At 35.2% G+C, this 144179-nt stretch overlaps 1 protein-coding gene across 1 annotated transcript; it reads right to left on the bottom strand.

Moving 5' to 3' along the window:
• Positions 1 to 46551: 46551 nt before the first annotated feature.
• On the bottom strand, positions 46552 to 113399 carry LOC129253286 (uncharacterized). Its single transcript, XM_054891592.1, is given in 6 exon segments — positions 46552 to 47745; positions 53342 to 53519; positions 57422 to 57807; positions 71138 to 71236; positions 96892 to 96990; positions 111459 to 113399. Coding segments are annotated over 6 exon segments (2640 nt in total). The 5' UTR covers positions 112475 to 113399; the 3' UTR covers positions 46552 to 46883.
• Between the last annotated feature and the right edge of the window lie 30780 nt (positions 113400 to 144179).

Here is a 144179-nt window from a genome sequence, read left to right as displayed (position 1 = left end):
AATTTGTCATAAAAGCTTTTGTTTCTCGTTCTAAAATTTATTTAACTATTATTTAATAGTACTTCAAAATAATAATAAGCGCTTTTTAATCACTCAGAGGTTAAAATTTAAAAAGAAATCTATTATTTTTTGCTATTCTTATTTTCGTGTCCGCAAATGTATGTGACCATGAATAATCTTAATAATTTCCGCATGCTTCGTATTTAACTGGAATATACCCGTGAGAGTTCCTTCTTTTCCTGCAACTTCGCGGAAAGAATTTTGCGATGTTTGAGGTGATAAAGAAGAATTTGCAGAAAGATAATTTAATGGAGGCTGAAGGTGATACCAAGATTATAAACATATATAAAAAGATTGTATATGTATTGTAAATAGAAAGGATTATTAAGAAGCTGGTATGGATTGCAGCGAAAAAAATAAAATATATTAATGAGTTATTAATTTATATTATTTATATGATGGAAATATAAACCTATGTAGGGCAAACCAATTTTTGTACTTTGCTGCATCTAAACTTTTACCTATTTTTATTACTTTTTCAAACGATATTTCTGAATTGTAAAAATTACAAAAAAAGAATATATTTCTCATTCATTCTCGTCCAAACGCACAGTTCCCTAAATCGGCTGGAAAGGTAGGATTCGTTGTTTTCTTTGAAAGTGGTTTCAATTTTATTGCCAAGCTTGACTAGATATATTACGTGCTTGCCCGTGAAAATTCTTGGGGACTCTAAGTTATCTAAGATATTACATACACGTATGTTCAGTATAATAAAATTTTTCATTTAACCATTTCATTTTTTTTATAAAAATTTTGTTTATACTACAACAAAAAACACTTATAAATTCAAGTCTCAAACTTTATACAAAATTTAAAAGAATCTTGAAAAAATTTTGAGTACGCATTTTTGTAGGCCATTGAATTTTAGTGCAATGGACTTCAAGTTTAAGTCACTCAAAAGTTGCGTTGATTTTTGGCAGTTTTTTCTTTCCGGTGGTCATTCTGCATTTGTCTTATATAAAAAAAAAATGGAAAAAATGCGTGATACCGTCAACAGAAAAATTATCAAAAATCAACGCAAATTTTGAGCGACTTTGAGCAGGCACAGTATTACAGCAATATTGAATGGGCACAAAACTGCATACCAAGAATTTTTCCAAAAATGCTTACTAAGAAATTTAAATTTGTATTTCCTGAATTTTTTACAGTTTGTATAATGTTTGAAACTTGGTTTTAGTTGCACTGTATGAGATTTTATAATAAAAGAAATAAAAATAACTGATAATTGATGAATGGCTTAAGCCTTGCAATATGTATGTCGCACTGCTTTTATTGTGAACACAGGCTACACCTGACTATGTGTCTTATATTGAAATTCAATTCATAGTCCAACCAATGCCTGAACAATTAAATTTAAGCGTGTATCGATTGGCTTATCAGATGTGATTGATTGACTGTGTTGTCTAAATAAAACACTTATAATATTAAACACGAGTAGAAATCATTCAATCCCAATCAATCGCAATGGGAATCCAAAAATGTAGTCACTGTATATGTCTCTTAGTGCTTGCAGGTAAGAGTGTTGTACCTTCTGCTCAAATATGAACGAGACGGTATCAATAAAACGGTCCGCGGATGACATATGGCAAAAATAAATTTTTTGTTTTTTGGTAGGACTGTTATAAGCTTACATGGCAAATTTCTGCGTGATATGTCACATAGTTTGCTTTCTGTGCTACTGTAAACAAGTCAAGCTTGAGTGTGTTCTTCAAATTTAACGATGGAAATTCAAGTTGAACAAAAAATTTGTTTGAAATTTTGTTATTCCAACAAAATTTCGGCTTCAGACGCCTTAAAAATGGTGCAGACAACCTATGGGGACTCTGCTCTATCGCGTGTACGTGTTTTCCAGTGGTACAAATCGTTTAAAGAGGGCCGAACATCGGTTGAAAACTTGCCTCATGAACGTCGTCCAGCAACATCAAAAAACGACGAAAAAATCGGAAAAGTAAAGGAAATTGTGCTTGAAAATCGCACAAATCGCAAAATCGGCTTACGCTGAATATTATTTAGATGTTTTCAAGCGTTTGCGCGAGAACATTCGTCTTAAAAGGAAAGAATTGTGGGACAACAAGTCATGGTTCTTGCATCACGATAATGCACCAGCTCACACATCACGTCTTGTTCGCGATTATTTGAACAAAAATAATGTTAATATCGTTCCGCAAGCACCGTATTTGCCTGATATGGCTCCATGTGACTTTTTCCTGTTTCCCAAGCTCAAGTTGCCGCTCCGTGGAAAACATTTTGAGACAATTGAAGTCATAAAAGAGAATTCGAAGAACACACTCGAGCTTGACTTGTTTACAGTAGCACAGATAACAAACTATGTGACATGTCACGCTGAAATTTGCCATGTAAACTTATAACAGTCCTACAAAAAAACAAAAAATTTATTTTTGCCATATGTCATCCGCGGACCGTTCTATTGATACCGTCTCGTTCATATTTGAGCAGAAGATATTTGTGATCATGGAATGTGAGTTTAGGTATATTGATAACAAATTAGATACATGTATAAATACAATATATTATATTGGTGCTAATAATAATAAAGTGGTTCTACTAGGCGTATAAGTGAAAGTGAAGGTGCGCTTGTATGTAGTTTTTCGGCTAACGGCCAGAAGGTTGAAAGTTCTATTTTGATTAACTGGCATAAAATGACAAAATTATTGAAAGTTTCTTCTTTAGTCAAATAGCATATCATAATGGCATATCTTTAATTGTTTGGGCGCATTACTTTTGAGGAACACCTTTACGAACACTATAAATAAGAAATAGGGTAAAAGTGGTTGGAAGTGGGAGAAGATCCGGATTTAGACTTATATGGGCCTAAAGGGATTATTATGTTGATTCTGCAATAGAATATATGGTTCTTAACCTACCATTTAATGGCAGCGCTGATGTCATGAAAAAGGGTGTCAAGGTTCCTAAAAGCCTTTAAAAAATTAATATTATGATTATCGTACGCCCGGGCTTTGACGATTGTGAGTGAATGATCTGCAAAGTACGGCAGTTTAGCTGCAATTCGGGAATTGACATGAATTTGATGAGTGATTTGTCTGATGCGAAAGTAATCTTTTTAGTGACCTCGTAAAAATGAGAATTTGTGGTTCCGTATTTGAACGACGGCAATAAGAAGATGAAGTTGGATAATGATGAAGATACAATTTGAAACAAGGTCTGAAGGTCGTGACGAAGGTTATGCGCTAGATACAGTGCGAACGTTCCTATGACAGTTGGTTCTACATTACCAGGATTTATATACGGCTAAAATATGCATGGGGAAGGTTTATTCTGATACATAAGCACTAACAAAGTTCAAAAGTCTGAATGCTTACATGTAAAATTAAAGATACCTCTGTAGCAAAGGGCGAGGTTACAACTGCGTATATGTACCTACTTTTAGCGACTAGATGCTCTAGAGGCGATTTCAATGATTCACTGATTTGCTGCGCTAGAGAATTATTTTCCATTGATTTGTTGTACATTTTAAAATATATGTAACTCAAAAAGACCTCATCATGTTGGTCTGCGGTCCGTGGAGACCTGACCCCCACATCATGGGGACCAACCCAACACGAACTAAGAGGGAAGCTCCATATGGGGATTGGCTAGCCATCCATCCGCCTTACCGCCTACTTGGTGGCCATTCAACCGCCGTGCGAAGATCACCGTACCGACGAAGATCCCTGTGTCATCCCCAAACCCCTTTCATCCCGTTATTTTCTCTCCTTGCCCACCCGCTAATCCAGGGTGTTATGCGACGCCGTGCCCATTGTAGGGTTTGCAGCCAGGGGGTTCACCAGACCGGCTGTATTTTAACGGCGCCTTCTTCACACCGGGCCGCCTTAGGAAGTAACTGTGGCCTTGCCACGGCATGGGGCGCTGCCGTGGTGGACCGTTTTGAATTCCCAATTATATAAATAGACCACAGCGTTCGTCTTGTCGAGCAGGTGGTCGTACGAAAAAGATGAATACAAATAATAATTTAAGCAACAAAACTTCCATTGTAGCGGGAGCAGGCTACAGTGGTGGTAATGCTACTGCCAAACACAAATATAACGCTTTTCATCGCGGAAGTGCCGTTGTCCACGAAGGCTCGGACCTTGAAAGCGTCGGGAGCACAAACACAGCTGAAGAAGAGGCTCTTCTTCATTCTCCGGCTGGGTTCAATGGTGCTGCTCTGGATAGCAAGAACAGGCCAAGGATCAAGCTTGATAAAGAGAACCTGAAGGCGAAAGCTCGATAGAAGGTAGCGGTCAAAGTTTGTGACCGATTTGGCAGCAAGTCCAATCTGACGAAGCAAAAGGAGGAACGGTTGGCTTGGGCCAGAGAGGAGATCAAAAATGGCCGGGCCTTCTACGCAGCAAAACCAATGTTCGCAGCCTCCAATATAGAGGGAGTCGGCTACGATATGGCTCTAGTCCAGGAACCATGGATAGCATCGGGCAACATAGTCTCCGGTCTAAAGTCACACAACTACAACACATAGATCCCGATTGCAAAAAATAAGGTAAGAACAGCGATAATGGTCAAAAAAAGTATATGTTCTTATATTGATCATAATCTCTCTTCAGCCAATCTGACAGTGGTGGCGCTGGAGGGCTGCAAGGATGAGACGTGACTCTTTGGGTCTTGCTATATGACACATAATGAAGAAGCACCACAGACAGAACTTCGGAAGCTGGTAGAAAAAGCTGCCAGAAATAAGCATGCTCTGGTGGTAGGAGCGGACGCAAACGCACATCACACGGTCTGGGGTAGTGCAGACATAAACGACCGAGGTGAGTCAATAGCCTAGAAATAGCTAATAGAGGTGAAGAACATATGTGGGACCAACCTCGAAGAATGTACTTGATTTAACACTCTACACAAGCAAGCATGTTATGGTACAGGAATGGGAAGGGTTGAGTAGGCCCTCATTCTTTGATCACAGATACATAAGCTTTCAGGTTATATTCCGCTCAAAAAGCAAACTTATATCCTTTAGAAATCCTAAGAATACGAACTGGGACTTTTATAGGACTACCTGGATACTATCAAAAACACCAATGATACCCCGGAAATACAAGTCACATGTCGCACTTGAGAAAGGGGTTGAATTGTTTGCAACTCTTCTTGTCAAGGCCTTTAAAAGATTCCGCCCTTCAAGACGTAATAGACGCAAGGTGAAGCCTCCTTGGTTGAACAAGCAATTAGAAGCACAAAGGCGTAGGGTGCATAAATTCTATAGGTTAGCCAAAGTTGCTGACAATGAGTTCTGTTGGAAAGAGTATAAAAATCTACTAAAAGTATACAAGAAAGAGATACGTAAAGCCAAGAGAGAATCTTGGAAAGACTTCTGTAGCAGTATGGAAGACACTAACGATGTGGAAACGGTTATCCAAGGATCCGTATATGCCAAGAACAATGGGCAATGGGGCTATACAAAGTTTCGACCCATATAAATTGCCAGGACTGGATGGAATCTTCCCAGCCATGCTCCAAAAGGTAAGCCATCTTGTGGTACCATGGTTAAGAACGATATTCAGGGGATGCCTGAGGTTCAGCTACGTTCCTGTATTGTGGATAGAAGTGAGAGTTGTGTTTATTCCAAAAGCTGAAAAAAGGTACCCTCTTTACACAAAGGAATACAGACCCATTAGTCTAATCTCATTTCTCCTGAAAACGTTAGAGAAGATTCTAGACACATACATTAGAGACACAATTGCGCCGGACGAATTATCCAAGGCGCTTACACTAAAGGCAGATCTACTGAAACTGCACTTCACTTACTTGTACTAAACATAGAAAAGGCGTTAGAATATAAGGAGTATGCTCTAGGAGTATTTCTAGATATATCAGGGGCCTTTAACGTGACAAAAGATGCTCTTTTAAATAGCATAGAGTCACTTAATATGCAACCCGCGGTTTATCTATGGATAAGGCAGCTATTAGCTAGCAAAAAGATAAGAGCGGAGTGGAATGATGCGAGCGTGGGCAAATATGCATGCAGGGGTACTCCGCAAAGTGGGGTACTATCGGCGCTATTATGGTTACTTGTAGCAAATGGAATTCTTAAGAAACTTGACAGAGGGGCACCAAAACTAGTGGCATATGCCGATGACATAGCTATAATAGTTACGGGAAAGTACCTGGACACCATCAGTAATGTGATGAACAGCACTCTCAAAACGGTACACCAATGGACATCTCGCGCAGGGCTATGGATAAACGCGGGAAAAACGTACATGGTACTTTTTACTTTTTTTTAATTACTCATAACTTAGTCAAAACTGAACCGATTTTAATAATTTTCGGTTCAAAATGATCGTCATTACTTACACAAGCGATTTCATGTAGAAACAGTTACAAAAAAGTAGTTGAAAATATTTTATTTTGCAAAAAACAAAAAGTGCGAAACAGGTTTTTTACTCAAAAATTCATTACTCAAAAACAACTCATTTTAGCTACTGGGCATTCAGCTCAATTAAAGTTTGAAGTGTCCTCTTGATTTGGAAAAAGTTATAAAAAAAAAAAAATACATTTTTTGAAATATTGAATTTCGAAAAAATTTCAATTTTTTTTCTTTTTTGCTAAATAAAAAATTTTCAACTACTTTATTGCAATTGTTTCTAAATGAAGTCACTCATGCAAGTAGTGACAATCATTTTGAGCCCAAAATCATTAAAATCGGTTCATTTTTGACTAAGTTATGGGCATTTAAAAAAAAATTTTTTCTTATATAATAAAAAAAAATCGAGTTTGAGCCGAAAAACAAAATTGCCGATAACTCTTGAAAAAAAATTTTTTCAGGCGAACAAAAAAATACCTGTCTCATTATTTTGACCAGAGAGCAACATATTTGAGTTACATCGAAATCGAAGAACATGGCCCGAATAGCCCGGTTGAATTGAAATGGAAAGCATCTGCTACTATTTGCGCAAAAGGAAGACTCATCCGTGAATATTACTAATACATTTGCCGAATTCCGTTCTGAATTTGATAATCAGACTTACGGTTTGAGGTCTTCTGCATGTAAACGTCATCGACTCTTGTCTTTCGATACATTAGCATCACTTTTCCTTAAAACTGCTTCAGCTTCACGCAATGATAAGTTCGCCTTTGTCTCAAACAAATCAATGATATTCTGATCGTGCTTTGAAGAGGTATTTCTTTTGTTTTTGGGTCTCATCCGGAGAAGTGGTCAATGTTTTTAGCTTCGGTATACCATTACATCCGATTGCTTATGAACGTTTTTGACCTCGTCAAATATTTTTTTTGGACCTTTGCATAGCAACACTGGTTCAAATTGTTTTTCATACACAGAACTCATTTCGTAAAAACAACTTACGCTTTCTAAATTTCTCATAAAATGAACAAGTTGCACTACGCGTATTGCGAAAAGGATACGTTAATTGAGCTATATTTAAATTTTTTTATAATGAGCTCTATGTTTGAATTTTGAATTTTTCGAATTTTCCGGGTCACGCTTCTTAGACTGACTGCAACTCCCTACCAATCAGCTGAACGTAGCGCTTCCTACTAATTAGACGTGTTGTCCTAACAACCTTACGCATATTTTTGGTGGCCTTTAGCTCTCATATTTTTGAGTAAAAAATAGTCTTTTGTAAACAAAATTTTTTAATTTCAGTTTTAGTATTAAATTTTCGCTTCCACGACACTATACTCTGCTTTCCCCGTGTGATGTGGATTTATATCCTAATTTTACGAGACCAATTTTATAAGCGGCCGCCGTAGCCGAATGGGTTGGTGCGCGACTACCATTCGGAATTCACAGAGAGAACGTCGCACATAGGGGTATTTGAACAATCTAAGGGGCCAAAAGTATTTTTTGGGTTTAACGTGTGCTAGTGGATGTTTCTGAATAAAACCAACTAAAATAATGAACTTAAAACATTTATTGAATGAAATATAATATGAGAATTAAGAAAGATTTATAAGATCAAACATAAAAAAATATAAACAATTAAAAAAGCATCCAATCAAATGCTATTATCTAGATTTTCTTCATCGCTACGTGAAGAAAATTTTAGGTTTGGATCGGCAGGCATGAGCATTTCCAATGTTTCTGGCAGAAATGATTGGGACTTTCTTCTTTTTATTTGCCTCCTAGAGCTCATTAAGGGGTCCGAACTTAAAAGGAGGCGGTTAAAAATATCCCTGTTGCAATTTTCTCTAGTAAATTTTCGGTCAAAATCTAGCCGGTAAGAGCGGAAATGCTTATTTCGTAACAAAGCACTCTTTATTATAACAGTTCCATGAATAAGTATTTTGTGCATTGTGGGTGTCATGGGATGCCACGGATAAAGATCCACATATAATCGAGCAGTTTCTGTTGCATAAATATCATATTTTTCAGGATTAATTTTATGACCACTAGAAATTGTTTCTAGAATAACTTTCAGTCTATATATTAATTCGTAGCTGATGCCTGTTGTATCGGATGCTAATTGAGGATTGTCGAAAAATCTTCGACTTGTGTTACCGTCATTGGTATTACCGAAATTCGCCTTTGGCATATCTATTAACAATTCCGTTTCTTGGCGAAACCTGTCCTGGATCTCTTGTTTTCTCTCTTTCTCGAGGCTTTTTTCAGTTTCTCTTTTTCTTGCTCTATATTTTTTTACTGGCAACTTATAAGCCAAATGGAAAATGCTCTCAAATATTCTTATCCTGGCATGTAGTACCGAAAGGCCGAATTGAATAGCCTCGAAATTAACATCTATTGTTTTATCCAAATTGTTGAAATCCTTTGAGGTTGTGCCTCAAATGTAGCAAGGACTGGTTGATGTGGTTCCTGTGGTAGCATTACAGACCTTTCCGTCAACCATTGTCATTATAAATTCGTTTTTCACTGAATAATGTTTGCCACTCAAGTCAAATTCTGTTGCAACCAAACTGTTTATCTGATCATTGACGTGACTAATTTCTTGCTCCGTTACATCAGTAGTCTCTTTGATAAATTTAAATCTTATAGGCCGACAAAATCGAGGAGAAGATGGTGTTGGATTTTGCCATATAGTGTTTTCCATGTTTTGGCCGCATACTAATTTTACAGGAACAAAGCAGCTTTGAAAAATATTCGTATCTGAATCCGTATCATTTTCAATCTTTTGTTTGAACTGGGTCTGTTGGGACCCGTCGCAACCCCATTTACAAATTAATTTAAGGGTCTCACATTCTTGGACCTTCAATGTTGTTAGTACCTCTTCCAGGTAGTCCGATAATCGTCTAACGGTAAGGTTCGACCAAAGGTTGCAATTCGGCTTCCGCACCTGTACTATTTACAGTGCAAGATTCTGGTGGCGGATAACACTTCTTTTTTTCTTTTTGTAAAAGACTATAACAAGGAAAGAATTTCTTATTTGTTCTTCTTATTGTCTCGTATTAGTCACGTGTTAGATCTGCATCGATGAACATTTGCATTGCTTCCTGGACAGATAAAGGGCAAATTTTATCTTTTGATGACTTTGTTCGATAATAGGCCTTTTTATATTTGGTTGCGCAAGTTGGCGAAGTAATGATTTCTTTTAGCACATTCGAAGCATCTCGTTTTCCTGACTTTCTTAATTCTACTTGCGCAGCATGCACGATAAGGTTTTGATCAAAATTAGAGCGCATTTTCTCAGTTTTTCTTTTACTTCTTTCGCTCAGATCTCCAAAAGATTTACTCGGTCGTCCTGTTCGATTTGAAGGACTGTCAGCAACAACGGGAATGGCGAAGGTTCCGTTCAGCCAAGATTCATTACTTTTTAGGAATACCGCTTCTTTATAATGAGCTTTAGTCCATCGATTTTTAAATTCTGATTTGAAATGTGCAAAACTGCTTTTCAACGTCTCAATTTGATTGTCAGAGACTCCTTTAATAGACATAAACTGATATTTCAAGAAATTTAGCCTTGCCTCTATGTTGGGTAAATTTTCATTGTTCATGAGGTCAAACAAGTATTTTCTAGTCAAAATCCTCATTCCCGAAGTTCCCATTGAACCTACAACAAATAAATATTTCGCTTAATCCCTTGTAATGGAAAAGACCTTTTTCATAAAATTTTACCAACAACATTCAAAGTACTAAAATACCGTTTATCCGGACTTATCCGGATCAAATTCTTTGATGAATTGTCAAAACAAGGTACACACTAAACAATTACAATCGAATCTTAACCGGATCTATCTCGATAGTATTACTTATTGACTAACAAATATTATTTTAAGAAAAAAAAAGTAGTTTGAGAAGGTGTGTACTTATAGGGTTGAAAAGTTAACTTTAATACTTGAAAATTATAAAGATTCTAATTGATTTCATTCATTACTAACCTGATGCTTCAGAATCCATAACTCTTTACTCCACTGTTGAACACAAAAACATAAAATATCACTTTTAAAGTTTGGGTTTTGCAAGAGTGCCGAGAACAGATAACGTACACGAGGTGATACGATCGAATTCCGACTGCCGTTATCGTATGTCAAATGCTTGTAGGGTGCGGGGGAGGAGCTGGATTTTGTTCTCGGAAGGGTCAGGTACCTCAGGAAATAATTTTTGTAAATGTATTTATTGTTTTGTTAAATGGACTTTTGACCCCGTAGATCTTTCAAATACCTGTATGTGCGTCGGTTCGAATCTCGGTGAACACACCAAAATTAAGAAAAACATTTTTCTAATAGCGGTCGCCCCTCGGCAGGCAATGGCAAACCTACGAGTGTATTTCTGCCATGAAAAAGCTCCTCACAAAAATATCTTCCGTTGGGAGTCGGCTTGAAACTGTAGGTCCCTCCATTTGTGGAACAACATCAAGGCGCACACCACAAATACGAGGAGGAGCTCGGCCAAGCACCCAAAAAGGGTGTACGCGCCAATTATATATATATGTATATTTTATGAACAACAATACGGTTCAACAACAACAAAAACAATAAGGTTCAATTGAAATATATGTTTTCTCAACGAAATTATGAATAAAATATAATAAAAACTAGAATGCTTATATTTAATTTTCCATTAATTTCATATCAAATTGAGCCGCAATGAAGCGTGGCCAGGTTTTCTAGTACTTAATAATAAGGACGTGACACTCTGGTGTGATTTATGTACAGCCCATACTCGCGCATTCGTTTTGTTTTTGTAAAACTTGTAGGCATTCGTTTTCAAAATTATTTCTCGCCTATGCCCAATTGTGAGAAAATATTTTACGCAGGCAGGTAGACGTGAGCTTAGAGAAGTAAAGTTGTATATAGTCACATACGTATACTAACTACATAAATACATATGTATATAGCCACATATATTATATATATGTGTACATAAGTTTATAAACCTAATTATGCATTGAAAAGAGAGAGAGAAAGATTGAAGTTGTGTTAAATATAATAAAATGAGTACTAATTTACAAATATGTTTAAGAGAACCTAGCCTAAGTTTAATAAATATGTTTATTACCGTTAATTTACCTTTGTTACTATTTTAAGAAATAAAGGAGTTTTTAGTTTTGATAAAGACACTGAAGAGACGTGTTTGAATCACAAAACGTTATTATATTCACCAAAAATTTCAATTGATTATAAAAACAAATTTTGAACGGATTCAACTAAAGACTCATAACTGCTGCTGTACGTGCTATTGATTCGTTTTTGGGCTGTCCTAAGCTCTTAGTTAAGGTTTGGTTTGCAATGAAATATGCCCAGGAAAACACACACATATGCATGGAAATATATGTACACATTTTTTCAATGCATCAGACATGCTTCCGATTTTAGATGACTACGAGGGGTGGATGGAGGTACAAGACCTCACCTCTTTGCAAGCATGAAGGGATTTAAGTGATATTGAAAAATTAGACATTCCAGTTAGAAATTCTTTTCAGGCCACATTTGCAACTCATGGACATCCACTTTCCAGGTAATGCCGAAAATTCTCAGAGTCATTTTTGTTTTATGAGTAGAGGTGCTTCGCGAGAAAAGCATCTCTTACTGCAATATTACACTCAGCTGGAGTCGGGAAAAAATCATATTTATCCCTAAAGCAGGTAAACGAGGTCATGACATCACATAGGATCTCAGACTCATAGGGCTAACAACCTTCACTCTCGAAACACTTGAACGAAATTTAGACTTTAGACAGATAAAACATACATCTTAGAGAAAATACTGGAGCCTTTTTCATCTCAAAATTACAACACGCCCATTCAAAAGGTATATCCACAGAAATGGTACTGCACCAGTTAGTGCAGCAGAATTCCTAGGCAAAGATGAAGCTTTCAATGATATTAACATCAATTGAATACTTGCTGTCCTCATTAACTTGGGCTCAGAATCAGCCTTGAATAATGGATTATTTCAATGTTTCCATTTTTCATCGAAATTGGTAGGATTACTATCATAATATCTTACTTACAGAGGCTACGGCTATTATCACTATTAACGTGTACGTGTATGTCGAAGAGGACATCACCTGACTATAACATCTCAAAGACCAAATAACTGCTTGCGCACGGGCGACTCAACTTCTAAAGATTAACCGCGATTCTCACATGATGCTGAAAAGTAGAAGAGGGGGAAGACTCAAAAATATTATACCGGAAAAGATTGAGACAATTCGGCCAATTGCAGCCTGAAGAAAGGCACATACGCTCAATCCAATCCAGCTCTACCTTCAGTTTAATAAGGGAACTGGGCTTAGTTGAGATAGTGTGAAAAGTAGAGCGCACAAAAGACCATGAGGTCGATGTGCAATTCTCAAATCAATATATGTTTATGTCTAACTATGTCTTCAATTGCCCAGGTTGATCAATAGCAAGATTACGATCTTTTGGTAAATCATACACACAATTTCGGGCTTGTAATTGAGGAATCCTCTTTCCATTTCAGATACACCGAAATCGAAATATCACTCTTGGGAACTTATGCACCAAAACAACAGAAATTTGTAATATTAAACCAACCCTAGGCGCTATTCGAAAAAAAAAATTTTTCTTCATTTAGATGTTGCACGGAGATTCGAACCTACGTTCTTTCCGAACGTCCGCGGCCGGCGTTTAGAAAATACAAAAGTTTAAGCAACAGCAAAATGACGATACCTGTTCATCAAACTTTTAGACATCACTGATTTAAGCTTAGAAACCTTCACTCTTACCTATGCCATAAATAGTCTGTTATAGTAACTTTTTTTCGGATTAAAAATTTTGTTCCATTAAAATCTGTATACATCATAGAGATCGCTAGGCAGTTATTAGTAACATGTCCTGAAACAATTTATATAGTTCAAACTTTTTTATTGTATAATTCATCGTAGTGCAAGTGAATTAGGGAAATCGAAAATAGAATTTGTTAAAATTTACACTTCGAAAATTTAATTACTTTGAGTGCGGAGAAAGCTTGAAATTGTAGGTGAAAGGACAACTTTTGATGCAGAAAATCTACAGAAATAAGAAGCCACAATTCGGGTTCATTTCTCTACAAAACCCCGGCAAGATAATAAGATATCATATCTGCTCCGGAAACTTATTGAAATTTCCCTATTGGGTGTATTTGCAAACTCACCTGCTGTGGCTGCTGCTGCTTCAGAGCGCTCCCTTCTGCTCTCAACTACTGCGGTCTTCCGTTGGCTGTCTCACTAGGTTAGTTATTCGCCACATACGAGTGCACAGTTTTTGTGCTTGTCACATGTTAGTTGAACTGTCCACAATTGTTTATGGTGCTTGTTCTTTCACTACTACATCAAGGTGCCCAGTACCAAACAGTAGCTTTTGTCAGCCTGACCGTTATTGTCTTTTTTAATATCTCTGCTGTGCGAGTACAAGCATTGTTGGCATGCTTGCAACATTCATCAACTGTTTTTTTTTTGTTTATTTTTCGTTTTTACTTTTTTGCTAAATGCAATTTTTTCTTGCGTAATTTTACTTTAAATTTGTGCTATTACTTCATTTGTGTGCTGTTCGCATGGCTGGCTGCCGTCCTTTGAAAGTTGAATGCCAGTTAAATTGATTGCATTGCATTAGTGCGGTGACGACGGGTTTTTAGTTTGTAGTTTTCTAAATTTTTTATTTTAATTTTATATTGTATATTTTTTTAAACTTTTTTCTATTATAATATTTTTTTTAAGTGTGGTAATGCAGAATTTACTTGTTATATTTTTCTGCTTCCTTGTTTTTATAAAAACCACCGCTCGGCAAAGTGTCTGCGGTTATAATGCGTCAAGATTGCATGAGTATGCATACTTTCACTGTTACACTGTATTACTTTTTTAAGCATTTTTTGTTGAACACTTTAAGCTTGTCTGTTTTTGTTATTTTTGTTTGAAAAATCGAAAACAATTAAATTTGTTATTAACACTGAACTTGTGCATCGCGACGCACACTCACACAATCGACCGCATGCACACATTAAGGACACTCACGCGACCTCGTAGTCTTAGAATTCTATTTTTCCAAAGCACACACACACACACACACACAAATATTATTACATATGCACCCACACAAATACATTTGTTTGTATGAAAAGTTGTTCCTGTCTGTGCGAGCACAAAACAGGCGAAACGGCAATCAAGAAAAAAACCAAAGGAAAATGAAAAGTAAAAAAAAAATAATAATAGAGTAAAATGTGTAAAAAAAATGTGTGTGTAAAATAAAATAAAAATGCAAAGCCGTAAAGCTGTAAAATGTGTGAAAACGTGGAAGGGCATACAAAATCGATCGATGGCGGCAAGTTTTTTTTGTGTTCGTTTTACTTTTCTTATGCTGTGCTTGTTGTTGTTGGAGCGCGTGTATTAGCGCGTTTTAGGTTGCGTGTGTATTAGCAATATTTTGCTGTTCTATTATTTTGTAGCTGTTACCTTACCTAGGCTGCTACATAAAATTGCTTCGGCAAATTTTTATTTTTGCTGCTCTTGAAACATTTTTTACTTTCCTTCGTCTACCTTTTTTCCAGGAAAAACAGACTCTTCTTTTTTGTTGCAATCTTTAAGGTTTTATTTTGCAATATTGTTGTTGCTATTATTTGTTTTGGTTCACAAAAAGCGGCATTGTCTGGGATTAGCTCTGGCATTTCGCTTGCTAACTACTATATTTTCATTCACTTTACTATTGTTGCTGCTGTTATTCTTCTGGCCATAATGCCAATAGCTATAGGCTTTCGTTCATTTCAATACTCGCTTCGAGGAAGTCACGCGCCATGCTTGAATACAAGCAGATATGTACTTGCACACACACACATCCATACACGTTGACTTACTTATTTACACAGTTTAAATTTTTTCCACAGCTTTAGCTGTCTGCGGCTAGATTTTGTGGTTATACTTTTTTACTTCGTTTACGTTCACTTTGTTTATTTTCTTTTTTATATCACACAAGTTAACACTTTAATATTCACCTTTTCACTTTTTCCCGATTTACTCGGTTGCGTTGGCCTTTCACAAATCTAGTTTGATTTCTTGTGTTGTGGCAATGCTATTATATTTCTTCCTTAAGCTTTTCCCGTTTTTGATACTTTTTTTGTATAAAAAGTCAGTGAAAAGCGTGTGCAGGATTTAACAGACAGTTGTATTGAGCACCCATATACCATACATATGCACACACCTACATATATTTATAAGTGAAGACATACTGTTCGGAGGCGCGTCTTTGACTTTCTCGGCAATGTGTTTTGTTTGTTTGTGTGTTTGCGTTATGTATTTTATATTTGGATTCCTGTAACCCCCAAAGCAAATAAATGTTTAAATAGCTACACTTTTATATCTCATCGCCTGCTGGTGGTGGTGGTTTGCAGCCACAATACCTTTGTTGCTATCGCTTAAATAATTAGAAATCACTTTTAATATCAACGCCATCGACACATTGACTTAGTCATATAATCACTTACACCCGAACATCATAAAATCACAGTTTAGTAGTTTCATTCTCTTTTTATAGCAGTAGCTGCTAATCATTTACTAAGACACAAATCACCATTCGCCATATACGATACATCATCGTGGAATACACCTTACTTGGTCTTTATAGTTTATGTGGTTTTGTTGTTGCTGTATCTTGTGTCATCAACAACACTACTTACATTTCCGCATTCTTTTGTTTGCTCATCCGATTTTCGAGCCGTTCACTTCGATATCCTGTTGATGACTGAATTCGCTGTTGGTTTGTTATAACTCCTGTTGTCGATTCGATTATTCGTATATACAGCCGATATGTTTTGTTGCTGGCATACTTAAATGTTACTTTGTTGCGTTTCCTCTCTCCAATTGTGCTTGCATGTATTAGTCATTTACACAAACAAACATCGCAACATGCTTCCATTCACAAGCACCAACAATAACCGGTTGGTGGGAGTTCCCTACTTGCGGCGAAATTGTAGACGTCTTTTAGGCGCATGTTCCGACATATCACACTGCTCACTTTGGTAGTACGCTGAGCTCTTGTGAGAGCAGTGAATGCAGTATGTTGGGATTGAAATGTCAGTTAATTTAAATTTTTGAATGAAACGAAGCAAGGTTGATTTCAGTGGTAGTTTAAAAAAAGCCTTGAATAGGTAATATATTTCGTATGAATTATTGTAGCAGACACTCTAGTTGAAGTTTAGAAAACTTTTATTTATGTATTTGAAGTAAAGTAAGCTATGGATTAAGTATTCAATGAGCCCCTATAGTTGAAAGGAACAAATTCATGTAGGTCAGGACATTCTTAGTAAATTTGTATATTTTGATGACTGTTATATAATAAAATGCTGATATTAGAAGTAGAAGCTGTTCAACTAATTGCACAGCGTGATGATAACTGATAAATAGTTCCCAGTCACAGTTCACTCTGTGTGTATTCATTACATTGGCATTAATGAAAGTAGTTATCAGAATATTTTCAGTTTTGATTACAAACTGTCATATGATTATTTAAAATTGGCTTGCTAAATAGGAGACTTTGATACTTCATGCGAGCTACGCCACTTGTACCACCAGTGCGGGAGCAGGTTAGCGCTTAAATTTGTTTCTACAATTTTACCAGCAGTCCTTGGTGAACTTTGTCGCACTTTGATTGTATCGAGTGTTTACAGTCGAACAGAAGGCAATTGACTTAAATTTTGGTTTTCTCGATTTTTAGTATTTTTTTGTGTTTTTGAGTTTATATTTTTCCCAAAGTGCTTCTAATTAGATGGACTAAACAAAAAACCGGTTTTTTTACTTTCGACAACCTGAACGTTCTTCATATAACCAATCAAGTATGGATCCTGGGTAAAAGTGGCACGGAAGGAAATGAGGTTGCTGACAAACTCGGAAAGAAGTTAGCAACAGTTACTTTTACACATATTATATGTCCCTGACAAAAGAAGAGAAGGAAACTCATAGAGAAGTAAATATAATATAATGGGACTTCAACCAAGCTTGAAATACTTCAGAGTATTTTTAGGCTCTTAAAACCGAAAATACTTAAAAGATTGTATGCGCTTTCATCAATAGGACTTTGAGAATTGTTTCATGTTTTCACTAAGCCTGAAGAACTTGGAAAATTTGCAAATTTTGGGAAGCAGAGAACGATACAGCAAGGTGATTTCTTGAACATTGTACTACAGCGATGCACAAAAGTAAAAGAATACTGGGAGGCCATCTAATAAAGGACGGTACGATTATTTTCACGTACTTGGAGTCCATAATAAAGTACCTTTTGGAAATAGAATTAAGAGGTATTATGCTGGAGTGAGACCCATTGAATATGAAAGCTTAATACCACCATAATAATAGTAATTATACTAACAATACTAAATCAGGCTTAGCCTATGTCTCGTCTATTAGGAACATGCCCCCAATTTAAGTCTTAATTATTGACCATTTTTTTATAAAAAAACACATTTTTATTTGGCAATTAATTTTTGTCGAAAATGAAACTCTGTAAAGTATTCTTAACGAAAAGAGCAAGGTGTCTGTTCAATGAGAAAACGAAACATTTTGAAAAAGAAATGACAAAAAATTGAAAAACATTAAAATCAAATAGGGAAAAGCAAAACAGCGCTGGTGGATCACATTTATGGTGAATAAATTTAAATTAATTCTATAACAAAGGAAAATCTATAATAAATCAAACATCTTTTGGTTTCATTTACGGACTTCCACAACTATCTTCGAGCTGCATTTTGTTTTAATACTGCAAGGAGCAACTGATGCTGCCTCCTTAAACTTTGAAGAACTAGCAAAGTATCCCTCTTTTTTCTGAAGAAAGCCAGACTGCAAATAAAAGCCGATTCTATTGACTGGGAAAGTTAAATGTATCTATGCATTATAAACTAATAAAGTTTGTTTAATCTTAGGTTCTTCTATATTTTCGGCACACCGCATTTTTACAAGCAAAATCAAAATACTTTTAGCTCTCAAATATTAATTGTGTAACCTAAATTGTATGCGTGTGAACGAACACCAAACTCAATAACGAAAATTTCATTATTCTTATTTCTTATTTACCTCAGCAAATTGAGCATAGCCTTAAACTCTAGCAGATGTCCTAAAAAATGCAGCACTGCAATTAATCTTATGAAACACAGCTGAGAATAAAACCGTTATAACAATTCTAGACACAAATAAACACGCATCCGCTTGGGAAGAGAACTTTACATTTTCTCTCACACTCATTTATTTTATTTCTCTCTCACTTCTCCTGTTGTTTCTGACATGATATTTGACACTTGCCGGCAGCGCCGGGCACGACCCGGCCGTTGCTCCCTGACTGCACACGTTTTCTCAGCGTTTTCCATTAAAACGTGCTGGTGGCACGTCACTTAACAGTCAATGTATGTTTGCACAAAACTTTTTATTAGCTACTCGTAGAAAAGGTAAATAATACATACATACGTACATGCTTATATACATGAAATACCTGGATAATTACTTCTGACAATTACTTATTTTACGTTTCAAATAATATACATTTCGTGTATATTAAATAAAGAAATATGGAAATAAACAAATATCGAAGCTCATAAGTTATCTTTTGTTGGAAAATGTGAACAGTTTTGAATATTTTAGACTTTGCCCTTTTGCGGTGATTTCACACAGATAATGTCAATATTTTGATTTCAACTGGCGAAGACGCGTGAGAATGAGAAAATTCAGTTGAAATGTGCGCAAGACTGGAAATATTGAGAGTAAGTTGGGCAAAAAGGGCAAAATAACAGTATATTTATGACATAACAAGAAAAAACAGCTGGAGTGGCTGCGAATGTATGACAAGTTGCTGCAGATGTCGCTTCAAATGTATGTCAGTGCGCCAGCGGCTGTGGCGTTGTTATTGTTGATATTGACTTTTTTGTTGCTATTACAGCTGATCCACTTTTATTTTTATTGATGTTGTGTTTTGCATGTGTTAGTGGGAATATTACTGTTGTTTATGCTCTCGTTTTTGTACTGGTTATCTGCTCATACCTGAATTTAAAAAGTGGGTCGAAATACACAGGGTGGTCCAAATGCAAGAACTTTGGTTTTTAATAATAGAAGATGAATTGAACTCAATTTATTTTCTAAATTTATTTATTTTTAATTATTTAATTTTATTGACTCATTGAGAAGTAATATTTTAAGTGCATTATTTAAATTATATTAAAATGCTCTAAGTATTCAAAAATGTTGGCTTTTCCAACTGGCGAGTACACAAATACATCGAAAGAGCTTCCGAACGTTAGCACGCCACACGCAATTGTCCGGAAGTCGAATTTAGTCCTCACACTCGTACATTGTTCTTGTGCTTCTTTGTTAAGGTTCAAGCAAATCGCATACTTGTATGCGTCAGAGCAGTTTGTCTTTCAAATCTCAGTTAATTTGCGTGTTCACTTTGCATTGATAAACACTTGAAATTGCTGAATATAAATACAACTTAACAGTGACAGGTAGGCGTCTCTCTAAGAAACCCACCAACATTTCTTAATGAATGAGAACACCGTAGCAGCGGAAAAATAGCATTTTTAGGATATTTTTCTCAGTGGCAATAAAATTAGTTAAAACTCCATAAAATTCGAACTGTGCATAAGCTGAATAAATTACAATATGAGACCTGGTCTACGAAAAGGTACCTTACGTGCGAAAACAAGTTTTCGAGAAAACAGCAGTTAAAGTTTAAACTTCTAAAAACCCTTGTAACTTTTTTAAATATTAATATTTTTCAATCCGGTTTGGCTTATTTTCTTCAGCATAGATCACAGTGCGAGTATCAATAAAATCTCAGAAGCAGTGAGAAACATTTTTTTATATATAAATAAATAAGGAAAAATTATGCAAATCGCAGAAATCGTTTTAAAAAATAAGTTAGCTTTTGTACCGACATCCATGCCAAAAAAAAACTTATAAGACCCGGTGACAAAAATATTTTGAAAACAGACTTCAGCATCGTATTCATTACACCTCAGACTGTCCAGGAATGGTTCAGTTTTTAATTTGCACAAATTATTGTCTTCGTTATTCTAATTTGTATCATGACAAAAAAATCAGTCTTTTTCGTATTTGTACTTTTCTTTTTTTTTACTTTTAACAAACTTTTAAACAAATTATGACTTTCACCATTTTAAAGAGCCTTTCACACACTATTCGAATCAATGGAAAAGAGAAAAATGATTTTTTGACACGTAAGGTACCTTTTCATAGACCAGGTCACATATATTTTTCAAAGTAAAACAGGACAGCTGAACATTTTTTTTTAATGAAGGCATATTAAAGAGCGATGCGGCTGAACCAAGTACCTGTAATTTTTAATAATATACAAAACTGTTTTCGACGCTACTTTTGAATATTTATAGAATAGGTTAATTATTTTTCATATGTTAATTTATTTATTTAAGAAATAAGCCTGTATGTGTAAGGCTTTTAAGCCTTTATAATACATCGCTGTTGGAAGTTTCAAAACTCGAAATTAATTATTTTTATACAATGCAAACTTAGGTTAGGTTAGCCAGCCTTCATGTCTAAGACAAGACACTGGATAGCCCTAAGGCCCGTTGTGTGCCTGCATTCGATTTCCATTCCCAAACTAATTTGCTTAAATCACTTAGTTATTTCTAAGAAGGTAACTAGTCCCTCAAGCAAAACAATTTGCAAACTTCCCAGGTCTTCATAGAAATAATCGGCAAGATATTTGGCATGACTTCTTTGAGTTGCAGGGCATTTACAGAGGAGGTGTTGTACCGACTCAAATCTTCTTCATCTCCCAACTCCTGCAGAAGTGATTATGAGCTACACCAATTCTACTGGCTGTGGTGCAAATAGTGCAGTGACTCGTTATAATGTCTGTGAGGACGCTGGTAGTTAATCTGTTGAATCCAAGTAGACATTTTGCCCCTTTAATACTAAGTTTTGGCGAATGCGCTTTGTATACCCTGTAGTTAGAAGTCAGAGACCACCTTACGCTCAGGTCAATCGTGGGAATGCTTATGTCCTCTACCACTAATTGTTGTAGGCCCAGTTGAGAGCTTCTACTTGCGCACTCATTCGCTCTTACATTTCCCTCTACTCCAGAGTAGCCGGGGATCCGACAAAGTGTGGTGTTGTATTATTGGATGCGCGAGGAGGTCGCATTCTTTTCCAAGTATTCTTTGACCTGTCGCGGCTTCTGATTTGCTGAGGATTCCAGTGTTATGTATGGAGGTAGGTGGGTTTGACAGCCGCACCGCATATAGGAACACCTATGCCACTTAGACCACGAAATGGGTCCAATGTCAGCTGCAGGGGGGGGGGGGGGGGGCGACATTTCGCCTTTCAGATTGAACCTGAGCTTTGGACAAAGCGTAAAAGGTTGTTGATACTTATATTGTAGAGATCATCCATATTAATTAAGAAGTAGTGCTGGTAACGACGTCAGCACATATTTGGCGGTTTCACCTTCCTCTTGCAAATTCCATTAAAGTATGTTCTAAAATTATTCCCGTTTAATTCTATAGAATATTTAAATGGGTTTACGTTAAATCTAACTAGCACTGACTTTGATAAGCCCGGTAGATTTCCCCAGTATTATCCACTTGGTCATTCCTTTGCTTCCTGAATAAGAGTAGTAACTTCTCTTACCCTTTCCTAGGCCTCAAAATTCCTTTGGGTCTATAAATGGGTAAGTCGTCCTTTTTGTTTATTTATTTCCATAAAATGCCGAGTAATTCATATGCGCCCTAGGACTAAGATATTAAGCTTATCAAGGCATTCCAGCACTAGTTTTGATGATACTTGCAAAGAGTTGAGAGCCTTGATTGCGGCCTGGCTATACTTTTGTTGTTGTAGTAGAAATTAAGGTTTAAGTGATTGCATCTTTCTATAGCGTAGACTTGCCCTTGAAATATACTTGTATTCTTGTTTAGCGCGTCCGAGTTCCTTTCTCTCGCATACATTTTTCTCTACCCCTTCCTCCGTGATCGATCCGTTCGCGCTCGACGTTATCATATTCGAGGTTATCTTGTTGGTTTGAGACAACTGTTCCCAAATTTCTTTATTTCCCAGTTCATTTAAAGAGTTTAAAATTTTTTTCGTGCATTGCTTAAGGGATCCCGGTGGTCTAGAGCTCCAAATGTAGGGTATTTTCAGGATTTTTTTTCTTACAATAAAAAATTAAAAACGATATTTAAATTGTTCTGACTTTTATTTAACTTCTTTTACATAAAAAATGAAAATTTTTTTTTTTTTAGTTTAAAAATAGGCGCTGAGGTTTACCTCCCGAAAAATTGAGCCTGTACGGTGTTGTCCATTTTGGCTCTTCTATTTATCTGAAACACCAAAACCAAAAAAATTATTAATCAGTACGACTGTAGATATGTACCGTACTAGAATAAAAAAATAAAATTATAAAAAGTGGCGCGAATTTGTTTTCGACACTCTAACAATCGGGGTTTTTTTCAGTTTTTTAATAAAAAAATACGAGATAATTAAAATAATAATATGTGAACAACATATTAAATTGTGAACAGATATTATTGTTTCAGACGATTCGGTTGAATAGTTTTGGTTTTTGCTTTTTGTTTTGACAACACCAGGCTAGAAAAAAGTCGTTTTGAGATAAATGAATTTAAAGTTTGAGGTACATGAGCGCGCCTCTCTGCCTAGTTAGTGGGCTGTAGAAGCTAGAACGTTGGGAATTTCCGCATGAAAATTTCACAGTATATTCTTAAGTTACTATACTTTCGAAATATCGAAAAAACAAAAAATTGATTTTTCCGTCATTCAATGGTCTATCTTCTTTTCACTTTTCTGATCTTTTTGTCGGCACTAATTATTTCTATACTAGTTAAGATTAATATCAAAAACCATTTGATTTCAATAAAGTGGTATAGGTATTAATAGCCAAATAAGAATTTTTCAGATTTTTGAATATTCTTTTAATATACAAATTTTCATTAAAAAAAGTGAAAAGAAAAATGTATTTAATTTTTAATTATTTCCCACTGATTTTGGAATTTTCTCTATGCCACTATCTGTGTCACATTTCAGTGCATTCGCATTCTCAGACAAAATCTTTGCACAAAGAATCTGAGAGGGCACAGAAAATAAAAATATACCACGACCTTTTATTATATGATTTATTTAATTTTTTTATACGATATAAAGTATAACTCTTGCTCTTTTCGTGCGCGATGGTTCGGGGAGTGCTCGGAATCGTCGCTGTAAACAGAACCTGAGTCACGCATAATGACCACGTGTGATTCCAATGCTGGCTTTGCTGCTCCATTTTCAAATTCTTCATGATCCCGATCCTAAAATATGTACGAACTCCAGGAACGAATTTCTGCAAGAATTGCGTCCAGTTATTTTTTCCTCTATATCTGACAATTTTGGTGCGTTTACTCAATTAAGAAAATAGGAGATATTAAGTATTTGGCTTATGATTTATCACGTAGAAAGGAGGTAGTTAGCTCTCAACAAGTGGATTGACGTTTGCTCTAGCATGTGGACAATCCATTCCCTTTGACTGAAGAGAGTTCCAACAACTATTCCGAGTAACTCCAGGCTTTGCTGAGAACCTAGTTTCCCACCTTGATGGTAAATTTATAGTTTCCAGAACAACAGCAATTTCGACTGAAAAACAAGTAAATCTGTTAGTTTTCAAGCTTATTTAATTCTAAATTCTGCTCTTATATTACCAGTTTCTTACTGCCTTGCAATATTTCCTAACTGAGTATTCTTAACGGCGATTAGGGGAGCTATGGGCAGTATCCAGGAGCCAGTAGCCGTAAGTCAGTTCGTTAGCCTTAACACCCATGGGGTAACAGATGCAATCAATTGTTCAATGCTTGTGACTTTTCCTATAACCTAAGTGGATCGGCAATCTGACAAATATTTGATTGAGTTGTTTGGCTGTGCTGCGGCCTGTCGAGGTCATCCTAAATCAATATGAAAAAGTATTAAGTAAGCATTCATTCCAAATAAACAGGCATTTTATTTTAAAAACTTCGCGCAAATATAATTTCATTGAATTAAACAGCCTGGCTAATCTTCCTGCTATTCTTCTTTGCATTATTCGGGCATGATTTAATAAAAAGAGGTTCTGTATTCAAGCAGAATCCTCTATAAATACTCTAAATAAATACAATATTTTCTTGCATACAACATTGCATATGATTGAGCAGAACGGAATTTTTTTCGCCCTGTCAAACCATATGAAGGGCATAACCTTCGATAACAAAGTGGTCCTTAAAAACTGGCCCAAGAACTTCTTTGATACCTGATCAGGCGATTTTTGGCGGAACGGCATCAACAAATTGGTCGAGAGGTGGGAAGAGGTTGTAAACAGGAAGGGGGAATATATAATTGATTAACTTATTGATATAATTAATGTTTTTTTGTTTATGTAAAAGTTTTCGGTAAAACGAGTACCTACAGTTTTAAACCTACTCCGAACGGAATATGGTTTTTATGAGGTGCTTTATCGCGACAGAAAGAGGAGGTTATCCATTGATGATGGGTAAACTTGTGTACCATATTTGTCTTATTGCTAATAACGTTTCGAATGCTGGCTTAAAACCGCCAATAGTACATAGCTCGTGCATCGAAAAAGACCAGTGGTTTGACGAACCGTCACAAAAACTATTGCAGAGAGTCAAAAATATTCACAGATCTATTTCATGTGATGATTTCGCAGGCTTCAACGAATATTTCACCAGCTAGCTGAAGAACTTTGATGAACGATTTTGTGGGAGGACACCATTTTTCTGACGCTAATTCTGGCTGCATTTCCTTGTCCACCAAAAAGTATGCACAAATATTGGCTTCGCCATGCAAATCACACCAAATGGATACATTTACGATATGAAATATTGCTTCAAGGGTATCGTGAGAACTTTTCGCACATTGAGTAATAAAGAAATTTCGCTCACTTTCGTTCACTTTAAGCTGAGTAAAGCCATGTCAAGTGATCCTCGAAAATTTCACTAAGTCACGGATTTTAGGGCAAGATGTGTCGTTGTGTAGTCAAAGTCATGTTAACGCTATTCTATAAATATTTCGCGCAAATTCCAATTTTAGCAATTGTTATTAACAATCAAAGTTTTAAGCAAGATTAAATTGAAAAATTAATTACTCCAAAACTACAATAGATAATGTGGTGAAATTTTGTATACCATTCAAGTATTGTCTGTACTATTTTTCAATTGTTAATAACTTTTTTATTGTGACAAATAGATAAATAAATAATAACTTTTTGTAATCAGTTGCATTTTTTCATGTGTTCTTCACGCTGTTAAACAATCGGACTTACGCATAATTGTGCGGAAAACGTTTACCTTCAATAATCTGAAAATAGAATTTTGTACTTTTACTTCATTTCCGAGACATTGACTGTTTTGTAACTTGATGCGCTCGACGGTGGCATTGCTGCCATCGGCTGATTGGTCGCGCGGCGGCTTGAGGGACCGCGCAAACTGAAGCAGCGTACTACTAATTTCATTAAAATAATTATATTGTATTAAAAGTCCGAAAGATTCCAACTATAGTACTTTTGTTAGAATAATATGACAGTTGTATTTACTTTTCCTACTTTTATTTGATGATAGAATTTTCAAACAAAGAATCGTCGTTTGAAAAAATTCGGCTTTGAATTTTTTTCCAATTGTAGGTTGAAACTGGTGCTATTGCCGCGTATTTTTTATCGCTACAGCTCCTTTGATGTGGTTTTGATATTTTTTTCATGAGCATCATGCTCAAGTTGAGAGCAAAAATTAAAATCGATTGTTTTATCGTTGATACTGTTATTTTCAAGCAAAGCGTCTTTAATATTTTTCACAAAAGCTGAGTATGGATTTTCTGTTTTTTTCTGATTTTTTACTTCTGCATTTTCTGTTCCTTTTCCGGAATTAATGACCTCTGCAACAATTTCTTTGAGTTCCTTATCGCATAAATCAGAATACCTCTTTTTTTAATTGGTGGTTCGCCTAGGTCTTGCAGAATTTTCTTCACTTTATCGAATTTCAAAGAATGATCAATGTTCTTTATTTCGAAATTTTCATCCTCCGAATCGTCAAAAGAATCTATAGAGCTATCCGACGTCTCATTTTCTGCACTTTGAGTAGGACTGAAAAAAGAAACGTGCCGATTTACTCTAGCGGAGTCAGCAATTTTAAATGTTTTATTAACTTTCACATTAAAAATGTAAGTGTTTTTATTCATAAGTTATCGTTATAAATTCATTCAATAGTCCTTTGAGGTTAAAAATAGCAATAAAAGAAAAAAAATTTGGAAAGTATGTAAATATCTATCGAAATGCACATTATACAAGTAAACATCCATTCACTCTAAAAAGAAATAATTTTCAATCGAAATTCAAATCTTGTTTGCAACAGCAGACTAAAATAGTTTATTTACAGTTTGTGACATATTAATTTCCAATGTGATAATGTAAGCGATAGTAATTAAATAATTACTCGAAGAATATTGAATAAATATTACAGCTCACCTCGTGTTCTGACAATGTTCACCTAGTGCGATCACGGTAGTTTTCGCACCCTGATATAATTCTTTGCGACACATTTTACAAACATATTGACCAATACATTTTTCAAATTTATCATTCCACTTAGATGTCACCAAAAATAAATTGCGTCGGACACAATTATGGCCTTTTTTCATAAACGGATTACAGCATTTGTTCGGTCGAACCATAATTATATAATAATAATATTGAAATATGCAAATATGCTTTGTCACCAGTCACCACTTAAATCGAACTGACACAAAGCAGTGTCGAATTCAGTTAATAGGCAATAAATCCTGTGCGAGCATGTTCAAACGTGCACGCTGCTTCTGTTTGCGCGGTCCCTCAAGCCGCCGCGCGACTGATCAGCCGATGGCAGCAATGCCACCGTCGAGCGTATCAAGTTACAAAACAGCCAATATCTCGGAAATGAAGTAAAAGTACAAAATTCTATTTTCAGATTATTGAAGGTAAGCGTTTTCCGCACAATTATGCGTAAGTCCGATTGTTTAACAGCGTGAAGAAAACATGAAAAATTGCAACTGATTACAAAAAGTTATTATTTATTTATTTATTTGTCACAATAAAAAGAGTTATTATCAATTGAAAAATAGTACAGACAATACTTGAATGGTATGCAAAATTTCACGTCATTATCTATTGTAGTTTTGGAGTAATTAATTTTTCAATTTAATCTTGCTTAAAACTTTGATTGTTAATAACAATTGCTAAAATTGGAATTTGCGCGAAATATTTATAGAATAGCGTTAACATGACTTTGACTACACAACGAGACATCTTGCCCTAAAATCCGTGACTTAGTGAAATTTTCGAGGATCACTTGACATGGCTTTACTCAGCTAGAAATGAGTCAGGTTTTACCTGAGTGTAGACGAAGATTTGTCGTCAAAACTTTCCATGTTATGGACGGGCAGAGACCGAATTTATATAGTGCCATTCATACTGAACTCATTGGCGTACTTTGTCGTATTTTACGGCCTTGATATCTTTTTTTTTGTGGATATAACAAATGTAAGTAAGTCTCATCGTAGTGTGTAAGTTAAAGACCTTGAGTTGATTTTTGAATTAGAATTTATTACCGCAAGCACTGGCTTTTTCGGTGAGTTTAATTACTAAACTAAACTTATAAACTACTTGATGCTAAAGTCTAACCTACAGCCGCCACCGTCGCAGTCACGACTGGCTAGTCATGATGTTAGTGGAATTAGCAGATGTGCAATATTCGAATAAGTTCATTCCCAAGATTCATGGGAGCTGGCACGTTTGCCAAACTCTAATACGAAACCATCGTGCAGCTGCATTTTGGTGTCGTTTTACAGATTTACCGTAATCTGCTAATGTTGGCAGGCCGCTAGTGAATTTGTAACATTGATTACCAGCTTAAAGATAAATTCGCTTACTGCAAATGTTACAGCTGCCCTTGGGCTGCAGGTGTTAAGTTGTATAAGCTGCTGATCTGGAAGATTATGAGCAAGGTATTCTAGGCGAAGTGTTCGATAAATTTCGCGCACAATATCTGGATTTCAGAAGTAAATGTTATCGGACAGTAAATGTTGGTGGTGTGTAAGTTTGTGTGTGATTTGCTGAGTTTTGCTGGAGTTGTTGATCGGAAGTGTCGAGAGCATGTTACACTTACTTGATCAACAGAATTGAACTAAAGTAAACACGCTAGGCAAGTGCAAGTGCCGAACCGCGTGCGCGCTAAAATTGAATTGAATGAAACAAATGAAGCAGCACTCATCCGCTGAAATGAATTGTTTTCAAAATTTTCATAAGTATATTTTTATTATTAATTAATTTTTAAATTTTTCTATGCTGAGTTTTTTTTTGCAATATTATTGTATGACTTTAAGTTTTACATTTATTTAATAAATTAATTTGTGTATGTTAATTTTCCTAGTTTAATATAATAGTTTTGTTTCTATTGCTAATAAATTTTTCCACTTACACTCAGGAAATTTATAATTAAAAAAAATATATAATAAGTAAACAAAAATTTATTAAAATAACAATAAATAAACGCACTTAAAAATATATTTGTAACACATAATTTATAACACTTATCGCAACAAATAATGATAAATAATTTTTTATACAAATATTTAACTATTATATTAGGTTTCTAATATATGTAGATAAACAAAATTCTGTATATTCTATGCCTTTTTCTTAAATTTAAAAAATTTCAACAGTTTCCGCCCATTACATACTTCATATACGAATAGTTTAGTATAGTTTAGATATAAAAAAGTACTTTACAAAAATATTTACATGCATACATATACATACAAATAGTTGTAACTGTCATTCGTATCAAATAATCTTGACTGAATACATTTATAAATATATATTTGGTTGTTTGTGTTACTTATTTTAAGTCGATTAGCAGTCGTGGTTAGATTTAGTGCGACTAGCATCATATGCTCAGCTAAATAGAGAATAATCCAATAACGGTATATTGTAATAAACTAAAATACATCATTAATTTCACAAATGAAGTGATGCTTAGCTGAACGAGCAGACATTTTTGTGTTAAGCGGTGAGTTTTTATTAGGGCATTTATTTGCTTTGTTTTTTTTATTCTAAACTTAATTTTATTTGATTAGTCACATGCGAAAATGTATCGCTACCAATTCGTTTGCCTGCCTTAAATTAACTTAAAATTAAAATTATTTACTAAATCAAAGAAATTGCTGCGTGAATCGTTGTCATTGCTGTGAAAGAGGCTAATTAGATTAAATTTTGTTAGTCACTAAGGAGACTGGCTATACAATAATTTGGGTTTCATTTACATACAAAAAAAAAAAAACAATTTTCTCATAAAAACATAAAATTATTTTTTTATTTCTTTGAATTGTTTAATTATATTTAATTTTTTTACCCAACTAGAAGGTTTGTTATAACATCATTTCGATTTCATTTACATACAAACAAAAAAAAAAAATAATTTTGTTACTAAAACAAAAATTTTTCATAACTTTAAACTATTGAATTAGATTTAAATTTTTTTATCTGCCAAGAAGACTTGTTGTAAAATTTGTTGGGCTTCATTAAAACAAAAAATAAGAAGGAATTTTTTTATGAAAAGGTCAAAGTATTCTTTTCGTAACTTTGAACTAATTATTTTATTCGGTTAACATTTTTTTACGCTACTAGAAGATTTGTTATAAAATTTGGGTTTCATTTACATGCAAAAAAAAAACCAAAATAGTAAATTTCTTATGGAAACATAAAATGTTTTTTACAATTTCGAATTGCATCAGTTTTTTATAAGAAAATAAATTTTTATATTTGGTAAAAATGTACTGAAAACTTTATGCAAGACTGTACATTTAGTTTAATAACAAATTCAAGAAAAATATAGATAGTACACACACACGTTTTTATATCTTCAGCTATTTTTTTACTGTAAGCCAATTCACAATTAAGTACAAATCAGCTGGCATCATTGTTTTTGCCAACTATGATGGCCAAGTATGCATTTTGTTGCAGTGTTGCAATGGTAATCTGCCAATGCTATGAGGCCAGATTGTTTTCCCCAAGTTTTGAACTGCCCTATATATATGTAATAATTGGTTTTCAGTATCAGCTAAGATTGGGTACTTTAAATTACATGATAATTTTTTAATTTTATTGTTGTTTTTTTTTTGTTTTTGTTTTTTTTTTTGGTTTCCTTTTATTTCATATTATTTTTGTTTTTGTATAATATATATTTGTTCTTCTTTTTTTATTTTTTTATTATTGTTAGATCTTATTTTGTATGGCTTATTAGCTTAACTCAGTTATTTGTTGTTGAATATTTTTAAGTTCATTTGAGTTATTCTACGTCAATTTTCCAGGAAAAGTACGCCTGTGCTAGGCTACCAAAAAAAAAAAAACAAAACGAGTTTTTAGTTGTAGCTTTAAATTTCTGCGCGTGGCTTGAATATTTCTCTTGTAGCTGGAAGCCATTGTGGATTACATTCTAATAAGGTAAACATTTCGGTTGGAAGAACATGAAACTTTCGAAAGAGCTGTGGCTAGAAGACTCACTGTCAGTCATTTAAACTTTAATGGAGATTAAGCTTTTGATGAATACATAAATCAAAAATTTGTAATAGCACAAACGCCATCGCTTTAGATATTTTAGGGAGGAGTGTTTTCATACAACTTTTCAGCAAAGCTTTTTCGCCTACCTTTCGGATATTACAAAGGTTACAGAAGCAGCTTTCAAAGCTTCTCTGTCAATCTTTCGAGGTTCAAAGGCAACTAAGGTTTTTGTGGAAGCTTTCACTTTAGATAGAACAAATTTTATCAAATTTGCATAGTATATTATTGATAATTTATAAATTAGATTAGCACATTTCAAAAGCTTTCACTTGGGTATTCAAATTGAATAACGGATCATAACAAGTAACTTTTCTAAAGCATAACAGTTTTCCCTTTTTAGATATTCAGGAATAAGGCTAGCAGTATTTTGTTTGGGGACTCCGTTACAATTGTTAGTATCAATCATTCAATAGAGAAACACAAGAGCTTAAAAGCTTTCACTTTAGGTATTTGAAAAGCAGTGCATTCATATCATTTCTTAATAAAGCTGCTCCGAAAACCTCCGAATATTGAGGCAAAATGCATTCTTTTTTTTTGTAAAAGCACACTCCGAAGCTTGTCCAAAGAAAAAAGTTTTCTGTAGCAAATTGCTCACTGCAAGTTTTTCAAAACTTTCAGCGTGACATAAAAACATTTAACAACTAATAGTTTGGAAATATACAATATGTTTTTGAATACTTCGAGATTTTGCACCAAAGCTTTACTTTTACAATAGCATAAAAAAAAATTCTGCATTAATTTATTTCAAGGTGGCTTTTACTTTTGTGAACGATTTCATTTTTGATAATTAAATACCCATCGTTAGCCGAATTGGGCTTTCGAGGTTTGACGTCGTTTTGGCCTCACCACTGCTGATATTTTAGAATTTCTATAATTTAAATTTAAATAAGCAACTTTCAAGACAATTCTGAAAAACTTCAAAACCCTAAATAATTTTTTTTCTCAATTACTTGTTTATTCGTTTAATTGTTTTATTCATTGTCGAATTGATATATGTCTCTGCTTTATGTTGCAGTAACAAATAAGTTGAATATCCCACAAATCGTAGTTCTCTTCCACATTTAAATTTATTACCAAAACACAGTTAATTTTAGAACAGTCATATTTTAATATATTTCCTTAATACTTTCAGTCACTTTATGTTTTTCACTCTCAATTTTCACTTTAAAAAATCAACAGTTAGCCATTTTAGTCGCTTGTTTCACAAAGCATTTGCTGGAATCAAGTTGCTGACTTATAAAGCATTTGCAAGCCGTGCTTTGATGGCTACCCAGTCAACTTAATTCCAGGAACCGCAATGCGAACTATTCAATGGCAATTAGAAGCAAAAAAAAAAAAACACACGGTTCACATTTTCACTTGAAATACATTTGGTGCACCTTATAGGAATACTTCTCACTTTTTTTTATTGCTGAAAGTGTTTTCTGATAAAAACTATGAACTTGAATTTCGTATGCACGTTTTTCCACTTAATTCCATACATATTTTAACTTATACTTTTTTGCAAGCAGAGCTTATATCTCGTGAGCAAATTGAGCCAATATTAAAAGTCTCGAAACTAAAATTCCAGCATCTACAATATTTAATTGAGAGCTTTTGACGGTGGTGAAAGCCTTTAGTTAAATGAGTGCAGTAAATTTTATATTTATTCTCTTTATTAGCAGGCCACGTAGCCGAATGGGCTGGAATTCAGAGAGAACGTAGGTTCGGATCTCGGTGGAAGACGAAAAATTAAGAAAAAAGTTCTCCTTGCCGTTCGGAGTTGAGCTAAGTTATGCTCAAGGTTAACCTTTGCTTAACAAGTACTTATTTTAGGAAAGTAACGTATATATAGAGTTACTGGTATAGTAGTCCTAAACACCTAAGAACATTATTATTTTAGGAATTTGTGACTAATTTAATTTTAGAGATATTCGATTCTAAGGAATATTTAAAAAAAACTGTTTTTTAATGAGGAAAAGAGTCGCTAATGTCGCCGAATTATAGAGAGTTAAATTGCTAAGTTGTTGTTTTTTCGTCATTTAAATTGCTAAGTTGTTGTTTCTTCGTCAAGTATTTTTACAACTTTTTCCTTATTTTGAAATTTTAAAAATGAAAATTTTTCCGCTACGGTAACCACTATGAAAAAGACATATAAGTTTTTAAAATAATGCATTAATTTAAAGTTACCAAAATTATAATAATCTTAAGTATCTAGAACGACTTTTTCGGTAACCCTGTATAAGTAGATATTATATCATTTGGATTTTGAATTAGCTCTCGCTTCTGTGGGTTTACGTTAAAATTTTCAGTATTAAAAAAAGGAACAAGTGATGTAAAAATTTGATGAAGTACCTAGTATTCGAAGCTCTCTTTCGTGCGTCTGACTGTTGTCGTAATAACGAATTTTGAGTTATACCACCATCAGTAGGAACATGCAAAATTTGACATTGTTTTGAGAAATCCTGACATATTCCTTAGAGATTTCACTCAGCATGCAGACATTCTCGACAAGTGTGCTTTTCTAAAAAACTCTTGACAATATGTATCCCCATAATTCCTTGGACAAATATAGAGTTTAGTATATACTTTATTTTTGCTTAACAATAGTAGATTGAATAGTTCAAAGTCCATTATCTCCATATTCCACCTTTTGAATTTCGCGAATTTTCAGAATTTTCTGCACATTTCTCAATTTCTTCTGTTATAAGAATTGTAGTCGTAGTCTTTTTTAAGATACATTTTGAAAAAAAAACATATGCTTACTTAGCAAGAAGCATTTGACTATTTTCTGAAAATAAGTTTTTTTGCGATGTAGGCTTCTGTTCAATAAATTTGGTACCCGCATTGACTTGTTTTTTATCCTGATTTTTTTTTTTCGGTAACTGTTTTTACTCTAAGTTTTCCATTTATTGTTTAAGTTTCTACAATATTGCATTTTCTTTGATCGTATGCTATGTTAATATTGAACAACCATTATTGCTTATTTTTGTTGGTTACATTTGAATTTGCAATTTTTTTTTAATTTTTGTTATTTCTAACCTCTGCTTTATTGCAAAGAATGCTCATTGTCACATATTCATTTTGATTTTTAAAGTATTTGTGATGCGTTTATACCTTTTGGCGCACAATTGCCTCTTCATTATATATGTAATTCCGATCACGAAGTAGTTCAATAAATTCCATTTTTGTAACTTTATAATTTTTGAGTTATTTTCTTGGATTACAGCTTTTTTTAATCACAATGAACTGCACTACATAAATACGTATTATATAAGATATATACATATACACACATGAATTTTTTTGGATGTTTATGGTTCCAATATTTCACCTGTATTATACAGGGTAGTCCCATCTAGCGTTTGATATATGAGCTGTGGATATTTTTTTGACATTGAGAACTAAAATAGCACCCATGACTGTCCGCTTCGAAAAATTTGGAAAATATTGAAACTGAGTATCGAAAATATGGAATCGAGTAACATTTTCCAGCGCCGGTTACTCAGCACGCACAAAGAGCTCCGAAAGCAGCTTTGCCAAGGACAGCACTAGTCCAGTGGGAGCATCATTTTTTTCGCAATTAATCTGAGCCAAATCTGTAAACATTAGCTTAAATTATGCTTTCTTAGGCGCTTATCTTAGCCAGTACGAGTTTTTCATTTACGGTGACCTCTACCAAAATTGTCTGCTTAAAATTTTTGTGGAACAAATTAACACTCTAATTGCCTTTGTAATAACCTTTCATTATAGCTGTTTTGCAAACGGTTCAAAAATACCCATTTAAGTATGAGCTAAAGGGTTAATATCTTCTACAAAAAAATGTGTGGCTGAATTCCATTCCAGAATTCTGCGAGCAGAAATTTAATTTCGAGTCGTTTTTTACGCGAAATTTTCGTTAAATTGATTGCACGGAAAAAAAATCGGCGTTCTATACTTAAATTCTCCTCTACAATGTTGATCTCGGAGGCATTGTCTTTTATAATTCTCACGGCTTGTTCGTGTTGATTAACATTTTGTATACTCAACCGAAACGGATAAGTCAGTTGGCCGATCAGAAGCTACGATTTGAGTCTGTTTTGTGGGCTCCGTTAAGAATAAATGTTAGGCAAACAATTCAGCGATGTTGACACTAGTGAGATAAGTAGCGAAACTCGTGAAAATATGCTGAAAATTGGGTTCACAACATAGACTACTGTAAAGCCAGCCGTGGAATTCATTTGAATGAAATTTTATTCCGTGCTTAACGGAGAGGTCTATTCATTCTCATGCACAAAGTTGATTGAAAAGTATTCATGGATCCTTTATTATTATTTAGTCTAACTAAATTTAGCTCCACAGCGAAAGCTTCTGATGCTGAACTTAGTTATCAAATAAAAAAATAATAATAATTTTAAAATTAAATTAAAATTAAAAACCATTGAGTTCCAAAATCTAGATGGACCGCTCTGTACTTACAATTACTCTAAGCATATAACAATTTTTTTTATAATTTTTTATCTAAATGTGTTGTGTGAGTCTCATTATTTTTATTTATTATACATGTCGATTTAATGCCATACCTCTATATTTGTTTGCATTTATTGCATTTATGCTAATAATATAATTCACAGTTTATTACGATTTTATGAGCTATAATTAAGTAGTCTCTGTTGTTTACTAAGCAAAAGTGTACCTACTGGTACTGTTTTATTTATGTATCTCAAACAATGCTGCCTAAATTTTGTTGCTTTCGATTGTCACTAATTCAGAATTTTACATTTACATATTTGTTGTTTGCTATTAATTTGTTTTTAGTTCTTTTACTTGATTCATTTTATATTTTTTGCATTTATTTGTTTATTTTATTTTATTTTGAGTGCACAAATGAAGTCTCTTCAGTATTTCACTGTTCGTTTTAAAGAAAAGACATTTGTTTGTGGTTTTTGTTTTTTACATAAAATATATTTCTAAATATTTAAAATAACTGGGCTAATAGAAAATCAATGATAAATTTGGAAATTAAGAAACGTTGGCACCTTTGAGGAAGCTGCGTTTTTGATTATTTCACTATTCACACTAAGTGCCGCTTTTAAAGCGAAATTTGGTAATTCTTATAAGCCACCATTACATTTTTAACAAAACAACTTAAGTCAAATTAGCACTTTCTTCGTATAATGTATTGAATTCACCGTTTATGATTTAATATTTAAATTTGAATAATTCAAAGCTCGAAAGTTTATTAAGATTATATACATATATTCTATAAAAAGTCAAAATTTGTTGACTCAAAAGCAAATCCTATCTTAAGTATGTATGAAGTCATTTTGTTAAAAGTTCACGGATTTTGTTGTCTTAATAGTGTAAAGTTTCGGCAATTATTTAAACGAAATAGAGTAATAAACAATGCACATAAATATAAAATTTTGCAGCCGATGTAGACGAATGGATCGGTCGGGACTACTATATGGTAGTGCTTGGGTTCGAAACCCCGAAATATGAAACATCACATGATATATACTTTTTTCTAAAGCGATCGCCCCTCGATAGGCAATGGCAAACTTTCGAGTGTATTTCTGCCGTAAAAAGCTCTTCAGAAAAAATTATCAGCCAGTCGGAGGCGGCGTAAGTGCTAGGCCCCTCCAGTTGTGGAACAGCATCAAGACGCACGACAAAAATATTAAAAAAAAAAACGCTTATGTATTCAAAGAGTACAAAGCTTTAATATGTAAAACAGCGCTTTCGTTGAAGAAAATGTCGCTGCTGCAAGCTTTCATCAATGAAGAATCTTTTTTTTACAATTTTTATGTTTTAAGTATTTTTTTATTTTACTATGATAACAAAAAATTTGCTTAATGCAAAGCTATAAGGTTTGTAGACTGCCATTGCAATATTTTTTTCCAGAAGAAAAAGTTCATCAAAACATTTTACAAATAAAGCTTTTATTTTTTGATGTTGAAAGTAATAGACCAAGAATCTGAATGTATAGCTTTTTCATGGCAGAAATATACACTCAAGTTTGGCATAGTCTGCCAATAGACGAGTTTTGAATCTGTGCACTATCGGCGGCCGTAAAATCGTATCATATACATTTTTTAATTCTTTAAACATTAACTGCTTATTTCGTTTAAATAATTGCTATAACAGCTACAGCAGTCATCGCTACCAATTCACATTCAGTAAACTGCGCCCAAAACTCAGCCGGTCTTTAGATTTGGCAAAGAGACTGGCTCGAATAGGCCGTCTTTGAGTAAGCGAACGGCTGGCCAAAGAGCCTACATCCAATAACATAACTAGGCAAAACTCAATACGCTCGTTTTAATTATTGTTCAGTGCTTAGTAAAATTGATAGGTCCTCTCTAAGTGACTTGCGCAGCAACTACAGAGATATCGAGTAAGGTGGAAAGCTAATCGATGTTTTCCACATAACCACTTATAAATGCTTCTTTTCCTCAATGATCAAAATATCGTTATATGTATTAACAAATATTTCTTCAACTGAGCAGTTAAGTTAGGTTGGGTAGTGCAGGCTGATCTGTAAAAAGATCTCACTCAGACACTTAGGGTTCATTGTGTTGCCAGTGCTATGTATCTGGAGTCGAAGATATCATATTATGTAATTTTTAATGCATGTCTTCGGGGGTATTAACAAGACGTTAATTAGAAAAGCTTTTCAATTTATCGGAAAAATGGTTGCCTTAATTTTCAAAAGACGTTTTGTTATCATCAGAAGTTTTATCTTGAGAGCAGTGAAAAACATCGACTATCAAAAGTCCGAAAATGGATTTTTGATGTTTTATTATATTATTTGATATTTTATTGTGTCGTATGTGGGCTGCAAGATGTTTTGAGAATTCATAAGAAACTAATATTAGGTTCACACTACCCCACAAATTCAAGTCTAAAGTTCTGTGGTTATGTTAAACTATCTAGCGTTCTTCTGTCGTTCTTATCAGAGTGTTTAAGAAGCTCAGCGTTTCATTTGACATTAGGCTGATTAATTTTTCTTATTAATATACTTTTTTATTTACCAAAATGCATTTCAAAATAAAGGCCCTTTTGTTAATTTTGAAAACATATTTATTTTACAACAATTCAGAAACATGTAGAATTGAATAAGGTGCAAGCCATAAAAAGTTTTTCAGTTCAGTTTTTAATGAAGAGGGTGTGGTCTTGCTTGAATCAGCAAATTCCAAAATGAATTGGTTGGAAAGTGAAAAGCATGAAGAAAATTTACCTGGTTTGTATTAATTGATTAAATTTGGAGTTGCACATTTTATGAGATGGATTGCCAAAGTAATGGAGAGCAGTTTGCCAAAAGCGTCGGATGATGGCAGATTGTGCTTCCTTGTCAATGCTAGCTTAGTTGCCTTTTTACGGTTATATTTTTTGTTTGGAATTTTGTGTGTGGATTCTTGGTCGTTGGATTTTTTATGTTTAATTTTCTGTGCTGCAAATTATAACTTTATAATAATTGCATGGGTAATCTAAAAATAGCTGTTTTAAAATTATGTGGTTTCCTTTGAGTATGAACCGGGAGTACTAAAATTTTAGGAAAACTCACGTAGTCTCTTGACGCTTCCATTTTTTCCACTGTATAAATTTATATTTGAGAATTGTAGTAAATTTAAAAACTTGAAATGAAACTGATTTAAATTGGCAATATCATTTAACAGTGGGGCTAAATTTTTCGAAAAATAGGGTTGCTTGTCCATGAAGACCAAACGAAAGTAATGTTTAAAGAAACGAATTATTTAGAAAAGTACAAAAATTAATTATTATTATTTGAATGGTAGACTCCATGTTTGTGAGTTTAACTTCAAGATGGTCCATAGAAAGGAGTTTATGGTGTAGGGTGACCCTATTAAATACGTAGTAAAGTAGCTACTTTCAAAAAATTGTCGCTTATATGGCCACTATATACATTTTTCGCCAATGTAAAAGTATATTTTCAAGATTTTTTTCCGAAAAACATCACTTTGGAAAGCATTTTCCTATATATAATTTCATGAAAAAAGAGCTTTTGCGGATAAAAAATTTGGGAAAGTCAACTAGCAAATTTTTCAACCGCTGTAAATTTGACAGTTTTTATCTCCGCTGGTGAGAGTGCGTTGCTATTCAAGTTATATTGGAAGGGTTTGCAGACTTAAAATGCACGGTTTATTAAAAACAAAAGAGATAATTTGGGTACTCAAATGAAGGTAAAGTTAATGACTTCAGCACAAGTGCTTCACATTGGGTATATATTTTGTAGGAAACCAGTTTCTGAACATATAATTTCACGAATAAAGCGCTTTTATAGATAAAAGTCAAGTGGCACATTTTTTAAAGCGCGTAACCGTAGTAAGCTTTGAAAGCTTTCCTCTCTGTTGGCATAGATCAGCTGTTAATAAAAGTTCATTGGAAAGATTTTCGCATTTATAAAAAAAATTAGTAGCATTTTGGGTCCCGAAATGAGACAAACCAGAGAAATAATTTGACGAAATTTAAGGACTTGAGCGCAAATATTTTTGCCTTGGACAAATATCACTTTGGAAATAATTTTCAAAAACTTTTGCCATTTCACGAATAAAGAGCTGAATTTTTTTTTTGTTAGTAAACTGATTTCGCTTATTTACTTAACAAAAGTATGCGAAGTTGCATTTACAGCAGAAATAAATTTATGTACGCAAAATTATTCATACAGTAAAATTACGTTAGCGTTTTTAAATGGACTTTTTAAATCGCCCAATTTTCTTTTGTTTTGGATGTTTTCCTTTATAATAATCAAGTAGTCTTATTTCCTAGCAGTCATTTTACAATATAATTCTTCAATAATCCAATTATATAATTTTGATTCGGCGTTTGGCATTTTCAATAAATATTTGCATATAGTTAATCGCTACAATTACACATTTAAATATTAATTAGCATACAATGCACACAACTGTGCGTTACTGCGTACGAGTGCACACAGACACATGCATGCATATGCCTACACGCCGTCACTTTTGGCTTGCTCATTTGCCCATAGCTATGGCAAATTAATTCGCACATTTTTATTTACATACATTTTTTCTTTGTAATTAGGTAATTTATATTGTTTGAAATACATATCTACATGCACAAATTTACATACATTTGTCTAAAAAAAATTCATTAAAATAAAAGTGTTTATTTGCGATATATCCCAGGTTTTTATGAAATATTATATATGGTTTTTAATTGTTGTTAGCCAAAGAACTTAGTATTTAAATTTAAAATCACTTTTTCACAGCTTTAAAAGCAGTTGTGCAGCAATTAAAATACTATAACAACGTAGAAAGAATCAAAATTCCGTAATGAGTAAGCCCAAGCATAAATTTTTACATGCATTTTTTTGCGCTGCTTGTTAAGTTAATTGAAAGTGATTATATCATTTTTGTAACAAATGAAATGTATGCCACATAAAGTGTAAAAAAAACATAAAAGAAAACAAAGTAGAAAGTCGAGCAACATATGTGTGGAGTACTTTAGTGATTGTTTTTCAGCGTGGATTGAGAATTTATTTCCGCAAAAGTTGTGCGCCTGATTAAAATTTCATACAATGCGGCAGCTGTTAACACAGATAATTGGCCTGGTGCTAATTCAGGTGCACATTTACTAATTAATTGAAAAATATGTTGAAAAATACGCAGCGCAAATGGCGCACAGAGTTGAAAGGAAGTGCTAAGCCGAAGGGAGTTAAAATGGAACAAAAAAAAAAAAAAATATATGAAGAGAATTAAACTATACATACTGCTTGTTAATGGGTGAATGGTTCTATGTTAATGTTTTCCACAGTTTTTTAATGCAAATTTATATAAAATAATGATACTCTTCATTATCAAAACTTTTTACTCGAGTCAAAGCCAATCAATTCTGCTAGCTCAATCCTATTAGTTTTCTATTTTCAGCACGCAAACTATTTATACGCCATTTTCATTAGTTTATTTTTTTCTTAGTTTATTTCCAATTATGTTTTATCGAAACTAAATTGATGTATTAGTGGTCTCCGTAGCCGATTGGCTTGGTGCGTGACTACCATTCGGGAGTGCGTAGGTTCGAGTCTCCGCGCATGAAACTCCAAAATGTTAGAAAAAGACAATGACACACCTTCGAGTGTATTTCTGTCATGGAGAAACTCCTCATAAAAACCTGTCTGCCGTTCGGACCCGGTTTAAAACTAGAGGCCCCTCCAATTGTGAAAAAACATCAAGGCGCATGCCGCAAATAGGAGCAGGAGCTTAGCCAAACACCCAAAAAGAGTGTAAGTGTCAATTATATATATATATTTCTAAATACCGTTAAATGCTTCATTATGATATTTTCTAAAACATTAAACCCTATAATCTCTGCTTATAACTTTTTTTTTAAGTTCAGCTTTCTACTGTCAATAAATCTTTTGACGGCGTGGTAATTTTCGATTTTGGTTTTCTTTTGTCAACGATACGAGTATTGGCTTTATTGTAACGAGGGCCTATTCCTGAGACGCCCTACTAGGGTCTTCAGAAATCCATGTACCAGAATAATGCTTTTCAGTTGTGTGTGAATGAGCATCAGTCGTTTCGAATCCGATTTATTGCATGCAACTTCAAAAAAGTTCAGCGTAACTTTATTCGCGTCGGCCTTCAATCGCTTAATTTTGTAAAATCTTTACTGTCTTACAGTTTCTAGTGCGTGCTCCTAGATTTAAAGTCACTTGCTTCTATGAATCTATGCCATTGGCTGTGGTCTCGTAAATTGTGCTACTTTTTGGACTCAATAAGCTTCAACTTTGCTCACAGAGCGCTGCGTTATCATCTGCCGTTTTATGTAATTGTTGCTATTTTTTTTCTAAATAATATATTTTTTTGGCTTCAATTATAAGAGCGCTGAATGAGCTATAGAAGCATAGATTTATATTTTGACATTCCCTAAACTATTTTTTTCAAGTCTTAATACCACTAGGTTGTATGTTTTTGTGTTCGTTTTATTAAAAAATTGTTTTTGCATGATTGTACCTCTAGACAGTATGGTTTCGTAAGCATAGACCCAAATAAATAAATAACTTAATAAAGAAATAAATAAATAAACAAATTACCTATAATTGTATATATTTGGCTATACCTTAATCCCTAGTAAGCAAAAAATTTTAACCCAGTTTGAGGTAAATATCATTATCAGTTAGAAAAAGATATACGAATTTCTCAGACAAGTTTTCTCATTTACCTTGGCGTTTACACGGGACAGTTTTGCAAAGATAATAGTAGTTCACACTTTTTTACTAATGAATGAATTAATAAATGGCGCGTATACTTCTGTAAGGTGTTTGGCTGATCTGCTCCTCCTATTTGTGGCTTGCGTCTTGATGTTGTTCAAGAATTGGAGTCACCTGCAGTTTTAAGCCGACTTCGAATGGCAAATGGTTTTTTATGAGGAGCTTTTTCATGGCAGAATTACACTTGGAGATTTTGCTATTCATGCACGAGCAAATCCTAATCAGAAAAGAGCGCGCTATTCGGAAAAATCTATTTTAAATAGAAGATTTTAGACAATCTTTTTATAATGAAGTGTCTTTCAAAAGTGACGCCTAAATGTTAGTAGTGAATAATTCCTAGACGAAATATATATATTTTTTTAATTTCAAATTATTTAAACTTGTTTTATTGAACCTTATTACAAAAATTTCAAATTATTTAAACTTGTTTTATTGAACCTTATTACAAAAATGGTCGACCTTTATATCGCGAAATACGAGATTTTTTTGGAGGAAATAATCCTCCGAATGAGTCGATATTTCAAAGGTTGGTGAACAAATTTTAAGAAATGGTTCAGCGGAGGATAGAAAATATACTGAAATATCAGAAACTGCACATTCTGTTGAGAATATTGCTGCTGTAGTGCAAAGTGGTGCTGAATAACCTTCAGCATCGATATCCGATATCTCGACGGTCTCAACAATTTTGCATTCATGAATCGACTGTTTGGCGAAATTTACCTGTAGACGTGCTCTTGGTGGACATTTAAATGGTGTAATTTTTCACATATAATTGTTAAGAGCCGTATTTTTAATAAAAATAATGAAATTTGAAAGAATCTAAATTTTTGCATATTTTTATTTTGAAACAACATCTAGGCGCGTATTTTAAAATACCCTTTATTGTTATAATCTGCGTTTCCCTCGAATATAAACCCAAACAGATCAAAGCCAGCACAAGTAATTTGTATGAAACGACACTAACGGCGGTTGCTTATAAGTTAATTGTCTTTATAACTGTTTGATCATCTGGGTTACGTAAAATGTTTTCTATTTTTTGACACCTAGTACAGATTTTCAAATATCTTCGGAGCATTGTCTTCTGTAAACCCAAGGAAACCAAAAAAGTGAACTGTGCCAACAATGTAGATATGTATGTAAATTATTCTTATGTTTAAAGTGACCTGCAGCTTTTTATGTTTTCATAACGGACTGAAAAGTCTAAGTTTGCTAATTCTACAGCTATGGTGAGGCTAGAGAAAAAATTCACTATTTTATTAAATTATTTTGAATTTTCGCGATGGCCAGATGGCTTCATTGATTTCTCTTAACTTTATTTCATTTGGTGGTTAAAGTAATCAGCAAATATCATTTAAATAATACATCAGCCCGAGAGTCTAGTAAACTTTTTGGAGAACGAAATTTTATTCTTTCGCAGATAAAGTAAGCTATAATGTGAGAGGTTCTTTGGAAAGCACCACTCAATTTTTTAAAACCTTTCAAATTTAAATTGATTTTTTAAACGTTCTTCTGCCATTCGGAAACCCTACACCTGTATTTTTGTAAATTCTGCATATTAAATTGAAAAATAAAACAATGGAGCTTGTTCTTTAGTTTAAATGTTGGCTTCCAACTTAACTGAACAAAGGAATATGTATATACTCGAAAATAATTCTAGTTGCAAGTTGGTAAAATGGGAGTACACAGAATTATATAATGCAAGCTCAGTCAGCTCCATTTGCCTGCTTCAGCCGCAAACTGAATAATGTTCATTAGGGTGGGCCAGATTCGTTTTTTGATTTTTTTTTGGTTTTTGAATGCATACTTTCTAACCGCTCGCCACAAATAGAAAGAGAAGCTCGGCCAAATACCCAAAAATGGTGTAAACGCCAATTATATGTGCTTATATATATATGTACATATATATATAAATGTACTTTCTTTACGAATAATTTCTATTTTTTTCAATCGGATGTGCGCAGACTAAACACTCATTTCCGACCCATGATTTTTTCTGCACATTCTCTTAGAATTATCTACAGAAGCCGAAAATACAAAATATATGATTTTTCGAAAAACCTTCTTCAGAAAGATTTTACCAACCGAACCAAGTCTCTTGTTTTTCTAGTGTGGGTGGTCATAACCTTAATTACAGTGATCTTCGTAGCATCCTTAGTGTATTATAATAATCAACACAGTCAGGTCCTTGCAGTGGCTAGAAATCTCCTTGTGGAGTATAACCTGAGTTTCCCTTGCCTTACGTACAGATGCATTATACCATACATTTCAAAGGATTGGCAAGGTCGAAATAATAATAATAATAATAATATAATAATTGGGGTTTACAACCTTTGTTAGGTTTTAGGCCATCTTTCTCCTCATGTTTGTTTTGTGCGTCTTAATGTTTTTCCAAAAATGAAGATACCTACAGTTTTATTCCGTCATCTAGTGGCAGATGGGTTTTGTGAGGAGCTTTTTCGTGGCAGAGAGAAATACACGCGGAGGCTTGCAATTGTCTGCCGAGGGGCGACCGCTTGTCTAGAAAAAATGTTTCTATCATTTCATGTTTCACGCCCGGAGTCGAAATCCGTGCACCACTGAATGTTGGAAACCTGTTTTTTTTTGCATCCAGGCCACTCTATTATCTCTTACAGCTTTTTTCGTTGAAAAGGTTTTCTATAACGTTTTCGAAAATATTAAAAATATGCCCTTTATCTGCAATTTTCGGCTTAAGTCTACCGCTACAGGCCTCCGCACTGCTCGAATTTCTATGCCGTTTTGTGGTATCCGTCTTGATTTTGGCCTGCAAGTGCCTAAGAGAGCTTAATTTAATTTTATGCCGCTTGCAAGGCGCAGTTGATTTTTATGAGAAACATTTTTTTCAGAGATATGCATTTGTTGGTGTGCCAATGGCTGCCGATGAGCTACGATTATTATTAGGAAAAAATGCGACTGATGTGAATATTAAATTCAGAAGTAATCGGGAGGCTACCCCCTTAAATCTCATCTGTCATAGTTTGTTTAGAATATTTAATACCCGTTCTGGAGAGTTTTTACAAAGTTAGCCTGGGGAAATATTTTTATTTAAGTTGTCATTTTATGTTTACGGTGAATCGATCCCTGCTCCAATCGTATGATAGTTGCACACAAATCCTTTGGGTAATGGTGGTCAACACATTACAGTAAATAAATCATAAATGGTTTTATAAACAGGTTTGGATTCAAATGGGCTTGTCGTAATTTAGACTTGAAAGAGTTTGTCTGCAGCTCTCAGCTATCGATCTTCACAGTTCTGTGCATCAGTTCAAAAGAGTTTTACTGTATTTATTGCTTGTAAAATGTGGTAGTAAAGCAATTTTTGGGAATAGTGGGGTGAAAGCAACTCCAACTTTATGTTAGGTAGGTGGGTGGAAGTAGCGGTCGGTATCCATACCAACTCAGTCAGACCGTCGTCCATTCCGATACCTGTTTACCTGTTCCTCCTCGTTAAACCATTTTATTTTAACAACAAATTCATTGATCTGGCTGGCTTTTGGTGTCGATCACCTTTCATTGCTTTTTCGGTTAAGTGAACTATTTCTGTAAATCATTTTTTTTTGCGAAAAAGTCTTAGGATAGCTTTGAAATTACTATAAAGGGTTTTTGAATGACTATATAATGTATTGAAATTTTTTCGAACTACTAATAAATAAATAAATAAATAAATAAATAAATAAATATTTATCCTTCTGCTCTAATTTTTTCAATTCCTTTAGGAGAAAAATAATTCAAACTCGTACAAAATTGTATGGTCTTAGCAAACTTAAAGCCTGAAGTTGTAACTGATACACTTCGACAAGTATTCGATACCCCACGAGATACAGAAAAGGTTCCTGACATTGAAATAAATCTTGAGAGTGATTACCGTGAGAGTAGCTATTAAGTCTATATTTTCTCAAAACCAAAAAAGAAAAAAAAAATTAAGGAAATGATCCATTGCCCTGGTACTATATTTATGAAAACCTTAAAAGACTGCAACTGAAAGCGGTCAGAGCTTTAAGTACTCAAAAAACCCCCGACCAAACACCAAACAATATTAACGAAAAGTGATCGGTATATCGCTCGTAAAAAGTTCTGTTCATAAGCTCACACATTTTCGATGCTTGCTTCTCATGTAGGCTCTTCCTACAACTGTGAAGGTTGTTCGCGCAACATAAATACAAACTTCTATGCTTCGGCGAGTCATTCAAATATGAAAGCAGCAAATTTGTGTTGCATTTACTTTATTTCACCCAAGTTTTCTTATACATACAAACAGATGTACAGTTAAAGGAAGCGCTTCTCAGCTTGTGCGGATTTCGCAGTAGTATGTTTGATTGCCGCTCTTCGAAGATAAACGATTTGAGTTCATACACATGCATGCTTATATGTATAATAATTAAGTAATTTTTGTTTTCTATGCAGTTAGTTGCCAATTTTACTATCAATTTCATTATTTTCTACTTTTCTCTAATCTCAACACTTTTATCTTATTATCATATATCTTGTGTGTGTGTGTGTTTTTTTATTTCATATTTTTTACAAACATCCTTCCCATGCCCAATATGTGTTTTTTCATTTCTTCTTCTTTTGATCTAAACGTGTGTGTGTGCTTGCATTTCCGTGCCCTTGGGCGTTGTTACTGTTGTTGTTATTGTAGTCGTTGCAGTCGTAGTCACAGTGGCAGTGCCTGCACCATTGACTGCGGTTGCAGTTATAGTTGTTGTTGTTATTGTTGTAGCAACAGGTGTTGTTGTTGTTGTTGGTGTTGTGCTTTTATTGCTTTTATTCCATTTCTTAACATACGCCAACGGTATTTCGATTTGTATCTGCTGCGGCTCGTCATCATCATCACCACCACCACCACCAGCACCAATATTATCATTTGCATGCGCGCTCCTCCCACCCTTGGCGTCAGCACCATTAAAATCCTGCCCCGCATTCGGCTTGACATCGAGCAAACGTTTGCCAACGTACGTCGGCAGGGGGAGTGGTGCCAACTGATGCATGCCACTGGCAGTCGGTCGTGTTGGCGTCGTATCAGTCATCAGCAGCGACTGTTGAGTTGGCAGCAATTGCATTGACGTCGACCGCTGTGGCGGAGTGCGCGTCACCGACAACAGCGAATCATCCCGACTATATTATAAACTCTCGACCAACTGACTGGTGCGCCTAGGCGGTTGGCTGACACTCAAATAATTCTCGGAATAGACGCTTTTGGCGCGCGTATCATAGCGCAGACTGGAGCGTCGTATGTCGATGTCGAGTGGCAAACCACGATCCCTCCACCAATTGCAGAAGAGACATTGCAGGGTGTTGCGGAAAGCTTCCCGAAAATCGCGATTGAAGTAAGCGTATATAAGCGGATTCAGTGTGGAGTTGAAGTAGCCGATCCAGAAGAGTATGGCGACGACAATATCGGGCGCAACGGAATCACACAGTGTGGTGATGGTGTACCTAAGTGGAAAATGAGGAAGAAAAAGAAAAATATAGTGGAATGTTAACTCTGATGGAAAATTTTCGCTTAAAGAATAAACGTTGTATGTATGTATATGTGCATTAAGTCTCTTTGAAGTAAATAATGCACTTCGTTTATCTCTACTTAAACTTTTTGCCTTACTTTCCATTCGACTTCCATCTTATTTCGGCAATTCTTTGGCTATTCTCCATTTCTTATACTTAACTTTGCTTTCAGCACCGCGGAATGTTAATAAAATTGCAAAAAGTTAACAGTTGCTTCTTATTTCATGCTCCTATCCCTTTAACTCTCTTTTTAACTAAAAGCGGAATTGTATAACTTTTTTATTCAGTGAAATGGAATGAAAGTTGAGAAAATTGCAAAAAGATAAATTGTTGGTGCTTTATTTGCTTTTTTCACATGCTCCTTAAGATTTTCTTGCTTTATCAGAAACTGTTTACTCAAGTGACCGCAGTAAAGAGCTGCTTTTGATCGGCTTAACCAGGGCCAGCAGCGTTTTTCGAAAATGTTTAAGAAATTAAAGAATTCGGCTTTGTGCCACTTGTAATTTTTTTTAATTGAATGTGTTTTTTTTTTGCAGATTCTCAAATTGTTATATTCAGGGAATTTAATCACTAAGACGCAGCTTAGGGCAGGGGAGCACGTGGGGAGTACAAAAAATAAAAACTAGGATAAAATTTTCCGTGGCCGAACATTCACGTGGGTATTGATTAACGGATTTTTGTTGGTGCTATTCGAAAGGAGAACTATACAGTAACGAAAAATAATTAAGTGAAGTGACGCAAACCTAAAATACTGTCACTTTTTGTACTCAACTAATACTAACGCTACGTAAATTTTACGCACTGGAGTGCTTAGTGTATGCTAATGTTTTCCCATAAAGACTGATATTTTTTGTTATATGGAACTATTTATTATTAAAAAAGAAAAAAAAGTAATTAAACTTAGCTTGATTTTAGAACAACATTTCATGTTCTACTAACATTATTCCTAAAAGGGGTACAATCCACTAATAGAAATGTTCAAATACCGATGACAGATGCCGGAGTTAAAAATAGCAGCGAAAAATATCTCAAAATTGCAGACCCATCCGAGCCCTCTTCATACTGCTCTCGCATACAGAATCGGCATAAAACGTCCATAGCGCAAAGATCGCTCGGCGTCAGTCATAGACAAAAATGAGTCCACTCATTGACAGATAGACTAGATTGAAATTTCAAAAACTTTCTGTTAGGAATGAGTGTAGTTGTGAACGATCCACTAAATAAAACCAAAAAAAAATTGAGTAGAAAACTATGAGCAATATTGAATTTTAGTTACTTATCAACCCAATTTGGACAAAATGTAATACAAATGTATGTTTTTCAATTTTCCTGGCAAAGTAGATGCCTCGAAATCATTGCGAAGCCGGCTATGAAACTTGAGAAGCTTTCGTTCAGGATTTCGGCTATGCTTTCTTTAATTTTTTTGGTGAAATTTGGATTAGTTTGCTTGCAATTTTTCTTGTGAAGATTGAGCACACATGTTGCTCTATTTCTTCATTCATGCCACTTTGGCGTTACATTGCACGACATTTTACCTTGATCAAAAAGTTCCGGGAACAAATGCCAGCTGACGCCCTAAGTTAACTGATTTAAGTTATATTTTTCTTTGATAGGTTGACACATATGTGATTAACATTCCTATTCCATGTTTATCGTCATTGCTTGACATTTGTAAAAATTACGCCGTTTGAGTAAGTCTACCTTTGCACATGATTTCGATTTTTGACAGTTCTGAAAAGGATTTCAATTAGAAATGGATTCGATGGCGTAAAAATTTTAGAAATGTTGGGAAACGGTTTCAGCAATGACACTCTAAAAGAAATGGATGACATGAACGTTTCAGAAGAGATCGTGAGCCCATCGAGGATGACGAACATAGTAGCAGACCGTTGTCATCGAAAACTGATGAAAACATGAAACTGAAACATGGATATGGTGAACGAAAAGTTGATCGATTGCCACAAATTATCCATTAGAGAGCTGGAAGAGAGCTTAAACATTGGAATGGATTCAAATAAGATATTGAAGTTAATGATTTCGGCTTCGCCGTGTTGGTGCAAAGTTGGTCAGAACCTGAATTTCATGCGAAAAAGGGACCGCGTTGATATTGCCAAAGACATGATTTCTAAGGCTAAATCCGACCCAATAATCATACAACGCACAAACGCATCCTTACTGGCGACGAGTCGCAGGTTTATGAGTACGACATGCAATCGAGACATCGAGCGAGTGAGTGGATAGTTTTGAGTGAACCAAGACCTAACAAACACGTCGCTTTCCGTCAAAAACGAAACCCATACTTACAGTTTTTATGGATTAATGTATAATATTACAACGGTATTGCACAACGCGAATTTTCTGTTAATAAATACTATTGGGCGTTATGAGGCGTTTCGTCAAAAAAGAAAGATTTTGTGGAAAAACACATCGTGGGAAAACGCCCCGTGATGAATCAGCGTCGCATAGTGCCATCATTATCCGTGAATTTGTGACTAAGAATAAAAAGAATACCATCCAACAGTATCATCGAATTCATATGATGTGGCTTCCTGCGATTGTTTTCTGTTTGATCGAGTCAAAAAACCAATACGGGAAACGTGTTTTAATAGCAGAAACAGCCGAAAGGAAGTATTGAAAAAATCGTAGACGGCTCTGATGGCTATGCCGATAATAGATTTCTAGAAATGTTTCGATCAAGTTTGATCAAGCGCTGGCATTAGTGCGTTGACGAGGAGTACTTTGAAGGCGATAATATCACTTTCGAGTAATAAACTTGTATTTCGAATTTTCTTAACGTCTGGTCCGTCAGTTGGGATATTTTGACAAATTTGAAAAGGTGTATGTGTTAGGGATGATGATACCGTGACCAATGTATTTATGGTTTCTAATCCACACACATATATAATTAATACAAGATAATTTCGAGATCCCGAAAAATCCTGAAGGTTGAATTGAAAGAACTAAATATTAGCAACTTACAAAAATTTATTACAAAAAAATTTTTCAACTTCTGAGAAACTTTTTTTAATTTTGTTATAAATAAATTATTTTTTATTTGAATTGAAAACTGCTTTAATAATGTTTACTAATAAATTCAGTAAAACACAGTAAGGATTTGTTGGTCACAATTTTTTTACAAGTCAAGCTAAAAAAATAGTTTATAAGTGGTTAGTTTCACTATATGCATTTGCATACATATGTATATATTGTTACAATAAGCTTAAAAGTGTTAAGATTGTGTTATTCTAAAGGGTTTTCCAAACAGAGGTGTTATTTTGATATTCAAAGAAAAATGCTATTTTTTAATATAAATGATCGGATGTTTATTTCATTATAAAGAGGAAGGTATGTCGTTAATAGTGGAAAATAACATCAGCCAAATGACCACCACGACCACGCTCGCAGGACAATATCCTTTTCATGAAATGTTTCATAACCGAATTGCAAAGTGGCTGCCCTATGTCCTAGATAGCCTCACGAATTTTATCTTTGAGGTCTTGAGCCGTTGGCGTATACCTTCTCTTTCACGTGGCTCTAAAGAAAAAAGTCACAAAGTGTGAAATCACAAGATCTCGGTGGCCAATTGTGATCACCTCTTCGAGAGATAACACGGTCCGGAAACTTTTCCTGTAAAAGATCAAAGGTTCCGTTGCTTGTGTGATGTCCAGATCTATACCATCCACTTCCGGCCGTAAAAAATCGTTAATCATCTCTCCTGTTTAACACCTAACACTTCTTTTTGACCTGCTAAAAATTCTGAGTGGGCAACATTACCATTTTAAGAACCATGGTTGTAACCTCACAAAGCATACGGCATGAACGAGTTTTTGGTTTAAATAAATAAATAAATGCAAGTACATACTTATCTCATTTTTTGAAAGGGAAAAATATAAATATGAACTTTTTTATTTCAGTTTATTTTAAATTTTAAATGTTTTTTTTTTCATATTATGTTTAATAAAATTTCAGGATCAAGATGAAAATATTCGCTAATATTGGCATCCCTACTACCAAAAGTATTCGAGCATAAATTAACAGTTTTAGGTGAAAAAAATCTCGAAATCTCGAGATGAAAATAAAAAATTCGCTAGTATTGGCATCCCTTGGCCAAATATCTTCAAGCACAAATTAACGGTTTTAGCGATTGAAAATAATTATAAAATTATTACAAATTAAAGGTTGGTAAGGAAATCGTTCATTATCTGTAATCCGTAAAACCAAAATGCAGAGAAGAGCTGCTTCAATGTTTTCAGTTTACTATGCCTCCCTAAGTAAATGTGAAAACACATTTTCATCTAATGAGTTACTGGTAATAGATATCGTCATGCAGTTTTTACACAGCGTAAAAGAAAAACTGATGAAATGGTCCTGCGTATTTAAGAAAATTTATTTTGGATGTGATGGCGTATGATGCTCTTGGAAAAAAATTTTAAACTATAACTGAGTTTCAAAGAATGTATTTCATATTACTTCACCACTTTTGAAATAATAATCCGCAGTCCCTGATAGCTGGCACTCTTTGTTTGTATTTAGATATAAGTATTTTTGGCAAATCCAATAAATAATAATAATAATTCAGTATAAGAACAAACAAGCAAACATGTTTTGGTATTAGCTTAAATATCAAGAATTTACAAACGAAAATTCGATGTAAGATGTGCCCAATTATTAAACTCATTTCCCTTATTAGCATTTTTCGCTAAGTAAATTTTTAGTCTGCCCATAACTGAGATGAATATGAAAATATTGCCCATAAAAAATTAAGAGCTTTTTTATTGTTTGTTTTTAGTGAAAAGCTTTATGAGTATTTTGCAAAGCAAACCAGAATTTATATTTCGCTAAATTGCTTTGCCCTAGCTTAAGAGAACATTACATTGGATTACAAAGCAATAGAGAGGAAAAGGGGGTGAAAAGGCGGTTGGATCGGAAGTAAAGAGAAAAGAAGAAAAATAGTGAAAGTAACTTGCATCAAAGTATATGAAAAATGAAGCACGAAAAGTTTTGCAGAGGAATCTATAATTTGACTTGATAAATTTGTGAAAAGAGCAAAGCAGTAAAATTTATACGGCAAGGTTAAGTTTAATAGAAAATCTTGCTATAAAAATATGGAAAATATACTAAAAGAAAATAAATTTTTTTCTTGCAATTTAGTTCAGCTCAAACTTTTGTGAAATATAAGCAAACTAATTTATAATATTGTATGAGATAGAATTTCACTATACCAGCTAAATTACTTATGCGCCAATTTTCAAGAACACAAACATTCACATACATACAAACATTTGTGTATAAGCACTGAAATGCACGTAGCTATGTGTGCTTAATCCAATTAGGTTCTTTGCCAAATCAAAATTTGCTCGTATCAAATTTAATCTGAGTGAACTTTTTCACTTCAACCTCGCATGTAAATCTTCCCAATGAGTTGAATGCAGCATTTGCCATGTGGTTTTACGTATAAGAGTATATTCATACATTTATAAGTTACTATGTACGCAGTTGCATAAGTACATCTGCAATTAGTCATACTCACCAAAGAAAGAATGGCAGCCAGCAGAGTATGAATGTGCCCATAATTATACCTAAAGTTCTTGCAGCCTTGTGTTCTCGTTTCATTTTGATTAAATGTTTATCCTTTGTCGGTGTATGATCCTGTTCAACTTCGTGTAGTGTTAAAGTTTTCGATGAGCCGGAACCGCTGAGCGCTTCACCTGCGGCAATACATAGCAAATCAGTTAATGAGAAAAATGAACAATAAAATAAAGAAAAAAATAAAAAACAAAAAAACAAAAAACAAATGAAAAATGGTAATAAAAAAAATATTGTCGATTGTTCACCTTTACGAGAATGAAAAACTTCAAATCTGACAATAATTTGCAACAAATTTATGAGCGCAAAGCTCAGCTAAGCTCAAATAATCGATGGGAAAGAAATAAAGTTTGCCAAAGGATTTTACAAAATTCTTCTGAGTTAACTGGTAGCGGCGAAAAAGTTTCGAAAAACACATTGAGACTCGACTCAACTCAGCTCAACTCAACCATCCACCAGCTGTACTCTTGGCAACGTTCGTTTTGCTTGCTTGGTTAGCTGAGCTGAAAACCAGCTGTTTGCTTTTGTATTTGGTATGCGCGGTTTACCTGCCCAGACCGCCTATCCATCGTCAGGAAAAGTTTGTGTTAATTGTTCTTTGTCGAATGCTGCTGAAAGTGTGAGCTGCATGCCATAAATGGTGAGTAAACGACATGTAAGAAGGAATTTAGCATAGCGCTATATTTATGTATATTCCAACGAAAATGTTTTATGTGAGATGTTCATTTACATAGCCGTTACTAATCGCTTCTAATATTTATAACATTTTCTTGGGAATATATATACTTTTTGGTTGGTTATATGCAGGAAAAGTTTGCCCATTAAATACTGGGAGCGCACAAATGTGGCCAATACGAAACGCTAGCCTGGCCGCGTTATGTGTTTGATGAAGCAGTGGTGGCTGTTATGTACAAATACGCACACATGCACACATTTTCAGGTAAAAAAAGGGGTAGAAAAGTTTGAGTTGGCAGAAAAATGTTCGATCTTGACTTAGCTGGTTAGGGCTTAAAACATTATTATTTATTGCACTTGGTTTCAGGAACAAATTCTCACTTGCAGCCATGTATTGTGCGACTAGTGCCAGGTCCATAAGTAAATGGGTGTAGGTATCTACTTTTCTTAGACAAAACATAATACTTTCATAATAATTGAAACAGTTTTAAAGTATTTAAATTTTTTATTTATCAATCCATCGATAGCTCGTTGGTTGACAGTAAAACTATTTGGAGACCACAGTGTGAAAACTGAAAGAATGTGTTTTAATCAGAGATATATGTATAACCCACTGTTCGGTTGCTTCTTGACTATGGCTTGTATAAATTTGTATTCTTAATCACATAAAACTCCATTAGATTTGCTTCCGTAACCAAAGATGGTCTTTTTTCAGACGTTTTTAGTTTTGATTGCCAATTCCGGTTTCATGATTAGAGTTTGGTTCCTTAGGGCCAAAATATGAGCACAACTTTTTTTCATGCACCTAAGGGAAACCTGGTTACGTTTCTGCTGATTTACCAAGTGTAGACCATCACTATTTTCGGCTGTTGCCATTGTAGTCAATCGATATTTTTATCGTAGTTGGTAAGTTACTTCAAAAAAGTGTTGATACTTGAGATGCATTTCCCTAAACCTGATTTTCTCTCTTTAGTTGATATTACTTTTATATACAGATATTCCTAACAAATATACTAAGTTTCATACTCAGGCTTATCTTCTTCGTAATAGACAGAGGTATGATTAATCAGACGACTTGACCTTCTTTTCAGCCAATACAGAATATAAACTAACAAATAAAAGTGAAAGAATAGGAGAAATTGAGCGGAAAACTAAATATATAGAATAAAATATAATAATAGAATAATAATCATATATGTAAATATAAAATCATAATTCACAATATATAAGTGGAATATTGCACACAAAGGCGCATTTGTTTTATGTACTGAAATCACTAAATCGTCAGTTTTGCCAAAAATAAAAAAAGGGATTCTAGGAGGCCGCCACATGTGTATTCTCTACATTGTTGGAAATTTTTATGTTGAAAAATATACAAAACTAAGAGTTTTAAACAAAATTACACAAAGTTTGCTTTAGAATAATGTACCAATCTTGGACTGTTTGTAAACGAGAGTAAAACCAAATATTTGCTGAAGTCGAGGCGGCTTTCATAGGTGCAAAATTTTCATGTGGCAGCTTATAGCTTTGAAGCAGTGCAACATTTTAAGTATTTCGGAGTTATGTTCACATGTAGCGGTGATTCAACTTTTGCGGTCAGGGATCGCATAACGCCGCCAACAAGTCGTAATACGCCCACCTTAACTTGTTCAAGTACCGACTTTTGTCTAAAGCTACAAAGTTAACTATGTAAAGGGTTTTCAAATAAGGGCGGGTAGATGTTGAAATGGAATAAAATGGCGCTTGCTGTGTAGCACGTAGCGCCGCCCTGCTGGAACCACATGTCGTCTGGGTCCATATGGTTCAATATGGGCCATAAGAAATTGGAAGGACCACCACGTCTACCGAAAAATAGGTGCAATGCGCGCAACGTTTGCGTTAATGAACACTCATTTTGATAATAAAGTTTTATCATTTGAACGTGCTGTTGAATCGTGTAACTTGCTATGATGATTTGGCATAAACAACTGAATAATAAACAAAAGATTTGACAGATGTCACCAAAACAAAATGGCTGCCACAGGGCGCCAAAATCGACCCGCGCCATTTGAAAAACCCTTACGTAACTATGAAGAAAGAGCTCAATATCGACTGCTTTGGAGGGGCATTGTGAAGAAAGCTTTAATGCACCCCGCGTTGTAGTGCTGTGAATGAACGAGAATCTACAAATGGCCGTTTTAAATTTCGAAAAGTCACTAACATTGAAAGAAGTTCTTCAGAACAAAGCTAATGTGTGCTTTAAATAAATCAGATATGCCTCTTTAGTGAATTTCCTTTTGATTTAGAAAACCAGTTATTGGTTCCTTTTTGCAAATCGCATATATAATATATTCCCATGGTAGCTATTCTTCTTCTCATCACACTCTTTGTCCTAGCCATACTCTGTTCCATGGCAGTGTTGTTATAATTGTCATTATCGTTGTCTTTGCCGCTGTCTTCGTCATGGTGATCGTATTTTATATTACCGTTGCCTTTGTTGTTGTTACAACCACTATTGTTATTGTTACTTTCACTGCTTTGTCATTGTCATTGTTATTGCTTTTTCAGTGTCATTATCGTTGTATTTGTCATTGTCTCTGTCATTGGGATTATTCTTATCATTGTATTTATCTGTGTTATTGCTATTTTTTTGATCCGTGCCATTATCAATGTCATTACTACTGTCTTTGTATTTGTCATGCGATCTGTCATTGTCATAGTAAATGGTGTTGCCACTATCACTGCTATTATTATTATTATTATAAATATTATTACGACTGTCATAATTACTGTCATGTAATTGTCATTGCTATTTACTTTGCCATTTTCACTGTCATTGTCTTTGTTTTTGTCATAGTCATTATCACTGACGTTATTATTATAACTGTTTTATTATTGCCCTTGTCATTTTCATAGTAATTTCAATTGTCATTCCCTTTGCCTTTGGGCATTGTCACTGTCATTGTCATTGTTATTGTCACTCTCATTATCAATATCAGTGTCACTAACATTGCTATTATCATCGCCATCATTTGTCACTGTCATTATTATTAAAAATGTCTAACTTTTCTTTGTTATTGTCTTAGCCGTTTCAATTGTCATTGGCTTTATCATTACCTTTATCTTAATTATTATAATTGTCATTGCTATTATCATTATCATTGTTGTTGTCATTGTAACTTTTTCGTTAACTTTATCATTATTATTATCATCATCATTGTTATATTGTGGTTATAAAAATCTACTCCTGTTCACAAAGTAAAACAAGTTTTGCTCTCGTTTCCTCTCCAATTAGATACCTTTCTCAACCATGAAAACCAATTTCAATTCAGTATTCCATTTCATATCATCGATAACCAACCATTCATACCTGTATTATTGCTCGCTCCTCCACCGCCGCGGGTGTCCACCGAGTGTCGATGCATCAACATTGCATTGCCATGTCGCGCCATCATCTGCTTTTCCTGACGATTCGCCTCTCGGAATATCGCCAAATACGTGAATATCATAATTGTGCAGGGTATCCAAAAGGAAATTGAACTCGAGATAACACAATATAGCTTATTGACGATGAACTCACACCGATCTGGATGATTTTTCACAAAATTCTTATGCTCGTCTGTCGTATACCAACCGATGAATATGGGCAGGAAGGAGAGAAGAGCTGGTGATATCCACGTATTCAATATCATGATGAACACAACGCGTTTTGTCATGCTAATGGGGTACTTGAGCGGTTTCACAATCGCATAGTATCTGCGGATAACCAAGAGACAAAATACATAAATGGAGGTATGGCATCAAGAGTGAGTAAAGAATAATAGCGTGCAGTTAGTCTCTCGTATTGCATTAAATCATAAAGCGTGATAAATATGTATATTATGTTTTGAAAGCAAGAAAACATGAAAAATAAATAGAGAGGTCAAAAATATTGAAAAAGCTAAACACTTGCGGGTGCTCTGTTTTTTATGTTTACTAAAATATACTTGTATATATATATATATGTACAAAAATAAGTGGTATTACGATATAGCGTTGAAGAAGCGATTTGACGTGCTTGAATGTGTGCCTTACTGTGATTTTCGAGAGAGGAACGAGGCAAATAGGGGCAGTACTATTTGTGCTTAGCATAACATATGTATGTATTAGTATTTTAAAATATGTATGCATATGTGTGCATACGTATGATGTGATACACTGAGTGCATCTTGGAATCATTGCCTGCTTAATTTGTTTCCTTTGAAGCAGAACTAAAGACATTTCAAAACCTTTGTGGAACGGGTTATAATTTCACGTAAAGGGGGATCTCTTCCTTTGCGCCTCAACGAATACTAAAGGAGTACCAAAGAAGCAATCAACGCTTATTACTAACAAATAATGTCACACAGAATACTCTTTTACAAGATCTTTGAAGTTCGAGCTTCTATTTTCTTGACGCCGGTGACAGCTCGGTGATGTCCTTTTTAACAGTTGAGCGATTCGAATTCAAGCAATATTTTGGACATGGTCTTAAGTTTTTTTGCAAATTGGTTTATTTGCCGGCTTGCGTATAAAAAGAAGTAACCTGAACAAAATTTAAAAAAAAAATTGAGACTATTTAATGGTTAAAATGTCGGTATAAAGTCAAAGTTTTAAAGCCAAAGATTGTCGGTTCTTTCCAACATCTTTATAAACATATAATTTTTTTGTATGACTGTTTTGTTTTTATATAAAGAGAAACTAAAGATAGAGCACGAAAAGCACTGATGGCGTTGTACTCCTGTGGAACGTTAATTGGGAAAAAATGGGGGTTGAGACCCAGAATTACACAATTTCTTTACAGGGCGCTAGTTCGGCCAATTCTCTACTATGGTATTGTAGTTTGGTGGAATACCCTTGAGAAGAGTGTAATCATAAAGGGGTTATGGGTAGTTAGAATTTTCATAAATTGGATTTTTGCATTTGAAGTGAATTCGACAAATACTTTTCGAGTTATTCAACAATTAACAAAGGGCACTCGGGCGCTCCGGAGGGTTCGAGAACAAGTAACTTTAAATGCGTTATTTCTCAAAACTATGTTTTTTGAACCTGTGATCACTGTAACTTAATTTTGGCAAACAAAAAAAGCTTCGATCAGGCACAAGATTATCTCTTAATAAAACAAATTTCTCTTGTCCGATTGATTTTAGATGAATCCCCAAGGACTTGTAATGATCACCGCAAGGGACTTCTGGAGAAACGGTCTCTACACAAACAGTGATAACTTTTACAATTATTAACTTTTTTTTTGGTAAAGTCAATCGATACATGATGTACCAATGCTATGTTTTTATTTTTGTAAAATAAAGCAATTGACTAGCAGAGAGAGAATCTCATCTGTTCAGAGAATCTTATCCATTCTCATAACAGGTGCAATGGCAACCACACCATCGAAATCATTATATGCGACACTCCTTCTGGTAGATCTGCAGGGCTAAGGCTAATACCAGTAATTTCTCAATAAAACGCAAAACAATTGTTTAATTGCCAAAATTTATTTTGTTGCCTTTTAAATGCGTTTGGAGAGATCTTCTTCAGCTCCTTCAGCAAATTCTCTTTAATGGCCTCTATTGACTCAAAGCGGCGTCCGCGGAGTGGCAATTTAAGTTGTTGGAAAAGGAAAAAGTCACAGGGGGCTAAATCCGGTGAATACGGCGGAGTTTCTGGCCAAATATTGTTCACAATATGAGCCTCGTTAGACGGTGCGTTATTATGGTGCAAGATCCATGAGTTTTCCTTCCACAAATTGGGCCGTTTCCTACGCAAATTCTCTCTCAAACGTTGCATAACTTCCAAATGACATTCTTTATTTACCGTAGAACCATTTGGAATGAATTACGAGTGCACAACATCATGATAATCAAAGAAAACGAGTAACATGACTTTACCAGAAGAGGAGGAGGGATTGTTTTAGTGGCTACACCATTCGACGCAGTTGACGACGGTCGTTTAAGTGCGAAGGCATTTTAAAACCTCCTCACCCACCCAAAAAAAAAAAAACATGACTTTCCCTTTTGACCGACTTTGACGAGGTTTTCTGTTTTTTAGGTTTCGGCTCATGTGGATAGCACCATTCAGCCGTTGCTAGAAGTTATACACACACCAGTGCACAATCCTTCTGGCGGTTTAAATTACATTGTAATCTAATGATGCCATTTCATGATGGGCATTTTTCTTCTAAAATGCAATTAGAAATGCGAGCAATTGACGTCGTGGATTGCGATTTCGATATATGATAACAACTTTTTCATTGCTGGTTTCAATAATGCTTTTCAACATGCCACATCGCCAACAAAACCATTTATTTTAAATAAAATTCATGTGAGAAATAAAGTGCGCGATCAGTATTGTCCGATTACAAACCTTCAGAATTGTTGGGATCAGCTCAAAGGTAGTCAAAGATAGGGTACCTAAATATCATTAAAAATTTCACAAGAGAATCAATACTTGTGTTTGTACGCAGGTATGCGCGGAAGATTTGGAATTTGGAAAATGTAATTTTTCATACATAAATTGCTAAACACTTCAATATATAAAATAATAAACGAGTAAAGAAGTCCCATTCAAAATAAGAATATAAGAATTAAACTCCAAATAGAAAGACCCTGTATTTCCCACTAAGGAATATCTCACCTCTAGCTCTACTGGGTATGTACATTTGAGCATTTTTATTTATGAATGATTTCACTCTAGACTCCGGCATATGTCTGTTCAGTTTGTTTGAACTTTTTTCTGCCTCCTCCCTCGTCGCTTGCGGTTGCGTGATTTGTGATTTACGTTAGAAGAATCTCTTCAATTTCACTCTACAAGCTTCTGTTTTTTGTTTTTGTTTGTTTATAGCTAAACCGTATTTGAATTTTTTCTGATTTCTGTTGATTGAATGCAAAATATATGTGTACATATGTGTGAGTAGATATATAACGTATGTTGGGTATTTGGCCGAGCTTCCGCTCCAATTTAGGGTGTATGGCATGACGTTTTTCCACAAAACGGAGGGACCTACAGTTTTACACCGCAGATGCTTTTTATGAGATGCTTTTTCATGGCAAAGATACGATCGGCGGCCAGTGGAGGGGCGACTGCTATTAGGAACAGCTTTTTGTTATTAGTTGATTGAGTTATCCCCGCCGCAAGTTTCGAACTCGTGCGCTCCCGAATGGTAGTCACGCACAAACGCTTTCCGCTTGAATGCTTAGAATTCAACAGAAAAAAGTCAAACGAAACAAAATCATAAACGCAAATATAATATTTTGTTAAGTTTGCTTTTGGCGCGCAATACACTCGTGCGCATGTGACACATGTTGCAAGTGCGACAGTTGCGTTTGGTTATATTTTTGTCATTTCGAGTTGACGTATTCTCCTTCCGTTCACTTCACTCTTTACACTTCACTTGTTGTTGTTATTACGCTTCACTTACATATGTACACATATGCATATGCTGGCAAACTTGAAATTTCAATTCAGCTAACAAAGCCCTCGTGTCATTTACTATACTTGTACTTGTATTTATATGCATGCCCTTCATCCACTCTGACTAGAACCAGCTGCTTGCGGTGAACGAAATTTGATTTAGTTGATATATGCTCATACACATGCATACGTATGAATAAGTTTACATACATACATAATGGTGTTTTTGTGAAAATAAGTTGAGCATACATACATACATCCATATGTATGCATGTAATATATATATTTTCATATATGCTAATACAATAATATGCTTCAAGCTTTTTGGCATCTGTCTGACTAGTGAAATTAGCATTTGATATATGGGTAAATTTTGACGAGTTTTCTATTTCATTTGGCAAAGGGCAACTGCTTAAATTTTCTTCTATATACAGTACAATTGATTGGTTGAATGCAGTGTAAATGTGAATGAAAGCACTCAGCGAAAGAATAAAAAATCAAAAGAAATTCTCAAATGCAACCATGCTTAGACAACACCATTGCACTGCTTGAGGGCTAGAGTAAGATTCCTAATTCTGCCACCAATAATTGCAATAATGTATTCTACTTCCCAGTCACCGAGATTTAAAATTGGATATTCATTTAAAATAATAGTAATATCGAATTTTTTAAAAAATATTTTCCTTAAAAGCCTTATTGTTTTCTTTCTCTACTAAATCGAAGACAGGCGTCGTGTTCCTATTTATCTGGGAAGCTAAGGTACCAAGATTATGTAAGAACTGCAAACTTTGTAAATTCAGAGTTAGCAGGCATTTGGGTAACCAGGTTTGAATGAAATGCCTACTAAGATGATGGGCATATTACTTTTCCTTTGAATAGCAGTCGGATAGGTTAATTAAGGCTGTAAAGCCTTATCCTTAGCAGACAAAATACTCCAGTGAAAACCACTATTATATCCAAAAAGTATAAGTTATAACTCTATCACAAACATACACAGAACAAACTACAAAGATGTAAACAACCAGAGGAAAAGGAAATGATTTTCCATAGGGAAGGAGAAAAAGTCAACACTTGGCAAACCTCTGTTCGAAAGTCTCGAAAAAATGTCTGGCTTAGACGTCAACAACCCAATAAGGTTTTTAAACTGCACAGACTGGATATAGTCACGCTGTAATTAACAATTAAACCAGTTGGTAGCGTGGATGTAGCAACAAAATTATGTGGAAGCGCTAGTTAGATTCTGGATGAAGCACCACTTTAACAAACCAACAAACCATTCATAAAGATAGTGTTCGGTTGATCATTTTTCAGACGCCACCTTAACCGAAACGCACATAATTTATTGCACGCAGTTTGTGAATATCAAAATAAATGTGGCTACAGTCGGCTGCTTCAACAAAAAAATATCGTAAGACTGCGTAATAAACTCTGGTAGGCAAGATAACCGAACAAACGTGAAACTTTTTGAAACTCTCCGTATATTATAAAAAACAATCTGGACTGGAACAAAGTTTGTGTACTTAATCTCTGTGTTACACTAAGCTCCAGGAAGACTTATCTCTACTGTGGCATTCTAGCGTCTAAGATTATGAAAACGAAAATAAGCATATTAGTTACTAAATTACTTAGACAAGCTTTCTCTTACAATAGCAACAAAGATACCCAGAAAAGTTGTCATAATCAAACTAGCAGTTGCTTCTTGCTATGTTGGAAGTGTGCCCATTTAAGTTTCTTTATGAACTTCTCACTTGGTTCGAACTCCAAGCTACGTGTAGTTATTTGAACCAGACAGCTTAGAGGGTTAAGTTGTGTCACGCATATTGTGGTGCTTTTAATTCATACTTATTCAACCTAAATTTACATTTTTGGAGCCAAATATATATAATTCTTTACCTCTAGAATTTCAGGTCATCAGACGGCGGTAGTTGGTGCCATACAATTGACCGAAATATCTCTGATGCCATATCTTGGTGCCATACGTGACGAAACTCTGTTTTATTTGTATATACATACCATAACCTCTATTCATGAAAACAATTTTAATACACACGTTCCAAACAGTGGGCACTAAGAAAGAGTGGTGCACCAATTATCGCATCCATTTGGTAGTGTAGCTATTTACACAGATGACTCCAGCCTTGGCGGCCGAAATTTTCTCGAATACTACCCTTTGCACAGACCCCTTCATAGACTGAAGGATAAGCCCTCATTGAGGCGAAATAATTTATCGAAATCGAACATCTAGGAAGAACATCTGGGTTCTTTCATATTCATTTCCAACTTATAGAAGATATTTAAGCAGGAGAAATTCTTCCACATTTTTGTAAAGTAGGGAAGTAAAACAAAAATGTATCGCAGATACGGCTAAGCACATTCTTCCAGGAAAATAATGAGTTGGTATGGTGTAGCTTAAAATTGTAGGTCCCTCCATTTGCAACGAATTTTGGCTTACTCTTATTCTATTGCAATCTATTGCGTTGGAAGTGCGCATACGACCCATTGCTCAGTAGGCCAGCATGCGAAGAAGAAGTGATAGGCTGACAAGTAAATATTATAGTTATCTCTCAGAACTTTATTGCTTCTTCTCTGCATGGAGCCTTACATTTTTCCCCAACTAAATCCATGGCGACTCTTTTACCAAACATGAACAAAAGAAGCCAAATTCCGATTGAAAGGAAAAGTTGGTAATACACCAATTCCAACTGGGCACTGCTCAGTGCATAGGTATAATCGCGATCAGCACTAAAGCCAAAAACCGCAGGAAGGTTCTCAAGTCACTAGCCGGCAGCACATGGGGCAAATGACTTATAGTTGACCGATAATGAGCTATGCAACACCTAAACTGGTTACATGGACTCAGTGGTAAAAACCACAGGCGTGTCTAAAATATACCACTCAGAAATGTCACATGATATCTTCTAATTTTACCTTAACATCACTTTCAGGAACTGCTTCAGCGGCCTGCTGTTGGAAGCAGATCCACGAAACTTGACCTTTGAATGCCCTTATCACAGTCCAACCAGAATCCATTGCAAACGAAGATTTTCAACTGCCTTTTGAGGTTCACGTTAGAATTAATGCCCAGCATGAATTAATGTCCGTCATATGGAGGTAACCTACATGACAATGGCTACCTCTTCATATGCCTACTTAAACCTACTCATCTAACACCTCATTTCTTTGGTTCCATTTTGTCGAAGCTGCTCGTTTCCTGGGCATAGCTTAGTTGATTGCAGGACCAAATAAAAAGTAAGAGAAGATACTAACGCCTTTAAAATATTCATGATTTGTGCTTGGTAAGTTAGATCTGTGGGCTTCAGAGCTAACTTATGAAAAAACAAATTTAACACGCCAAGCGGTTTACTCAAGAGGAAATATCAAGAAAATGCTAATGTAAGTCTTGTGACTAAACTTCGACAAGCTTATGGTCATAGCCGTACACTAATCGAATTTAAGTGATGTGATGTTGTGGAAAGTTTATAGCAAATCAACCCTTCATAGCTTGTTCATAGCACGGAACCTACTTTATATGCCTGAAACATATAAATGTGTATATGTGGGTGTACTACATGACAGATTATGAAAGGTAAAGACGAGCAAGAGCCATTAAAGTGATTCAGGATTGTAGAGTCGCTGTACTAGATTGGTTTGAGTAATGGACAAGCACGAAGGGAGCAGGTGTATGTGTATTGCGTGTTTCAATGCTAATGACTTATGATGCAAACAGTGTTTTGAGTGAATTAGCACAAATTAGGTACATGGATGCATGAGTATAGGAATATAAATGTGTGCACTAATGTGTATGTGCTTAGTATAGGCTAAACGAGCTCGAGCTTGGGCTTGAAACTCTTATTTCGGTACTACGAGTAAAACGTATTTGTTAGAAACATATGATTAGGACATAATATTCCAAGTTCGTGTTTTTGTTAATTGAAGCCAAACACTTATTTGTAATGTAGTTTCACACATTGTTTATAGACTGGGTTTATACAGAGCTTATTCTTTGGATAACTTCTTCTTCTTAGCATCACAGTCCTTGGTGAACCATTGCTTCATTCGCAACCTCTCGCCACCCGTCTCTATCTAAGGCTACTTCCTTCCACAGCCGCACGTTTAGATTTGCAAAGACATCTTCAACGTCTTTGAGACATCCCTTTCTGGGGCGTGCTTTTCTTCGGCCTCCAACAGGGTGTAATTTAACTGCCTTTCGAGTTGTTCGTTCCTTGGGAATTCTAAACACGCATCCAAGCCATCTTAACCCCTGAGATTTTATAAATCTTATCACAGTTTCGTTTTTTGCTAAAAGTTCCAGCTCATAGTTATATCTTATTCGATAAGTTTCGTCCTGCAGTCTTATTGGTCCATACATTTTGCGCAAAATTTTTCTTTTAAAGACCATTAGCTGATTAATGTCACTAATTTTTAGCGGCCAGAGTTTGCAACCATTGGTAAGCACATGACAGATCAAGGTTTTGCATATCCTTAACTTTTGGTCGCGAGATAATATTTTTGATTTAAGCAGTTCCAAATTAGAGTAATATGACCTATTTGCTGCTAAAACTCTGTCCCTAATTGTCAATGACGTATCCTTATTGGCTGATATTTTGATACCCGAATAGATAAACTCTTGTACACGTCTCTGATCAGCAGGTTATCAGGCCTTAAACCGAAGCTGGACCGGACTCCTGCTTTTCGCCATGAGAAGAATATCATCTGCATATGCGTAAAGCTGGAACGGCTTGTTGTATATAGTCCCATTTGGATTTAGTTCGGTAATTGCTGCCTGAAGGACCAGGTCGAGTACCAATGTTGAGGAAGCCTCTCCCTGTTTAACTCCCGATATTATGGGAAATGAGGCAGGTCATTCTCCTTGCGCAATGATCTTCGCCGTGGAATTTGTAAGCGTCATAATAGAAAGCTCAATTTTCTTTAGCGGGATGCCTTCTGCCTATGTTGTCAAATACTTGTTTATTGTCCATGTTTGGATATATTCAAATCATGATTAAACTCATATAAATTTTCAAGTCGGACCGGCAAACTAGCACTTGTTTTCTGAGATGACTTCACCTCATTTTTCAGATAGCTGTGACAAAGCTACTCACCGCGTGCATGTCGAATGGATAATATACGGAAAGAACTCGCACAAATGACTGCCCAGCGCTCATTGAGTTCATACGACGCTCGCAATTTCAGGAGCTAACCACAGGTAGTGGAAGGTATTCCAATGTTATCATTTTAGGAAAAAAACTCTTTCTGCCAATCTTGATAGCTCACCAGCTCAAATTTGCCTAGTTTCGTAGTATTCGGAGGTCAAAAGAGAAGTCAGTCATTTTTCGAATAGTTGCGGAGTTGTCGGAGTAGTTCTGTACTTCTTTGACGGTCGTTACAGAAGTGGGCAGCAGTCAACTGCGTCTTTAATCGCGTCTAACACCGCTTGACATCCAGTATAACGATTCGGTTGATAGGGAACTCCGTTCCAGAATATCAGCCTATCAATTGGACTCATCGATTATGCTCATTGGTCAGACACCACGGCTTTAAACTGAAAGTGTTTTAATATTCAAGAGTACCCGAAGAATAAGTCAAGCAACAGCCCGACACCTGGACGCACATCCCGTTTTTTTGCCGGCGGGATAATCATGGGTATCACATTTAGTATTATGAAATCCATTGTTGTTGGCACGATCCGAAGTACCCCACTGGTTTGAATGAGGGCCAACGTCGTTTTAGTATTATAGAGCCAAAAGATGACCTTACGTCTTCGTTTGCGAATATTTTCCCTGCAGCAATGTAAGCTATCTGGGGCTCTGTTAGTCCTCTTCTCAACGTTATACTTCCGAGTTAGTTCTCTGTCAAACATTGTACTCAGGTATTGCACATTGTCAGAAAGCACCAATGTGTCCACCTTCGAGGGTTCACCGATAATTCGCAGTTCACGTCGCCTTTGACAACTACGTTTAGATAACTATGCATCAATTCATACTGAGTATCCGGAAGCTATCCGCTTTACAACAAGTGCTACGTCAACAGCGTAGGTAATCACTCTGCAGCTCCTTCTCCCTAGCTTAGCAAGTGGTTAACCATGACTACCAAGAGCAACGTCCGGAGAGCACCGTCTTGCGGAGTGCCTTTACCCACCTGAAGCCGGAGGTGAAACCAGTGTCACCAAGCATTTTATAGATAAGTATGGTAAGGTCGGCCTCAACTTTTCCCAGAGAATTAGTAACTGCTTACGGGGTGACATTATTATGGGGCTTCTATATATTGGACAAGGCGTCCACCCTGTGAACTCTGTTTGAGATAGGGACTCTTCTATCTCTTTAATAAGACAGATTCTACTGATCTGCCTTTGCAAAAGTATGTTGCGCCGGCGACAACGCTACCGAGGAGTTTTCATCTTTTATTTACTCTGCCACTTTTCTGAGTTCGTCCGTTTCTTTGCCACCCGTCCTAACTATTCCCGCCAATTAAAAATTAATTTTAAAATTTGATGCTGCATTTATAGACAAAAAAGGTCACGCGTTTTGCGGTACTTCTGAAATAAACAACCAAAAAATAATAAAAAAGCGAACCTTTGTTTCTCCCTGGAACTATAAGAAATAATAACAAAATAAAGAAAGCTACAGCAGTATTTTTGTGGACGTCGAATTAAAATTATCTAGAGGCGTTAGATCGGACGATCTTCATAGATAAATTATGGCAGAATATCTTATATTTTTTTACTCTGGTAATTTTGTTTATAATAAACTGATTATTTCGTTGATAGTGCGGCATGTTGTATCATCTTGCTGAAGTCACGTACCGGCAATATTCATAGCAGTAACAAGGAAAGCCTTAAAAAAAAGAACCAGTTTTTTCTAATAGCTGTCGCCCCTCGGCAGGCAATGACGAGCCTACGTGTGTGTTTTCGCCATGAAAAAGCTTCTCATAAAAAATGTCTGCTGTTCGGAATCGGCTTGAAACTGTAAGTCCCTCCATTTGAGGAACAACATCAAGACGCACACCACAAATAGGAGGAGGAGCTCGGCCAAACATCCAAAAAGGGTGTAAGCTTCAATTATTTTATATTTGTAGCAAGGTGTAAAAAAGTAGTAGAAGTAAACGGTTTTCTTGCTGAATTAAAAAAAAAAAGTTCGAATGAAAATTCAAAGACCGGGAGAAACGTCCACTGAGGCGTTTATAAACTGCAGAAACAAATCAACTCACATTTTTTATTAAATTTTTTCTTCTGTTAGACAACCAGAACTGCCGCTACACGTACCGCAATCAGACTGAGGGGCTGGAGCTATAAGCTCAATCTCCCTTATGGGCACTCAAGCATCCTTAGAAACTTTGAGTTCATCCCTCTGTCAACAGACCAGTGTATACCCTCATTTAGTCCAACCGGAACATTCACCACTCACATCCCGTCAAGGGAAGAGTGGACGGGGGGCTTCACTTGGGGGCAGGGCCTGGTGAACTTGTTCACGGATGGATCGAAGTTGGAAGGAAAGGTTGGCGGAGGAGTCTTTTGCGAAGGGCTCCCCATCAGACTAAAATTCAGGTTACCGGACCACTGCAGTGTGTTCCAGGCAGAGGTAGCCGCAATCAAGGAGGCAGCTGATTGGCTGCTCAAATGTGTACTAACAGTCAAGAAGGTAAATATTTACTCCGATAGCCAAGCGGCAATAAGGGCCCTCGGGTCTATGACGGTGCATTCGGAATTGGTCAAGGAATGCTTGACCTCACTTTCGACTGCGTCCGAATTCTTTGACATCTGCCTCATCTGGGTTCCCGGTCACAGCGACATTGCGGGAAACTGTGAGGCGGATGAGCTGGCTAGACAAGGGACATGTGAGGTGATTTCCCCGCGGAGGGAGAAAATTGGAATCCCCCTGACTACCTGCGGTCTGCTCCTGGAAAGATGGGCATCGCGCAAATTCAGCGAGCGCTGGGAAAATGCACAAACGTGCAAAGTCGCGAAATCCTTCTGGCCACGTGTGGACCGAAGGCGCTCGGGGGAGCTTCTGAGGTTGACTAAATATCAGCTATCCAATCTAGTGGGTTCTCTCACAGGGCACAATGCGCGAGGAATGCATGCTGTGAGACTTGGAATCATCTCGAGTCCTTTCTGTGCTGGATGTATGGAGGATGAGGTGGAATCATCTCAGCACCTTCTCCTTAGCTGCCCTGCCCTGGCGGGGCTAAGATTCAGGCATCTTGGCTCTTACTCCTTTGCCACACCTGCTGAGATAGCTGGCGCTGACATTAAAAATCTGAAGAGTTTCATCAGCAGCATTAAGCGGTTGACGCAAACATAGTCATCGTTCATAATCCGCACGCTCCTAACCTTCCCATCACCACCTCTCCCCGCCCTCCCCATGCACCTCATCGGTCCTTCCCCTCTCCTCACTTCCTTGACAATGGTATCACAAAGGACGAATCTCTCTTCGTCCAAGTGTGCCTACTCCCTGGGCAACCATACTAACCTAACCTAGACAACCATATTGACCGAAAATGTTCCCAATTAGGTGAAATTGCAAATTTTCTCCGACTCACCATCAGTAGATGTTAAATATTTTTAAGCGGTGATCGAGTGAAATCGTACTAATTTTAGTGCATTTAAGATTTTCTGCTAAATACCTTGCAACTGAAACGGCTATCAAAACCAAACAGAAACTTGAACGTGAAAAACCGTATATAGTCTAGTGTGTATATTAGGGCGTGTCGATTTAAAAATCTCTCATTGCTCTTTGAAAATCGTATACTAGGTATCAAAATAAGAAACTTTGCCGAAGGAACCATACCTCTAAAACGAATTCTGATGTTCCCCATTTCAAAATATCACAATTTTTGGCCTTTACATGAAAAAATGGCTATGTTTTTTCTTTATTTTAATTTATTTATAATAATATTTATTATTTATTTATAATAATATCTATTTTTTCTCTTAAGAAATTTATTTAGTCAGAACATATGTAAATGAAAAAATTAATTTAAGTGAGTTATAGAAAAGAAACTAAAAAGTTCGACCCAAATTGGGGGACATCAGAATTCGTTTTAGAGGTATGGTTCCTTCGCCAAAGTTTCTTATTTTGATCCCTAGAATATGATTTTCACAGAGCAATGCGCGATTTTTTTGCCTCCCCACAAATCGACCCGGTCTAGTGTATATATACAGAAGAGAATCTGCAGCAATTTCTCTGTCCATGTTCATGTTCACTCTGTCTATGCGTGCTTGTCTAGGAAGTTGCTCATGACCACTTGCGGAACAGTCACAGTAATTAATGCAAAAATTCTATTGTATTGCAAATGTGCTATAGCAATCAAGGTTGTGTCAGTGGCAGCAGATAATGGCCGCAACTGCAACTGATAACTTTGCAGAGAAAGTGTTGCAAGCTGTACAGTATTTGAGATGCACATAGCAGATGCAACTAAACAGGAAATGTGTGTGGTGAATGTTAATATTGTAAAAGAATTTTAATGAGTTGAACAAATGAAGGTCTGTCGATAATAATTTCTAGTTAATTTTTGGCCTTTTGCCAAGTACTTGCAACAAGCTACTTATGTGCATATATGTATACCTATAAGTGTGTGTGGGTGTGAAGTTGTGAACGCGGACTTTATTTTATATTTTTACATGCATTGGAAAAACTCTATAGAAATTATTTGCACTTACCTATCAACGGATATACAACACAAATGCAAAATGCTTGCAGTGGAGAAGTATACATCCAGGCTGTTCCATAAATCGCACACAAATGGACCGAAATTCCAACTGAAATGAGAAGAGAAAAGAAAAGCGATTACAAATAATTGTAATACAAGCAAAAACAAAAAGCCGAACAGATATGCTTTTATTTATTTAGTCATTAAAAATAATGAATATTCCAAAAATATTCCAAGAAGAGAAGAAAAAATAGTCAATACTGTACAAAATATTGATCTGCGGTAATAATAGCTTATGCAATGCACAAGTTTTTAAATTTTTTTCACAATGATTCTTTTTAATTCTTATAATAGTCATATTTTGAATATTTTGTAATACAGTAGATTCTGTTTTTATGCGGTAGATACGTTCCGCAAGAAACAGCATAAAAAAAGTTACCAGTTCTATAGTAAAACTATAGATACGTTTCAAAAGTGCTAAGAACCGCGTAAATCTGAAATAATGTAATAAAATCGCATAAAAAAGGGCACTAGTCCCTATACTATAGATACGTTCCATAGACCGCATGAATCTGAAATAATGAAATAAAATCGCATAAGCAAAAAATTTTACAATATTTTTGAAAATTATATCTTTATTTAAGAAACGTCAGAATTGAAAAATAAATTTACGTCAGAAATAGAATAAGACAATACCCACATGTTGCGCATTCGTTTAGGATTTGGCGTAAAATCACTTTCGTCACTTGAGGAAATGTACACGTCTGATCTGGATGGTGATGCAGGCGGTTTCATACTTGTAGGGTTAGCATTTCTGATGTAATCTGTGATGAGTTTTTGCTTAGCTGGTTTAGAATCTTGTTTATATGTACAATTCTCGATAGGTCGACATGCATTTTTTAATTAAAAAAAAAACCGCACTATTTCAAAACCGCATAAAAAAAAGCCGCATAAAAACAGAACCTACAGAATTTTGTCTCGTCTAACTTTTCTTTCCTCTCACTGAATACCGGCATAAATGTAATAGTATTTCGAATTCCTGGAAACAGATATACAAAAATCCGAACACTTTTTATTTTTCTTCGGGCGTTACAAAATATGAATTCTAAGTGGAAATAAATATAAATTTTCTAAACTTTTAAAACGAAAGAAGAAAAGAAAAAAATCAACCAAATTTTATAATGAAAACAAAAACAAATTAAGGAGAACAAATTAAGATGTCAAAGCGGAGTGTTGATTAATGGAATAATACACACACATACATATGTATGCGTATATGTCGACACTAAAAATAAATTATACGCTTCTTGCATTGATGTTGCTCATACGCCATGTACCTATACACACCAAAAACCTTAGTGCAGGCATAGCGCAGCAAATTAATGATTCCGATTTTTGTAAGAAATATAATATATATGATAGCCTGTGTAAAAGAACAAAATGTCAAAATAAATTGGAAAATAATTTTGAAAAATTATGTTCTGAATTTCAACAGTTCGTCCAAAGCTGTCTGACTGAACGATTTCTAAAAATACCGCCGACATGTCATTTAACGTCAGTAAGTGTGTTTGTAGCAGCAATAGCATGTAGCAATAATAGCAGCGCGAGATATTATAAAAGTTTTACTATTTTGCTTTTGACTAAATTTTTTTATTTAATTTGGTTTTATTTTTGTTTTATATAAAAATATAACTTAACTTACTTGAATTACATAATAAAAATCAAACATTTTAATAAAAATGTAGTATGCAGTTTTATAGCGCACTGGCTTTTGGTATAATAAAGTGCAAGGTTGAGTGCAGAAACATTGTGTAGATTTTTAAAAATGTTTTTGTTGGCGGTCTGTGCATTTGCTCCAAATAAAAAAAAGTAAAGCAATCGTCAAAAAACAACTTATTAAAAAAAATCGTATAAAACATCAGCGTAAATTTTGAAAATTTTATAAAAAAATTGATTTTTTGTTTCTTTTTCCTTGTTCACTCCTCTCGGGAGCATAGGGCCTCGACAAGACTCTTCCATCTTATACGATTCTGTGGTGTTGTTTTTGCACCGTGAGATGTCGACATCTGCTAGTTCCCGCAGCATCGACCTTCTCCAAGTGTTTTTTGGTCGACTGCGACCTGTGCTCCTTGCGGGTTCCAGTCAAGTGCCATCCTCGTGATGCTATCTGGTGGTTTTCTCAGTGTGTGACCTATCCATCGCCAATTTCTGCGTTTGATTTGCTTAAGAATGGGTTCCTCGTTCGTTAATCTCCACAGTGCGTTGTTACTGCTGGTGTTTGGCCAGAATATTCTGATGATGTTGGAGACCAGCCATGTTTCGCTTTAGTACAATAATACTGCCTGGTCGCATGAGCCGAATATTCGTAGTATACTGCGCCTGGAGATTTGCGAACTCCTCCATACTGAGAGTTTGTGAGAGAAGAGGCAGATGTCATCGGCGAAGTCCAGGTCCTCAAGATGTCTAGTGAAACTCCATATGATGCCTTTCTTGTGCAGGGTCAGTGAGCTCATGACGTCATCAACAGAGGCAACCTTCTCTTACGCCTGCGACATTTCGCACTGCTATTTGCGAGCACAGGCATGTACTCAGCCCATTTGTGACCCCTGAAGTCAATACTGGAAGTTGTTTACCCAAATTTTGATTAATTTCTTTACTTTTCTTGCGAAAAGACTGTGCAAAGCATACACAATAATTAGGTTAAATAAAATATATATGAAATTGTTAATGCTTAATTTTTTTTTTGTGTCGGGACAACTAGAAAGTGCAGAGATGCCCACCCTTTCCATGTGCTTCGCCCACAGAAAGTGGCCCGTCAACAATCCAACCAGCTGTCGGTACTCCCTTTTGCGTATTGACAGGAGGGTTTGCGACAGTCGATCGGACATGACAGGTAACATCAGTTTAGTCCATCTGCAGCCTCTCTCAGCTTGCCTCTGTCTTTACCTTACTTTTTCCCTTGTTTTGTTTATTAACCTTTACTCCATTCGTTTTGTTTTTAGTTTATTCTTTTTCTTCCTTTCCCGTATTATTTTATTTTACTTTTTAATTTACTTTTTTATTTAATTTTTATTATATTTATATTTTTTTTTAATATTTGCTTTGTTGCATTTGGCTTTATTTTTTTATTTTTTTATTATTTTATTGCATTTCATTTTATTTCTTGTTTTATTTAGTCAACAAACTACTTTATTTTATTTTATTTAACTTATTTTTTTTCAATTTATTTCATTTTAATAGGACTATGTTTAAGTTCGTGCGGTTTTACAACAGATGGCGTAACTTGATTATTATTCCATCGATCCACATTTCCAAACATTCATTGGAGAGCTACTGTCGTAAGGCACAAACGTCAGTATAAGTTTTTTATTTGAAGCGTAAACAACAATATTTTTACCACACTTGAAAATGTCGAATTTCGTGCCAAATAATGTGTTTTTGCGGGGAATTTTTTAATATGAAGAAAAAAGCAGCCGAAAGTCATCGTATCTTGGTGGAAGTTTATGGTGAGCATGCTCTAGCTGAGCGAACGTGCCAGAAGTGGTTTGCACGCTTTAAAAGTGGTGATTTTGGCTTGGAAGACGAAGAACGCGAGGGTGCGCCGCCAAAGTTCATGGATACCGAATTGGAGGAATTGCTCGATCAAGATCCGGCTCAAACGCAAGAAGAGGTTGCAAAAACTTTGGGAGTTGATCAATCAACCATTTCCAAACGTTTAAAAGCCATGGGAATGATCCGAAAGGTAGGCCATTGGGTGCCGTATGAATTGAAGCCAAGAGACGTTGAACGCCGTTTTATGGCATGCGAACAACTGCTTCAACGGCACAAAAGAAAGGGTTTTTTGCATCGAATTGTGACTGGCGATGAAAAGTGGGTCCATTACGACAATCCAAAACGTCGGGCAACGTATGGATACCCTGGCCATGCTTCAACATCGACGTCGGCGCAGAATATTCATGGCCTGAAGGTTATGCTGTGTATCTGGTGGGACCAGCTGGGTGTTGTGTATTATGAGCTACTGTAACCGAATGAAACGATTACGGGGGATGTCTACCGACGACAATTGATGCGTTTGAGCCGAGCACTGCGAGAAAAACGGCCGCAATACGCCGATAGACACGACAAAGTTATTTTGCAACATGACAATGCTCGGCCACATGTTGCACAAGTGGTCAAAACATACTTAGAAACGCTCAAATGGGATGTCCTACCCCACCCGCCGTATAGTCCAGACCTTGCGCCATCCGATTACTATCTCTTCCGATCGATGCAACATGGCCTGGCTGACCAGCACTTCCGTAATTACGATGAAGTCAAAAAATGGATCGATTCGTGGATTGCGGCAAAACCGACCGAATTTTTCACAAAGGGAATCCGTGAATTGCCAGAAAGATGGGAAAAAGTAGTAGTAAGCGATGGACAATACTTTGAATATTAAATTTGAAACCATTTTACGTCAATAAAGTTTCAAATTTCGAAAAAAAACCGCACGAACTTAAACATAGTCCTATAGTTAATTTTTTTTGGCACATTTGGATATATTTTAAAGTTTCTTGTATTTTATTATGTGTTTTTAGTATTAAAAAATGTTAATATGCGTTTTGCGCATGTTGTTTCATCTCATTTTAACTTTGATTATTTATTTTTTTAAGCTATTTAAGGGGTAACACCACTGTAGAAATTTCAAAAAATTGATTTTTTTTTATAAGCTTAAAAAATTCTTTGAACCTTTTAAAATACAGAACAAAAAGTTTTATACGTTACCGAAGTCTATTTCATAAATATTTCAAGCGTTTAACCAACGACTTCTCCAAATTTCCAAACTTTAAACGCGTTTTTCTCAAAACACGTTTTCTGAAATTGGCACGCAGCATAACTCAAACAATTTTAAATATTTTTAATCAGGTTTTTCACTACGTCTGTATAATAACCTTCTTAAGAGAAGAGCGTAGGGGATTTTCGATAGATTAATTTAAACGATTGTTATAATTATTTAAGTGCCGTTTTTTAGTCCAAAATAGAATTTTTTCCTTCAAATGCTTGCTAATTCCACAAAAATAAATATTTTTTAAATCCCCTACGTGTTTCTCTAGCTATTCTTATCTAGATGAAGAAAAAAAATTTTTCTTTGTTCCAGATTAAAATTTGCACCCTCTGTGCTGCGTGCCGCGGAGCTCCTTCAAGAGAAACCACATTACAAAAATGTCTCCAATGCCGCCATTTTGTAAAATTTTTCGATCAAACTTTGTAGTTTTGTATTTTAGTATATAAGTAATAACTTCCCAAATCAGAGTGATTGTTTCCCCTTTCCTTCTATACAAAAAAATTCTTTAAAAATCGTGTTTATTTTACGCGTGTACAGTGGTGTTACCCCTTAATTGTGCTTTGTTTTATTTTATTTTATCTTATTTTATTTTATTTTATTTTATTTTTTTTTTTTATTGCATCCCAAAAAGGAGTGTTTTACATTAATTGGCGACAGCTGAGCTGCAAGCCAATAATTTATAACAGGTACAAAATACTACAATTAAATACATATATATATAAATATTATACAAAATAGTTAACAAATTTACTAACAAGAAAAACGTTTATTGTAAAAAGCTTCGGACTATATGACAAGAATTGAGTAAAGCTGCTTTCTGCATGTCGCAAATTAAATATTCTGGGAGTTGAAGAGTTTTGACGTTGTCTGCTAAGTTTTTATGCACTAGTCCGTGGGCTGAGATGATAATTGGTAGTATGTGCACCTTCCTTAGCTTCCACTGGCGTTTGACATCAATGCCTAAGTCAGAAAATTTGGATATTTTTTCTGCATATGTTTTTTGCATGTTTCTGTTTAGAGGAACAGCAATATCAACTATATAACCATACGCTTGAGATTTATCAATAAGGAAAATATCTGGTCTATTGTGGTCTCTTGTGGCATTTGTTAAAATTGTTCGGTCGTAATATAGAAGGTAGTTGGAGTCTTCTTGAACAGGTTCTGGGGTGTATCTGAAGTACGGTATTTTGCTTGGATTGAAGTTGTACATCTGCGTCAGTTTTAGATGGATTATTTTCGCGATGTCATTATGTCGCTTCAGGTACATAGAGTTTGCCAGTGTGGTGCATCCCGCTAGCACGTGGTCTAATGTCTCACTTCGACTTTATTTATATTAAATTAGTTTATTTCTGCTTTTTTTTAATATTTTTTTTAATTTTTAAAATTGTATTTTATTGTATTTTATTTCATTTCTGTTTCTTATTATTCTATTTCATTTCATTAAATTTTTTGTGTCATTTAATTCCAATTTATTAAACTTTATTATTTTAGCTATTGTTTTAGGTATTTGATTTAAGTTTTTACTATTTCTTAGTTTTGAATTTTGTTTTATTGCACTTGATTTAATTTTAGCCGGTTTCACTCATTTCATTTTATTTCTTATTATTTTATTTATTTTAATTTCAGTTATTATTTTATTTGTAGTAATTTATGTAATTTTGCTTTATTTTAGTATTTGTAGTATTTTTTTATATGTTTTAAAGTTTATTGTATTTAATTGCTTGTTTTATATAATTTTTATATATTGTTTTTTTTTAATATGTTTCATTTTATTTTATTTTCTTTACAGTATTTTAGTGTAATTGATGGTATTTAATTCAATTAAATTTAATTTTATTCATTTTATTGTAACTAGGTTTAGTTTTTATTTTACTTTCGTTTATTTTTATTTTATTCTTTTAATTTAACTGTATTTTATTTTTTTTCATTATCTTTTACCTAATTTCAATATCTTTTTCCGCATGGGATCATTTTTCCACAATTTTCCCACTTCATTTCAACTACTAACTTTGCCAATTTTACCTGTGGTAAATTTTTTTGTGTGTCTTACCTCGGAAATATTTTTATGGCTATATTCATTATGTCACTGCGATTCCAGCGCCCTTTTCAACCGTGAGCAAGTTTTGTTGGAAGTTTCCATTATTCGCTATTCTCACTGCTACCACTTTTGTAGCTATTTGAATTTTCTGTTTCCTTTTTTGCCAATTTTTCAACAATGTCATAATCATTTCATTTGCCAAACTTTTCAAGTAAAACAAACTTCCACTGCATTTTCCTACCTACCTACTATCAACGCGCACTTACATTAACATACTGCCCCAGCAGCTCCTCCCCATTCATTTTCATTACGCTTATTACCAGCCCTTAAATCGTATACTATATTCTTTAATTGCAGTCATTCGAGCGTGCGCGGGCAGCATCGATTCGCGGAATGAGCGAAACTTGCATACAAATTTTAAACTAAAAAAAAATAAAGAATAAAATAAATAAAAAAATATAAAAACGAGCGAGTAATAAAGTGAATAGAAGGAAGGGTAAAACAATTGCTGTGGCTTGAAGTGAAAAATATTGAAGGTAACTGGAAAATTGGGGCATACTGAGTAGCTACTCTTCTGATTACATATTTAGTTGGATGTATTTATGTATGTATGTCTGTACATACGTATGGCCATGTGTATGTTTGTACATCCGAACTGCCACCAATGGCACCTTTTCCACAACACATTTGCACATTTTAACAGGCGCATTCATCACCCGGCGACACCCGGACGCTGATTACGTGAAAGTTGAGGAAATCGGAATGGAAGAGAAAGGCAGAAAACTTCCTCCCATCGAAGACAACCGTTGTTTGGCAGCGTAATGCTTTGACAGAAGAAGCCACAAAAAGAAAACGCAGCGAACGATGGTTGAAGTTTTTGGTAATGGCACATGAAGTCTGGCAAAAATGCCTTTGACTGCTGTCAGCGCCGGTGATAATAAATTTACCTGCCAAGAAGCGAGGAAGCAGAAAAAGCTATGGCGCTATAGCAAGTCAGTATATAGTTAGATAGTCATGATTTAAATGAGTTTTAATTGGGTCGTTGACGGTATCACCGTTGTCGCTGACATCGCCGCAATTGCGGCAGGTCTAGTGGTATGTTGTGGTGCGCAATTTCGTGAATAAAAGACCTTTGTCTGTCGCGACTTAAGCCCAAATGTATGCTGAATGTTTTCACTTTATCGTTGAGTTTATCATCAGAGGAATTTACTCATTTTATGTGCTTATTATGTAAATTTTCACGAGTGTTTGAGTGGTAGGTGGCCTTATCAACTTTAAAAGCTCAAAAGCGAGAGGAATTTTAATCAAAATCATGTTCAGCTCCTTCTAACAGTACACTAAATTATCTTCATTTCTACGCCACTAAATAAATTTTAATTTATTTAACATTGAACATTTGATCAACTTTTGCCTTGAAAGTGTGATATTAAATTAATTACAAACAAAAAAAAAAAAAATTCAAACTTTTTACTACCTTTTAACGAAATTCCAAGTTTGACAGTTTTTAATACGGGATTTAGTTGGAAATGTTAAATTACTAAAATCCCCTTGACGCAAAGAGATTTCGGAGTGACCAAAAATCGAAAATCTCGTCCTAAATATAGACGATTTTGGTTGTTTGGAAACGTAATTTATGTATTACCATAAGCTATTGCCCTAATTTATATATAAATTTCATAATACGCAGCACGCATGCTTTTGATGCTAACACATCTGAAACCAAATATTTAGTCAGAGCCACATCAATTTTTAGTTGTATACCGAAAGAATAATCAAAAATATACTTTAAGGAATACTAACTTATATTTTCCATTTTCCGTTTAAAATTGCTTAAAACTGCAAAAAATTGTGAAAGTCAGAAAAGGTGAGAAAAAGTAATGCAAGTAAAAATAACGTATAAATTTTAATTATAAAGATGTGCATGACTTCCATGGAATATTCAAAATGTATGTATTAAAATTCAAAATTGGAAGACATTTCTCTAGACCGGGGTAATTGGCTTTCTGTAATGCTGCAAGCCTTGGTTTTATTCCCAAAAAAAACACAAAAAAAAAATACTCATAGATAGTACAAATTTGATATTATGTATATATAAATTCAGATTGGAGTTACTTTTTCCAATAAGGCGTTTTTGACAGTTCACGCGTGACTACTGTCAAACTAAATACATAATGTGTTTTAGTATTCATCTGGAGGAATCATCGGCCCATATTGCTTCAAAGACGAGACTGACGCCAATGTAACAGCGAATGGCAACTCTATCGCGCCATGACAAACGACGTTTTGATGAGGAAAATTTAGGCCTGTGGTATCCAAAATATTTGTTTTCTATGGGCAATTTATCTCTCTCGAACCAGTGGATTGGTCAACAAAATCGTGTGATATCACAGCTCAGGACTCTGCTTTGTGGGAATGTGTAAAGGTTGAATACTTTAGGGATAAACCAGCTTCGATTGAGGCATTGGAATCCAACATTACTAAAGTTATTCACTAGATACCGACCGAAGTCCTCCGGCAAGTCATTCAAAAATGATGTATATGGATGACCGAATTATGGAACAGTTGTGGTCAACATTTGAAAGGGTTATTTTTAAAAATAAATGGTTCTACACAAAAAGAATAAAGAGCCCAATAAATATGAATTTTTATTGTTTTATTTTAATTTAAAATCTGATACCTCTAAATTGATCACACTTTATATAATTTCCTATGGTTTCGTGAGAGAGCCTACAATAATCTTCATCCATTCAACTCTATCAGAAACACTATTCTTCCGGTCGTTCCAGCTTTTGTTGGTTTTCTCTATCTCTGTTTCTAAACACCTGCCCCAGGTCAGCGAGGGTCTACCTCTTTGTCGGGTTCCTTGTGGATTCCAACCAATCGTACTGCGTGTGATAGCAGTTCATTCTCTTTTTTAAGAACGTGCCCAATTTCCTTTTCAGGGCTTCATTTTATATAGGAGTTTGGTTGGTGCTACTCCACCGGCTGCTGTATGGTTTGTTAGGCCAGAAAATGTGAAGGATTGCCCGCGGGAAGCGATTTACAAAAACGTGTACGCGTTGCATGCCTGTAACTGCAAAGCTCCAAGTTCCAGTAGAGCTGACTTGATATTCGATTTGAGAATGTTTATCTTGGTGTTTCGTGTGATTATAGACGAGCACCAGATGTTTGTAAGGGAGCCTGTTTGGCCTCTTTTATGCGATTCTTAGTAGCTCCTTTGGAGCCACCATTTGAGGATATTTTGCTGCCAAGATAACAACAAGAGTTAACTTCCTTAAGCTCAGAGGCGCAAATCTCGAATCTTATGTATGCATGACTAAATATCTTGGATTTCGTTTTATTTCTTCAGAAAAATAAGAACTTCTTTAAATAATTCCTTCAACCGTCTTTTTATTTCTCTTTTAGGAAAGTACCAAAAGCCATAAATGCAATTATAAACCACAGCAAGACAACACCACAAAGAAGAAATTTCATACTACCACAACTCAGTCAACTTACATATACACACACGCACATATATACGCAGTACTAAGTTGACAAACAGGCAAATGTGTGAAATATAAAACTACTAAAAACTGAACTTTGAATATACCAGAAATGTAAACAAATATACGAAAACTATTAGCAGGGCATGGTGAGTAATTGTGCCCTCGGCTATCGTTTGAAGTGTACAACTTTATGGTCAAAGTGTTGACCTACTGGGAGATTTGAAAAGCGTATGTAACAAAACTCGAGCCAATAAATTTAAACTATGCTAAGCTAATAAAAAATAAAGGTTTCGTGTGATAAAAGTTAGAAGTATAAAATTACTTTAAAACCATTTGATTCAAATTAACTTGACTTTCGAAACTTGCATCGCTAACTACTCTTTGACACACATAAAAAAGTTTGAAATGAATATACTGACTACAACAATTGTGAATTTTTTATTTTTACTCGATAAATTCGCACGTATTGTGGTTATCCACCTATTTATACTTTTAAATAAATATGAGTGTGAAATATTTTAGATCATTTCTAAATAATAAACCGAATTTTTTTTATTAAAAAATTTTAATTTCACAGATATGCACCTGTGACTTTTATGCAATGCACTTTTCATGCATCAGCCTTTTACTGCTGCAAACCAAAATCTTGATTGCAGCATTTATAGCTTATTTCACTAGTGTCTGAGGTAAATGCGGACATGTAATAAACTATATACTTCAAAGAGAGAGAAATCCGAGAGGAATTCTTGTCGGATAATAATGGATTCAATTAATGAAAAATATGCAGTATGTGCACACATATACAGAAAGTTCATGTTATGTAATACGCGTCTAACTGCAATATAAACGATGAAAAAAGAAAAACAAACAATAAATTATAGTACCATATTCGCATTTTACGTTAAACAATGCAAGATTAAAATTTCACAACATTTCGCTCTGTTAAAAGCCGCGCAACATGTTGACAACATGAGGCTGGCAACATTATACCACAACTAGTTATGTTATCGGAAGGTAAATGTTTGGAAGTGAATTGTGGGCAAGTGACAGAATATTATTATTTAATATATGGAATAAAGTTACTATATATGAATTACTAGCTTGTGCCCTCTACTTTGGTTGCATACAAAATGTATAATACTTTATGTAATATATTTAACCATTTACCGCATATGAGCCCATATATGGTATTGTCGTTTCGCTTGAATTTTACTGTCAAATTAAGTATTACAACCTAATTCAAAATATTTTAATCTATCAAATACATATTTAGAAATAATAAAACGCAAAAAAAATGTTTATGGTTTTAACATATTTCGAAGTAATCTCACTCTTGTGTAAGGGAGTGAAAAAGCAGAAAAGCAAGTGACAGTAATTTATTATTAAAAAAACGATAACAGAGTAAAACGTTAGTCTTTTTTGACAAAAAAAATTATTTTAATAGAGTCGATATACTCATATTTTTTGTCGGATAATAGTTTTACGCTTTTCAACTGTTTTCTATACTTTATATATGCTTCCATAAAATAAAAGTCAAAATATAAAACTTTTTCATATATTTTTTTTTCATTATTTCTCTTATAGCTGAATGTTAATTTTTCGCCGTTAATATAAGTCCATAGCAGGCTTAAGTTCACTTTTTCGACAGAAACAATCGCCTAATGCAACTTCGAAAAGTAGACGTGGCTACCTTGTATAATAAAGCAATGCCAATACTTTTTGAATTAAAAAATAAGTCATCACGACATTCAAAAAATATATATTTAAAAAAAATGGACTGATAACCATAATTTGCGTGATAATTTATTTCTCTATACTATTACATACACAAAAAAATAAAAATAAAAAATTTGAAAAAGCTAAAAATAAAAGATCAGCAGGGTTTTATGCTAAATGCTAAACAACGCAATTAAAAATAAATTAATTAGTAATTACTTATTTGGTTCTAATATAGACAATGTAGTAGTTTTAATTAATAATTTAGAGAATACTTATAAACTGAATTAGAAACACTTTGAAGTAGTACTTTGTGGATGAAAAATCTAGGTTAATATGATGAGAAGCATATTATATTCTCTCAAAGTTCTGGAATTCGGAGCATTATAAGTATAAATTAGTTCTAACCATTTCTAACCAGTAAGCTTCGCTGAGGAATATATGTACTCTATGATGTGTACATATTAGTTATATAACATACGAATCAACACTAACAGAAACATTAGCAGTTAAACTCGTATGTACATATATACACATAACTCTTGGTTTGTGCTGCATTTTGTATTAATAACAGTACAGCGCTCTTATTTGTGATATGCGGCTGAGCAGCGCTGTAAAGTAGGCGTCTATGTTAGGTAGGTAAGTGAAATGATTGAAGTGCCTGCCTGCCACTCCTCAAGTAGCACTGAAGCTCCGTTTTGATACCATCATGAGACCTCCCACAGGAAGATATCTCCAGCCAACCAGAGCTGTGGATATAATGGAGAAGATTGATGGGATTTATGTTGGCGCACTTCCCCAGGCTGTCGAAGAATGGAGCACCAAGTGACCTTAATCGTATACCTACCAAACCCATCGATGTTAATAATATTCTATAGGATATCCAAAGTACTGAAGTTGCATTTCTAAGAAAGATTTAAACAAAAAATTTGTACATCGAATAATGAAAAACCTAATCAAAATCCATGGCAAAGATTTCAGATGCTCACGAGCCTTGAGAGGAGAAAAAATGGTTTAAAAACCTGTATTAGTACATACAATTTTGCACTCTTCGGCTCTGCAATTATTTTTTGTATGGAAGCTCCGAAAAATGGAAATTGGAATGGCCCGAAAAACATCGGGACGTTAAGTGCTAGAAAGATAAAAATTCGTCTAATAAGACGAACCGCGAGCACTTGTAAAAACCATAGTAGATTTTTACAATACCGATATGCCAAAAACTGCTGACAATGACAAGAGGCTGATTGGCTGCTATTAAAAATAACATTCCCTCGACCAAGTGATGAGGCAAAGTTAATGACGATCGTGTTACTTAATTTAGCTAATATACATTTTTTTTTATTTCTTGAGCTACTATAAAAAAGAATAGTATGTTAGTGTAGTCAGAAGACAGTACTCTATTGAAATGAATTGGTGGTGCTGGCTCTTTTTTAATTCACAGATGGGACCTTCTTTCTCAAACCACGCAGATTTGAACAAAAATTTACTTACACATTTTAGATTTGGCTGAAAATTGTTTTTGGTTTTTTTTTTATCGAAAAAGGAGATACAAATTGGATGTTCTTTAAACAAAAACTCGTAACACCAGCCACTTTTTTTCGAATTTAATTTAATTAAATTGAATTTATTTTGAAATTGAATTAAATTAAATTGAATTTAAAAAGTGCAGATTTACCCTCCCTCCCTATTCCCATTAATTTTTTCCACACTTTGTATCTTAAATCTCATGTATGAACGATAGACACCTAGGCCAGTGCCTATATTTTCAGTATTGGTTTGTTAGTTACGGTAGGAACTGAGAAGGAAAAAATACAGCTAGTAAGTTTCCAAAAACTATTTATTTAGTCATTTTAAAATATCAAAACTTTGCGGGAAATAGAGTGATGTTACTAGCGACACTGCACGACTTGGAAGTGAGAGCAATCATTTACGACCTACGAGAGAGGATGAAAGAAAAGAAGAGGTGTGAAATTAAATATTATTTTCTTTTCCATATACATACATTCCGCGTTGAATAAGTACCTGTGTTAGAAATAAAGACACCATTTTTAGTAAAATTTATTTTTTTCAACATAGTCCCTTTTTAGAAAGATACACTTCTCTCAACGCTCCGGTCATTTTTTAACCCCACCAAAGAATAGAATTTGTTGAATTGTTCAAAATATGGCTCTGCCTCGGGGATAACTTCCCTGTTTGAACTAATTTTTTTCATGTTAGGAACAAGAAAAAGTCACAGAGAGTCAGATCGGGGTAATACGGAGGGTGCGGCAGCAATTTTAATGCAGTTCATGTAGTTTGAATGTGGTGGTGCGTTATCGTGGTGAATCAGTACCTTCTTTTTCGCCAAATGCAGCTGTGTCTCCTTCAATGTTTTGTGAAAGCGGCCCAATAATGCACTATAGTATTTTCCAGTGATCGTTCTTCCTCCCTCCATCCAAAAAAATCGTTGAGATGCCCTTCCTGGCCGATGGGACTATCTTCGCCTTCTTTGAAGTAGATTCACCGAGAGAAATCTATTGTTTTGATTCTTGCTTAGTTTCTGGTGTGTAGTGATGAATCCAGGTAGTCAAATTCTAGTTCCACAAAGTGGGTCAAAACGTCAGTCAAAAAATAATAACTATTTGCAGACATAACGAGATTTGAGTGAGAGCTACTTTCGACAAAAAGTTTGAAATTCATTTTCTCAAAACATCAAAAAATTTATAGGCTATTTTAATACTAAGGGGACGTTATCATTTAGAATATTTTTAGAAAATTTGGGTATGCAGTTTATAGCCCATAGGCGAAAAGTTCTCGTTAATTTTTCACAATTTTTTTTTGTTTTTGTATTTCTTTAATACAAAATACTTCAGAACAAAAAATGTTAAATATGAGTGCAATTTCGGAGCTACGCATTTGACATCTCTCAGTTATTTTTCTAAAAGCGTATTGTATGTAGTATCCGATCACGATTTTATCAGAGACGCTCTCTAATATCTAATAATAGTAATCGTCATCTTTATTGGTCAAGAGGCTTGAACCTTTAGACAGCATTTCATCTTTATTGGGCTATTTCGTAGACTTTTGCTTCAAGTCATTTTTACAGACTTTATCTCCGGTAACAATTTTGTTCATAAATTTGTTCTTTTCTCACTACTCAGATTCAAAAACTCTACGTACTATTGCTTCTGAAGTGATGAAAGTATTTTTAGCTTTCACTTTCACACGTTTCCTAGTTTTTTATGTCTTTTTCAAGCGAATTTTTTTGAGTTTTCAGCTAAATATAAAAACATTCCTTTTATCGGCCGGCTAGAACGCTGGGTGTCCTCAATTCATCCGCAACTTTACTTTAAAGGAATGTGCCACTTATTAATTATTATATATTTGAACCGAAGTCCTCATGAACTTTCAAAGTGATCTGTGTAGGTTGGTTTTTATCCAGCGGATAACTTAATCACGGCGCGAAACTAATTTCTCCTCTCTACTGACACTACCTGATTTACCTGACGAAATCTCAAAGTTTAATAAAAGATTTGATTATCTGAAAAGTGGTACTTATATATTAGTTTTGCTTGATCGCTAAGTAGCGTTTAGTAAGAAAAATATTTTCTTCCCTCTCCAAACTTTTCATTCCTCGAACTTTGTGACTTCCCAAAATATACTACTAGAAGGATTCCGAAATACACATCTTACGTATATGTACCACTACATACTCATAGTTATGTGAACGGCTTATGCAGTCACATACTCATACAGCCTGCCATAAACGGCCTTGCGCAAAGCAAGGTTTTCGTTAAACTCACGCGCAAAGTTTCGTTCTTCACTATTCGCTCTTCGATGTGTGGGTATTTGTGTTGCGGAATTGTAAAGTAAGCACTTGCAGCTGTTTGCAATTTGCATTTTTAATTTCTCATCGCCGACCCTGCGACGCGACGCTACAGACCAAAATGTGTTGGAATTGCGCTGAGATGCTGTGAAAAGTGTTGGCTAAAAGCATAGGGACGCTGTGATAAAAGTTATGAATTTTACATTAAACTTTTGTGACCGTGGTGGAGCGAGGTGTAAATGTATACTCGTGGTAGGTACATTTATGTGTGTACGCATGTGCTTGTTGGCAGATATTCATTTAAAGTACCGTGCAATACTGTTAAACACACAGAACGCACATGCTACCTAGACGCTTACTGTATATTCGCATGGATGTATGGAAGCAATTAAACATTATAATTAAGCTCTGCTAAAATATTATTTAAATTTTAAAACTTTGCAAAGCGTAAGCAATTTTATCTGAGTCAAGCTAGATCAAGTTAGTAAAAGTTTATAAATTTTGGATAGTCTCTGCCGTAGCCAGTTGCTTTAAAGGTAGGTATATAGTACAAAAAAAGCAAAACAAAAAAATATTTTCAAAGTTATCCCAAATAAATTAAACAAATTATAAGCAAACTAAATAACGTAAGTATACGAAGTATTAGGCAAAGTAGAAATTTCTCTACTTTTTAATATATGTATCCATAGAATGAAGAGAATGTAAGGCTATATTCCATCCAAATTCTCTGTTGCTAATTGTGCTAATTTGTGTAAGACAAGCATAAATCCGTTCGTGAGAAGCTTAAAGAATCATTTATCTTTTTTCATTTTGCTTCTTTCCGGCTGTAGAAGGTTTGTTAAGGGGTTATATATGTACCTTGTGAGTCCGAAAAAATGGACGATTGTTATAATTTTATTAAAATATTTTTTAGAACCTTTATTCAAATGAGGCTTATATCATACTGAAGGGTAACTCTCGAAGAATACATATTGGTGTTTTCATTTCAAAAAATGTTATTATTTATGTTGACATCGCCCCTCCCCCGAAACGCCGTTTTTTAGAAGAGGATTGCGGTGATAACGGTACCGCATGAGCAGCTCAACTGAAGTCAAAAAAATTAAATGATTATTGTATAAAAATGTTTTTTAGTGAATCTCAACGGTTTATTTACCCAAAAAAAAAATTTATCGATATGAAAACCGCTTTTCACCAAAAAAAAAAAACGATTTTTGAGGATTTGAAAAATTAAAAAAAAATTAAATCCGTTTAGATTCACGAGGTTGTAACTTCGAATAATAAAAACAAAAGTTTATGCAAATTGGTCAAATATGTAGTTTTTCATAATTACCGTGATGATAATTCTCAAAAAACACGACTTCGAGATAATCGCGGCTAAAGTTTTGCGTGCTCTTCATTTATGGATAATTTTTCCGATTCCACGGTCTGTAACTTTCGTTCTAGTGCTCCGACCTTTACGATTTTTTGAATTTATATTTTTAAGATGATGTACTTTTAGAATATGCCATAAAAAAATTTCAATTTTTTAGTCCAACACATGGTAAGAAAAAACTTGGAAAAGGGTGTTGCTAGATATTGAAATATCAAAAAAAAAAAAAAGAATAAAAATTATAATAGGTATTTCTTAAAGAAAATATTGAAATATTCCATATAAAAAAATAAGAAAAAAAATCATATTTTGATATAGTACGTAGCCTGCGGGCCACTAGCGGCCCTTTATGTGGCTCGCCAACCATTTCTAAAATTGAATTTGTTTTATCGACTTTTTCCCACCAAAGTATAGGTATAAAATTAATTGTAATAAAAATTAGTACATACTAAATCGAACCATATTTATGTGAAGAGTTACTCACTTATCGGCGACTTGTTCAAACATGCAAAGCAATATGAAAGCGCCGCGTCTGCGCGAGTTTTTGTAACGAATTATGGTACCCACACTCAGGGCCGTGGAGAGAGTATTCGGGCCCCGGGGGAAATTTGAGATGCAGGCCTCTTCAAATTATGTCTAATTCATATAATTCGAATTACTCTCGAGTCCGGGCCCCTCTGAAAACTCCGGGCCCGGGGGAAAAAGTACAAAAGTACTGTCAAATTTTTGGAAGGATGTTTCTAGTATTTTCGATTCTACAACTGTTTTAGCCGGTAAAGTCAGATTCGTCACGCGGCCACTCTCAAAACTACTTTTTTCCAGCCTGGTGTTGTTGTTCACAAATTCAATGACTATCGCCCGTACTAGAATCATATTATTTCGTATTTTCTTGATTAAAAAACTGAAAAAACCCGCTTTTGAGAGAGCAAAATTCAAAACCATGTCATTTTGTGAATTTTTTATTTAATTTTTTTTTCTATTTTAGTACGGGACAGTCATTCGCGTTAATCATTTTTTTGGATATTGTGTTTCAGGTAAATAAAATAGCCAAAATGGACAACGCCGGTCCAATTTTTCCGGCGGAATTATTAAAATTCAAAAAAACAATAATTTTTTTTTTCTTTTTTGTATGTAAAAGAAGTTAGAGGCCTAAAAAATTGAAATTAAATTTTTCGATTTTTTAATGAAAAAAAAAATCCTGAAAATACTCTAAATTTTCGAGTTTTAGACCACCGGGACCCCTTAAGTTTGTCAAATGTCACAGTATCAATAATTAAACTAATGAATTTTATAAAGTGACGCGCGTTAAATCACCGTGAATTTAAAGAATTGCTGAAAGATTTAGAAACTGATATGGAGACGTGGTTTCTAATACCGAAGTACGTTTACTTTATACACAGAGGTGCAATGCCGAAAAGAGTGTGGAACTTAAAAACATTTTAGTGATAAAGAATGGATATGCGATTTTGGGCTTTTTATCGATATGTCTCAGTATTTCAATGATCTTAATATGGAACTTCAAGGTAAATGCGTGTTTATTCACAATTTGTATAATAATATTCAGGGCTTTGAGCGCGAATTAACATTGTAAAAAAATCATCTTTTTGCAGAATAATAAATCTCACTTTCTGCATGTTAAAAAAGCAAACGTGACTACTCCTCAAAAAAACGCACAATATTTAGACATTTTAATCAATGAATTTCAATTACGATTTTAAAGTTTCAAAGCTGAAAAGACTACGATTTCCTTGAAAATGTTTTCCTCGCCATTTAATATCGATGTGGATACAGCTCCCGAAGGCTATCATATTAACGAGATTGACATGCAGAATAATACCGATTTAAAAAATGTAGGTATTTCTTTCATTAAACATCGAAAATTTTTATAAATCTTATGTGAACCCTGAAAAATTTCCGCTTTTGACGAAAAATGCAAAGCAAATGATGTCTCTGTTCGGGAGTATTTCAACCATGAAATTAATCAAAAATGAGCGCCCAGCAAGATTGGGTGATGCACGATTACAAAGCTGCATACGCGTAGCTACCTCATCAATTCCGGGTGATATTGATTTGCTTGTACCGTTGCACAGGAATGCCGGGCCGCCTTAAATGATATTACTGTTTTATTCAAAGTTGCCTTATTTGGATTTCGGGGCACAGAGATATTGAGGGAAATTCTAAAACCGATGAGCTAGCCAGGAATGGTACTACTCTTCAGGTGCTCATTGATAGAATTGGGATACCTATGGGCACGAGCAAATTAACAATTAAGAATAACATTATCCCATTATCCAAGAGACGCAAATGACAAAGGAACTGCTTAGCCTCTCATAGGAGGATGTCGCGAAGGTCGTGGCTAGTATAACCGGCCATCGGCTATTTGGCGGGCACTCCTTGACACTAGGAGTTTTGTCTCATAAATATTGTAACAGTTGTTAAGGTGAAGAGGAGGAAGAAACAGTTGAGCACTTCCTTTGCCCAGCCTTAGCTAAAATCAGAGCATGTTTTTTAGGAAAATATTTTTGGATGAGACCAATCCTGAGCCAGAAAATGGTTCTACGAAGGAAAACAAATGAGGTTCCCGATATTACAATGGACCTGTAAGGTCTAAGTGAGTTAGTCATACAGGCCGACTACCATCATAACCTGACATAAATTATACAAAATATTGCCATAAAACCTTGTTCTATCATTGGCTGCATACAACTGCACCAAGCCAAGACAGCCTGGCATTGCACATGGACGTAAACATTTTTCCAAATTTGTAGTGAGGGCACGAACTTCGTCAACATATATTTGTATGTGTATATGAATTTTTTCTTTTCAATGTTTGTTTTATACTAAACGTAGTAATTGCTCACTGATGGATATCATTTGACGAGGTGTAGAAATCGTATGCTCCTCTATCAGGATGCCACACTGGTACTTTTTTCTAAGCGAACACCATCTCTTAATCCTTGCATATTACAAATTGAACTAAGCACCTTGCAAATGACGTGTGCATCAATTATGTATATATATATGCACATTATACAGTACCCGCTCGTTTTTGTATAGACGCTTGATTTGATGAACATCCAAAAGAGTAAGCAAAAAAGCCCAAAGTTTCTAAAGGGTGAAAAAGGCAAATCTTTATTATATAATAATCATCTTAATTTTTCTTGCTTTTATTTTTTAGTCTACATATTATCGTGTTATGGTAATGTCTAATGAAAATAGTATATAGAAAAGAGTAGAGTTGCTGTTAATGGAACACATAAAATGCGTAAGGCAATTAGACACACAATTCTGTGTTTTTTCGCGTAGCCATTTTGATCACACATCTACTTATACATACATATGAGTACAAGTGTGCAAAATGAGGTGTAATGAGTTGAAATTAAAACAAAAAGAACAAATTATCCGTGCCTTAGGGAGAGAGATGCTCTGATAAAATAGTAAGCTGATAAAAATCGTGCGGCAGACGAAAGTTTGGAGTTTTTGTTAATGCATAAATGCTGAGGGTGATCAAGTTTTGAGAATAAAACTAAATGCCAAAAAAAAAAAGGTAAAAAATCAAAAAATTCCATCTCCGAAATTTCTTAATATGCAATATAAATTTCCAACTTTTTTAAATTATAATTGTGTAGCAAAGGTTTTATATTTATACTAGCTTATACCCGTGGGTTTCACCCCACATTTCTATCAAAAAGTATGCTATGTAAATAAACCAACTTTAGCTTTTTTAAGGCAGTTTAGGTATTATTTAAAACGATCGGATATACGACATTTTTTCTTATATTATTTTGAGTATAAATAAAAAGGTTTTTCGGTGCGCCAATTCTGGAGCAGGCTACATATAATTGGCCATGAGTTGGTTAGATTGCTAGACTGTTTACTTACCGATAAAGCTTTACCAATAAGAGAATGCATTCAATTCAGCAATACCTCTATCATTGATAATATAAATTCTGTTCTATATCAAATGGTCTAACCCCCATTTTTCTCTAAGCTCATATTTTTTCTAGGAGTACTAAATACTAACTTCATTAAACTTTTTACCATTTTTTGGTATTCTACCATAAATGCGTCCAGTGATATGCAGCATGAAAAATCCCATTTGTATAGGAGGTGTCACGCCCTATTTCTAGCTATCACCAGTTTTCATGCAGGTGTTAGGTATTAACCTTATATAATCTCTTATCAAATTTCAGTTGTCTAGCCCAAATACTTCCGGAGATATGGACAATGAAAAATTGCATATATATGGGAGGTGCTAAGCCCCCTTTATCGTTTTTCTCAGTTTTCTTGGAGGTGTTAGGGATTAACCTCATATAACCCCTTACCAAATTTCATTGGCTAGGCTAGGCCAGAGATATGGACTATAAAAAATTCCAGTTGTATGGGAGGTGCCACGCCCTCTTTTTCGTTATACGCAGTTTTTCTGGATGTGGTAAGGATTAATGTCATATAACCCCTTACCAAATTTCAGTAGTCTAACGTAAATACTTCCAGAAATACGGACTGTTAAAAATTCCATTTGTATGGGAGGTACCACGCCCCCTATATATATCAAAATATTTTTTAGCCCATGACCATCCCGGTAAGGTATCCAGTTCGTGTTTCAAATTTGGTTACGGTCGGTTTATGCGTTTAGGCGCAAGTCGATGTATATAAAAAAATCCCGTTGTATGGGAGGTGCCACGCCTCCTTTTTAGTTATACGCAGTTTTTCTGGATGTGGTAAGGATTAATTTCATATAACCCCTTACCAAATTTCAGTAGTCTAACGTAAATCCTTCTAGAAATACGGACTGTTAAAAATTCCATTTGTATGGGAAGTGCCACGCCCCCTATATATATCAAAATATTTTTTAGCCCATGACCATCCCGGTAAGGTATCCAGTTCGTGTTTCAAATTTGGTTACGGTCGGTTTATGCGTTTAGGACGCAAGTCGATCTATGTATATAAAAAATTCCAGTTGTATGGGAGGTGCCACGCGCCCTTTTTCGTTATACGCAGTTTTTCTGGATGTAGGAAGGATTAATGTCATATAACCTCTTACCAAATTTCAGTAGTCTAACGTAAATACTTCCAGAAATACGGACTGTTAAAAATTCCAGTTGTATGGGGGGTACCACGCCCCCTTTTTCGTTATACACAGTTTTTGTGGATGTGGTAAGGTTTAATGTCATATAAGCGCTTACCAAATTTCAGTGGTCTAACGTAAATACTTTCAGAAATACGGACTGTTAAAAAATCCATTTGCATGGGAGGTGCCACGCCCCCTCTTTAGTTATACGCAGTTTTTGTGGATGTGGTAAGGATTAATGCCATATAACCCCTTACCAAATTTCAGTAGTCTAACGTAAATACTTCCAGAAATACGGACTCTTAAAAATTCCAGTTGTATGGGAGGTACCACGCCCCCTTTTTCGTTATACACAGTTTTTCTGGATGTGGTAAGGATTAATGTCATATAACCCCTTACCAAATTTCATTAGTCTAACGTAAATACTTCCAGAAATACGGACTGTTAAAAAATCCATTTGCATGGGAGGTGCCACGCCCCCTCTTTAGTTATACGCAGTTTTTCTGGATGTGCTAAGGATTAATGTCATATAACCCCTTACCAAATTTCATTAGTCTAACGTAAATACTTTCAGAAATACGGACTGTTAAAAAATCCATTTGCATGGGAGGTGCCACGCCCCCTCTTTAGTTATACGCAGTTTTTCTGGATGTGCTAAGGATTAATGTCATATAACCCCTTACCAAATTTCAGTGGTCTAACGTAAATACTTTCAGAAATACGGACTGTTAAAAAATCCATTTGCATGGGAGGTGCCACGCCCCCTCTTTAGTTATACGCAGTTTTTGTGGATGTGGTAAGGATTAATGCCATATAACCCCTTACCAAATTTCAGTAGTCTAACGTAAATACTTCCAGAAATACGGACTCTTAAAAATTCCAGTTGTATGGGAGGTACCACGCCCCCTTTTTCGTTATACACAGTTTTTCTGGATGTGGTAAGGATTAATGTCATATAACCCCTTACCAAATTTCATTAGTCTAACGTAAATACTTCCAGTAATACGGACTGTTAAAAAATCCATTTGCATGGGAGGTGCCACGCCCCCTCTTTAGTTATACGCAGTTTTTCTGGATGTGCTAAGGATTAATGTCATATAACCCCTTACCAAATTTCATTAGTCTAACGTAAATACTTCCAGAAATACGGAGTGTTAAAAAATCCATTTGCATGGGAGGTGCCACGCCCCCTCTTTAGTTATACGCAGTTTTTCTGGATGTGCTAAGGATTAATGTCATATAACCCCTTACCAAATTTCATTAGTCTAACGTAAATACTTCCAGAAATACGGACTGTTAAAAAATCCATTTGCATGGGAGGTGCCACGCCCCCTCTTTAGTTATACGCAGTTTTTCTGGATGTGCTAAGGATTAATGTCATATAACCCCTTACCAAATTTCATTAGTCTAACGTAAATACTTTCAGAAATACGGACTGTTGAAAACTCCATTTGTATGGGAGGTGCCACGCCCCCTATATATATCAAAATATTTTTTAGCCTATGACCATCCCGGTAAGGTATCCAGTTCGTGTTTCAAATTTGGTTACGATCGGTTTATGCGTTTAGGACGCAAGTCGATCTATAGATACATACATAATTTGAATTTTATATATATAGAAGATTTCTTCTAAATGAGCTTGGGGGCATTGGCCCTTCAATATCACTCTCATTCCAACTTTTTGTAAATCAAATTACTTATTGTCTAACGACAGGTGTAATATTTTATGGAAGAAATAAAAAAAAAAAAAAATTTTCATTCGAATCATTTGAAATTTCTGTATACAATACATTTCTGTATCACAATACAAATACAAAAAATTCAAAAAAAGTTGTACACATAAAATGAATGTCGATTCGAAACTTACTTTAATCTAACAATCGAGCAAGTTTTGTTTTGGACAATATTTTGATTTTTTCTTTTTTTTATATGAAGAAAATATTTAAAAGAAATTTTTTTTTGCTAAAAACCTTCCCCTAGTGGATCCCTATAATATGAAAAAAGAACGAATAAAATTGGCCTCGTATCGGCCCAAAAAAATGCGGACAAACGAACATCATTTCATTTTTATATATATAGATTAGAGCGACCGGAAAATAATGCCGCTTTTTACAATAAATTCGAATAAACAAATTTCTTATAAGTTTTACTTTTGAGTCCATGATGTAATTAACTCCGTGGGCAACAACTTTTTGCCACCCAGAGTGCAAATTTTCAATGCCGCATCGATAAAAATCAATTGGGGTTTCAGTAAAATACCTTAAAATGGCTTTTTTCATATGTAGGTTGGCTTGGCAGTCCTCCGTGACAATTTATTCGAAGGCAGCCACAGCTACATATTTGCGTTTTATATTATCATACATTTTTCATCTGCAGTATTCAAGCAACCAAAAAATGGTTCTGGGTGGTACCGTTGAAGTAATAAATAATATATTGTGGGTCGGTTAGCTCTGATTTCTTCAGATAGATTATGCGGAACGCACACCCCTACTCTGTTTTTTTCACCAAATTATTGCAAATGTTCTTGGATGGTCGATCAAGGTTGGTTAAGAGTAATTTGATAGTTCATCGATTATCGAACGCGGATTTGCTTCCAATTTCGCCCTTAATACGTCATTGCCTAAAGTTATTGGTTTTTCTAATCGATTTGAGTCAGAAATGCCGAAATTACCGGAACTGAACTTAGAAAAACTCCTTTGACATTTACGAACATCTAAGGCATTTGGGCAAACGTTGCAAATGTTTTGTAGCAACAGTCGAATTACTACTCTAGTGAAACTCCAAAACTGTGCAAGGGCTAATATGTATATCTTCTGGTGTTTGACTAGCCATTTCTCTCAAAATGGCGAAATAAAATTTAAGGTTTAAGTTTTCACAACTTAACAGGCCACTTTAACTTTGAAAAGTCTCTGGCACGACTCCAACTAGGCAGTGATTTAATAAACGGCCACATGCTGCTAAATCGGTCCAGAAATATTTAGAGGGGTGAATTGTGAAATCTTGTCCCACCCGCCGTATTCCTCAGATATTGCACCTTCAAATTACCATCTGTTCCGATCAATACAGTCAGCCCTTATTGAAGAGCATCGTAAACTGACTCACTAAATGAATCAAGTAAAACCAACTCTAATTTTTCGACAGAGGAATCCGTATGCTGCCTGAAAGATGGAGTAAAGTTGTGCCATTGGACATACTTCACATAATATTATATCATGTATTATTTAATTGTTTCAATAATTCGTAACGTTGGCTAAGAAAAGACGGAAACTTATTCCCATTCCTAATACTTATAATTATATTGTAGTTGTACTATAACTTTGAGCATTGATTAAATTTCAAAATTATAACTTTTTTATAGTTTACTTCTCCTTCAGTCTAAAATACTCAGATCACTCAATAATTGGTTTTGACGCAATTATTTATGATATATAAAAGTTGTTTTTTGCACTTACCGTCCAGTGACTTGCACACTGAAATTGAATGTCATAGCCATCATTGCCACCATTATATCAGCCATGGCTAGAGAGACTACAAAGTAATTCGTTATTATTCTGCAAATATATAAAAATTTATAGAAAGTAGAACGTTAGTAAAAAGGGTTTAGAAAATTTAAAAAATATCTACAAAAAATGAGTTTGCATACTAAAACAATTTTTTTAGAAATTTGAGTTTCTAGGCAATTAAAGTCAAGGAAACCACCTAGTACTGATACAAATTGTATGTGTGCTCTAAGTATTTATAGAACTTATTAGGCTCATTCTAAAGTGTCTTAAATATTACTTATTACAACGTGCGACAAATATCCATTTTTCTTCTATCCAGTAGAAATTCCGTATGAGCGTGAAATTACATATATACAACTATGGACAGAGAAATAGGGCACTTACAGTATCCTCTATATATATATATAATGGGCGCGTACACCCTTTCTGGGTGTTTGGCCGAGCTCCTCCTCCTATTTGTGGTGTGCTTCTTGATGTTGGCCGATATTTTTATGAGGAGCTTTTTCATGGCAGAAATACAATAGTTGGTTTGCCATTGCTTGCCAAGGGGCGTATTTTGGTGTTTCTCCGAGATTCGAACCTACCTTCTCTCTGTGAATTCCGAATGATAGTCATGCACCAACCCATTCGGCTACGGCGGCCGCTCTATAGGAAGTGTTATTTCTTAGAAGATTAACTGATATTATAATGTTTTAATGCCAATATAATGCACTAAGTCACTTCTTCTTTATATCGAACCACAAAAGGAGTCCTAAAGTATCTAGACATAACACTGGACCCAAGGCTAGCTCTCTGTGCCCAAATAAAATACGCAACAGAGAAAACCTCTAAGGTGGCATCCCTACTCAATGCACTTATGGCAAGCATAGAGGGACGGACCCAAAGAAAACGGAAAATGATGCTCTCCGTTATTTTATACGGAGCTAAACTATGGGCAAATACGCTAAGGGTAAGTCACCGGTGTAAGCTCCTAGCATAGATACAACGAACGTCAACTCCGAGACTTGTGTCTGCTTACCGCACAGTGTCAGAGCCAACTGATAAGTGGTTCAATACCGATAGATTTACTATCTTTTGAGATTAAAAACTTGTACACATTACAAAATAAGAGGATGGAAGAAAAGTTAGCACGCCTGCAGCGCGAAATAAAGGACGAAACAATAAGGTTGTTGCAAGAATGCTGGAGAAACGATGCATGCGCCGGATGGACGCCTAGGCTTATAAAAGACGTCGCTACATGGTATAGCAGGAATTTCAGTGAAGTATATTTTTATACAACCCAAATGCTTTCGGGGTATGGATATTTTCAGAAATACCTGTTTAGATTGATAAAATAGATATAGGATGTTATAGTTGCAGATGAGGCTGCACTCAACTTTTGCCTACCAGATTCTAAGCAGCGAGGAAGCGTGGGAAATCATCAATGGTTTCACGGAAAAAAAGCGAGACCTGGACGAAGGTTCACAGACATAAAGCTTGTAATGAAGAAGATGGGACGCTACAACGAGAGGGAGATTTTAAGTCTCCATACATACCATTGCTTCGAGGGCAGCTTTAATGATGCATTTGGCATTTTAAGTCTCCTCATCTGAACAAAAAAAAAAAAACAACAAATATTCGAATAATAAGTCCCGTCCCTTTTTTTATGTATGTTTGGTTTCCATGTATGGGATGTATATTATTGCATTAGAAAACGAACTAGCGTAGTTATATATCAAGCAATAGTTAAAATAATTAATAACATTATTTGGGACTTTTTCGAAAAAGTTACAAAACAAACAGAAATTGCAGAAATAATGAGTTGCTCACGTAAAACGATAGACAATTGTATAAGTTCAGACAAAAATTTTTAAACATAAAAAAAGTCCGACAGACACCTGCGCTAAAGACTGCAATTGAGCAAGACAAGCCCATTAATAAAAAATGCAAGTGTAATCCTTTGATCCTCTGGAGCAATAACGCTAAAAATGAATGTGGTATATTGCTTCAATATATCAGACAGACTTTTGTAAACACTCTGTAATAAAAATAATATATGAAATATCAAGGCACGTTCGTCTTTCGCAATTGCCCATAGAAGCAAAGACGAAAAATTTTGCTTTTTACGGACGTAACTGAAATTAATATGAATTATCCTGATGGGAAGACTATTTTTCATCATGAAAAACACCGAGAGTTTAATCCCGGGTACACAAAAAAGACCGCCAAGCACTTGAATGTTTGGGTATCATTTTTTTGGAATGAAAGTGACCAAAAGTGAGAATAATTAGCAATGTTGGTAAGTTTGCTTAATCTGTACTTCATACTCATTGAAGTCCATGCCACTAAATTGATTAATTATGCATGCTAACGAGCCTATTCATACAGCAAAAGTGGTGAAAAATTGACTTTCTAAAAAAAAACTGTACTTATGGATTGATCAGCACAAAGCCCGAACTTAATCCCATTGGAAATCTGTAGATGGATATTAAATTTTAAAATGCCAAAAAAATGTGAAATGCCAATCAATTACGGCAAGCAGTACAGAAAGCATGAGACTCTATTCCTTTGGAGAATCGCTAAAGTTTACTTCACTTATGTGAAGCAGATTTGAAAAGTAATACTAATCAGGTTAGTAATTAATAAACACATTTTAAAAATTTAAAATAACTAATTTCCGTTTTTCTGGCAGATCGATAAAAGTGCGCTACTTCAGTGTCCAGTTCAAAATATGATAAAATCCGAATTGTTATTTATTTATCGTTTGTTTTTGATAATACTGAAATAAAATAACAGATTTGTGCAAAAACGATTATTTTACCAGGACATCGAAAGGGGCTTACATATCCCCACAAAATTTTAACTATGCCTCATATCGATGGTTTTCGAGAAAAGTGACATAATTCAAAAATACAAAATACTGAGGGGGGTCAGTTTTTTAGATAATTGACCCGCCAATTCGATCACCTGACAAAACGACACTAAAGCCAGGATTGCTTCAAAATTCGCTTATGACGCTTTTCCAGATAAAAATATATAAACTCAGTAGTTGATTTTTGCTTTTAACGGCAGAACTCCGAATCTGAGTTAATTTTGAGTTGTGTCGCTTTTCTCGAAAACCATAGATATTATTTATTTCTTCATTTGGTAAATCTAGAAATAAGAGGTTTCTTACAGATTATAAAGAACTAACAGGGTCAATTTTATGTACAGGGTGGGCCAAATAAGACCTACTACTACTACGCAGCAGGTCCATAGTTTGCCTAGCAGTATGCGCAGTTGCTCCATCTTGTTGAAATCACAAATTTGGATACTGCTCCGCTATTGGCCACAAAAAGTTTTCGATCAATGTTCTGTAAGAAGCTCCTGAAGAAATATGGACCGATAACTCTAGTGGCCAAAACACCGCACCAAACATTACATTTAGATGGGTGCAACTAATGTTGGTGTGTTGCCCTTGGATTTTCAGAGCCCCACAATCTATAGTTTTGTTGGTTGACATAACCATTTAAATGGAAATGCGCTTCATCCGACATATGCCGATATTTACGCTGCGTTAAAGCAAGTGATCGTTGAGGGGGGAAACCGGTTTAGATCGATCAAAAAATCGATTTTTTTATTGCATAAATCGTTAGTATAACTACTCAAGAATATGTGGTAGAAAATTTAAAGCGAAATTCGCATTATTCCCGATTCTATGAGCACTTAAGTGACTGCCCGTCGGTTCCGCACCGTAGCGCGCGTTAGTTAGAACGACGTTTTTCTCGAAACTACTTTTTTTCAACTGGTGGGAATTCTAGCTTAAAAAATTATCGACCAATCGTTCTAAAATTTCTCGGGATTTTTTCTTTATTCAATTCTAATCTATATGAACCTAATTCTTTTATTATATTATTATTTAAAATATGGTTTTTTAAGCAAAATAGAAAGAAAAATATGGTATAAAAAAACTACTTTGTATTCAAGCGCCTCAAAAGCATGCAATTTTCAATATTTTTTTACCACAGGTAGGTTCATATTCTTAGAAATCATGTTGTTAATAAAAAAAAAATTGCTGTTGATTTCAGAGAAAAATTGCAACTTCAGGAATTCCCACCAGCAAGACACTCGGATGGCGATCGTCAGCACGCTCTAACGCCACTATCTCCCGCGGAAATAGCTTCAAAAAAATTTAAAAGTGTACCTAAAAATATAAATAAAATATCCTTTAAACTTAAATACCTTCTGATTTTTCATTCTTCGTTCAAAAAAGTCTCGAAAACACCAAAATTTTGGCCTCCCAAACCGGTTTCCCCCATTAAATGTTATGTTTGGTCTATTTTGTTGTACGGTGTGGATACACTGAAGGTAAAGAGTGTGAACAAGTTGTAGACGTTTGATATGTGCCACTATCGGCGGGAGAATAAAATATAGTGGACTGATAACAAAGGAGTCTTAACCAAACTTTGAACAGATAGAGAACTGTTACTAATGATAAAGTGCCGCGAAATATATATAAATATGTATATAATATATATAATATATATATAATTGGCGCTTATACCCGTTTTGAGTGTTTGGTCGAGCTCCCCCTCCTATTTGTGGTGTGCATCTTGAAGTTGTTCCACAAATGAAGGGACCTACAGTTTCAAGCCGACTCCGAGCGGCAGATATTTTTATGAGGAGCTTTTTCATGGCAGAAATGCACTCGGAGGTTTGCCATTGCCTGCCGAGGGGCGATCGCCATTAGAAAAATGTTTTTCTTAATTTTGGTGTTTCACGGAGATTCGAACCTACGTTATCTATGCGAATTCCAAATTGTAGTCACGTACCAACCAATTCGGCTACGCCGGTCGCCTTCTGTCATAATATCCGTGGTCTTAAATTTGAGTTATTATAACTTATTGTGCAAGGCAAAGTCGAAAGCAAACGAGGATCCGAAAGAAAGCAACTGTCTTGGCTACACAATATCAGAGAGTGGATATGATTAGGGGCTATTGGGCACTTGGTTGAAGCATCACGAAGCAGGAATAATTACCATTAAATCAATTTCTATCATGCCTATTTACAATATATACAAATGAATGATAAAATGAATTGAATTTATTACTGTTATCGCTTTCATTCTGCACTAAGAATATGCAAATAAAGAAGTAAAAGATATATTTAACTAATTTTGCCCAATTGGAAAATATTACCAGCCATCAAGCTGAAAATTTAATTTTCTCAAAAAGATCCGGTCTCTATTTATTTAGATATGTTTTGGGGCTAGTTCAGCTTTTCTCTAGAAGGCTTTTGTTTTTAGTGTATATATAAGAATTTAACATATAATAAGAAACGGAGAACTCTGGAGACAAACAGAGACCGGATAGAAAACCGCCCCACAGCATCACATGGTTGGCCCTAGGTTGGAGTTCTCAGGGAGGCAGAAGCGACGGCCGGCCAAAGAATGCTTGAAAAAGATCCATTCTGCATGATTTATCTTCCATAAACACAAGCTAGCGCAATGCTAAGACGAAAGCATCTAATCGCGTACATTGGGCAAGTAGGTAGATGTGATGTAAGAAAATCAAGCTAGCTGATAACTGTCGTGCGTTGGAGCTAAGCATTTAAATACCTCATAGCAGCGCGTCTAAGCAGGCGCCTTAATGGTTTGCAAATTGAAAAATTTAAATATAAAAAACAACGCAAAAACAAAGACGTTGAGGGCCATTTTGCGACTGAGGCGAAATTTTTTCACTCTCGAGTGTCTTGTTAATGAGGTCATAAAAGGAAAAAATGCCTTTAAGCGTAGTATGTTGCAGCGTGCATGCCTCTTTAAACGGTACTTATTTACTTACTTTAAATGTTTCAAAAAAAAAAAAAAAATGTTGCTGCTAATAAGCATTCCACACTGAGAGGAGAGTGCAGGAGTAAAGGAAGAAAGAAAGTAAATGTGTATATAAAAAGCATTTAATTGCGAAAATATTTAAATGAAATTTGGCAGCAAATGTTGATAACAGGAAAATTTAAAATTCTTAGTCTTTATGTTCTTACACGTGCGAAGTTGCTTCTGTTCAACGAGGCGTATGTGGAACGCACAATTTTCGCAAGGCGTGTGCGTGCGCTGGCGTGTTTATGACATTAACAGATGATATATTGAATTTGTGTTTTTGCTTTTCTTTGCTTGTTGTTGAATATCTTTTCGCAAAATTCGTACATATAAATTATTATACATATACATATCTACACGTATATATGATACAAACATAAAAACAAGCAAATATACATTCAAGTATAAGTAGTATATTATACCAGCTTAATTATGGGGCTTACGGTTGACATTTTCCGCTACATAAGTGAGATAGCGTTCTTTTCAGTTTAATTTTCCACATTTTAATTTCATTTGTTTTATTGCTACCAAATTTTGTGTTTTGTTGGCGTGCTTTAATTTTTTAATATTTAAGTTCTTTAATTTTATGCATAGCACTGAAAGAAATATTACATATCTACGAACAATTTACTTAGTCTGCCGTTTAAAATTTCCAAAAGCTTTTTGCCGAGGCATAATATTTATTAGAAATAAAAATATGCCATAAAGTTTCTTAAAACAACCTCGCTACGCGATAACGAACCGCCAAGTGCATTTTTGCCTTGAAAACTGGCTCATAAAAACCATCTGTTGTTAGGAGCCAGCATAAAATGTAAGATAAATTTGTGCGACAACATCAATACTCATACCACATAAGAGGTTTGGCCAAATACTTAACAAATCCTATATGCGCTCATTAGGTATTGAGTAGCTACCCTCGCATATAGACACACGAATATATGCACATTACGCCGGGTCGATTTGTGGGGAGGCAAAAAAATCGCCCATTGTTCTGTGAAAATCATATTCTAGGGATCAAAATAAGAAACTATGCCGAAGGCACCATACCTCTAAAACGCATTCTGATGTCCCCCAATTTGGGTCGAACTTTTTAGTTTCTTTTCTCATGTAAAGGCCAAAAATGGTGATATTTTGAAATGATTGTATGGGGAATCCCCCAGGGGAGTTCGAGGGGGTGTGCCACTGGCATGGAAGGATCGGCCGTCCAAAGTTAGTGGGGGTCGGTCATACATTTGGACTCTAAATGGGATTGGAGCACTCTAAATGGGTCAAAGTGGGATTTTTCGTTCGACCCAAATAGGGGGACATCAGAATTCTTTTTAGAGGTATGGTTCCTTCGATAAAGTTTCTTATTTTGATCCCTAGAATACGATTTTCACAGAGCAATGAGCGATTTTTAAATCGACCCGCCCTAATGCACATCCAAAAGAGTGAGGAAAAGTTCACAGTAAAATTGTGTCAATACAACATTCCTTTCCTTATTGCCTCGTTATTTTGAATACAAATAGTGAAACCTGAAATAATCTAAATTTCTTTATTGTTTTGTTTTAAAACAACATCTAGGCATGTCTTTTGAACGACCCTTTATATATAATCTCAGTAATCTACTAAGAAGCAAAGAGTCCACATTTTTATTGATTTTTGCTAATTTTTTTCCTTGACTGTAGGGATCATTTTCTCCGTATAAAACCAAAATGTGGTGGACAAAATGCACAAAGCCGGCAAAGGATAAAATGATTAAAAATCCTTGAAAGTTTTGAATTACTGCATACTTGAGCTTTTTTAAGCGAAAGTTTAGTAGTCTATACAACTGCGTACTCAATTTTTGGAATTCTTATGAAAATGTGTGATATTTTGATGACAATTTGTCGAGTCCTTATATATTTTCTGCAAGGTTTGAGTCTTTGATTTTTTGACATTTGCTGCAGGATAAACCAAAGTAGAATAAGCATTTGACGTACGCGACAACATGAAATTAAACAACGTTTATTTGTATGCCAAACCGGTTGGATTTTTCGTACTTGAGATATCAAAGGCCACTTGCGTTACATAGTACAAGCAATCCATCCACTCTCTATTTGCAAATAATTGCTTTTTTCATTTTAAAATTTAAATTTTTTTTATTTCCTGAATTCAACTTTCTTAATGAACACTCAGAGCTGGGTTAAGTCAATATCAATACGCAAACATGCCAAAAAAGCTTATAGAAAAATCAAATGCCGTTATTTTACTTTATTTAATAATCTTTCGGATGAATTTTGCTTTTATAAGAAAGTAAGGAAAAATTAAAATTAAAAAAAAGAGGCCAAAGTGATCAAAATGTTGTGGTTGTACACCTTTTTCATGCTTTTATACCAATTTATTTTATTTTTTATAATGTTATTATATTTATTTTTCGATATTCAAACAATTCAATAATTAGTAATCACGACTAATAACTAAAGGCTGCTTTCAGAGATCCAACATAAGTAATAATAGGTTTAATTCAAGTTAGAGATATAAGTAAAATTTATATGAGGCATTACATTTTTTACTCCTATTTTATTGTGCTGAAGCCACAGGAAAAATTTGTGAAAATTATCACAGGAAATTAACGTTATCAAATTTTTATAGAAATTGGTAGGCTCAATTCCGGCAGCTTCGGCTTTGGTGTTAGTTCCAAGAACCAAGAGCAATTAATCTTGAAAAATCGTATTCTATATCAAATTAACACGAAAACTGACACAGCTGCTTAGCATTAGATATAGTATGTCCATATGTAAGAATGGGTACTGAGTAGGCCTATGGAATTTCATTCACATGTAAGCGTGTACTATATGCGAATAAATGTTTGAACAGCGCACACAAGATGCGCCTGCCACGAGTTTAGGCAAATACGTGGTACCAAAACACTGTATATACATACACTGACCAATGTGTCTGAATACGCATGTGTGTAGGACAACATTCAGCTATTCAGTGCTTGATGTCGAACTGATAGGCTGTGTGGTTGTACCGGTTGTGCTAATGATGTAGCACAAAGATTAAAGGAAACTACGTAAATGTGAAAAAAATGGAAAAAGAAAGCAAAATAAATGTTGAAGATATATAAAAAGCTGGTGGAAAATACTAGCCAAGGCTTGAAGCGCCTTTCAAGCTGTCCCATGTAGCGCTCTCTCAAGGTCGTTGAGTGCGACGTTGGCTGCAGACGTGCAACACGAAATAAAGAGATTTCTGCCCCCTGCTAGATGCTCGTACTTTGCTGTTTTTAAGTTAGTGTCTTTACTTTTGTCATTCACGCATATTTTTACATTTCTCTTTTAGCCACTGATTTCGCAGTAAGGCAGACTTGCCTTTTGAATTTTCAGGCTTCAGCTACATTTCGTAATATAACATGACTTTAGGCATTATGTAGCCTGTAGTCTTGTTAATGCCTTTGGGTGCACTACAGCAGCAGGCAAAAAATCTTTGGACTAAAGACTTTGGAGCGAAGCAATCATTTAGGCATCGGAGCGCATTTGAAGCGCTGTTGCGTGTTGTTGGTATAGCTTAACTAATTTAAATCTTTGCCGAACTCGAGGCATTGATAAACTAGCAGGGGTCTTTGTTATATATTTTATGTTAGCAATTTTCTTCTTACATTCTTTGCCTTGCAGCTGTTTCACGCTTCCATGTACATGATCTGCCTGTTTTGTTAATTAACGCTAATGTGAACATGAAAGCGTACATCTGCAGCCTTTAAATGGCAGCAATAGTAATTAAGGATAAACTGGAAAAATATTTCTTCATTTAATTAATACTCTGATAAGCAACTAAATGCACGGACAAACAATAGTGGGAGAGGGTCACAACATTCCAACACATTGAAGAGATTGTTGGAAATGGTTTGGTATTCAAACTACTTTCAAAGTCATGGGTTATTCAAGTCACAATTTAACTAACTTACTATTATAAATAAAATACATAATTCGCTATGCGCAATTTAAATAATTCGCTAAATAAAATGCACACATTTTTTTCCGTTGGTAGAGGTTATAAAGAAACAGAGCCCGAAAATAATCATTACTTTAAAATTTTCAACGAGAAATAAATAAAAAGCTTTTATATTTCGCAGAACAGCCTCCAATATAAATACAATATTTTAACTTTTTATGATCTCTATGAATCCTTTACGATTTAAAAATCAAATTTTCAATAAAAAAAATTAAAACCTTTTTCACTTTTTTATTCTCTTTATTAATCTTTTACGAGCGATATCTACCAAAAAGGTTTTTAAGACTTACAGTGCGATTTGTAATTAATCGCTGTATTATAATTATATTATATTATATTATTTTTATCAACAACAAAAAAAAAAACATAAATAAATACATTTCCGAGTGCTATTGTTTCGCTTTATTTTTCGTTATTATATTTTGATTAGAAATAAACATTATTTTGTTAAATTTTCCTTCAAAACTAATGATTGTTATTAAATAAATAATCAGATTAATTTTTTGAGTGTTATTTTTTCGTTCAGAAATAAAAAAATACTTTTTCGTTTTTTGGCAAATCGAAAATTCGCCATGTCACACCTCACCTAAGCTTACTTTAATTCACCTCACTCTAACTCTCCTTATGAACTAATGAACCACATGGTGAACAGAATTGAACAGAATTAAGAAGATGTGCTCAATAACAGACTTTTATTCGGCAGTGAGAGAATTTGACATAATCAGCTGATACGCTGACGTAACAGGGGATGTGTTTACAAAAAATTGAGATTGTGTTGGGATATACGAAAAAAAAAATTAATTTAATGTCACTTTGTTGCCATCTGCACAAGTGTGTGAATACATGCGAAAATATCCTTCAGAATTCGCCCGCCGAGTCCCCTGTGACGTGGCAGCCGAAGTTGTTCGCACAATTTGGTTTTTCAACATGAGCAATCCTCGTAACCTATCGTTCTTCAGATTACTAGGTTTGGCCATTCGATACAAAATTGTGGGAGTAACGCCAGCTGCCACGGTATCAGGTACTCGGCAGCAGGGTTTTCACACACTTGTCCAATCAGTCGTTGTTCAGACGGCGACAAAAAATTTGTTTGAAGGTACAAAAATGAGCTTAAGGATCGAATTGTGAAAATAAGCGGGCCAAGTTGTTTCTCAATAGAGATGAAAACTACTTGAATACATTTTTCGAACACCGTCCCAAAAGCTTGCATTGAATAATCCTAATCAGATTTGTTGATTTTATCATTGAAAGAAAGCGAAAGAATATTTGAAATTTCTTCTTGGTGTAATAACTTAAGAGAGCGGATTTCGGTTTGAAATTTAAAAAATATGTATACGGTTTTTCTATCACGAACTAATTTGTACACTTACATTTTAATTCAATTTTAGAGAACTCAGACTGTGTTCGGTGATCCTTAGTAAAATATCCATCGTGATTCGCAAAATTCTGAAGTGACGGATAGAAAAAAAAGTGGTCGTCCTCGTGTGGTTCGAACCAGTGCAGCCATAAAAGCCGTTCGAGAAAGAATTTGCAGAAATCCCCTTAGAAAGGGGAAGAATATTAGACTTGACAGATGCATGCAGCTTCTTTGGTGGCACGTGGCGCACGGCCATGAAAATAACATTTTCACAAGTTTTCCTTTTGAAGAACATGTTAATAAGCAAAACGACTAAATGTATGCTAAAGCTACTAAAGACGCAAAAATGTTGCTCAAAGGGTTCAGCGCGGCCAGTGTTTTGTAAAAACGTTACATCTCTTCATTTATGCGAAAAAGGGGTAAAAACCGGAGCTAAAGTGTACCAGGAGGATGTTTCAGAAGGCGTGGTAAAGCCGTTGAGCAACACTCTCTTTAATGGAGAGCGTTGGATCTTCTAGGAATTGCCGTTCCAGCTCATAGGACAAAAACCCCCCAGCAATGGATAGAAAGCAATATTCCTGGGTTCATAACTGCAGAATATTGACCATCTGGAAGTCCGGAACTGAATCTATTTGGCTTCAGTTTGTAGTCAGAATTGGAGTACATAGCCTGTCGAAGACCACACAGAAATTTGGAGAATCTCAAACACTCTCTTGGTCGAGCAGTGACGTCAATATCAATGAAAACCGTGCGTGCTGCAACAGCTGAATGGCCTAATCGTTTGAAGGCAAGTGGCGACTATTCATTAAAAAAAAGTATTATAATTTCGTATTTATAACGGACGTAAAATGTAACAGAACTTATGGCAGTACTAAGTATATATAGCTTCTGCTCAAATATGAACGAGACTGATTTAATAAAACACAAACGGTTAATTATTGTTCAATTTTTATTTTATCTCCTTCAAAGTAATCACCATTGGAGGCGATACACATATGCCAACGTTTTTTCCAATCATCATAGCATTTCTGGAAGGCCGATTTAAGTATGGATTTCAGTTCCTTCTTCGAATTCTCTTTTATGACTTCAATTGTCTCAAAATGTTTTCCACGGAGCGGCAACTTGAGCTTGGGAAACAGGAAAAAGTCACATGGAGCCATATCAGGCGAGTACGGTGCTTGAGGAACGATATTAACATTATTTTTGTTGAAATAATCGCGAACAAGACGTGATGTGTGAGCTGGTGCATTATCGTGATGCAAGAACCATGACTTGTTGTCCCACAATTCCTTCCTTTTAAGACGAATGTTCTCGCGCAAACGCTTTAAAACGTCTAAATAATATTCAGCGTTAACCGATTTTGCGATTTGTGCCATTTTCAAGCACAATTTCCTTTACTTTTCCGATGTTTTCGTCGTTTACTGATGTTGCTGTACGACGTTCATGAGGCAAGTTTTCAACCGATGTACGGCCCTCTTTGAACGATTTGCACCACTGGAAAACACGTGCACGTGATAGAGCAGAGTCGCCATAGGTTGTTTGCACCATTTTTAAGGCGTCTGAAGCCGAAATTTTGTTGGAATAACAAAATTTCAAACAAATTCTTTGTTCAACTTTAATTTCCATCGTTAAATTCGAAGAACACACTCGAGCTTGACTTGTTTACAGTAGCACAGAAAACAAACTATGTGACATATCACGCAGAAATTTGCCATGTAAGCTTATAACAGTCCCACCAAAAAACCAAAAATTTATTTTTGCCATTTGTCATCCGCGGACCGTTTTATTGATAAAGTCTCGTTCATATTTGAGCAGAAGTATCATTGAATTTTGGTGCAATAAAGTGCAAGTCTAAGGTAGATCGTAAATAGTTTTGTGCATTTTCTCTATTTTTTATATGGAGAAAACACCCAACAAACGCCAGCAAAAAAAAAAATTGCCAAAGATCAACGAAATTTTTGAAAAACTTTAAACTTTCATCTTATTATATCAAAATTCATTATTCTATAAAACTATGTGTCTGAATTTTTTCCAAAAATACTGAATAAAAAGTTAGAAATTTTGATGGGAGTTTGGCCACATTTGACAAATTATGCACGAAGCTCGAAACTTTGCTTTGTATGGTTTTTATAAAAAAGTAAATGCAATCACAAATAAAAAATAGTCAAAATTTATCAATATGTGATGTACTCTTTGTTTTGACGCTAACGGTATACGGTTCTCCAATATGGGCGGATACTTTTATAAAGACACAAGTTGTTGTAGAGGATACTCGAAACCTTTTTGTTTTTATTTTGCTAACTATGGAATGTAATATCGATGAAATGTCGGGAGGTAACATTTTCAATGGCTCTGCTGCACAGATTTTGCTGAATTTGTCGACTTCGGCTGAGCAACGTTGACTTTGAGGCCATCGAACGCATGTGCTTTATTGGTATAAACAAGAGATTTTACATCAGAAAAACAAAAAAACATGGTTGACACAGCCTATGAACATCAGCATTAAAATACCCTATGCCAATATCATATTTCTTTCCATTACTACTGCGGACATAAAAACAGTATATTCGAGGCAACCAATGACAATCAATCTGGTACTTTGAGAACAAAGCGTTGCCTTAACATATGTACATGTAAACCTATTGTTGAAGTTAAATATGTCATAGCTCATAATTTTCAATGCATCGGATGTCATGGAGCGTGGAAGGAAAAGCAGAAATTTTAATTTTGAAGTCTGTATATTAGGGCGGGTCGATTTAAAAATCGCTCATTGCTCTGTTAAAATCGTATTCTAGGGATCAAAATAAGAAACTTTGTCGAAGGAACCATACCTCTAAAATGAATTCTGATGTCCCCCAATTTGGGTCGAACGAAAAATCCCACTTTGACCCATTTAGAGTGCTCCAATCGAGTCCAAATGTATGACCGACCCCCACTAACTTTGGACGGCCGATCCACCCATGCCAGTGGCACACCCCCTGGAACTCCTCTGGGGGGTTCCTCATTCAATCATTTCAAAATATCACCATTTTTGGCCTTTACAGAGAAAAGAAACTAAAAAGTTCGACCCAAATTGGGGGACATCAGAATTCGTTTTAGAGGTATAGTTCCTTCAGCAAAGATTCTTATTTTGATCCCTAGAATATGATTTTCACAGAGCAATGAGCGATTTTTTTGTCTCCCCACAAATCGACCCGGTCTACTGTATATGCATGGACGCCTTTTGTGTACTGGTTTGTAATCGTGCTTTTTTTTTGTGAGAGATATACGCAGATATCTATCTACCTTATAAAAAGCATGCGTGCTTATTATTTATTTAGTTTGTAAAACAATGACCAAAACAGAATATTCACTCACCTTAATTTCCTAACCCGCATCACAGAGATTATGACAAGGAGATTTCCAAATATGGCGGCAATTATGATGAACAGCATTAGTGATGCCTTCAACACCAGACACACAACATCAAACCAATCTCCGCCTTTTGCATCGGCACCATCAACACCCTTCACACCATCGACGCCTGCCTCCTCCGGCAGTGAACCATTGGCCGTCGAAGTGACAGCTGCCACAGTGGCGCTAGCTATCCCCAACAAAGTCGAGGTAGCATTGGGATCTAATTGCGAAAGCATTCCGCTATCCAGCACAGCCTGCGATTGAGGTGTCAGGTGCTTAGCGGTAATGCCGTGATGCGGTTGTGCATGCGTTGAAGCGGCGGCAGCAACAACAACGCTGGTATGCAAGAGTGCGGCCGCAAAAGCGGTGCTGAGATTGAAGCCGAGGCTGGGGGCACGCGGACGTGGTGATATTGGTGTCGTTGTTGTTGTTGTTGCTGCTACAGTGGCACGCCGGTGACAGTGATGTTGGCGTATTATAGTAGCACTTGTTGCTGTTGGTGTTGGTGTTGATGCGGCTGTTAATCGCGGCGGTGGCGGTGTTGTGGTTGCTGTGCGCGACACTGTGGCCGTTGTGGCAAGTCGCGTTGCCGTTTGTGTGGCGGCTGGCGTTGCAGTAGATAATGCAGGCATTGCAGTTGTTGTTGTAGCTGGTATTATTGCGTGTTGATAGTCACTAGGCGTTAGTGTTGCTAAGTCGGTATGATTGGCCGATTTTCTGGCGGCAGCAGTACGTGCTGCCAACTCTTCGGCTATAGTAGATGCAGTTGTTGTTACCGCCCGGTTATATTTTCGCGCTTCAAGTTCACTGCACATACTTCGTCTTTTTCGGCGTTTCCCGGACGAGTTTGTAGTTCTTTGCACCGTTTTGGCGTTCACTGTTTGACTAGTAGTTGTTGTAGTTGCATTTAGTGTTGTACTTGCTATTGTATTGTGCATTGTAATCAGTGGAAGAGTTGCCGGAGTATTGGTAGACATTTTAAGTGATATTTGTTACGCACTTGGATATCAATCTCAATTTTTTGTATATTTTTTTATTCTTACTTTTCAATACCACTTTTTGAAACACTAAAAGTTTTACTTTCGAATAGTTTTTTTTTGGATATTTACAGATTATTTTTGTTATTTTTCCATTGTACTAAATATATTTAGCTCACTTGCTTTGTAATAAATCTGTAATTTTAAATATTTCTGTTGGAAGACTTTTTCGAAAAAATTGATTTTTCAAAAATTTTGTGCCTCCTTCACTTTGGCTCGTCGTCTTATACTCGGCGCATATCGGCGACACCGCAAAAACTTTCCGTTATAGCACGCGCGTTATGTTCTCTACGTCCCGTTCTGTACTGCAGGCATCATGGTGGAAAGTGGCCCGTCGACCGTCCACCGGCGGCCTGTCCCCGTCGTTGTCACACGTCACCAGTGTTGCCATTCACGCCGACGCGCCCTCATCACCATCTCAATCGGCACCATCAACAACACCAACGACAAAAATGTTTGCTTCTAAAATGTTGTTGTTGTTGTCTGTTAATTTTTGTTGCTATATTGAGTTGTTGATGTGTCGTTGTTGTTGTTGTTTGTAGCTGTCACTGTCACCACCGTCACCTTCGCCGCGAGCGGGGCAACTTTGCGGGTAGGCTAGGCGCTGGATGTACTCTGTTGGTTGTGTTGTGTCTAGTATTGTTGTTGTTTTTGTTGTTGATATTTTTGTTCTATGCTCTTGTGGCTCTTGTGATGTTTAATATTGTATTGGTATTGCTTTTGTTATTGGTTTTGATGATCCTCGCCCCTTGGCCACTCACAACGTGATTGCTGTTAATATTTCAATATTATTTCTATGCTTTGTTTTTGTATTTTTCGTTTGCTTTTGTTGGATTCGCTCTTGTTTTCGTTTTTATTTATGTTGTCATTTGTTCTGAAATCTAAAATTTCTTTGTGTTGTTTAGTTTTATATTTAGCGGAAAGTCCAACAGAATTTCGGTTTTATAAGTAATATCTTTTTTATATAATTTTTTTTTAATTTTAACATTTCTCTTCGGCTGAGCAAAAGAAAACCTATTTGTGGACCTTTTCCAAAACAACATGAATTGACTTAACATCTTGCAGTAAGTAAAGCTCTAAATTTCTGGATCTTAATGCAAAATAAAAACTACTAATCATTCACTTACTTAAATTAAAAATCCCTCTGAATAAAAATTTTATAAAAAAAAAATGTTTTTCTTTGGAAAAATTGAGATTTAGAGTCGCTTAATTTGTTTTGTCAAAAGATTAGAATAAAAGTTCCCATTTTTTAGTTTTCAGAAACCTTTGGCAAATTATTAGTTATTAATTAATTTATATTTTCTTATGTAATGTATGATCTCCAGAATGTCCGCATTCTAGAAGTATTTCCAATATCAATTTAATTCTTTTCTTCTTTGCAGCTCTGCGTCGCCGCCTCTTTTTTTATCTTAAAAGTATTTTTAGTTTTCTAAACTTAATTTTCTTCTTTCTTTCCTTTTAGTTCTGCTATTTTTAATTTTGGCTATTTGCATTGTTGTTGTTCTATTTATGTATGCATTTGTAGCCTCTGTTGCTTCTATATAAAACAAATTTATGTTTTGTACCGCATATTTTTAAAAAGAAGAAAAATTGCAAAAGTGCCGCTCCCTTTAATGGCGAGTCATTAGTTTATGCGAAAAATCCTGGGCGTGGAAAATTATTTGCGAAAATTGCCCAAAAACAGGGTGCTTTTACATAGAATATTTTAAATTTAAACTTTATTATTTCATTCTGAGCTTGAAAATATGAATTAATAATCCAAGTTCTCCATTTTTGAAGAAGAGTTACTTCTCCTTTGCCACGCGTGTTGGTATTGTTCTATAAGTTCCAATAAATGGCTCCAGAGGTTTCTGCCACAATGGCGGACATGTTACGCACAGGCACACATGTTAAGAGCTCCAAGTATTTTAGAAATTGCCGATTTTTCGGAAAATCGTTTTTTTTGGGCTTGAGCATAGTAAAAAGTAAACTGTAAAAATTTGGGGGAAAAATGTAATAATTTGAAATTTATTCGAAGTTTAAAATTTTTGTATAGAGTGAAGTGCGAAAGTGTGAAATGAAAGTGAAATAACTTGATCTTTTCAACCCTTATTAACTTTTTTAATTTCAGGATAAAATGTATTTTTTTAAATTATATTTGGAAATAAATTTTTGTTGGAAATGCTTGGGAAATTGTTTTTGTCATTTAAAAAAAAAACTGCCCAACTCGGATTTAATTTAATATTCTTTTATTAATAACTTGAAAGACTGTGAAAGCCCTTAAAGGTTCATAATAGGATTCCCATAACTTTTCGAGTTATACTCAAATACGTACGGGAAATGGATTAAAAATGCCACGTATGAGTTTCTGCTTACCACGATTAGCAAACGGATGCAATATGCGAGTATTTTTTCTCTTAAGTAGTATTTTCCACTTATTTTTCATTGGTTCACTAGACGTATTTTAGTATAACTCGAAAAGTTATGAGAATCCCACTATGAAACTTTTTACTCCGCATAGCCTCAGCTGTTAGAGAGTCGGTTCTATCATTAATGACAAAACAAAAAACAATTCCTCAGAAATTTTGGAAAATATGTATTTTGAAAAAAATTTTATTTATTAAGTAATTTTATCTTCAAAAATTAAAAAAAAAATTCATTTATGACAAAAAAAAGCTCACAAATTTTCAAAAGAAATTTAAATTTGTTTTTAAACAAAAACCCTTTTAAATATAAATTTTATCTTGAAAAAAGCAAAAAAATGTTTAATGTTAAAAGAGCCCTTAGATATATCAATTTAAAAAACTCTACATCAAAATTAGAAATGTTTAAACCCAAAATTAACATATTTAAAAATGCCAGTAAGCTGACAACGTCTTATTATACTCAAGTCTATGTAAACCAATTTTCAAAAATCAAATTGATAAGTTTCGTCCATCTGACTGCATTCGGTGTCATAAGTAGAAAATTAAAAAAAGGCAAAGAAGCAGATTTCAGTCTTTGGTAGCCGCTATGGACTAGCGCCTTTGGAGTGATGAATCAGTAGTAGATCTGCATGCAATCTCACTGTGCGCAACAAGATACCAAACATTTTGCTTCAATAGCTGTGGACCATCTGGGTGCCAGTCCGAGTGTGACCTTGCCATCAAAGAACTTCTCATACGAGTATACCATTTGCTATTCAGGAACACTGTAGGCAAAACATTTGTGGAACTCCCCGAGGTACCTCCTGCCATTAAACAAACAATCAGCGCACTCGCGTAACGGTAGCAAGGTCCCTGTTGACAATTATGATTTCGAGGTTGTAAAAAATTTCGTTATATCGATAATAATGTTTGCCTTGAAATCCAATGGAGAATCTCTCTTACCTCTCAAAAAAAAAGGTGAATTTTTGCCAAAAAGACACAAATGAAAATCAGAAATTGTATAAACTTCAAGTAAAAGCACCCTGTTTGCTTGTGAGTTGATTTATTCTGAGCAGATGCGCAACCAAGCCCTGTCATTTGCCTCGCGGCGAACAGCACTCGACCACATGAAAGCGTCAATGCGTCAAGTGTACAATTGGCTCAAAGCAATCTGCGTATAACCTAAAATGTTTGTATGCCAGTGGACGGCAGAGTGTTGTAGTGCCAGAATGTTAGAATGTCACTTCCACATTTTGCTATTTTCTTTATTATGAGCACACACGTTTTTGGCACAGCATTATTGAGCCACTATAATACATACATATGTATTCTCATATACTTATTAATATTTAGATTTTGTGATATTCTATGATATCATTACGATTTTTCTAAGAGTCTTCAAAACATATATCTACTCTAAATGTATGCATGCGCATGCATTTATTTAGGTATTTATAGGATAGCACTTTAGCGACCAAATAACCATTCCATTCATTTACTCAAAAACACCGAAGGTAGTTTATTAATTAAAATATTTTCAGCGCGCATTTGAAAACCTAGGAAATATTTCGATTAATAACATTTATAAAATTATTAGTTTTTGCTGTTTTCCACATTCATTATAAAAATGTTGCAATTAAGTGGCAAATTAGATGCCACCCACCGCTTGAAACCTTCAAGTCAATCAAAAATTCAGCAATTTTGTGTGTATGTATGGGTATGTGTTAGCGTTCGTTATTAGTTTCTCTTTTACGCCACCCTCATCTGCATGATTTGCTCTCGGCCAGCATACATAAATTGGTCATTAAAATTGTCGGTCGCCGTGAAATGAATTTCAAAGCCAGGCGCTGATCAAGATTCGCGCACAAAACAAAAATGAAAATTTAAAAATTTTCTCTATCTACCCACATATATTCTTATACATATGAATGAGCGGCAATATATGTGTAAGTGTCGAGGAAAAGTCAAACCACAACAAAAAAAAGAAACGAATCAAAGCGCTTTGGAGTAGCTGACACGTTTTTTTTTAGTTTTTATTTTTTATGGTGTGGAATATGTTGTTGTTGCTGTTGCTGCTGTTTTCAAATACTTTCTTGCTGTAAATGCTATTGCCGTTTGTTGTTGCTTTGCTATTGCTTTATTGCTGTTGCTTTAATTCTATTTTTTTGCTAATGCTGCTGTTGTCATTATTATTATGTCAACTTACGCCATTCTTGCTATTACTATTATTGCTGTACTTTTTATTATTTTTTCCACTTTGACTTTCGCTAATTCGCAGCAACAACAATTTAGTCGTTGTTACATTCAATTTGTTCATATGTATGTGGAATAATCATTTTATTTCCTTGTTGTTATTATTGTTGTTTTTTTATTGCACGCTTAGTTTCCCCCTTTCTCGTTTCCATTACCATCGGCGTCGTTATTAAGTACTTAGCCATCGTCAACATCATAATCATCAAAGTCATTTTGTAGCGTGTCCTATTCGCTTGGGGCTTGATTATTCTGGCAGCGGCCCAAGGTGGTGTCACACTGAAAGAGAAAGAGAGAGAGAGAGAGCATTAAGAAAATTGTTGTGAGTTAAAAAACGCTAATAATAAATTATATTTTTAATTATTTTATCATTCAACTGCAGCCATGACACTTTCATACAAAATCATTTAGAAAACATTCGTAGAGTGGCACGCTGAAAAGAGTCCCACATGTACGAGTATGTATGTATGTACTATACAATAGGCAAATTTTCCTTTCTCTATTCATGTGTTACATGGTGAATTCCGCATCAACTCTTGGTAGAGGTTTTATTGACTTAATGGTATTTGGTTAGTATTCTGTGTAATTGTACTTTATGGAATGCAAAATAGTACAATTAAACATGCTTTGAAAGTAAAAAAAAAAGCCGGTGATACAGGTATAAGATTGCAAACTTTTTGGTACTATTTTTTAACATTATAAATTTTCTTCTAACCATCTGATTTACATGTTTAGTATCAAAGAAAGATTCTTTAAAACAAATGCTAAAGGATAATAAAAGATTTTACAAACTTACAAATAAAAGTCGCCAATTTGAAGGTAGGTTGTTTGCTGCATGAGAACTATCGGTGACGATAACTGTGGTGGGACAGGTGAGAATGTCAAACTGTTTTTAGATTTTTGTTCGATAAGCCATCATGATTCAATTAACATCAGAACAACGATTCCGAATGGTGGAAATTTACTTTGATTAAATATAAATCTGTTCGCGAAGTCTCAAAAGCACTAGCAACATCATCGGCCCTTATTTCTTACAAAATGAGGAAGGAGATACCGCTAGCGACTAATGGTGACTGAATTTTTCTTTCCGAAAGTGACGCATCGACGACATTTGTTTCCAACAACATGGCGCAACTTTCCATACAGCTCGCAATCGAGTTATTTCAATATTCAAGCCGCCATTGCCACCATGCGGGCAGATTTATTGGAAAAAGTAGTCAAAAATTGGACTGATGAAATGGCCAATGTAACTCGTAGCCGCGGAGGATATATCGCTTATATCATATTGAAAAATCAAATTCCATGAAATTATCTACCAGATACCAATGAAAAAAGTTCATTCCCACAATATTTATGTGTTGTATTATTACTTTCAGTTTTAAAGCTCTTGTAAAAACACTCGATATTTATTAGTAAATTTAACCACAAGCGTTTCCTATATGACCTGAAATATTCATCGTAGGATCGCCTCAAAAATAATAAATTTGTACTCTTGCCCAAATATTTTAGACCAATAGAATATAATTCAAAAGAGTTAAATTTCGCGTTTAGGCTAAGTCGTTTTGTTAAATAAATATTGCAGGCTATTATTTGTCTCAGCTTATTGGAAGTCTTTTTCTTTCGCGTTTGGAAAAATTTCGGCGAAATCGTGTCCTCATAGGTAGTCAATAAATGCCAAACGGGCTTGAAAACAAAATCCATCTGTTCCGCTTCAAAAGAGATTTTGACTTTGACAAAAATGTAAGTATTAGACTGATAATTAAGATGCCTTCAGTAATGAATAAAATTTCAAGCTGTTAAACCGCAAAAGTCATACCATTGGGCGCGAAAATAAACAAGAAGAAGATCAAAAGTTTTTCACATCGGGTGTGGAGTTTCTTCCTGGAAATTCATCTGATTTCAACAAACTGGGCTTACATAATTTTTAAAGCTTTTTGCAAACAAATTTTGTTATTGTTTTCGTCGCAGAAAAAATACAATGCTACCATATTTTCAGCAAGACAATATACGAGGTCATAAGGCGTAACGCTCACTACGGGTGTTTAAAAAGACGAAATATATACACATTCCCAAAATAAAATTTCAAAGTGATAAATTCAGCCAAACAGTAACAGTTTTTAATAAAGTAAGTACGAATTCTTTCATCTTTCTATAGGTATTGAAAGTGCCCTTAGCACACAGAACAGTATGTACGTACGTACTATGTATAAAACTAAAGCGCAGAGCTTCTGCTCGTGTTTGCAGAGTTCGTCTCAATTTATGGAAGAAAGGTAAGTAACTAAACATTATTAAATCTATGTATGTAAAGAAGGAGTCTTCTACTGAGCGAGTGTGAGTGTTGTATGGAGTGTTGTAATGTTATATCTATGTAAGGTTGGAATTGATAGTAGCATTAACAGAAAAAAGTGTGAATTAAATAACATAGCATTAATAGAAGTGAGTACTTACATTAAGAAGTCTGTGTATGTAAAGAATGAGCGAGAGTGAGTGTTATACAGAATGTTAGTGGAGTTAATAGGTAAATGAGAGTTGAGATAACTTATAAGCATAGATGGGACCATAATGTAACTACTCCATATATTAAAATAATACATTAATATTGCGTACCGTTTGACGTACCGTAAAATTTGACGTACCGTTCAATATGTCGATGTTGCTGGTACATTGTATTGGATTTTTGTTCACTCTAAGAATTTTTGAAATTATAGTTGCAGAGAATACAATTGGAGAGATTTAAATATTTACAACCGACAGTGCTTGTACATTTTTTTGTTTTTCATGTCGGATAATTTAAAATTTTCTACTATTTTGGCATGAGCTTTTATGAAATTTACACAAATAAACCCTCGTATAAGACAGACTAAAAGCAGTATTTGTATCTAAGAACTATTTTGAGCAGTTATTAAGGGGTTAGGTGGGTTTGAAAATTTCAAAAAATCGATTTTTGTTTTTTGTCTCATTAAATAGTACAATATGTTTAAAATACTCTCCTAAAATTTTAAGTCGATCCGAGTAAAATTCTAAGAGATAGACCCTTCAGAAGTTCCGCCAATTAGGCCACGTCAGTTGAGCGCTTCGCAGGTATACGTGTTTATCTCAAAACTCCATTTTTTAAGTCGGTGGACACGATATCTCGAAAAGTTATGAAGCGATTTACTTAAATTTACAAATCTTTGAAATAACATTATCTAGTTATTGAACGAAGGATTTTGTTTTTTTATTTATTACAACTATTTTTTTTGAGCCAATGTATGTCGAAAATTTCACTAAAAAATGTGTTTTTTGGTTCAAAGCATGTAAAAAATTCAAATTTGGATTTTTTTTCCTTTGTACAGCAACGAGGTTTATCCATGTACCATCGAAATTCTTTTGGTTTTTTGATTTTAGATGAACCAATAATGAGTTATGCTGTCCACGGCAAGAGCATTTTTTTTTTGAGACGTCAAGGAAAATGAGGTACCAACGGCTGAGTTTTCGAAATTTTTAAACAAAAATTTCACAAGATACTGTTTATATGGTATATGTATCTTAGATATAGTGAATTGTTTAAATAAAATATATTATTTTCTATACTAAAAAAAAAATAATAGGACTATGAATAAGTTCGTGCGGTTTTCTTTCGAAATTTGAAACTTTATTGACGTAAAATGGTTACAAATTTAATATTCAAAGTATTGTCCATCGCTTACTACTACTTTTTCCCATCTTTCTGGCAATTCACGGATTCCCTTTGTGAAAAATTCGGTCGGTTTTGCCGCAATCCACGAATCGATCCATTTTTTGACTTCATCGTAATTACGGAAGTGCTGGTCAGCCAGGCCATGTTGCATCGATCGGAAGAGATAGTAATCGGATGGCGCAAGGTCTGGACTATACGGCGGGTGGGGTAGGACATCCCATTTGAGCGTTTCTAAGTATGTTTTGACCACTTGTGCAACATGTGGCCGAGCATTGTCATGTTGCAAAATAACTTTGTCGTGTCTATCGGCGTATTGCGGCCGTTTTTCTCGCAGTGCTCGGCTCAAACGCATCAATTGTCGTCGGTAGACATCCCCCGTAATCGTTTCATTCGGTTTCAGTAGCTCATAATACACAACACCCAGCTGGTCCCACCAGATACACAGCATAACCTTCAGGCCATGAATATTCTGCGCCGACGTCGATGTTGAAGCATGGCCAGGGTATCCATACGTTGCCCGACGTTTTGGATTGTCGTAATGGACCCACTTTTCATCGCCAGTCACAATTCGATGCAAAAAACCCTTTCTTTTGTGCCGTTGAAGCAGTTGTTCGCATGCCATAAAACGGCGTTCAACGTCTCTTGGCTTCAATTCATACGGCACCCAATGGCCTACCTTTCGGATCATTCCCTTGGCTTTTAAACGTTTGGAAATGGTTGATTGATCAACTCCCAAAGTTTTTGCAACCTCTTCTTGCGTTTGAGCCGGATCTTGATCGAGCAATTCCTCCAATTCGATATCCATGAACTTTGGCGGCGCACCCTCGCGTTCTTCGTCTTCCAAGCCAAAATCACCACTTTTAAAGCGTGCAAACCACTTCTGGCACGTTCGCTCAGCTAGAGCATGCTCACCATAAACTTCCACCAAGATACGATGACTTTCGGCTGCTTTTTTCTTCATATTAAAATAATGAAGAAGAATTCCCCGCAAAAACACATTATTTGGCACGAAATTCGACATTTTCAAGTGTGGTAAAAATATTGTTGTTTACGCTTCAAATAAAAAACTTATACTGACGTTTGTGCCTTACGACAGTAGCTCTCCAATGAATGTTTGGAAATGTGGATCGATGGAATAATAATCAAGTTACGCCATCTGTTGTAAAACCGCAAGAACTTATTCATAGTCCTATTAGTCAAAATCTTCTTTTTTCAACCTCTGAAACCCATCTAACCCCTTAATATTTCTAAGCCTTCAAGAGGCCCTACCTTCAATTATTTTATAATTTTCTAAACGAAAAATAATGAAAAAATGAAGTTTAAGATAGGCATACAGTGTATTGTGATGGCACTGTATCATCACATCAAATTACTAAAAATGTTGTTTTCTAATAGATATTACCCTTCTGAAGGCAATGTCAAGCCACAATTCTGCTATGAAAAAACTATCCGAAAATATGCCCCTGTATATTTGCCAAAACATCTGTATAGATGGCACAATAAAATGGTTTGGAGAACACGTTCAGCTTCTAAGACATTTTTACACACAAACCCCAAACCTCTGCTCATCTGAATTAATAAATATGTAATTAAGTTAAAAAATTGATTAACTATCTTGGCTGTGCAAGACGATTAAGAGTAACAATCCGTCCTGACGCGCGCATTTAAAGCAATGCGACTTTTATTCGCCAACACCTATAAAATAAAATGTTTTGGGTTTTGAAGAAACGTAAACTTTAGTGACAAAAGCAATTATAGCATTTTTAAAACGGATGGTCGTCGCAAAATGGATGGTAGTCCCGCATACTCCCATAAAACTACGGCGGATGCCCTTAAGTTATATGAAAAATAATAATTACTTTTAGTTTGTGGTATTAATCTTTCATTTGAATTTGTTATTTTATTTGTAAATATTAAATGCAAAAATTAAAAAAAGGAAAACAATTTCTCTTTCCCATGCAAAATACTTTTGTGAGCAACTGTATGAATTTTAGCTTCAGTATACAACTTTCCCGCATTTCCAAATTGAAGAAACTGCTTTTTATTTCAGTTTTGGGAATGTGGTTCAGGGAGGAACTCATAGCGGCTTAAATGACTTATAGAATTCATGGTGATATCAAAAATAACAATTGTAATTTTTTTGCACAGTAACCAAAGACGGACGCCATAAATTCTGTTTTCTTAAATGTGTTGGTTTTTTTTTTTTGGTTTTTACTTTGTTTTTTGAATTTGATATAAATAATAACGCCTTAAGAAATTTATATAGACAATTTCAGATATACACACATATGCATTCATGTATTTATTTGTATTTATTTGTTCGTGTATAACATTTTTCTGTGTTTAAATTTATGAAAGATGACAGTCAGGATTAGCGTAGGATAGAAAACGTGGAAGTGTAAAAAAAGAAAGATGATTCCGAACACAGCAAACAAAGCACTTTTGCTAAGATCAAAGAATAAAAAGTGTGACAATCATCAGTGTATGATTAACTCATGACATTAGGAAAATTTTGAATGAATAAGGCTAATTTTTGAGTCGGCATTCATGACATTTTCAGCTCGCAGTTCTCACAAGCAAGCGGCAAAAAATGGACAACTAATTTTCACCCAGAAAAGAGAAACTTACTAAAGAAAGTCTTTAGAGAAATCGTCACCCGGATATATACCTACATACATACGTGAAAGAGTACAGATGTACACATATAATGAGTAAATCGCGTTCCCAGATAAAATATACTTCTTGCATAATGGACAAAAATCGAATATTATAGTTGCTTCTTCTTCTTAATTAACGCAATAACCGCTTACGCAATTTTGGCCGAGTTTAACAAAGCGCGCCAGTCGCTTCTTTCTCGTGCTAACCGGCGCCAATTGGACATACCAAGTAAAGCCAAGTCCTTCTCCACCTGATCTTTCCAACGCAGAGGAGGCTTTCCTCTTCCTCTGCTACCACCAGCTGGTACCGCATCGAATACTTTCAGAGCCGGAACGTTTGTGACCATTCGGATGACATGACCCAGACAGCGTAGCCGCTGGATCTTTATTCGCTGCTCTATGTCTATGTCGTCGTAAAGCTCATACAGCTCATCGTTCCATCGTCTGCGATATTCGCCGTTCCCAACGTGCAAAGGTCCAAAAATCTTACGCAGAATCTTTCTCTCGAACACTCCAAGCGTCGCTTCATCGGATGTTGTCATCGTCCAAGCTTCTACGCCATACGTACCATATATGTGTATATAATTGACGTTTACATCTTTTTGTTGTTTATTGGGCCTGCTCCAGTTTTGTGGTGTGCGCTTTGATTTTTTTCCACATATGGAAAGCCAACAGTTTTATGCTGTCTCCGGATGGCAGATGGTTGGTTATGAGGAGCTTTTCATGAAAGACATTGCTTGCCGAGGAAAGAGCGCTATTAGAAATTTATTCTATGAATCGGTGTTTCCCGCATGGGGTTTCGAACCCGGACAACATGGAATGGTAGCCACCTATCAACCCATTGGACTTCAGCTATGTTGCTGATAATATGTAAATGCCAGAGAAAAATTGCATTATCTGGTGTAAAAAATTCACTTGTTCAATACCCATTTTCTTTGATTTTTTTTGGTAATAAAAGTTTGAAATCATTCACGTCATTGAAAGATCGTAAAGGACATAGTAGGCATGTTTCATTTAAAATTATTCCAACAATTTGTGTTTAAACTATGTAGATTTACCAGATCAATCAAAATTACTGGTCTTGCAATTTATTTTCAAAATTCTTGCTGCATATAACATTTTCTTTCCTTAATGATATCATGACTTGTGTAGCTATAATTAAGGAATCAGTTTAGTCATCTTTTTTATAAATTTATGTATGTATATTTGTAACAAATATACTTTTTGTTATTGACACTTATACCAGTACCAGTGAAATTGACTGCTGCAAGTTTCTGTATTATGAAAATGTATTGGGGCAGCTTAGCAATTGATACGAGGGGTGCTTTTTCTATATCGGGAGTAGAGAGCAAAACTAAATTTTAATCATCGAAAATCACTTTATTGTTTTTCAACATATTCTCCATGAAGATCTATACACTTTTGCATGCGTTTGAACCAATTGTCGAAGCACTTTTGCCACTCTGAATGAGGTACCTCCAAAACATGCATTCTGAACGCCGCAACCGCTTCTTCAGGTGTTCAAACGTTGACCTCACAGTTTGTTTTTTGCGTACGGGAATAAAAACAAGTCATTCGGTGCCAAGTCAGGACTATACGGCGGATGACCCATTAATTCGATGTTTTGGGTGCTCAAAAATGCAGTTGTTTGAGCCGATGTGTGAGAGCTCGCATTGTCCTGGTGAAGAGTGATCCGTCTTTGGCGATTGGTTTTCCTAATTTCTTGGAGCCTTTTTTTGAGCGATTGACAAATTGTGTGGGATCCAACGCGAACAAATTTTTTTGACAGTCAAATGTTTATGCAATATTGAATGTATGCTGATCCCACTAATGCCTAGGATTGTCTCAATCTCACGATAGTTCACATGACGATCTTGCAATATCAGTTCGCGCACAGCATCAATGGTTTTCGGAACAACAACTGATTTTGGACGACCTTCACGAAATTCGTCTTGGAGTGAACTACGACCACGATTGAATTCACTATACCATCGATAAACACTGGTCCTTGATGGAGCTTCATCGCCAAAAAATGAATTAAGTTCATCCATGCAATGTTGCTGAGTTAATCCACGTCGAAAGTTGTAAAAAATAATCGCACGAAAATGTTCACGATTCAGTTCCATTTCTGGACCGAGATGAATCTTTTAGGTTACTGTAAACAACACAAATAGCGCTGGTATTTCAAAACGTTCTTACAGCTGTCAGTTGCCAGATTGCAACACCAGGGTTGCCAAATCCCGACATATAAAAGGCACCCCTCGTAGTACTGCAAAATTTTTTCGGGTCAAAATATATCAATGTGGGAAAACTATATTATAATTCTGATGCAGGACATATTGCGACCTTTTTGTTTTGTTTTGTGTCAGGACAGACTATCAAGTGCTGCATGCAGTCAGACACAATTAAGTCCATTGTACTGCACACGGGTTCCCTTTTTAATTTTCTTTAAATCTACTCGACCTCCGAAGAAATCTGAGTAGATCTTGTGGTGCCAAGGAGCCAAGGTGGTCGCTTCTTAAAACATCAGTGCCAAAGACATCAAGCGTGATTCGAAGAAAGTGGTCCGCCGTCTCATCCTCCTCTCCACGTGCTGGGCAGAGTGCACTGTCTGAAATGTCTACCTTTTCCATGTGCTTTGCCCGTCATCAGTCCCCTCTGCTTAATGACAGAAGCAACTGTGACAGTCGGTCGGACATGGCAGGTAACAGCAGTTTTGTCTATCTCTCCCAGCTTGTGGGTGGAAGTAACCCGTTGGTTAACCGGGGCTATGATGGTTGCAGAAGGGAGTGGCAGAACGGACTCCGGGCCAAAGAATTTGGCCTCTTGGCCGTTTGTTTCATCTTATTTTTATAGTTATCAGTATCTATTATGTATTAAAATGAATATTTTTCAACTTATTTTGTCACTTTTAAAGGTAAATAAAGGCTGGAAGCCTCGCTAAGAACTTATTTATAGACTTATTTAAGACTTATAGACCAACCATTTTGACTGGTTTTGGTAGAAATAGGTATATTCAGACATCTGGTAAATGTAGTCTTAAAGCGTTTAGTGAAGTACTGTGTTGACACAAGTGCACCATTGGTATTATCCGCACAATTTATCACCAAATTTTATTTCTTAAGATAGCGAAGCGAATGGGTCTGATGATGAACGCTGACAAGACGAAATAATTCCTGTAATCAAAAAGGCAGTCAGCGTACTTGTGTATTGACACTAAATAAATAAATTTTCAGGTTTGACTCATCCGGAAGTTCTCGAGATTATTTTTTTAATTTCGGTGTCATGAAACTGTTTTGCATATATACATATATTATTATTTTATTTTCCCACTTTCTCTTAGTATTTTGAATCGAAAACCAATAAATTAGTTATAAGGAAGAAAAGTAAACATAAAATTCTAATCTTCAGCAGAAGTAGAAATAGCTATATTTGGTACAACAACGCCAACACAAAAATTCTGCAAATCACTGTTTGATTTCGATATTAATATTTAATATACATATAATGCTGAAGTAGATATATAAATAAATATTATTCTTAATAAAAAGAATTGGAACTGAATGCCTGAAATAATTACCACCCAGCTTATCACGGGCTTCGTTGGTTGCCCAAAATTTATCGAGGTATAGAGCGAAAGCAATTAACATAGAGACGTTTTTCCTTGACCGATTGAGTAGCGAGTCAAATAGCATGACGTCATATTTTAGCCAAATTTTGCTTGTAGCGTTACAAGTCAGACCGTCTATGCATCTCGTGTTGGCTGAAGTAGCGTCTACCTGCATTCTCCATACCAATAGGGAGACGAGTGGTAATGCCCTCTCCCACTAATTTGTGTGCCATACAATTCCCTGGTATGTCACTATGCCCTGACACCCATTGCACATTGATGCGGAAATATTGCTCCAGCTCGTTGAGAGAGGGCCGAAATTTGCGAGCAATGCTGAAATTAGTGACAACTCACCAAAAGATTTAATCGCCACTTGGATCTGAAAATAAACATAGACTTCTCTACAGGTAATCACATATTTACCTAACCAGTCAGCCTCTTCATTAATGGCTAGAATTTCAACTAGAAGTACACCGCAGTGATTAAGAAGACGAGCCGGAACATTTATGGGTTTTCATAATAGACGTCAAAGCCAACTTTATCGCTAAGCTTTCAGCCATTAGTAAAGAACCGTAAGCAGTTTTTCCGACCAGATATACTGTCAACTCACTCGCTTATTATCTTACAACAGCAACAAAAGTTACTAGGCCAATGCCGGATTCCTGATATCTTCAAAAGTGCTGCCATATCTGAAAACTTAATTAAGCACCCTCTTTCAATTCTTCTTCAATTAGTTCATTTTGGCTTGGTGCTTGAAATTCGCGTTGCATTTTGATAATTCTTTTTGTTGACCGACGAGTGCTCCAAATTTCTGTCGGCACAAAACCGACACAAAAAAAAAAAACAAATAGCCAACCTTGCCAAAACACAGTCGGCTGTAATATTTAACACCCAACATTTTTATAGAAATTCTGATTAAAAACTTAAAATTTTTACAAAAAATGTTGGATTTTTTTTAATTTTATAAAATATTTGAAATAAAAGGTTTTTCAATATGGGCGGGTAGATGTTGAAATGGAATAAAATAGCGTTTGCTGTGTGGCACGTAGCGCCGTCCTGTTGGAACCATATGTCGTCTAGGTCCATATGGTTCAATATGGGCCATAAGAAATTGGAAGGGCCACCACGTCTACCGAAAAATGGGCGCAATGCGCGCAACGTTTGCGTTAATGAACACTCATTTTGATAATAAAGTTTTATCATTTGAACGTGCTGTTCAATCGTGTAACTTGCCATGATGATTTGGCATAAACAACTGAATAATAAACAAAAGATTTGACAGATGTCACCAAAACAAAATGGCTGCCACAGGGCGCCAAAATCGACCCGCGCCAATTGAAAAACCCTTTATAAGTGCTATGGTTTTTGTTGTAGTATTAACTATGCTTTTATAAAAAAAAAATAGAAAAATAAAAGTGTACGATATAAAAATTTAAATTAGTGAATATTCAAAACTCTATAATAAGTGGCACTTCAATTATTGTGCACACAGCTGTATGCATTATTAACCACAAATGCTCAAAAAGCTTTATTTTATGCGCAACTCATAATGCGGTGCACATTAACAAAGTATGTTGACTTCAATAACACTGTGTGACAAAAAAAAAAATTAAATATACTTTTATGGAGACCTAGCACAACTTGTGGCTATAGAAAAACTAAAAAAAATGGTATAGGAGAAATTTCCAATACACCCCCAAAATCTCATTTTATGGCCATAAAACCGTTTTTCAGTAGGTTGATGTGAAGTACTCCTAATTGATGTGAAGTAATAACTCCTAACTTCGCCAATTTCCATCCGATTTCGAATTTGCTTTTTTAGTTCGAAAGAACAAAAACAAGCCTTTTTGACAGTGTGCTGACAATTTTTCTGAAATGACAACTGACGAGACTGTAGAGGGAAGTATTTGGAATTTTTTTATTTTTTCTCTATTTTTTCAACTTTGACATAATTTTTACGATATTATCCGATATTGAGGATTTTTTTTAGTACACTACTGTTATAGTAAATTTAATTTTGCGTCAAATGAGCTATATTTGACTGTAATTGAATTAAAATTAATAGAGTTGTGTGAGCTTTGAGATTTTGGGGGTGTATTGGAAAATTCTCCTATACCATTTGTCTTAGTTTTACTATACCTACAAGTTGAACTAGGTCTCCATAAAAGTATAATTTCACTGTCACACAGTGTAATTCGTTGCGGTTTGGCCTACAACCATACGCACACATGCATACTCGTACAAACATACTTAGTAACAGCAATCAAGCGCTAAGGTGACTGAATTAATTAAATGCAATTTATATGTTTACACAGCAATAACGGCAGCAATTTCGGTACACTTAATTATTTTGCCACACAACGACTGAGCGAAACACTTGCTCGAAAATTGATAAGCTGCCAAAAAATAAAAAAATACAAATTACAAATAAGCATAACAGGCGATGAAAGTGCGACAAGAAAAGAAATTTACATTCATTAAATTTAATAATTTCTCAATGCTACAGCGGCATTAACATTGAAAAATACAATAAGTTGATTTTGTTGCTGTACGTCCACAGATAAATGCAATTTACAATTTCGCGTGTGTACTCGTATATAAGTACCTACTTATGTATATATACACACATATAGGTACATATTTAGTATATTTAGAGCCAAAGCAAACAGACAAATTGTGCAAGCATAAGAGTGTATCCTCCTTTAACATTAAGGTGGATCGAATTTTCCAGCTGCGAAGTGGGAAAAACGCACACATTTGATAAATTCGAGAAATGTGTCGATTTGAAATTACTTTGCAGCTGACGCAAAGTTAATCATCCCATCGGAAGATTTGTAATTTTTGGGAATGGCGTCACTTACTAAATTCTTTCAGTTAAAGTTGTATACCTCCGAAAGTTTCCCTCTCATTTCCTTGAAATTTTTAAGCAAAGTTACGGAAGTGTTAAGCCTTAGAAAAAAAACAAAAAACAAAAAAAAACAAAAGTCCGTAAAATGAACTTAAAGTCTCACTAGTTCCAAATTTCTCTTAATAAATTCTTTCAGTTAAATAAATTCAAGAAATGATTCGGAACTAAATTATAGGTGGCGCAAAATGAATCATCCTATCCAAAGATTTATAATTTTGGAAAATGGCGTTGTATGCCAGTTTTCTTTGATACTTGTGAACTGGATAGCTGCAGAGCTTGACAAACATACAAGCAATCGTGCACGTAAAGGTCAAAAGTAAAGATTTCCATCACTCAAAATCTTGCTTTTTATTGTAAAAAGTTATTCAAAAACAAAATTGCGCGAGATTAATTTTGCGCCACCTTACTTAATTCTTAGAACAAATACATATTTGTCTAGCAAAATATTCGAAATATTAAAACTTTTTTATTTTTTTTTTTTTGGTCGTTGGAGCTTGATTTAATTATATGCGCCTGCTCATTTTCGGCGATAAATTAAAAATTGACTTGGGAAGTACTGCAGTATCTTTGACAATTTGTGCATTACACATTTTAATTTTTTAATTTTCTAATTGTACGTTTTCCATTTCACCGTTCTTCACGCTGTCGCTCTTTGTATTCCTACTTTCTGTTTCATACTGATTTACCAAAAAAGTCGACCTAGACGGTAAAGGACATTATTATCTAGTATTAATTTATTTTCAGCAGCAAAAATCTTTCGATTTATGCCAGACACAATGTTCATCAAAAATCGGTGGTTATGGTACTCAAAATCGATGGTTACGGTTTTGAAGTAGTGAAGGAATTTAACAACGTAGGAGTAACAATTAGTCATGGCAACAAAATTTCTGCAGAAAATGCTCACAGAATCCTTATGGTGAGCCGCTGCTGTTTCTCTTTGTGCAATCACCTAAACAGGAGAACGAAGATTCCACTGTACCGCTCAATTACTATTCCCACATTTCTTTACGGTAGTGAAACCTGGTTACTAAGCGGTGTGATATGTGATAAAGGCGAATGGGGGAAGCGCTACAATCATAAACTCGAAAAGTTGTACGTGTACCCGCCTGTAATGATCACAGTAATTATCACAGCTCAAACTGAGACGAGCAGGTATTATTACGGGCTAACACCGATTACCCAACCCATCAAATACTCTTAAGCTGTGGATGAAGATGCAGATTTTTTGGGATTTCGGTCATCGATGACACAGGCATGAAATCGAGAAAATTGGAGGCATATGCTACAGCAGGCGAAGACCCGACCAGGGTTGTCCAGCCAATAATAAGGCTGATGATTATTGAGTTAGTTTGTGATTAAGCCTTGAAACCTGCGCTAAAATATTTAAATTTTCAGGAATAATTTTGCTGAAGAAAAGCTTTAGAACAGATAAATTACCATTATTGTTTGTTTGAGCGCCGATTATGTGGTGCATAGTGAAAAAGTCAATGTTTTTGAGATTATTCCAGGATAATTCCTTGAAGGCTGAGTCCTCTTCTCCACTCTGAGATAGAATAGAGAGATAGCTAGTCCTATTGGAATTTTCCAGATTCTTTGGCAAATCTGAATATATCCTCCCGTGTGAGAGAGCGAATGTTACTTGTTCTCGCGACATCGGAACTCAAAAGTCGTAGCCCTTTTTTAGTAAAGCCAGAACAACTACAGAGATAATGCTCAGTTCTATCCACTTCATCTAAGCAAAACAGGCAGATCGGGACCTCAATGATTCCAATGTTGGTCATTTAATGGCCCCATGGGTTCTGTAATAATACCTACCACCAATTGAACGTCTTTTCTAGCAAGTTTTAGTGGAAAGTTTCACAGTTTTCTGTTTGGGCTTATCACAAAACACTCTCTCACTCTGCAGCATTCTAGACTTGACCGTCACTCTTTATGTCCATGTAAATCAATGTTTGATTTCTATGTAGTTTTCTGGCCACCGAGCGTCCCCAAGTGCGTATTATTTGAGGGTGGCAGGGATTTACAAAGGTAAGGTGTTTGTTTGTTCCTGTTCTAAATTATGTTCTAATATGCACCTGTTCGCATACATGTCATACATATATGTGTGTATGTAACCCACTTTTCGAATTGCTTTTGAAAAATGATTGAGATAATTAATTTTTTTTTAATTTCGCCTAGTCAGCTAGTAAAAATTTTGCCTTGCACTTTATTTGGCGCACTCTACAATATGTGAGTACCCTGCAGGGAAAAGCCAATCTACAATAGTATAGAGCAATTTTAGTTCAGATGCTTGTATCTATCAAACAGAGTCAGGAATTAATTGATATTTGCCTTAAATTTATTTACCCACTTTATATGGAGCCTCGCGCCACAAGTCAGTGAGATTGGAGGAGCTAATTATAATTATAATATTCTTATACCAGCTTTGGTTGAAATTTAGAATGTCAAAAGAAATAATTATTTCACGAAATTTACATATGCATTCTTTCCATTCACTTGAATAACAATATAATATTAACTAATTTTGCCACAAGTCAAAGTTTAAAACACTAGAACCAACCTTATTCCCCACAGACTGTCATAAGATTAATTAAATGGTGGTAACCTAGAAATGCAATTCAGAAAAGCACTTCAGTTGAACAAAAAGTATTTTTTCCGTAAAAGGGCTAGATAAAATTATTTTTTATTACCTGACCTAATTGAGGCTCGGAGAGTTCGGAAAGCGGCATCCTTTCGCTACTCCTGTTTCTCATCGTTTTTGACGAGGTATTCAGCGTAGCAATAGACGAGAAACCTGCAAAATGTAGTGGCATCCAATCCGAATGCAACATCAGAGAGATCTAGCCTATGCGGACGACAAAAAAACCATATGCAATCGAAATCGTTGGCCCAAAAATAAATATTGATAAACCAAGAGCTATGGACATCACTACTTCCACTGCATCTTTCAAGGCGTACGACAAACCAATTGAAAAGCTGATGGAGTTCACGTATCCGGGTAGCCCGATAGCACCTTGGAAGTGCAAAAAACGACACCAACGCAAGAATACGCAAAATAAAGGGCATATATTCGCTAGCCGAAAACTCATTTGGTATTCGAATTGAGTACAAAAACATATTATGATTGCTTAACTTCACTACTAAACCTGTGCTGCTCAATGAGTGTGCATGGTTGGTGCACAATCTTGTGAATCTGGTGGTTAAAAAATTGGATCTTCGACGAAGAACTTATGACGTGGAGTAAGCAAAAACCCATCGATGTTAAAATTAGAAAAAGAAAGAGGAAATGAGCAGGACACACACTCTGGATGTGCATTCTCTTAGCAGAACGGCACTAGAGTGGAATCCTCAAGGCTCACAGGAAGACCCAAAGGTTCTTGGCGCAGATCTATTCAATCTCAATTCCAAGCAGTTGCTCTATTATGGAAGAATTATGAATTTAGAAAAAACGAATTATACTCAAAAAATTCCCTTTAATAATGAATTAAAAACGATGGAATGGATGATTTTTTTTATATTTAAACTGGTGTAAAACTCTAAAACCAGTAATTTTAGAAACATATTGGCCTACATTTTTTTCCTGCTAGTATGAACTAATATTTTAAAAGGCATTTTGCTGATGCGTAAACGGACATTTGACATTATTTAGGACATATATATGCACATATTACAATATATGTATATATATATATGAAGAATTATTTGATTGTATTATATACATATATATGTGGCAGAAAATTAAAGACCCTATCGGAATATTTATAGTTTTTGCAAATGGCGTGCTACGTCAATCATATTTGACACTTGTAAACTATACAGCTGCAGTATGCGAACTGACAAGCTATGGAGCGCATATATATATATATATATATAATTGGCACGTACACTTCTGTTAGGTGTTTGGCCGAGCTCCTCCTCCTATTTGTGGTGTGCGTCTTGATGTTGTTCCACAAATGGAGGGACGTACAACTTTAAGCCGACTCCGAGTGGCAGATATTTTTATGAGGAGCTTTTTCATGGCAGAAATACACTCGGAGGTTTGCCATAGCCTGCCGAGGGGCGACCGCTATTAGAAAAATGTTTTTTTTCTCTTAATTTTGGTGTTTCACCGAGACTCGAACCAACGTTCTCTCTGTGAATTGCGAATGGTAGTCACGCACCAACCCATTCGGCTACGGCGGCGCATAAAGGTCAAAACAAAGGTTCCCGTCATCGTCGCCATCACTCCGCTCGGTTTTTGCTTACTCAGGTTTTTGTTCACAGCTTTTATTTCACTTTTGATGGAACGGCGCCATGAACCACTAGGTCTATTTTGGTTTCGCCGACCTTGGTGATTCCAGCCTAGTGCTTGCAGCTTTCGAACGATTTCTGATGACAGACACCATGTTTCACAAGCATAGAGAAAGACAGACTTAACGTTTGAACTAAATATTCGAAGTGTGATATGCAAGCTAGTCGGAGATTGGCAAATGCGTTTCTAGCTTTCTGCTGTCTTATGAAAACATCAGTTTTCCATTACCCATCTGCCGTGAATTGGATTCCAAGTTAGTGAAAGCCACTCACTTTGCCACTTGTGTTCTCTCCAATATTGAAGGACGCGTCATTCGCATTTATCGCCAAATATTTTGTTTTCTTTACATTGACTTTGAGTCCAACAATGTTAGAGTGGGTTGCAAGGTCGTTCAGCTCAAAGACTCTTTAGGTGTTTGGCCTAGCTTGTCGTCCTGTTTGTGGTGTGCTTCTTGATGCTTTCCACAACTGTAATTTTACACCATTTTACACCATCCGTGCGGCAGATGGTTCCTTATGAGAAGCTTTGTAATGACAAAAATACTGGTGGAGGTTTGCCATTGACCGGCGAGGGCCGATCGCCATAGAAAAAGAAATTATTTTATCATTCGGTGTTTCGAGCGCTTACATTTTCATGTTAAAAATATTACTTGCTAACCTGTGAAATGATACAACACGAACTGGTTGAGCAGAAAAGTGAATTGGTAGCATTTTAATTGGTAACTAGTATTTTTTCCTGCAGGGTATTTATACTTGTATATGTATGCATGCGGATAAATTTAGTTGCCCATACATATATACAAGTTCATACTCTGAGGTAAAAGTGGATAAATTGTCGAAATGCAGTGCCGAAGCCTCACGCACGTTCAAGTGCAATGTCAGGCGAGCAACGATTTGGCAGCTATGTACGAAAACTACGCGATAAGCTTCATTGATCGCAGTCTTAGCAGCGGATTCTCGCAGTCGCCATTGCCAATTTAAGAATAGTGTGGTGAGTATGTGTGTGTGAGGTTATTTTTTAAATTTTCTTTGTTGGCACATTTTCCCTTGACTTTTCTTGTTTTGTGCAAATTTGTGAATTTCAGAATTTTCACTTTGAGAACGTGTCCAACATCTTTTCCTATCTTCTAGATGAAATATGCACTTTTTTCTACACATAAATTTATTTCTAGAAGTGTTTTTATGCACGTTTTTTCAAGGACACGCCTACCTGCTGCCAATGGGGAACATGAGTTAGCGAAATGTTTTTGCACGTATAAGTATATGTAGTAAGTAGGTATATGTTTGTGTGGGTCTATGAATCGTTGTGTTTGCGTTGGCTTTTTGCGCTTCTTGCCTTTTTTTACTGCAAGACAACGCATCCAAGGCGAATCAGTTCACTTCTCTTGACTTCAATGCCAAATTTTTTGGATTTTCTTTATTATTTAGCTTCATTTATTTGTGTCATTTGTATTATTTATTGCATTACTTGAGAAGCTCTTTGGCAGCATTTCCTGGTTAAAAAACAAACACCAGATGAATGTTTTTCGCATAGGTTTTTCCCCACTAGGTTGATGTTTTCTTAAATTTGTGATAAGATTAAATATTTTTGCGAAACAAAAAAATGGTACAACATATATGTGTTTGGCTTCTTTGAGATACAATTCGGTCGTATGAGAAAAACGTTGTGAGACAAATAGGTATGAATATTTAGTTAATTAAGTAAAAGTAGAAAAAAAAAAGAATTGCAAGGCAGATGTTGCCTTATGTTAAAATTGGTAGAAGGATGGCATATCCAGTGTTCGTGATTTTTACTTAGGTTTCTCGAAAATACTAAACAGTAAGACAGGGGAAGAGCACTTTTATTGAGCACTAAATGTGTGCAAATGTGTAAATGTAAATGCGTGTGCCTAAGCATATAAGTAGGCTGCAGTTCAGGTTCACATATATGTGGCCATATATGGAGTGAGAATGTGTCAAATCTGATATGGCCATCTTACAATTTGACATTTTTGATGGTACTTCACTATAGAATGAATTTAGTGAGGTTCGCCCAAAATTAGTTGTACAAAGCCAAGTACAGCATTTCCTTTCAAATCATTAAATGGAATGAAAATTTGATGTGAAACATAATACCAAGAACCTTAAATTCGTTAACCGATTCCAAACTTTGTCTGATATAATACCGAGTTTTTAATAAATTTCGTGATTTTGAGTGCCCAACTTAGAAGCATTTTCTTTAAATACAAAGAGTGTTGCCGTTTTGATTGTTTACAATCAAAGTTGGTTATTGACCAAAATTATCGTTCGATATGCAAAATTTGTAGTATACCTAGACTCTTTAAAAAACGGATTCATAAAGTAAAACAATTTGAAGCCGGCCAATAATGCCCGACTTTTCACCGACTTTTCGAAAGCGATCGATAGAGTTAGCCATAGTAGCCTATATAAAAAGCTGGTTTCTCGCTGGTTGTTTGACTTCATTATGAAATTCGAAATTTTCATTTCGCACTTGGGGCCCCGGATAAATCGTATGTATTGATAATCTTGAAAATTGTGTATCCAATGGTTAACAACGTGAATGGAAAATACTTTTGAATCAGAACCGAGCAAATGCAGCAAATGGATAGGATCTTACAAATATCCAGACTAAACTTCGAAATAAATTGGACATACAACTTTTTTGGGCATAACGCTTTGAAAGGAATTGTTGGAAAGTAATTTAAGTGGGGGAATATTAATGCCAGTCGAGTGGTTTCAATTTAGAATTTTGAACTAATATAGGGTTTTCCAAAGAGAGGTGTTATTTTGATATTCAAAGAAAAATGCTATTTTTTAATATAAATGATCGGCTGTTTATTGCATTATAAAGAGGAAGGTATGCCATTAATAGTGGAAAATAGCATCAGGCAAATGACCACCATGACCACGCTTTCAGGACAAGGTGTTAAATCACAATAATCTCGGTGGCCAATTATGATCCCCTCTTCGATAGATAACACGGTCCGGAAACTTTTCCCGTGAAATATCAATGGTTTCGTTGCTTGTGTGGCACGTAATCATCTCTCGATAGCTCAATCCATTTACCAATAACGCCTGATATTTGAAAACCTCTTTTTCTCCTTTATTTCATTTAAACGAACTTTTTTTGATAATTTTGTAATATATGTAATGACTTTTTTTCGCCCAAAGCGTATTAAGGCTGAATTTATTTAAAAAAAATGCATAACAACTTAACACATTTTGATGAGATTCACTTAACACCTGTACATTCACACAAATATATGTTTAAAATAATGTATATTTTTCATTAAAAATATTTCTGCATCTACATACCTATATACAAATATATGCGCATACGAATATAAATAAAATATGTATTAATTTCTGATTGAAAATTTGTTGTTTTTGTTTAACGTTAGGGAGAGTGGGGAAATGAAGATTGTGCAGTTAGTGTTAGTTGAGCTTCTGAGAGGCTGGTTTTGTTGAAATTTATAGCTCATAAAACTTATTAGCATACATAAGTTTGGTGCGGCTAAACACTTTTAGATACAAATATTGAGTCTTGTCGCTCTTATTGAAAGAGTTTGCTGCGATGCGTTGCGCAGTAGATATAATGTCATACCTATACACCCACTATTCAAGTTTCAATTTAAATATATTAAAAAATTCGCTTATAATAAAGTTGATTATTATGAATTTCTCGTAGGTTCGAATCTCCGAGAAACACCAAAATGAAGAAAAAGTCTTTTCTAATATCGGTCGCCTCTGGGCAGGCAATGGCAAATCTCCGAGTGTATTTCTTTTATTTATTAGTTTATTTATTAAGCCAATGAATGTAATAGATACTTATAGGCAAAGTGGGCATATTTTGAGGTTAATAGGCAATAAAAAAAAGAAAGCACAATTAAACTATTTATGGCTAATACTTAAAGATTTTAATGGGTGTTCTTTTGAAAATGAAAAATCTATTTCACCAAATTTAGAGATTTTATTAAACTCAATTAAGGATCTAGTAATAGAAGCATTATGAGCATGAAGGGATTTTCAAAGACCAACATAGAAGAACTCCGACCTATGCGGAGTTCTGGCCGAAATATTAAAGAAAATCCTCTCAAGAAGCCCGGACAGTCAACAGCACCACGGATTAATTCAGAAATGAAAGATAAAGATAGGATTATTTCCTTGCTCTCTGCAATAATTTTAAGTTGATCAATAAGTATCGCGCTTCATATGTAGGGATAGGATCTACAAAGCGTAAATTACGCAACGCAAAATGTAAGAATACTTTTGGATTCGTTCAATTCAGGGCTCGTATAATACGGAGTCGAAATGAAGGATGCATACTCCAGTTTAGAATGCACAAACGCCGTATACAAAAGCTGCAGCGTACAGTGGCGGAGAAATCGGAGCTATGACGCCTATCTGATGCAAAGCATGGCGTAAGGTTTGGCAATAATTAAATTTATATGACTAACAAGTCTCTAATTTCATTTACACGTGACAGGGGTATTCTTGATATGTGATAAGAGGAGTCAATAATAGTGGCACGTTTGGAAAAGGTAATTTGGAAGCACCCATTTATCTTAAGTGATAGACGATTATTGATACACCAGTTGCTGAAATTATCTAAATCAATTTGCATCAATTCAGAGTCAAAGGCGCTAGTAATCGTCGAATAAATCTTAACGTCGTCTGGATAATGCAGGCTAATTTTTTTATTAGTATTATATGGGAAACCCGATGAAAGCCTTAGAGAAGTCGGTATAAACGGTGTCAGCCTGGTACCCGATGTCAACCGGACGCACCATGTTCTTGACAGCAGAAAGCAATTTGTCCTGGATGATACATTCAAAAAGCTTTGCAGTGGCGGAAAGCTTTGAAATAGGGCTATAGTTACTAATATCGTCTTCATTACCGCTCTTGAAAATGGTTGAAATAATAGTTAATTTCCAGGTATCAATAAAAGAACCCGAAGTTAGTTATTTGTTAGAGATTAACAACAGGGGATATAATAAAGAATCACATTGCTTGAATAAGACCGCAGACAGACCATCAACATCAGTGTTTGAAAAAGATTGAAGTCGATGTATGCCTCTAAAGACATTTTCAGTGGACAATACTGGCTTGCCGAAGTCAATAGATGGTTGTATATCGAAGAAAACATTTTTCTCACTGCTTGAGGCCGATGCAGAATTGGACTTAAAGAACTCAGTGAATATATCAGCTGCATAGCATTTAAAATACATCAAAAATAAATGATGTCAAATTTATGAAATGTTTTGTTTCTACTGAAGAACAATGACTGAGTTCAAGGCTTACTGTAGAAACTGTTTAAAGAATTCTCAGAAGATGCAGATGTAAAAAATCTCGAAGCTTCAAAAAATCGAAGTCGCTACCAATTCTTTTATGTACATATATACTTTCCCATCTTTCCTAGGTCCAACATAGAGTCCCAATAAACAATTTAAAATAAGATTTGTTTATAGCTACGAATTTCCTGCTTGTAACACTTCTGCTTCGACTGGTCGCCTCCGCGTATTCGATGGCCTGCCACATCTGCGACTTGCTTGCGGATTCCCGCCTAAATCTGCTTTGGTCTCCGTTGGGTTTCCGTACAAATTGTCAATCCATTTCCGATGCCGAATTTCAAGGTGGACAGGCATTTCCTTGTCATAACTCAGATATTGATGTTGGAGACAGTGTTAGGCGAAAAAATGCGCATGATCATTTTCTTTTAAGAAAATCAAATTATATTATATTTTCACTAAATGGGATAGTTCGGACAAAACTGGGGCATAGTGCTTAACGAAACTCACTGATTTTTTACAAAATATTTAATTTTATATTTAGTTCAATATATATGTATTAGGTGCGCAACTAAGTTCCCGCTGTTTGTCAATAGATGCCGCCAGCAGTGTGTGCTAGTCGATTCTTACATAACCTAAACGTCATAAACCAAGCTTAGACATATGGTAAACAAACTGCTTCGACACATTAGTGATTTTGTTTGGTACTTTTGGTTCGTGAAAATGTCTGATTTTGTGCCGAATAGTCGTCATTTGCGGGAAGTGTTGATTTTCCTCTTTCATTCGAAAAAAAACGGCGACTGAAACGCATCGAGAGCTACAAAAAGTTTATGGAGATGCTGCTTTAAGTGAAACAACGCGCCGAGATTGGTTCCGTCGCTTCAAAGACGGTGATTTTAAAGTTGACGACCGTCCGCGTGAAGGAAGTCCAAAAACCTTCGAAGACGCTGAATTGGAGGCATTGCTCAATGAGGATCCGTGTCAAACGCAAGAAGAGCTTGCTTCAGTATTAGGAGCTACCCATCAATCCATTTCCAAGCAATTGCCTGCTTTGGGAATGATTCAGAAACCGACCAAACAATGTTGAACGACGTTTTTTCACCTGTGAACAACTGCTTCAGCGGCAGAAAAGGAAGGGTTTGAAAAATGAAAAACGGATTCATTTAAGCAATCCAAAGGAAAGGAAGTCATGGAGACTGCCCGGTCATGCCTTTACGTCATCGCCTCGGCCGAATATTCACGCTGCGAAGGTTTTGCTATGTATTTGGTGGAACCAAGTTGGTGTTATTTATTATGAACTGTTAAAACCAAACGAAATCACTGGGAATCGGTATCGACTTCAATTGATGCAATTGAGCCGAGCACTGCGCGAGAAGCGGCCGCAATACGCGGAGAGGCATGCAAAAGTTATTCTACGGCATAACAACGCTCGGCCTCACGTTGCCAAATCCGTTAAAACCTACCTGGAAACACTAAAATGGGAAATCCTACCCCACCCGTCATATTCTCCAAATAATGCGCTGTTCAATTATCACCTGTGCCGATCGATGGCACATGGTCTAGCGGACCAGCGGTTCCATTCATATGAAGACATCAAAAAACGGCTTGATCCGTGGATAGCCTCAAAAGGTGAACAGTTTTACCGCGAGGATAGCCAGCGATGGGCAATATTTTCAATGAATCACTTGTAATCATTTTTTCAGAATAAAGTTGTATTTTCATCCCAAAAACAGCGAGAACTTAGTTGCACACCTAATATTTATAAAAGTTCAATACTATTTCGAAGAGTGAAACATATTTGAATAACTTTTTCTGCGATATATTAGGTGTGACCCAAAAATTTGACCCTAAATTTGTACTATAGCCAAACAATATAAGATAACCGATTTTCATTAACCTGTTATTTATTTTTTATATTATTTAGTTTTTAAGAAAAACTAATTTCCCTTTTACCACCACCAACGCTTTGAAAATCAGTATTGAATTTGTGTGGGTAAAAATGTACTTTTTCGTATAAATGTATAGATAGATATTATTTTCTATTGAATTTTTTTTTCACAAATGTCGAAAAAATTATACCAAAAACAAAAAAAAAATGGAATTAAATACAGGGTATTTGAGGATAACTTGATAGTAAAAATAATTAGCTCTTATTTTGAACAAAATTTAATTAAGTTCCACGAATTTTTTACACAACATATTTATAAAATCATTCAATAAATTCCATTGCTGAAATAACCTCTTCAATGCGGGTCCGGAAACGATTGCATACCTTAATCAAATGCTCCTTATTTAAAAGCTTAATACTGATATGGGCTGTCGCGTACACTATTAATCCAGGGTTTCAATACTGTAGCTAGAAATTTTACAATAGAGAAGAATGGTGACCAAACACCATAACAGTGGAAACTTTGTGTACTTGACAACAAGAACCTGTGTATAATTGAACCATAGACATCTGTCATTTCTATGGTAAGTCTTTTGGTCTTGGTCAACATTATTTTCATCAGAAAAAAAAATCTCGGGTGCTTTAGCGTTTTGATCGGATAACTCGCTGTTCGCGTATTTGATATAAACTTTCTTTTACTTATAACGTAGGACTTATACCGGACAATTCCTAAGAAAATTGGAGATTTATAAAGCGGTGTGATTTGCACTTAAAGCGACGATAACTGCATGTGTCTTTATTTATTATAATAAATATTAAATAAATAAAAAATAAAAAACGGCTTCTCAGTTTTCTGTTTATAGGATACATTTATGGGTATTATGAAGAAGAAAAAGAAACATATATATTATATATTTTGAGCCAATCTAATGGGCATAATTTATTTATTTTAATTTTTAGTAAAAAAAGAATCGTACTCACTATTGACTGCGAATAGAAACTGTTTATTAATAAGAAAAAGACTAAAATACAACTTGATCAACACAATAATAATAACATATATTTGCGATTAAAATGATGCATTTACAAAAAAAGATAATAGATGTTTAGTAAGATGCGAGATCTCATTAAATTCACCAGAAACCCGACCAAGAGGTTCAGCAGACTTGAAATTGGTCTAAATTATTTTGAGATAAAAAGGGTGAGAGCTTCGTTAGAAAAAGCTAATACATTGCAAGACAAATGCACGATCAATGTCACATTGAATTAAATTGAGCACAAAAGACAGCGATTCTAATCGACCTACTGCACTAGAGCGGTTTCAAGTCGATGAATAACAAGAGGGCAACCAGGCAGAAAATTTGAATTTTGTTAAGATTAACACTCGGTTAATTTGCAGTTCACCTCAGTCCTCTGGAGTGCATTATAACTGCATTACCCTGTAGTACAATTGCGACATTTCCAAACCAGCTTGTTACTCTTGTTGCGGGCAGCGACTTGAGATGAGACTACAAAGCTGAAAAGTATAACCAATTAATCGGCCTTCACGCTCAGTAGAACCACGTTTTTCGATCATTTAAAAGACTAATGGAAAACAAACAATTGTTCGAATTATCCAAAGTAATTCACTAAGGAGCTCCTAAATGGTACGTCAGTACTGTAAAGTCTCGACAATTGCGACATGTGTAGAAGCAGCAGCTGGGCTAAAGTTTCTTGAATTCAACACAGTTTAGAGACTAACATAATTCAATGCAGAGTTTGTGGATGAGCTCTCGAAAAGAGTGCGTAGTTGGGGACAAAAGACACTCCCTGAGACAACTCAACATTTTTATGATTCTAAATTCAGAAATTCACTTAAAGTACATCAGTAAGGTTCTATTGTATTTCTCAGGCGGTTTCTTAACATATTTCCATTTATTTGTTGAAAGGCTGTAGTTAGTTTTCTTGACTATAGTTCAACGCGCATTAGTTTTTCGTTATATACAAAAATCATTTTCGGGAAGAGAAATGTGTATTTTTAGCCACATATGAATCTGCATGAAATCAATAAGTAAACAATATTTATGCAGTAGTATTTTAATTTTAAATACATTTTAAACAGTTTCTGAAGACACATTTAAATAAATAAAAATAAATTAATATTCTGCTGACGTTGACTAAAATTATTTCCAACAAAAATATAAACTACGTTGGCACATATTTCTTTATATAAGTGAGACCCAAAAATAAATATTTAAATACGATTCTAATAAATGCGGAACATTTTACATAAATTAGAGAAATTATTTTTAAACTGCTGTCTTGCATAAATAAAACGCTTCATTTGCAAATTTTTCATCACTCAAAGACAAACAAGATAAAGCTTTTCCATTCAATTTGCAAATCTCAAGAAACCAATTTTCTTCTTTGATTTTGCGCAAATAATTTATAATAAATATTTGTGTATGTATGTATTAATGTGCATTTTAGAAATATCTCAAGCAAAGGACAGCTAAGTAAAGAGAGAAATATATATTTTTCGAAACGAAGTTGAAAGGTAAATAAAATTCGAATATGAACTAAGCAATTGAGTATAAATATTTACAAAGCAAAATGAACTTGACAATCAGCATTCAGTGTAGCTTTAAATGTATACATTTTCAAATATGTCTAAATTTTTTAGCAAATTAAGCAATGTATGTTAAGTTACAT

This window comes from Anastrepha obliqua, chromosome 1, assembly GCF_027943255.1.
Source record: "Anastrepha obliqua isolate idAnaObli1 chromosome 1, idAnaObli1_1.0, whole genome shotgun sequence".
In the NCBI taxonomy this organism is placed as follows: domain Eukaryota; kingdom Metazoa; phylum Arthropoda; class Insecta; order Diptera; family Tephritidae; genus Anastrepha; species Anastrepha obliqua.
The sequence above is the reverse complement of the archived record's forward strand: the minus strand, read 5'-3'. Positions and strand labels throughout refer to the sequence as shown.